This window comes from Prunus avium, chromosome 7 (assembly GCF_965620075.1).
Source record: "Prunus avium chromosome 7, drPruAviu1.hap1.1, whole genome shotgun sequence".
Lineage (NCBI taxonomy): Eukaryota > Viridiplantae > Streptophyta > Magnoliopsida > Rosales > Rosaceae > Prunus > Prunus avium.
The window spans coordinates 24,161,748-24,296,100 of record NC_142290.1 but is presented as its reverse complement, the minus strand read 5'-3'; the positions used below and the strand labels follow the sequence as shown (position 1 = coordinate 24,296,100).

The 134,353-nt window shown below is 36.5% G+C and overlaps 12 protein-coding genes, 1 long non-coding RNA gene, 2 other non-coding genes and 2 pseudogenes across 28 annotated transcripts; 11 read left to right on the top strand and 6 right to left on the bottom strand.

The window, feature by feature from the left end:
• The first annotated feature begins 8,844 nt into the window (after positions 1–8,844).
• LOC110773233 (uncharacterized) lies at positions 8,845–12,195 on the top strand. The gene is made up of 6 exons (XM_021977738.1): positions 8,845–8,960; positions 9,054–9,136; positions 9,387–9,577; positions 9,734–10,043; positions 11,044–11,106; positions 11,525–12,195. The coding sequence occupies exons 1-6, from the start codon at positions 8,845–8,847 to the stop codon at positions 12,193–12,195; spliced, it is 1,434 nt and encodes a 477-aa protein (XP_021833430.1).
• A 2,028-nt stretch (positions 12,196–14,223) lies between these two features.
• Positions 14,224–15,175, bottom strand: LOC148293197 (zinc finger BED domain-containing protein RICESLEEPER 2-like). Its single transcript, XM_088244621.1, has 2 exons — positions 14,272–15,175; positions 14,224–14,228 (listed from the first exon to the last, which is right to left on the bottom strand). The coding sequence occupies exons 1-2, from the start codon at positions 15,173–15,175 to the stop codon at positions 14,224–14,226; spliced, it is 909 nt and encodes a 302-aa protein (XP_088100747.1).
• A 448-nt stretch (positions 15,176–15,623) lies between these two features.
• Positions 15,624–16,437, bottom strand: LOC110773226 (zinc finger BED domain-containing protein DAYSLEEPER-like; annotated as a pseudogene).
• A 21,066-nt stretch (positions 16,438–37,503) lies between these two features.
• LOC110773110 (calcium-binding protein CBP) lies at positions 37,504–39,777 on the top strand. The gene is made up of 5 exons (XM_021977623.2): positions 37,504–38,080; positions 38,617–38,663; positions 38,777–38,952; positions 39,071–39,089; positions 39,524–39,777. The coding sequence occupies exons 1-5, from the start codon at positions 37,579–37,581 to the stop codon at positions 39,626–39,628; spliced, it is 849 nt and encodes a 282-aa protein (XP_021833315.2). The 5' UTR covers positions 37,504–37,578; the 3' UTR covers positions 39,629–39,777.
• A 2,631-nt stretch (positions 39,778–42,408) lies between these two features.
• Positions 42,409–47,218, top strand: LOC110773179 (vacuolar fusion protein CCZ1 homolog B). 3 transcript variants are annotated; one of them, XM_021977689.2, is made up of 11 exons: positions 42,409–42,639; positions 42,743–42,945; positions 43,033–43,126; positions 43,368–43,551; positions 43,649–43,687; positions 43,792–43,901; positions 44,513–44,608; positions 44,808–45,263; positions 45,827–45,982; positions 46,404–46,633; positions 46,772–47,218. In XM_021977689.2, the coding sequence occupies exons 2-11, from the start codon at positions 42,752–42,754 to the stop codon at positions 46,800–46,802; spliced, it is 1,590 nt and encodes a 529-aa protein (XP_021833381.1). In that variant the 5' UTR covers positions 42,409–42,639; positions 42,743–42,751; the 3' UTR covers positions 46,803–47,218. The 3 variants fall into 3 exon arrangements, with proteins under 3 accessions (XP_021833381.1, XP_021833374.1, XP_021833389.1); XM_021977682.2 differs by having other exon boundaries at positions 42,409–42,643; XM_021977697.2 differs by lacking the exon at positions 43,649–43,687 and having other exon boundaries at positions 42,413–42,643.
• Positions 47,219–47,563: 345 nt separating this feature from the next.
• Positions 47,564–47,636, bottom strand: TRNAK-CUU (transfer RNA lysine (anticodon CUU)). Its single transcript has one exon. It is a non-coding gene; the product is annotated as a tRNA-Lys (tRNA).
• A 129-nt stretch (positions 47,637–47,765) lies between these two features.
• On the top strand, positions 47,766–47,838 carry TRNAK-CUU (transfer RNA lysine (anticodon CUU)). The gene has a single exon. It is a non-coding gene; the product is annotated as a tRNA-Lys (tRNA).
• A 607-nt stretch (positions 47,839–48,445) lies between these two features.
• LOC110773157 (PROTEIN TARGETING TO STARCH (PTST)) lies at positions 48,446–55,249 on the top strand. 3 transcript variants are annotated; one of them, XM_088244384.1, is made up of 10 exons: positions 48,463–48,599; positions 49,011–49,102; positions 49,357–49,391; positions 49,657–49,957; positions 50,116–50,205; positions 50,873–50,941; positions 52,298–52,403; positions 53,238–53,326; positions 54,635–54,747; positions 54,820–55,249. In XM_088244384.1, the coding sequence occupies exons 3-10, from the start codon at positions 49,372–49,374 to the stop codon at positions 54,920–54,922; spliced, it is 891 nt and encodes a 296-aa protein (XP_088100510.1). In that variant the 5' UTR covers positions 48,463–48,599; positions 49,011–49,102; positions 49,357–49,371; the 3' UTR covers positions 54,923–55,249. The 3 variants fall into 3 exon arrangements, with proteins under 3 accessions (XP_021833354.1, XP_088100511.1, XP_088100510.1); XM_021977662.2 differs by lacking the exon at positions 49,011–49,102 and having other exon boundaries at positions 48,446–48,599; XM_088244385.1 differs by lacking the exons at positions 49,011–49,102; positions 52,298–52,403 and having other exon boundaries at positions 48,446–48,599; positions 50,873–51,002.
• Positions 55,250–57,670: 2,421 nt separating this feature from the next.
• On the top strand, positions 57,671–60,275 carry LOC110772095 (uncharacterized). Of its 9 annotated transcripts, none has more exons than XM_088256062.1 (7): positions 57,671–58,049; positions 58,142–58,200; positions 58,327–58,418; positions 58,643–58,666; positions 58,760–58,846; positions 59,261–59,344; positions 59,903–60,275. In XM_088256062.1, the coding sequence occupies exons 2-7, from the start codon at positions 58,170–58,172 to the stop codon at positions 59,906–59,908; spliced, it is 324 nt and encodes a 107-aa protein (XP_088112188.1). In that variant the 5' UTR covers positions 57,671–58,049; positions 58,142–58,169; the 3' UTR covers positions 59,909–60,275. The 9 variants fall into 9 exon arrangements, 7 of the variants coding, with proteins under 7 accessions (XP_088112188.1, XP_088112187.1, XP_088112190.1 ...); XM_088256061.1 differs by having other exon boundaries at positions 57,672–58,049; positions 58,629–58,670; XR_015837167.1 differs by having other exon boundaries at positions 57,673–58,049; positions 58,322–58,418; positions 58,643–58,670.
• A 4,470-nt stretch (positions 60,276–64,745) lies between these two features.
• LOC110773172 (alpha carbonic anhydrase 4-like) lies at positions 64,746–68,034 on the bottom strand. Its single transcript, XM_021977674.2, has 7 exons — positions 67,813–68,034; positions 66,179–66,396; positions 65,935–66,041; positions 65,660–65,762; positions 65,226–65,384; positions 65,080–65,133; positions 64,746–64,947 (listed from the first exon to the last, which is right to left on the bottom strand). The coding sequence occupies exons 1-7, from the start codon at positions 67,925–67,927 to the stop codon at positions 64,858–64,860; spliced, it is 846 nt and encodes a 281-aa protein (XP_021833366.1). The 5' UTR covers positions 67,928–68,034; the 3' UTR covers positions 64,746–64,857.
• Positions 68,035–69,818: 1,784 nt separating this feature from the next.
• On the top strand, positions 69,819–72,140 carry LOC148293196 (uncharacterized). Its single transcript, XM_088255971.1, has one exon. It carries the CDS (start codon positions 69,912–69,914, stop codon positions 72,138–72,140), a length of 2,229 nt encoding a protein of 742 aa, XP_088112097.1. The 5' UTR covers positions 69,819–69,911.
• A 3,682-nt stretch (positions 72,141–75,822) lies between these two features.
• EIF3E (eukaryotic translation initiation factor 3E) lies at positions 75,823–79,526 on the top strand. The gene is made up of 8 exons (XM_021977640.2): positions 75,823–76,142; positions 76,258–76,412; positions 76,693–76,920; positions 77,050–77,171; positions 77,901–78,120; positions 78,243–78,385; positions 78,936–79,073; positions 79,192–79,526. The coding sequence occupies exons 1-8, from the start codon at positions 75,935–75,937 to the stop codon at positions 79,289–79,291; spliced, it is 1,314 nt and encodes a 437-aa protein (XP_021833332.1). The 5' UTR covers positions 75,823–75,934; the 3' UTR covers positions 79,292–79,526.
• An 820-nt stretch (positions 79,527–80,346) lies between these two features.
• On the bottom strand, positions 80,347–90,163 carry LOC110773081 (uncharacterized). Of its 2 annotated transcripts, XR_002529245.2 has the most exons (12): positions 87,102–90,163; positions 86,732–86,971; positions 85,714–85,843; positions 85,266–85,418; positions 84,818–85,011; positions 84,637–84,706; positions 83,666–83,872; positions 82,672–82,907; positions 81,986–82,064; positions 81,743–81,883; positions 80,802–81,123; positions 80,347–80,692 (listed from the first exon to the last, which is right to left on the bottom strand). XR_002529245.2 is itself a non-coding variant. In XM_021977579.2 (11 exons), the coding sequence occupies exons 1-11, from the start codon at positions 89,894–89,896 to the stop codon at positions 80,908–80,910; spliced, it is 4,461 nt and encodes a 1,486-aa protein (XP_021833271.2). In that variant the 5' UTR covers positions 89,897–90,163; the 3' UTR covers positions 80,347–80,907. The 2 variants fall into 2 exon arrangements, 1 of the variants encoding a protein (XP_021833271.2); XM_021977579.2 differs by having other exon boundaries at positions 80,347–81,123.
• Positions 90,164–105,609: 15,446 nt separating this feature from the next.
• LOC110773215 (uncharacterized protein At2g29880 pseudogene) lies at positions 105,610–106,218 on the top strand (annotated as a pseudogene).
• A 3,779-nt stretch (positions 106,219–109,997) lies between these two features.
• Positions 109,998–111,865, top strand: LOC148293195 (uncharacterized). Its single transcript, XR_015825825.1, has 3 exons — positions 109,998–110,130; positions 110,237–110,322; positions 111,154–111,865. It is a non-coding gene; the product is annotated as an uncharacterized LOC148293195 (long non-coding RNA).
• Positions 111,866–121,774: 9,909 nt separating this feature from the next.
• Positions 121,775–127,163, top strand: LOC110773023 (uncharacterized). The gene is made up of 4 exons (XM_021977513.2): positions 121,775–122,129; positions 122,873–122,985; positions 124,801–126,920; positions 127,053–127,163. The coding sequence occupies exons 2-3, from the start codon at positions 122,955–122,957 to the stop codon at positions 125,193–125,195; spliced, it is 426 nt and encodes a 141-aa protein (XP_021833205.1). The 5' UTR covers positions 121,775–122,129; positions 122,873–122,954; the 3' UTR covers positions 125,196–126,920; positions 127,053–127,163.
• LOC110773015 (cytokinin dehydrogenase 1-like) lies at positions 124,804–128,248 on the bottom strand. The gene is made up of 5 exons (XM_021977510.2): positions 127,338–128,248; positions 126,812–126,939; positions 126,457–126,717; positions 126,087–126,349; positions 124,804–126,000 (listed from the first exon to the last, which is right to left on the bottom strand). Exons 1-5 carry the CDS (start codon positions 127,999–128,001, stop codon positions 125,679–125,681), a joined length of 1,638 nt encoding a protein of 545 aa, XP_021833202.2. The 5' UTR covers positions 128,002–128,248; the 3' UTR covers positions 124,804–125,678.
• Between the last annotated feature and the right edge of the window lie 6,105 nt (positions 128,249–134,353).

The following is a 134,353-nucleotide window of genomic DNA, read 5'->3' as shown; positions in this document are numbered from 1 at the left end:
TTTATTTTACCAAAAAATGGTGAATGGCCTATACTATTCAAACAAAAGGGGGATTAATTTAAATTAATTCACAATATTTTGATAATCGAGAATTAAGTTACCACCAATGGTGATTTAATCCAAGGATCAAATTATATGAATTAGTTTTAGCCCAAAGTTCACAAATTCTTAGTTGTTAAGATATGTCAGAATGACTCCTCACCATTGATAACTAGACTCCAAATAAAAATTGATGACCATGAAAGCTATAAAGTGAAGTCAGACGTGCTTTAGTTGGAAATCATGGCTATTTATTACAAGATCACCCGATTTTTTCTACCCCCAGGATATTTGGATATTTATGGTACCAACATTGGAAGAATCTGGGCATTATTACTCACTTCAATTTGGTTGTTGAAAAAGGAACGATCAGTAGGCATTCAAGAACATTGATGAGTAGGTGCCAAAAATGATTAATACGTTATCTGACAAAACTTTTGCTACTTGTGCATTGCTGAGGAATTATTCCAAAATTGGAAACATTCAGCATTATTCATCGTCACATTTTCTCCTATAAATACAAGAGTACTTGGACTGGAGAAACGAACACCCAACCAACCAACCAACCAATCACGAAAAAACCCAACAATCAATCCAGATTGATCAAAAGAAATCAAAGATCACACGATCTTGCAACTACCAAAAGCAAGCAAGCAATCTTCCTTCAGAAGCAATCCAAATAAGGAAGAAGTTTAGAAAACCAAGAAGAAAACAAGATTTCCCTCGCAATCTAGATAAGGTAAATCAAACATAATTCAAAAGAGATTAATTTCTCTTATAAATTTGGTTAAGCAAATTAGATAAAACAGACAGAAGTCAGATATTTCGTCATATGACCTGAACAAAATTTACAACGACACTTTGATGTTTTAAAATTGTTTAGAAGGCTACCAAATCATTCAAAATCAGCAAGAATAGGTACCAAACTATAGTTATGCTCACCTTGTCAGCCTTTATATGGTTCAACTTGTTTATAGCTTTGCCAATCTCAACATTAATATCGATTTCCAACTAATCTCTATTAGTTGAAGGTGCTGACGTGCAATTCCAGTGCAGAAACATCCAGTCCAGCCAGAAGAGAACCAGTCTAGTCTGATCTTAAACCACTGCTGTGATTGTATTTTTAAGTAGAAGTCAAAGTCTAAAAACTTTGAGGCCTATCCAGACTTAGCAATTCATTTTATGCTTTGTATTTCAGGCAGTTCTGCCTAGATCAGTTTGTTATGTCTTTCATGAATTCGTGTATTTTGCTTTACTTACCATTTTTATCTAGATAAATTGTCCTCACCAGTCTGAGGCATAGAAAATAACTCTCTTGGGAGGTTCCCCCGCCCAAAATCATAATCGTTTGTTTAAAGTCTATTACTTGGAGTGCAAGTATATAAAGTCATTCAAATCTATTAGAACTCTAAGTTGTTGACAGTGGCACGCTTACATAAAAGAAAGTTGATTCTCGAGACCATTAATGGTCAAAAGGTCAATGGAAAATTTTACTTAAAGCTTTCGACAAGCTCTAAAATAAAATAAAAAAGGGTAAACACAAACTTAGTTAGAAAAGGAAAGAGAAGCTACAGCTTGGGGTTTTGGTGTTTGGGTACTTTATGGGATGGCTATGGCTTAGGGCACAGTGGATTATTGAGGTTAGGTGTAAATTTGGGGTGACGGCTAAGGGTGAGTATGGTTGGGGGTGAAGGTGGCTAGGTGGATTGGAGGGAGTGTTATCAATGTCTTGGGGTGAGTATATCACTTGGGTAGGGAGATCATATTTGAACCATGGTGGAGTGCTAGCCATGGGTGGCTAGGTGGGTTGGATTGGGTTATGGTGGGAGATGTGGTGGTGGGGCTATTCGGGTGCTGGGGTTTTTTTTTTAATTTTTTTTATCTTTCTAATCTTATTAAAATAATATTTAAACATTTTAAAAATTATTTTTTTATATTTAAATTAGATTTTGAAATTTTTTAATAGCTAAAATTACTAAAATACTTTTGCCACGTCAGCAAGTTAACGATTTTACTAACCAAATTGACGAAATTGGGGAACGGGGGACACGGAAATAAAGCATATAGGGCATATTGACCCAGTTTGAAATGTAGGGGACAAAGTGGGATTTTCGGTAAAGCACAAGGGGCATATCGATAATTAAGTCTAAATTTTATATTTTTGTATTGTTCCGCCAACAACTTGAAACAAAATTGTTATCTTATTGTCTAAAGAGAGTGGAGGATCCATCAAGACAACGATTAATCAAGAAGAGGGATGAAATGTCTACGAACCAAGATCGGATGTGAATGTCTATGGAACAAGAAATGCTTTTTTTTTTTTGTCAATGTTTGGTTTCAAAGAAACCAAAACGGGATAGATTGCAAACTGAGCCAGAAATACACGAACCAGGTAGAAGCAGCTAGAACCAAGCTTCCTTCCCAGTCAAATTAAAAAAACAAAAACAAAAGCCAAGAGACAGAAAGAAAACCCGTAATACAAGAAACTGAGAAATGCCGCACCACCAATAACCAATTGGCAAGGCACCCAACGCAAGACCAAAACCACCAGAGAAGTCACAGAAGCCAAAGAACCGAGAGGAAGATGGTGATGGATACGCCAACACAGCTACAGAGAGCGCTACCATAATCCGAGAGGTAAGTGCCAAATGCACTTTAAAAGCATCCTCAACAGCAATAGTATTACTGAGGAGAGACGCTCCAGAACGTAACACGGTGGAGAAGATCCAACATCGAGACAAAGCCGCAAGGAATCGGAGGAGAACAAGCATAATAGGAAACAAAGACAAACGCACAAAAACAAAGCTGCCGACACCTCCACTAAGAAGACAGAGGCAAAGTGTAGAGGGGCTTATGGAGCAAAAAGGCACCATATTATGAGGAATTGTCATGAAAATGCCCCGACCATGACAATTCCATAATAGTGGTATCATGGACCCCTTGTGGCTGTCAAAGGCCAGCCACCACCGCTGTCAACCTTACCGGTCTTAGCCCTCAGTTCAAAGATTTCCAAATCCTTGGATGGGCTAACCGCCACCTCACACAGCTTTGTTTCATCAAGAGCATTATGAGTAGTATCCTCTTTAGATGGACTCACCACCACCTCACACAGTAATGAATTATTGATTGTAGAATGAGTAACACCAATGGAGCCTTGTGCCCGTCTACGCCCCCCTTTAGCACACGCTTTAGCCCCCAAGGTTCCTCTTGTGAGTTTTAGAGAGCAACCTGAACTAAGCGACGGAAGGAATTTTCTCCTTTTTGAAGGGGGGTTACCACCTTCAAGAAAGAAATTCTTCTTGCCACGCTTCTTTTGAGCAGGTTGTATCTTGTCACTTGTGGGATCAGGTTCAGTAATCAAGGATGCCAACTTGTGGAGTGCGACAACTTCCGCAACAGCCACATGAATATTCTCAGACTCAACAACATGGGTACGGTCTTTACTGACAGAAGCCAAAGAAGGTGTGGGGGCCAAAAAAGAATTAATATTGAGAGACTCAATATTAGTTTTCAGTTGGCATCACGCCTAGAGCCTCCCCTCCTTGTCCTTTGGCTGGAGCACTATGGGAAAAAGCAGGTGTCATAATGGCCTTTGAATTAGAATAATTATCTGACAAAGTAGGATGTAAGCCCATCACTTCATTGGGAACCATGACAGCGTGTTGTCCCCCATCCAACTGCACGTGGTCGGTAATGTCGAAACTCTGTTGAAAAGGAACAGCCGACTGCCGCGGAACCAGGTCCGGACGGCCATAGTCGTCTTCCTCAACACTCCGCTTCCCCGGTAATTCCTCCGTTACCAATAAAGAAAAATTTGTATTACGAGGGTGTTTAACAGGAAAGAGGGGAGAAGGCCCTCGAGTGGTTCTCACCGCCAACCCCACTCCATACTTCAGTTCCTCCTGAGCAGCAACCGGACATAGAGTATGAACACATGGTTTGCCCAAAAGGTTTGCATGGCCAAGTCTGCCGCAACGGAAGCAGAATCGCCGTAATCCCTCATATCTCAGGTTGATCCAGGTTCTCTCTCCATTCGCCCTGGGAAGCCAGAACCCAAGCTGAAGGGGTTTTGTCGAGTCAATCTCGATTCTCATCCGTAGAAAGCTCCTGGTTCCATTGATGGTAGGGTCCTCAATACAAATAACAGTGCCAATTCTCCCTCCTATCAGTCGAGCATTTCTCCCTGTCATCATACCAAGGGGGATCCCATGTGCTTGTATCCAATAGGTTGCTTTGTTTAGGTGGATTTCAGCTAGTGCACAGTTACTTGACCATGGCTGGATGGAGAAGACGTCGTCGTGGACGTGCCAAGGACCTTTCTCCATTAGCTTCTTAGCCACCACAACAGATGCAACAATGATGATATATACATTGGGGCTGGCCCATGCAATCTTTACATCGTCCGAGTGTACGATGTTTCGCCACTCACGTTGGAGGGCAATCTTCACTCCACCGATCTGAGGTTCTTTCTCAGTGATGAGGAAGCCGGCAAGAGTTACGCCACGCCTGTCTTCAGTTGAGCCTAGGCTGTTTTCAAGGTGAATGGTGAGCTGATCCGCAGCTTCCACTTCATTCTCCATGGTTGGAGAGAAGGAGATTTACAGCAATAAAGGTGACATGACTAGGTGGTCGGATAAGGATTTGGTTTTTGGGTCGGGGTGGTGAAAAGGGAGACTAGAGTGGCTAGGTTGATGGGTTATGGGATGGGGTAGGGACGGAGTTGCAGAGAGAGTAGAGAGAGGGGCAGGGGTATAAGCTCGGTGATCGGGGGTGGTGGTTTGGGTGGCTAAAGGGGAAGATCCCTCGGTGGTGGCTTTGGTGGTCGGGGTGGTGGTTTGGGTGGCTAGAGGGGGTGGTGGCTTGCACAGACAAACAGCACGTGCATGCATGTCATGGCTGTTAACAGTAGCCGGAAACGGTGGTGGCTTTGGTGGTCGGGGTGGTGGCCATGGCGTTTATGGGGTCTTTGGAAATCATACGGTTGACACCAGTTGTCAAAAGCACGCTTTGGGTTCGTTTGTCTTTGGGTTCGAAGGTTCTTTCTTTGGCAAGTGTAGATTTTTCATCAAGCTGCATGCATTGATTTTAAAGCCTTTGCATATTTGAGATGTCGTTTGTTGTAAACTTGTAAGGGGCCCTTAACATATAAATAACCCTAAACCAAAGCAAAAGACTCTTAATTAGCATACCTGGATTTATATGTCCCTTGAAACTCAATTTGAGTCTCACTTTACCCTTTGAAACTCAATAACTATGGTAGCCTTTAAGTATTTGTTAGTAGCTTTAAAGTAGCAGCCGGATTTTGCCTCGAAAACTCACGGCTTTGGGAGCCAACGACTCTGCAATTTCTGAACTTTCAGGTTGTCGTTCTCTCAACTTCGGCAACAAATTCGCCTCTTCCTCCTCTTTAGAACACTAGCCTACCCGACCAGGTTTGGTGGATGTTGTATGTTAGAGCTTGAAAAGCTCCTGCTAAACCCCCTGCATTTCTTCGGCAAAACCCACTCTTTTGCCATCGAGCCAAGAACAAAAGTTGTCCCTCTACATGTGCTGGTCCTAATGGTATAGGTGATGTGCGTTTAAACCAACCTGAATATTAGATCAATTTAAATAAAAATTAAATTTTATGTGATGCACAAATCGATTTATAATATAGTCTAATGCAAGTACGAGTGTCATTCCCACGAAGACTAGTGATCAATTATGGTTTTATAACTTAACTTAATTCGAGACTCCCTTTTTGGATTTTTAGTTTATGACTCAACTATTTAACACTAACCAAAAATTAAAAAACAACTAAGAACTCAAAAAAAGGTGCAATGATTCGAAAGCAAACAAGAGATTAAAGGAAACGAAATGAAACAATAAATTGAAACAAGCAAGTCACGATAAAGAAACAAGTAAATAATAGCGCTTAAGGGTTTTAAGGTTATTAGAGTTCCAAATTTTAATGAGCACTAGGGTTTCAGAGTAACCACTAATATGCCTATCCATATTCTTAGATGCAAGTTATGAATTAACCAAATTATGTATTGACTATTCTGTACCTAAGTCCTTCTTAGGGCACTTAAGCCAAGTTTCCTTACATTCATATTACTATCCGTATTGAGGTATAGGTCTAATGCTCATAAACGCAACCTATCGAACTTAAGGCATAAGCTTAACACTAAGAACTCATTAAGCGCTATGGAAACTAGGAAACAAACAAACTAAGTATCGTATTAACACTACTCTGAATTTCTTATCCTTAATCCCTATGAGCTAGATGAAGCATGTAATGTATTAAGTCTATACAGAACACACAAATAATCTAGATGCAAATCTTGGCGATGGCCAATCAAAAGAATTAAACATATAGAATCAAATAAAACAGATATTAAGAGTTCAATACGATAACTTGAAACTCAATAACTTAGCATCCACAAATCTAAATATTTGAATTAGGGCATCATCCTAGCCCTAGTTGCGAATTTAGTTACACATAATCAACGAAATAAAACAATATAAAAGCATAGAGAAGAAAACAAGAACACGATGGTGGTAACAAGGTGGCTCCAAGGCGGACGGTGGCTGCTCCACACACACACACACTCTCTCACAATTTGACTAATTTTGGGGTTGAATAAGTTGTGTCTGAATAAGGGGTGTATCTCTTGCTTTTGTAGAGAGGAGGAACGTCTCTTCTTTCTCCTTATTTGACTAGGACAAAGCTTTTCTGACCTTCCAAACGAAACCCTAAGACAACTAGGCAAAGTTGCTTGGGAAGCAAGGACTTTCCTGAAATGAGCAGTCTAAACTTAAAACGCTTTAACTCTTTGTACACCTATCCAAATCACAAACCGTAAAATGCTACGCAATGCTACCTTTCTGATCTTTCCAGGAATATATGGCTCATCAGCTGGTACGTTATGAGGGATTTACACCAAATCTGAGAAGTTGATTGTTCTACACTTGTAGTTTCTTTCTCCTAATTGCACACGACTTTCCCTTTCTTTCCTTTTCCTTCTTAAATAAGAATTTGACTTTGGACTTTTGAATATCCTCTTGGACTGAGAATTGTAGTAATGATAGGGATCTCATTCTCCTAGGTGCAATTAGACTAGTAAAGTGCAACTAAGGTGATGTGACATCTCCCATGATGACTTGGATGCAATCGTGATGACTTTGCACGATGATGTGGCATTATGATGTGGCACCTTCTAAAAGCTTCTAGAATCTTCCTCTTTCCTATTTGAGACGGGATTCCTCATCAAGAAGGGAAACTTTCCGATTCAACACCCACGAGCTTTCCATCAACATCGTTTCCTTCCTTTGAGTTGGATTCCTTCAAGAACAAGGACAACTACCTTTTCTTAGTTTGAGTAGGAAAACGTCATCATTGCTTTCTTTTCTTCATTAGACATATCAAAACTCAGGAACACATCAAAATGATGGGAAAGAAGCGAACTAGATGTTAGAAATATGCCCTAGAAGCCTATATAAAAATAGAAATTCTAAGGATATAACATTTTATAACTATAATTAATAGGGCGTGAATGTTACTTTAGGGAACGTATATGCAAACGATAAAGTGGCAAGTCCATAGATAGTGATATAAATGGAAAGCAATCTAAGGATGTTAGATTCACGAGACCTTCCCATCGTGATATATCATATCTTAAAATGTTCATGGTCATAGGATCACCAATTGGACAATGGTGACCCAAAAAGATTGGTACACACTATGTCTGCTCAATGGGCATCGATTGAAACTTTACTTGGAAGGCCCCTCAGGAGTTATGGATTCATTGGACTTTGTGGAGCCTTAGATAATGCCCTCCGTCTTGCATAGATGTTAAATAAAGCGCTTGGTGGGAGGCAACCCACCTAGGTACCTTCGTTTCATACTTTATGTTTTCAGTTTTTGCTTTTCGTTTGTTGTGTTTTAATTTCATGCATCCTATGCTTATCCTAACCATTGATTGCATAATATCTTTACTTTAAACATTGAGGGCAATGTTTAGTTTAGGTGTGGGGTGTGGAATTGAATTTGTTGTTGTTTTTATTCGTTTTAGCATTTTAGTTTTTCATTCTCAGTGTTTTTGTCTTTAAAAATGTAAGGTTTCTGTTTACTTAAATTTTTTTTTTTGGTAATCAATTTGAAGATTTGGCTTGCCATGTCTTCTTCAGTATTTTGTACTGAATCTATTCATACCAAGAGCTTAAAAATCAGATTTTGCGTTTGGAAGTTATGATCACATTTTAAATTAGGGGTCAAAACTGGAAAGTCAGTCATACGATTCTAGACGTGTTCTATTTTCACAATTTTCCAAAACGAGTTTCGAGAATTTGTCTGAATGAAAGTTGTGTACTTTTATGTCTATTTTCTGGGAATATAGAATTGGGCAAAATCTACGAAGTATTTTTCAAGATATTCACTGAAAACTAGACGTTGATCAACGTTGAAATTTTGCAGTTTTTGAAACCTTTGTTTTCTAAGTTAAGGTACCACTTTTGCTTACTAATAGAGACATATATGCTATGTTTTGATCATTAATTCTTATTAAAATGTTGCCATGAAGGTTTTTGCATCATATTCTATTGCACTCATAATTCCATGCTCTTAATGTTTTGGTGGACAAAGTACCATACCCAGAGCCGGCCCTTGGCCAGGGCAACTAGGGCCATTGCCCGGGGCCCAAAAAAAAAATTATATATAGCTCATATATATGTATATGCAAAAAAAAATATTAATTCCTCATAAAAAAACTGAAACTTCTTATAGAAAACTAAAAGTAATGGGTTATGGGTATATATAATACACTAATGCTATATGGGTATGGGCTGTCAGCTTTCGAGCTAAACAAGCAAAAGGCAGTGCTTTATGTCATTTCAATTCATTCTCAACAGGCTCAAGAACAAGGCGTGCCGCGTGATGATGAGTATGTGTGGTTTATTTTATTTTTGTTTTATATGGGTATTTGTGTTGTGGTATATTTTCTGTAATAAGAAGTCTGAACATTCTCTTTTTCCAGAGACAGAGAGAAGAATGATATTGAGAAAGCAATTGATCTTGAAAGCAATTTAATTAGTTCTACTGGCTGGTTCTTCCGTCTTGGTAAAAACTGCAATAGAAAGCATTGGCAGCAATCAAGTTTTATTGTTCTTTCATTGCTATTTTAATTTGCTATTGCTGTCTGTTTATGCTTGTGTTTATGATACAAATTTAAACATGTTTAAGAAACAGCTTTCTGGAAACCTCAAAAGACAAACAAAGAAAAAAGAATTAAAGATTGCTCAAAGCCTAAGAGGAACTTTGAACAAATATTTTCTTAAACAAACTTATACTAGTTCACTTGAAAATTTAGCTGAAGATTTACCGCCACCAAATGAAAATCAAAATGATGTAAATGAAAATCAAAGTGATGACATAGATGAAAATGAGAATGAAAGAGCAGAAAATGAAAATGCAAATGCAAATTATTTAAACATTTATGATCCAAGAGTTTGGGATAATCTTGATGCTAAAATGAGAGATTTGCTTTTAGAAAATGGGCCCGTAAGAGAAACTAATTTGAAATTCCCTTTGGATGAACACTCTAGACATTTTTCCTATAATTTTTATACTAGAACATTAACAAATGGGGAGACTCATGATAGAAGATGGCTAGTGTACTCAAAATAGTTGGATAAGGTGTTCTGTTTTTGTTGTAAGCTATTTAAAACAATGCAAGCTAGAAGTCAATTAGCAAGTGAAGGATCCAGAGATTGGAAACATCTTGGTGACAAGCTTAAACAACATGAAAACAGTATTGAACACCTCACTAACTTAAGGTATTGTGTTGAATTGCAAATCAGATTGAAAACAAGTCAAACAATTGATAAAGAGTTACAAGAGCTAATCAAGAAAGATACACTACACTGGAAAAATGTGATTGTTAGAATCATTGTTGTGGTGAAATGTCTTGCTACACATAATTTGGCATTTCGTGGAACAAATGAAAAAGTTTATGACAATGGCAATGGTAACTTTTTAGGCATACTTGAAATGATTGCTGAGTTTGATCCAGTCATGCAACATCATTTTCGTCTCATTCGAGATAAGAAAATTCATTATCATTATGTTAGTCATAAAATTCAAAATGAGTTGATAGCTATTTTAGCATCAAATGTTAAAGTTGCAATCATAAAAAAAATTAAAGAGGCAAAATATTTTTCAGTGATTCTTGATTGTACCCCTGATGCAAGTCACAAAGAACAAATAACTTTAATATTAAGGTGTGTAGATGTTTCATGTACTCCTATAAATATAGAAGAGTACTTTTTAGAGTTTCTAATTGTGGAGGATACATCTGGATTGGGAATTTTTAATGAATTACAAGCTGTAATAAAGTCCACTTAACTTAATATTGATGATGTGAGGGGGCAAGGTTATGATAATGGATCAAATATGAAAGGAAAGAACCTAGGCAATGACGGAACTGTGTATAGGCTCAGGTGGGCTCTAGCCCAGTGCAAAAATTGTAAAATATTAAACTGAGTGTAGATTTTATACGGTTATTTTCACTCCCAAAAATATTAGCCCATCATCCCTAGCTAATGTCATGTCTCCTTGTCTTGTGCTTTTCTTTTGTTTAATATTAGTTTGACAAAAATAGCAAATAAAGCTCATCACATTCCATGTTGTCTCTAATATAATAAGCTAATAAAAAACAACATATTGGTATATCTCTTCTCCCATCGCACATACATTCTTCTCTTTTCCCTATTAACCTTCAGCTCTCTTCTTTGGCTTAACATCAATCAAGCCTCTGTTTTCGTTTCTCTTGGTCTTGGCCATCGAAAACCTGTCATTAAATCTCTTTGAACTTGATAATGAATGAGCCGATACTGATTTCCTCTCAAGAGGTAAACTTCATCATTGTAGGTTTCATTTCAAAATTCAATCTATGTGTTTATGGCGCATTTGGTAAATGATAAAATGTCATTTTAAATTAATATTTGGGTTTATATGTATTTCTACAGGTATTGAGAAAATAAGGAAATTTGAAATTGGAATTCTACCAAAGGCTGCAATACACTCTTCAGGTACAATAATCTTATTGATTTTTTTTTATTGAAATTTTGGCGTATGTTACCTATAGTTCTTGATGGTATGGCAGTAGTATTTGTTTGAGGTTTGACAATGTGTGTTTAATTTGGTGTTTATGTATATATTACTTTATGACAAACGAGCTTATGTTAGATATCTTATTGGAAAAAAAAATTAGCCCACCCCTATAAAAATTCATGGTTCCGTCCTTGAACCTAGGTGTACAAAAAAGATTACTTGACATAAATTCTAGAGCATTTTACATGCCATGTGGTTCTCATTGTCTTAACTTAATACTTTGTGATATGGCCAAGTCATGTGTTAAAGCAAAATCTTTTTTTGGAGCATGTCAATGCATATATACGGTATTCTCTAATTCAACAAAACGATGGAATGTGTTACTTGATTATATAGATGGTTTAACTTTGAAATCATTGTCAACTACACGTTGGGAAAGTCACATTGATAGTGTCAAAGCAATAAAATCACAAGCTGCCCAAATCAGAGATGCTTTATTTAAATTAGCAGAAATTAGTGAAGATGCTAAATTGAGTAGGGATGCTCAAAGTTTAGCATCGGGAGAGCTTTCAAGTTTTGACTTCATATTAAGCTTGGTTATTTGGCATAACATATTGCACAAGATTAACTTAGTTAGTAAAAAATTACAATCTGAAGACATGCGTCTTGATGTTGCTGTAAAACAATTAGAAGGACTTGTTGCATTTTTTGAAAACTATAGGATAAATGGGTTTATTTCTGCCGTGATTGATGCTAAAGAAATTGCATTTGATATGGGAATTGAGCCTGTATTTCCTAAAAAACGTCAAATGTGTAGAAAGAGGCATTTTGATGAGATTTCCAATAATGAAAGGGAAGAACAATCAGTTGAAGAATCTTTTAGAGTTAATTATTTTCTTGTCATAGTAGACATTGCTCTTGGTGAATTGAAGAGTAGGTTTGAACAATTGCATTGCTTTGAATCTATTTTTGGGTTCTTATTTGATGCTGCAAAGTTGACTTCATTGGATGCTAATCAATTGAAAGTTTCTTGCGTGAATCTTGAAAATGCTTTAAAAAATTGGTGATGTTTCAGATGTTGATGCATGTAATTTACTGTCAGAATTACAGGTGTTGCAAGTAGGCCTGTAAATAAAGCCCGGGCCCGATGGGCTGGCCCAAACCCAGCCTTATTTTTTAATGCATGGGTTTACCTGGCCCGAAGTAATGGGCGGGCTTGGCCCGGCCCGAAGTCTAATGAGTAGGACTTGGGCCTCATTTTTAAGCCCTTTAAAAGCCCAGCCACGCCCGATTATAATTATTTAATTTAATTAATATAATTATATTATATGTAATATTATCACTCCAAAGAATATTTTGTTGGCAACTTGCAACTTTCTTTCATGAAAGTTGAAAGCTGTTTGCCATTTTCTTTCTTGAAAGTTGAAAGCTCATGCTTTGTTGGCAACTTTCTTTCTTGGAGGTTGAAAGCTTATGATGACTAAGAAATGGCATCCAATAACTTTTCTTTCTTTAAGATGGAGTAGCTTTCTTTCTTTCTTTCAAACCAGAGAATTTTTTCTAGACAGACGATTCCATTCTTCTCTCACACTTATGCAGCTCTCAAATTGGAGTTAAATCATCTCAGCAGCTTTGCTATCAAATTGCTTTCAACTTCGAGCTTGTGTTCCTCAAGTTTGCGGTATTTTATATACAATTTATTGAAGCATATTAGTTTATTTCCCTTGGTATTTGATCTCTATTTAAATATCTTCTTTCAACTTGTGCTTGTGCTGTTCAAATTTCCATGTTAATTAGAAATTTTAAAATGGACTATACTCAAAGCCAGCCTATTGAGATCCCTGTTGTTGCTGCTGACCCCTCTCAAGCTATTCCTTCTAGTCAAAAACAAAAACAAGCTTCTGATGCATGGTCACATTTTAAGAAAATTGATATTGAAAAAGATGGTAAACAAGAAGTAAAAGCCGAATGCAATTATTGTAAAAAGTTATTTTCTTGTGCATCCACAGGTGGTACTAGTCACTTAAAAAGACATAAAGATTCATGTATCAAAAGAACAAACTTGGATATTAGGCAAATGCAGTTAAATGTACAACTTTTTGGAAAAGTAGGCACTTTTAAGTATAATGTTGAACTTGGAAAATTACATGCGGTTACTTATATTCTTGAAAAAGATTTGCCATTTTCTACCAGTGAGGATGATGCTTTTGTTGAAATGATAACTGGTGGATTTTGTCCAGAATTTAAGAGTTTTTCAAGGAATACTTGCAGGAATATAATATTAAAGATGCATCAAGATGGGAAGGAGGAGCTGAAAAAATATTTCCGTAATTATCAAGGTAAGATAAGCTTAACTTCAGATTTATGGAATGCCAAACATCAAAATCTTTATTATATGTGTATCACAGCTAGGGATGGCAACGGGCCGAGTATGGTCCGGGTTTGCCAATACCATCCCCGTTCCCAATTCCCAAACCCTCCCCCATCCCCATTTAATAAGGTTCGGGGAATCCCCGTCTCGTACCCGTCGGGGGACCATCCCCCATACCCGCCACGAATCCCCGAATTTTCTTCTTAAAAATTATTCTCACATTAATTTATCATTAAACACATTTAAAATAAATATAAAATTAAACTCATATACTCAAAATCGCCTCAATTCATTTTAAAAAACCCAATAAACAACAAATAATATAATTATAAAAAAAATGAAATTGAAAGCTTCATCATCTTACAAAGTTAATGTTCATACCAATCTCACAAAAACAAATAAGTACACAACTTAATCAAAATAAGCACAAATAAATCTAAGTCACAACTTAGTCAAAAAACAAAGATACATTCTCTGTTTCAATGGTAGATTCCTGCATAACAAACATGATAAATGCATTACAATGACTTCAAGGAGAATAAATTATATATGATGGAAAACCGGTAAACAAAATAAATCATTGTATAATGAGAATGTTACCTCTTCATTAGTATCAACCTCTTCATCTTGAATGCTAACTTTTTCAACACCATCATTATCATTGGCATATGAACTTAATGATATAACAAAAAATAATCATCACACAATGATAAAAATACTTTACTTAATCTGAAAAAAAAAAAAACCATAAAAATATTTGAACATATCTTACTCCATAACCAATCACGAGCACACATCAATGTCTCCACTATTTTTGAATGAAGCCGGCTATGATGAGGACTTATAATCCTTCCACTAGTACTAAAGCAATACTCTGAAGCAACTGTAGATACAGGAATGGCCAAAATATCTCTAGCAATATCATGCAATGTAGGGTATTTGATCCCATTTGATTTCCACCAACATAATATTTCAAAATCATCATCATCATTCCTAGGTAAATGAGACTCATCCAAATAATGATCCAACTCATATTTAACATGTGTATTAGTCGTGGAATGAGAAACAAACACATCCAATTGTTTTACCAAATCAAGTTTAGGCATAGTTGCTCTTGATAAAGGGTTATTAATAGAGGATTCATGCTGCACATGGTGACTTTGTTGAGATTTTGATTGATACTCCTTGACCAAGTCATAAAGAATATTTTTATATTTGAAGACCTCTTGGGCTGCATTGTCTCCATATATTAGAGGACACAAAAACTCAATTTGTTTCATCTTATACCGTGGATCCAAAATACTTGCAACCCCCATTAACCCATGCATTGTATCCCAATACTTCTCAAACTTTTTTTGCATTTGTAATGCTATTGTTTTCACATCTTCTTGGTCAGAAACAAGACAATCACAAATTGCTAATCTAATCGCGCAAATATTCTTAAAGTAGAGATTGGCAGTAGGATACTTTGTCTCTGAAAAAAGCAAAGTCACATCATAAAATATTCCCAACTTATCGACAAGCTCATTTGTCTTTACCCAATCACTTTCACTAGGCACTTCTTTGTACAAAGGCTCACGATGCTTCAAACGAGGAAAAATATCTTTGTAAATCATTGCAGTCTTAAGCATGGAATATGTAGAGTTCCATCTAGTTTTGCAATCAAGTTCCAACATTTTAGATGTTGGAACTCTCAATTGTTTGGTTGTTTCAATAAATTTCTCCTCTCTTTTTTGAGTTCCAAGCCAAAATGCAACACTATACCTAATTTTCTCAATACTATTTTTAATCACCTCTAAGTCATCTCTCACCACCAAATTCAAAATATGTGCACAACAACGCATGGGGAATAAACGTCCATCCAACATAAGTGAACTATAGGAAAGCTTATCTAAAATTATCGCAATCATAGAATCATTCGTAAAACAATTATCTACAGTTAAGGTAGACAACTTACTGTCAAAATTCCAATCATACATGCATTCCATTAGAGCATCCGCAAGTACATCCGCAGTATGTGGACATGGTACATATATAAACCTACAATTATAAAAAAAATCAACGAAGTCACAATCTAATTATTAAAAAAATACTAACAATTCAAATAAAAAAAATATAATAAATTTACCTTATCAAACGACTTTGTAATTTCCATGCATCATCAATGAAATGTGATGTGACGGTCATGAATCCCCTCTTTTGATTATTCGATGTCCACATATCGGTTGTAATTGCAATTTTACTTTTATTCGTGTCCAACAACTTCATTGTTCTCTCTCTTTCAATTTCAAAAATCTTAAATATATCTTTCTTGACTGTGTTTCGAGAACACACTTTAAACAATGGTTGCAAAGTATTGGAATGTATCTTGAATCCAATATGATCAACCAAGGATAATGGATACTCATGAAGAATAATCATATTTGCAAGTGCTCTCCTAGCATGTTCATGGTTAAAATTATAAGTATTAAGCTTAACTGACCCATCACTTGACTTTGTAGGATTCAACATGAACTGATTCATGGTTTTTTGTCTTTTATAAACACAAGTCTTCATATGATCAAGTAAATGTCTAGTCCCATTCTTACTATTTACTCCTAAACTCTTTTTACAATGAATACATACAGCTCTCAATTGACCACCAATTTCTATTTTTTCAAAATGTTCCCAAGCAGGCGATCTGACTTTTCTTACTTTATTCCCATCAAGTTGAGGGACACCTGATTCTGCCGTGTTGATATCATTTTCATTGGTGCAGGGCTGCTTTTATCCTCATTTTGGGTTTTGGGAGTTTCATTCTCTTCATCTTGTGTCTTATATAGGAAAAAAAACAAGTTAATTGTCAGCCACTAAAATAAATCTGAATTTCTAAAAAGAAAAAAAAAACATTACAAAATGAATGTTCACTAACCTCAGCTCTCTCACTTTGAACCTCCATATGTAAGAACTTGCCCCTGCTTTTTCAATCAGCCAGCAAAGCAACCATTTTCATTCATCAAAATTACAAGACTAGTGAAAAACTTTTAGGAAAATTATACAAAAAAACTAACAGAAAATGACAGCTCTCTAAACCCAAAAAAAATTCAACGAATGCTCTCTTGTTTCTTTCCACCCATATAATCCAAAAACTTTCCCTCATAGCACATCTGTCGTAGACCCACATAAACCCAAGTAATCATAACCACAAAAAGAAAGTAGAAAAAGAATACCTGCGAGCTTTCCAAACAACAAAGACAAGAATGACTAGAATGTTTGTTAAGAAAGAAAGAGAGATGGGTTCTGCGACTGAAGCAGGAGAAAAAGACAGAGAGAGAGAGAGAGAGAGAAATAGGCGCGCGGCGGCTGTTGGATGGAGGTTAGAGAGGATTAGGGAAAATATGAGAGGTTAACTTACTTAGGGTTAGACTTATACATAAATATAAAAATATACTGGCATATTTATTAATTAAAATTATAAATATATATTTCGGGCCGGGTTCGGGGACGGGGACACACTTACCATACCCGGCCCGAACCCGTCGGGGATTTTTTTTTCGGGTCTCCCCCATACCCGCACCCGCTTTGGCCCCGAAAATTCCCCCCGTTAGGCCCGGGGACCTGACCCGACGGGGATTTCTACCATCCCTAATCACAGCACACTTCCTTGATGATGAGTGGAGACTAAATAAAAGAATTATTTCATTTATTAGGGTTGAAAAGAACCACACAGGTGTAGAAGTAGGAGATCTTATAGCATCTGAATTAGTTAAGTGGGGTATACGTGATAAAATTTTCTCAATGACTTTGGATAATGCATCTAGTAACGATGTGGTACAAAACTATCTTAAAGCAATTTTACTTGAGCTCCCACTGAAGGGTAAATGATTGCATGTTCATTGTTGTTGCTCATATTTTAAATTTAATTGTGCAAGATGGTTTCAAAACAATTAATCAATCCATAGCAAATATTAGAAGTTTAGTAACCACCCTTCATACATCACCGACCAAGTACCAAACTTTTCAAACATGTTGCCAAAACATAGGGTTAAAACTCAGAAATGTTCCATTAGATGTGAAAACTAGATGGAATTCAACTTATAAGATGTTGGAAGTGGCTACAAAATATAAAGGAGCTTTAGGATTATTTCAAACAAAAATCAAACATCAACCCTTTTTAACATATGAAGATTGGGATATTGCAACACTTTGGAGAGAACATTTAGTTCAATTTTATGAATCCACTAAAATAATTTCTGGTTCTGACTATCCAACTATTCGTTTGGTACTAAAAGAAATAACTAAAATAAAAGACATTTGTCTTACTCTTGAAAGTGAAAACAATGATCTTTCCAAACAGCTTAATGTATGTGATATGAAGTCAAAATTTGCAAAGTACTTTGGGGATTTGCCCTTGATTTATGATTTGGGTGTAATTTTAGATCCAAGAAATAAAACAAAAATTTTAGAAGTACTCTGTGAAATTCTTTATGAAGGAAATGCAAATACAATTGTGAAAAAAGTGCTCACAACATTAAAAGAGTTATATTAAGAATATAAATTATATTTGTCTTTACATGATAGTAGATCACAACATGAACAAGCTGCACCTACATCATCTACATCTTGCACTTCAACATTTAGTAGAAAAAGAAGTCGTGTGGATGACCTTTGTGATTCTAAAAGGTTAAACACAAGCAATTTTTCATCTAATGAATTATCACCCTATCTTGATTCACACACAAAAATGGATGATGATGAAAATAATCCTTTAAATATTTTGGCATGGTGGAAATCACAGCAAAAAAATTACCCTGTGCTTTCCACCATAGCCCGTGATATTTTAACCATTCCAGTGTCTTCAGTTGCTTATGAATCAGCTTTTAGCAAAGGTGGACGTGTTATAAGTGACCATCGAGCAAGTTTGGCTCCAAATAGTGATTAGTAATCAATGAATTGGTTATTTATTGAATTTAATCAATGAATTGGCTGTAAAATCAACATCAAGTTTAGTGTTGAAGCGTGCATTTGTGGAAGTGATTGGATTAAACAAGAAAAAAAGAAAGTCAAAAAGAAAATGATTGTACAAGATGAACAAGAATGGCCGGAGTGGTTTGTCCAAGATGCAGAATAAATATTTTCATTTTTATTGTTTTGTAGTCTATTTCAATTTTGTTTCAACATTATTTCAAAATTTCAATGTATTGTTGTTATTATATAATTATGGATGAAGTTTTCAAACATAAAAAACAAGTGGAGTTTAATAAAGCATAAAATAATGGCCCATTTTATAGGGCTAAATAGGCCCGACTCATTGGCCCGATCATAAGCCCGAAAATGTTAGGCCCATGGGTAGGGCCTGGGCTTTGTATATTTGATATAGGGCTGGCCCGGCCCGGCCCGATAATTCCTTAGGGCTGAAAAGGCCCGTTACTAGTTAGGGCCTGGGCTTACACCTCTTAGGGCTGGGCTGGCCCGGCCCGGCCCGTTTTATATGCCTAGTTGCAAGTGATGTTACCAAGAGAAGCATATGAAACGGATAAACCAAGGACCTCCATTAAAATTTTAGAATTTGTAAAAAGTGTGGATATGTTTCCAAATGCAATGGTTGCTTATAGGATATTATTGACTATACCTGTCACAGTGGCATCTGCTGAAAGAAGTTTTTCCAAATTAAAATTATTAAAATCTTACTTGCGAACCACCATGGCTCAAGATAGCTAGGTTGAATGGACTAGCAATATTGTGTATTGAAAAGGATATGTTAGAAAATATTAAATATGATAATATAATTGATGATTTTGCTTCTAAAACTGCAATAAGAAGACATTTTAAATGATATTTTGTTACTTTGTAGGTGCATATGGTGGTAATTTGCTATCATGTGGAAGATATTGGTGGTGCAGCATGTAGACATTGAAAGTTAAGTTGTTGTTGAATGTAATATTTTTTTATGTCGAGTACTCTTTTTCCTTCGTTTGAGCTAGATTTTCCTCAAACAAGGTTTTAATGAGGCCCAAAATTGTTCTTCATTTCCTTTTCTAAACTCTTCTAATTTTAATAAAATTAATTATTTGATAAAAATAAAATATATAATTATTAATTTATGTATAAAGGGCACACTCTTAGACTTTTGCCCAGGGCCGGCACTGACCATACCCGAATGATTGGGGAAGAATAGTGGAGACTACCCTTGTGAGCTATTTGAGCTTTAAGCCATTCTTTGAGTGGGTTTTATTGTTTCTACTCTTAAACACTCTTTAATTTCGTTCTTCATTAGAAGATCTCATTAGGTTTTGCACTGGATACTAAAGAAATTTCTTACTTTGTATAGGTGCGTTGCTTTCAAGTTGAGTGGACCTTAAGAGATGATCTTAGGCTATGCATGTTTCCACCACTAAAATGCCTTAATCCATACCCTTTGTGTGCATCGTTTACCCTTTTAAAGCCAAACACTTAACCTTTTCTTTCATCACCCATATCAATCTTTACCCATTTAAACCAATTCTAAGCTATACCCTATAGCTTGGGATATGCCAAGGTGATGAAGATAAAGTCAAGAGGTTGAGCTCTGCACGAAAGAAGTGGCATGTACCGAGGGAAAACATGCTAAATTGCAAGTGTTTGAAAATTGATTAGTATTCAAAGAAAAAAAAAATCAAAAGAGCTTTAAAATTGGGCCAATAAAGAAGTACGCAATTCTAAAGATCAAAAGTTTGAAATCATTCCAAGTAAAGTAGAGGAAAAGCACAAAATCCTAGACGCCAAGCACCAAATTCGACGAGAAGAGCCGACCATATATTTCAAAAATTTGCATGAAGGAACCTTGGTATGTCTCAAGTTCTAGTCTTTCTTTCCCTTTCTTTTATAGCCCATAGTCGAGCCTTACGTTACAACCCTAGTAAAGACCTAACAGATCTTTTGGAACATCTTGCTTGAAGGTGAAGGTATGTACCTACATTCTTAATATTTAATTCTTTTCATGAGGCCTATTTTCAGAAATTGGGCTTTTATTTCTTAAAATTCATATGCGATAAAACTTGCATCCCTATACATAAACTCTATTCGCATGTGCTTGATGAGAGTGTAAGCCTAGGTTCTGTGTGAAAATAAGAGAGATTCCCTTTGAGGCCTAGAGTTGAGACGAATTCTATCCTTGACATTGAGATGTGGTTGCTTTTAAGCAAATGTATTTGAAGTTTGGCTCTACACTAAACACTAGGGGCATTTACTTAAATGGCAACATTTTACTCTTAAGATAGTGGTTTCGGCATACATTGATTTTTATTAGTTTGTTGAAAGTGGTATTTTAAAGTTTTTGTTCTGCAGAAAAGCGTTTGTGGATATCGTATTTGGTAAACCGTCAAGAGACACAACTCCTCCTACTAGGGACACCTAGGGGTTTAAAGGCTTGTGGCACGTGCTAAGTGCCATCGTGATTCCTTACGAAAGTGGCCTAGATTAACTTCTTGTTTTGTTTTCTAAGTTTGTTTTGTTTCCCTTTTGCTCTAGGACTAGCAAAAGATAGGTTTGGGGGTATTTGATAACTCCATATTTGTGCTTATTTTCTATGCCCTATTCCTATGATTTGCGTTAGTTTCTTCGATGAAATTAGTTATTTTGATGTGTTTAGAGTGAGTTTTATAGGAAATCATCTTTATTGGTGAGTGGGAGCTAAAAGGAGCAAAATATGGTGAAAAAAAGCAAAAAAGGCAGCAATTTAGAATTAGCAACTTGGAAGTCAAGAAACGGCCTGTGCAGATGGGTCAACTTTATTAATGTACCTGTACGTTCTCAGGAAGACCTAGATAACGTGCTCACCCAATTGACATACTCACATTCGTAGCCGTTCATAGCCTTCAAGATTTGTCGAAGGAGGAGTTCAACTACAATGGATTCATCTAAGGGTTTTTCTATCTTAATTCAAACTTTGTATTTTATGTTCATAAGTAAATTGTTTGTTTCTAAGATGGTTATGGATAACTAAATTCTTTGCTAGGGATCTTATGTAACCTAACATGATGGTTCTATATTATTGAGTTAAAACTTTATTTTCAATCAATTTATATTCCTTATTTCATTCATTATTATAATTGTGATCTTGATACTTGTAATTGGCCATTATAGGTATTGTGGATTGTCTAAGATATAAGAGTGGGCGAGGGGTTTATCCCTAATCTTATATGCACTATAAATGAATGAGTTGTTGTTGAAGCCAAGGTTCAAGCTAAGACACTTCTTGGTTCTGGATTGTTCTTCTTAAACTTAATGGGTTCTCGATTAAATTTGGCTACGGGGTTCATTAGTTGGGTTTAATTGAGAATACTTGGTGACACCGCGGTTTAACGAATCATCATAATAAAGAAAGAACGAACCATAGGAATTGAATTGGAACTTTATTCTCAAAATTAACTCAATACATAGAATAGGATTGTTATGGTGAAGTCGGAGTCCTAGTATTGATCCATTGATTTTCAAAACCAATTTCCAACATTTGTTATTTTATTTTTTTACTTTAAATTTTCGACACTTATTTTAGAACTGAGTAATCTTATTTTCAACTATTTTAGTTTTTTTAATTATATATGTATTGTTTTATTATCTATTTTTCTTAAGGTATTCATATTTGGAAATAATTGATAAACTTTACAAATCTCTGTGGGAACGACTCTCATATTTGCTTGCTATATTATCATATTGATTCGTGCACTTCCGAGATATAATTTTTGTTCATCACCTACCTCTTAAGGAAACCTATTCATTCGCCACAAGTGGGCCTACTTTCGAAGACCTGTTTCACACACGAAATTATCACCACGTCATCCCTGAGCACGATGAAATGCTCGAACTAGCAAGATTCGATCATTTGACCGACGATCGGAGTTTCACCTAATATGAACTGTTTGATTGGGAACAATCGAACCGTTGGATCAACCCCATTTTGGGATATGTTGTTCCCAGTATAATCACAAGTGTGTAGAAACTTCCGGATCTAGAATCGGAGATCCATATATTTAGGATCAACGATTCTAGGGTTATGTTAATCTATCGTCATCCCATTGTGCGATCGTTAATGATCGGACCATTGGATCGAGAATAAACTTTGAGGATGGGTTCAGTGGATAGAGTTTCCGAATCATGATTTTCAGGTCGTTGGACCCTCCAGATGGACATCACCGTTAGGTTTCACACACACTTAGAGTCCTAGGAAACTATGGTTTCATTTTTAAGCACATGTTTTGGATTTTGTTTAATTTAATACTTATATCTCTCAAATAGGTACCGAGGCTCTGCGTACTACACAGGATAGACCAGCTCAGGGTCGAGCTTACTTTGGACCATTGTGAGTTGGACGTTTGTTTGCTAAATATGGTTATAATGATTTCGACTTAATTAGGAATTTTTATAAATTGTTGTTTATCGAATTACTCAGGATTTATTGTAAGATTGTGGATTTGGTTATATTGATTTGTTATTATTTGAGATTGCATTAATGAACGTTTTAGGATTTATCTGGCTTTATCTATATATATACGTGTGGAAAACTACTAATTGAGCTTATGGAATTTGAGGAAATGGTTTTCAAAACTACCTTAGGTAACCTTTCCATGTTGCCTTCGGATACAAAGATGATATGTTTTGGTATTGGGACCCATCAAGGTTGTAAACGCCCCTCCGAGGTTGTCTACGCCTGTATGACCTGGTTTGCGCATGTGGGGTTCTTTATGCACGTGCACGGCCACGATATGTATTTGCCTACACGCTATGCATATGTGTAAGGCAAACATTTTTCCCCTGCCTGGCTATTTCATTTTGCCTACACAGGTGTATGGCCAGTTTCTCTCCTGGGTACTTAGGTTGAATGTTTTCATATTGTTACAGTGTTTTGAGGTATTTTTGTTATCCAATTGCTTAAGAACTATTATATACATATATATATATATAAAGGTTTTCTAAAGGTTTGCGAAAACAACGGGATTGCACCATTACATGTACCTCCCCTTAGATATGATGGATACTTGGATATGTCGGAACCTGAGCATCCTTGGCGGGGTGTATCATAGGCCCTTGACGGGCAGTCTATGCACATAAGACTTATTTCAACGCACATGTATTGAGGATTCTGCCGTGCGTGTCTGGGAAGCAATAGTCCCTCAGTTGGACTGCTGGTACCTCCATATAGTCTAGTTAAAAACAGTCCCCGTGTTAGATTATTTTTCCCTGGTACATGAGGATGAGGATGGTGTAGTGAATGTGTGTATGTGTGTGTCTATATATATATATATATATATATGGATGTATGGATAAATGTGTGGATTTATTTCCATATTGAGATTTCTTGAGCATGTGCATTGAGAGTACTATGCACATGTATGAACATTTGAAATGAAGTTCGGAATTTAGATTGGAATTTTGAAAATTACTTGGCCTATTATATTTTTGCAAGTATACGCCTTGCAAGGGTACGGTTGTGGGAAAAAGGATTTTGGGTTTTGATGATTATATTAGGGGTGAGCATTTTAACCGAAAACCCGACCGAACCGGCCAAACCGGACCGCCTAAGGTGGTTTGGTTCGGTTTTTACATTGAAAAATTGAAGAATCGGTAAAAAAACCGCCCGAACCGGCCAAGAACCGGGTTGGACCGGTTTTAATTGGATGCGAACCGGCGAAAACCGAACCGGACCGAGTAATATAATTATATTATTAAACAAATAATTAATACACTTGTCAAGTGATGATTCGTTGAGGGAAAGTCATTTCCTACTCCATGTTACACCGGAATATAGCGAAACCCTAAAACTAAAACATTGAATCGATATTCTCTTCTCCTCTCAGACTCTCTCGCCGCTGCCTCTCTCAATCCCTCTCGACTCTACCTCTCCCTCTCGACTCTGCCAGGCTGCCTCTCTCAATCCTCAATCACTCTCGGCTCGCCTCTTCTCCTCTCTCAATCCCTCTCGACTCTGCCTCTCTCAATCCCTCTCGACTCTGCCTCTCTCGATCTCAGTCACTCTCTCTCTCTCTCCCGATCTCTCAGTCACTCTCTCTCTCACCCTCAGCCAGTTCGCTCGCTCTCTCTCTCTCAGCCACTCTCGCTCTCTGTCAGCTGCTCTCTCTCTCTCAGTTTGAGGTATTAAAATTAATGTGTAAACCCTAATTAAAAATGTTAGGGATTTGACAATTTTTGTTAATTCTTTCTATTTATCTAATCTGTTGTTAATGTTGTTGTTAATTCTGTTGTTAATTCTTTCTATGTTAGGGATTTGACAGTTTGAGGTAACAAAATCATAGGAAACGATTGGCTTGCTCTAGGTAATTTCTTCTCTGATCTGACTTTGTTGTTGTTTGATTTATTTATGGTGTTGTTGTAATTTCTGGTAATATCTAGGATCATAGAATTGATTTTGGGACAGAAGTGATTGAATTGATTTCTGGTAATAATGTGATTTGGTAGATATTGAGTAAATTTGGTAGTTTTATTTGTTATTTGGCAGATATTGAGTAAATTTGCATCATTTCGGATTTATTTGTTATTTTTTGTGGTAGTTTTATTTTTTATTTATGATTTCATTTCGGATTTTGAAAATTTGCATCATTAAATAATGTGATTTGGTAGATATTGAGTAAATTTGGTAGTTTTATTTGTTATTTGGCAGATATTGAGTAAATTTGCATCATTTCGGATTTATTTGTTATTTTTTGTGGTAGTTTTATTTGTTATCTATGATTATTGTAATGTCACACTAAACTGCCAGCAGCAATATGATTAGTGGAATTATGAAATAATGTGATATTTGTATTTTGGTTATTGAAGCACCAAATATTTGTATTTTTGTAGGGCTTTATTAATTTAATGGAAGCAGAATCTGAAACCCCTGTTTCAACTAACCCACCACCACCATTAGCCCCTCCACAATCAGACCCTCCACAATCAGACCCTCCAAAATCAGCCCCTAGAACTTTAGGAAAAAGAAAGCCTTGTAAGAATGCTTCGGGGGTTTGGGATCATTTCACAAAGATAAAGTGTGAGGATGAAACTAGTGAGTCTAGATGCATATGCAAGTACTGTAAAAAGGACTATGCATGTGATGGTAAAAGGAATGGTACATCCACTTTGTGGCACCATTTGAGAAGTCAATGTAAGAATTCTCCATTGAGACATGAGAAAAGACAAAAAGTCCTTTCATTTGAGGGGCAAGCGAAAGGGGGTAACCTAGTAGCACATGCATTTAGTAAAGAGAGATGTAGAATTGCATGTGTCAAGATGATTATTCGGGATGAGCTTCCGTTTAGTCATGTGGAGGGTATTGGGTTTCGTGAATTTTTGAAGGAGGCACAACCTAGATTTGAGTTGCCAACTCGTACAACAATTGCTAGAGATGTGTGGGATCTCTATCAAGAGGAGAAAGCTAAAATCAAGAGTGTCTTAACACATAATGCACAAAGAGTCTCTCTTACCACCGACACTTGGACGTCCATTCAAAATATCAATTACATGGTTCTCACAGCCCACTTCATTGATGATGATTGGGTCTTGCATAAGAGAATCCTTAATTTTTGTGTCATTCCTAATCATAAGGGGGATACAATTGGTAGGCTTGTGGAGGCATGTTTGAATGGATGGGGGATAGACAAAGTTTTCACCATATCGGTTGATAATGCTTCCTCCAATGATGGATGTATTAGCTACATGAAGAAGAGGTTAGAAAAGTGGAATTCACTCATAGGTGATGGTAGTTTGTTGCATGTGAGGTGTTGTGCACATATTACAAACTTGATTGTAACCGATGGAATGAAAGAAATTCATCAATCTATAAAGAGTATTCGCAATTGTGCTAAGTACATTAGGGGGTCATCCCAACGGTTAGAGAAGTTTAGGGCTTGTTTGGAGATGGAGAAGGTTGATACTAGGACGATGGTTCCTTTAGATGTGTGCACAAGATGGAATTCAACTTACATGATGTTGGAGAGTGCTTTGAAGCTCCAAAAAGGTTTTGAGAGGATGGAGGAGGATGACCCAAACTTTTTGGGGTACTTTGAGGAGTATGAAGCTCATGGTAAGGAAAAGAAGAAAAGAGTTGGGCCTCCAACTTCATTGGATTGGGATAATATAAAGGTATTTGTCAAATTTTTGAAGAAGTTTTATGATGCTACTTTGAGGTTTAGTGCATCAAAAACCGTGTCTTCTAATGCCCCACTCCATGAGATATGTTCTTTTTTGGAGGAGATAGACACAATGATGAATGTTGATGATGTTGTTATGTGCAAAATAGCAACAATGATGAAGAGAAAGTTTGATAAATATTGGGGAAATGTGAATCAACAAGTTATTCTTTGTGGCGGTTATTCTAGATCCTCGATACAAGATGGAATATGTGGAATTTTGCTTGGGTGACTTGGTGTCCGATGAAAATGGGGTTAATGACATGTCATTGGAGATCAAGACACTTTTACACAATTTGTATGATTACTATAAAAAGCAAAATCCAGCTGCTGCCCAAGTGTTTCATGGTAATGTAGAGAGTGAAGGATCATTGCATGTGAACAATGATGTTACTAAATCATCAAGGTTACAAAAGTTCTTGAAGTCAAGGAGAGATAAGGATGTTGTTGAGATAAGAAATGAGATTGATAAATACCTATTGGAACCTCTCGTGCATCTTACCAATGATGAGTTCAAATTGCTTGATTGGTGGAAGGAGAATGCTACAAAATTTCCAATACTTTCCAATGTTGCAAAAGATGTATTTGCTGTCCAAGCATCAACTGTGGCTTCGGAATGTTCTTTTAGCACGGGAAAGAGAGTTGTAGATCCCTTTAGGAGTTCATTAACTCCAAAAACCGTGGAGGCATTGATTTGTTGTAGTGATTGGTTAAGGGCGGATGAGTTTAGCTACTACAAAGAACCCGCATTGGAGGAGTTAGATTTCTACCAAGCTTTGGAAAAAGTGGAAAAAGGTTTTCTTTCTTTTCTACATTAATTATAATTTGTAGTTTCTTTGTGTTATTAATTCATATGTTTACTAACTGTTTTTTCTTTCTTTGTGCAGAGGTGCAAATCTGATTTGATTATGAAACAACAACTCATGGAATTGTATGTGTATATGTAATAGAAATTTATTAGTTTTTATTTGGATTTTCTTTTGAACTTTGCATTTGGTATGGACTGTAATAATAATTGTGATTGAGATTACTCTCACAATTTGGCAATTTGCAATGGACTGTAATAATAATTAATTTCTGTATTTGGAGATGTGTGGTGGATGATGATTTGCTATGGTTTTAAGGTTTTTTTAAGTATTTGAATGATGAAAACTTCAGATATGCAGATTTGTCAAAACTGGAAAAACTATACAGAAACTATCAAACTTGAATTGTTGAAATCTGACCCAAAAAACAGAATGGGCTTGGAAAACTACCACAAAAAAAAGCCTTCAATTGTTGCCTTTGTTGGGCCTCGGCAAATACCCGAACCGAACCAACCCGGCCCGATCAAATCGGGTTTCGACTTCAGTCGAAAATGGGCCTAACAAATAGGTCCACGGTTTAGCATTTGGGCCTACCGACAAGGCTTGGTTCGGCGTGCGGTTTGGGCCCATAACCGACCCAACCCGACCCGTGCACAGCCCTAGATTATATTCTATATTAACGGGTTTACTTTGGTGGTTTTGAATATACGATTTTACAATAAAGATTAAATGAACAAGTTTACATTGTTTTCTAAGAATTTGAGAAGAATTAATTATATAGTTTTCCTTATCGTACGTTATGATATGAATTTTACTGAATTGAAATATTTTCTAGTATCGGATGACATTATGTATGCTTACTGAAGAAATCTATTGCATGGTGTTTTGGCATTATTTTCTAAAACGAAGGGGGGTTATTATGTTGAGTATAATTTATGCTCAATCTTTATTTTCACCACTCACATTTTCTATTTTGCGCCACCCAGGTTCTAGATATCCGAAGTCGAGACCACCACGTCGAGATATAGCCATTGTTTGTACCGTAGGACTTCCTTCATAACCCGTTGTCTTTATTCCCATGTTGTAAATTTAAATTCTTTAGTTGTTCTTAGTTGCTCGTATTTAAGTTCGGGTAGAAGGCCTAAGGCCCATTTCAATAGTCCTAACTATTGTGTGTGCCCTTACCTCGTGCATGCTGAAAGTTGGGATTATTTTTGTGTTTGTTTGCAGGTACTGTAATTTGGGAAATGTTCCAATTACAGGGGAGACTTTGCCAAAATTTTGATAGGAGTCGAATTGTCTTCAAGTTTAAATTAAGGCTTAAGGGGCTTAATTGTAAAGTGGGTCCGGCATCAGTGTTTGTCACGGATTCCAAATGGGAATCCGAGGTAGGTCCTGTCACCCTTGCCATCTGAAGTTACAATACTGTTCTAATTCAATCGATTCAAGCTTCAATAAAGCATCTAATCTGTGGCCTTATACCTCACAATTTTTATTTGAACCCAAAATTTCCCAAAATTTATTAAACCCCAATAGCACAATATACCCTAACTTGTTGAGGTAGAGGAAGAAGACTGCACTTAACATAAAATATGGAATGTCTACAAATTGTAAACTTTGGGAAACACAGTGACCAATTTGGCTAAATTTTTTTCTCAATGACCAAATTGAATTTTCGTGTAAAACCCAGCCAAAAATGTATTTAACCCTTTTCATACTATAAAAATCAAAACACAGAGTTTTGTTAAAATAAAGGACTTTATAAACAAAACCACGTAGTTTTATATGAAACGAATCGCACCTGAGTCTTCTTCTTTGCCAGGAAGATGCCATTGACAGTGCCTGTACTGTAAGTTTACTTTACATGTTCATCCGTTTAGATCAATTTGGACGACGCAGATTAATCCTCATATAAGGTTCTCATTTAGTGGTTCGCACTAGAGCCTCTGGCCACTTCAAAGTGCCTCATATCCAAACCCAATGTAAGAAAATTAAATAGGCCCAAAGTAAAGGATCAAATTGTTAAGCAATTATCAGCCCACTAAAGAAAATAGCCTTCTTTTTTTTTTTTTAATGTTTTTGGGAAGAAAATAGCCTATTTGACAATTCGATATTCACAAATTTAACAAAACCCGATTGAAAATTGCATGTAATAAAAGGTACGGGTAGTTGGTCAGTGGAGTTGTTTTAGAAAATAATTCCATGACGTCCACGCTATCTCCAAAACTATAATATAATACAGGAATTCCAACCAATAGCAAAATGTCAACAAGCTATGGATGCTATTTTTTGTGCATCTTATTAATTAAAAATAATAATAGTAATTGTTGTTATACATATCTGGTTGGTACTAGAAATGTCCTACCAGAACTGTCCTACCAGAAATAGCCCACCAAGAATGGCTTACCAGATATTGCCTAGCCAATATGGCCTACCTGAAATGTCTTACCCATTTCAATATTGCCTAGCCAATATGGCTTACCCGAAATGTCCTACCCGTTTCAATATTGCCTAAACCAAGATGGCCTAGCCGAAATGTCATACCCGAGCAATATGTGCTAGCCAACTCCTACTGCCTCAGCCATGTGCAGACCACCACGCACACCTTTGATAACAGATCACCACGTGCGTCCTGACATTTCACCAGGCCACTACCCCCTGTCTCCTGACAGCCCATGCCTTCCCCACGTGCTCAGCCCATACTCCACTTAGGATGACCCATACCTTCCCCACGTGCCCAGCTCATTCTCCATTGAGGCTGACCTATGCCTTTGCCACTTGCCCATTAAACAACGGCAAGTGGCCCTCCTCTCCTGCCTATATAAAGGAAGAGACCCCTCTCCAGCAAGGGCTCCAATTCTCCTCTCCATGCGCATATCCGGAGACACCCAAGCTCTCCATCTTCCTCTTGTATTCAGGCTCTCAAGCCTCTCTCTATGTATAATGTAATACTCATTTATAATATATACCAAGCTCTATAGTGGACGTAGCCCTATTCATGGGTGAACCACTCTAAATCTGTGTAATGTGTGTGATTGACCATATACCCTCTAGGGCCGTGCTAAATCACCCGTTAACAGTTGGCGCCGTCTGTGGGAAACGACACGAAAGGTTTATGTCGTTCTCATCCTTCTCCACCTCGAAATCCATCTCCACCGAAAACCATATTCATGGTCCAGCTACGTCTAGCCGACTGTGACGAGCAGAGCAGGTTGCTACTCAGCTGCGAAATTTGCTCAAGACACCTAGGGCCCTCCACCTGTGAAAATCAAGGGTAGCAAGCGAGACAAGAAATGGAGAAACAGCTCGACTCAGTCCCAAAGCATCCCACTAAAATTCTTGGCTACTAGACCCGAGGACCGAACTGTGTATAAGCCGACCAGATATGATCCCAGCCGACCCGGTATCGTCTAGGTCGACCAGGTGCGGACCGAGCCGTCTAGATGTGCCGACCTGGTCCTTATGGACCTATCAGAAATCAGGGGTTGTCGGAGCTCCAGTTGCGTCGACTCCATCCTTGCTACCCCGCGCTATTACGCAATTCCTCCTCCCAGGCGTCGCTCTCCGTTGAAGTGCATAAACAGATAAGAAATCTCTTGCTTTAATGATTAATTATTATTAAAGTGGTCACATATAGCATTTCCACGGCACCCATTTCATGAACCATATTATAATGTGGGTCATATCTCCAAGAGCATTTGATGTCTTTTTATAAATATTCCCATCCCCTATGTCGGACCAGGATACCCATGTGCCCTCCTACTCAATTTCCTGCTCCAATCATGCTTGCCCACTAAAGAGAGAATAAATCTCTTCCTGCTGCCATGATATTTACCTTAAAATATTGTGTACTATATTCCTCCCTCTGTTATGCAAACACTAGTATTAAGAGGCCTTGTGGTCGTTCCCATCAGGAGACCCTTTTTAAGGCCTACCACGTGAAGGCACAAAATATATATTTTTACATGTTCGAAAATGACCGACCCACTTACACAATATTATTATGTGAATAGCTCAGCACCACACCTCTAGTGTGCCCAAACCAGCTCGGTACCGCAACTCCAATGTGCTCGCAAATCGGCTCGGTATTATGTATATGGGAATAGAAAAGCACCACCTTACCACCTTGCATGCTTGACCACCTTGCAAGCATGACCGAGCTGACCACCTCGCGTGCTTGACCAAGTTGACCACCTCGGACGAAATGGCCAACCCGACTACTTGCATGGCCAACCTTCAAGTCAGACCCGAGCACATTACATGGTCAACCAACACCTCGCATGTCCGACTCTTTGCGTCACATGCGCCGAACCCCTTGCATGGTCATCCACCGCATTGATTGACCAACCCGACCACTTTGCATGTGTGGTGTGCTACTCCCAAGGATGAGCCAGATGACCATGGAGAAGATGACCAATCTCACCACCTTGCATATGTGGTGTGTTACACGCAAGGACGACCCAGCTAACCACCTTGCATGCATGACCGACCTGCTTATCTTGCATGCGTGGTGTGCTACTCCCAAGGATGAGCCAGATGACCACCTTGGAGAAAATGACCAACCCGACCACCTTGCATGTGGTGTGTGCTACTCCAAAGGATGAGCCAGGTGACCACCTTGGAATAAATAACCAACCCGACTACTGGCATGGCTAACCCCCAGGTTAGACCCGAGCCTTGCATGCTCAAGTCTCCACGGCGTAGAGCCTTGCATGCTCAAGTCTACACGGCGTAGCCGACCCGAGCACCTTGCATGCTCAAATCTCCACGTTGTAGCCGACTCGAACGCCTTGCATGCTCAAGTCTACACGGCGTAGCCGACCCGAGCGCCTTGCATGCTCAAGTCTCCACGGTGTAGCCGGCGCACCTTGCATGCTCAAGTCTCCACGGCGTAGCCGACCCGAGAGCCTTGCATGCTCAAGTCTACGTGGCGTAGCCGACCCAAGAGCCTTGCATGCTCAAGACTACACGACGTAGCTGACCCGAGCACCTTGCATGCTCAAGTCTCCACGGCGTAGCCGACGCACCTTGCATGCTCAAGTCTCCACGGCGTAGCCGACCCGAGAGCCTTGCATGCTTAAGTCTCCACGGCGTAGCCGACCCGAGAGCCTTGCATGCTCAAGTCTACACGGCGTAGCCGACCCAAGAGCCTTGCATGCTCAAGTCTCCACGGCGTAGCCGACCCGAGAGCCTTGCATGCTCAAGTCTACACGGCGTAGCCGACCCGAGCACCTTGCATGCTCAAGTCTCCACGTCGTAGCCGACCTGAGCACGTTGCATGCTCAATCTCCAAGTCGCATGGTGGGTCGAACACACGTCGCATGACCTACCCGAGTAGCTTCCACGACAAATCTCTACGTTGCATGGCCTACTCGAGCAATTTGCATGACAAATCTCCAATTTGCATGGTCTACCCGAGCACCATGCATGCTCAAATCTCCACGTCGTAGCCGACCCGAGCACCTCGTATGCTCAATCTCCACGTCGCATATGGACCCGATCACCTTGTGAGGTTAATTCTCCAAGGAACAAAAGCTTCCCCTCTCCAAAATACCGGTTGATTGCCTCCGCCAACAAGGAACTTACATAAAGGTCCCAGTCGAACTAGTTCTCTACTAGAAACTTGGGGGCTGGGGAGACATCTTGTATGTCAGCTCGCCTCACCACCACCGCCAACCTGTCCCACCATGGTTTAAAGAGAGACGACGAGGTCCCGCCATGGTTAAAGTGAGACGAAAAAGGGTATATCGTCCATAAATTAGTATGTAGCGTGTCACGTAACATATATCATTTTCACATGATCATCACATACATCATATCATCATCACATACATCCTCATCACATCATTATCACATACATCCTCATCACGTCATCATTACATACATCTCCATTACGTCATAAATGCGAAATTGTATGTGTGAACTCCATCACGGCTCACCTCGCCACCAAGACCTACCAAGGCTTGATTCTCCATGATTTACCTCGCCATAAGGCCTATACGAACTCGCCATCAAAAGGTGTACAGCTTGCCTAACCTCCAACCATTTGCAGCTAAGGCTCATTACTCACAACAGACTCATCGACTCAGCCAAACAAAGATTGACTTGAAAAGTTCCCAGTCAAGGACTCGTTCTCAACTAAGAACTTGGGGGCTTGTTGTTATAGATATCTGGTTGGTACTAGAAATGACCTACCATAAATAGCCCACCAGGAGTGGCTTACCAGATATTTCCTAGCCAATATGGCTTACATGATTACTTGAAAGTTCCCAGTCAAGAACTCGTTCTCAACTAAGAACTTGGGGGCTTGTTGTTATACATATCTGGTTGGTACTAGAAATGTCCTACCAGAACTGTCCTACCAGAAATAGCCCACCAAGAATGGCTTACCAGATATTGCCTAGCCAATATGGCCTACCTGAAATGTCTTACCCATTTCAATATTGCCTAGCCAATATGGCTTACCCGAAATGTCCTACCCGTTTCAATATTGCCTAAACCAAGATGGCCTAGCCGAAATGTCATACCCGAGCAATATGTGCTAGCCAACTCCTACTGCCTCAGCCATGTGCAGACCACCACGCACACCTTTGATAACAGATCACCACGTGCGTCCTGACATTTCACCAGGCCACTACCCCCTGTCTCCTGACAGCCCATGCCTTCCCCACGTGCTCAGCCCATACTCCACTTAGGATGACCCATACCTTCCCCACGTGCCCAGCTCATTCTCCATTGAGGCTGACCTATGCCTTTGCCACTTGCCCATTAAACAACGGCAAGTGGCCCTCCTCTCCTGCCTATATAAAGGAAGAGACCCCTCTCCAGCAAGGGCTCCAATTCTCCTCTCCATGCGCATATCCGGAGACACCCAAGCTCTCCATCTTCCTCTTGTATTCAGGCTCTCAAGCCTCTCTCTATGTATAATGTAATACTCATTTATAATATATACCAAGCTCTATAGTGGACGTAGCCCTATTCATGGGTGAACCACTCTAAATCTGTGTAATGTGTGTGATTGACCATATACCCTCTAGGGCCGTGCTAAATCACCCGTTAACAGTAATTATTATTATTATTATTATTATACATTATTAAGCAATTTAATTTCTATATATAAAAATCATGGTACGAATAATTTTACATAATTTATTATTTTACGCACATGACATCATGATCAAATCATGCATTAATTATATCATTTTTACCTTTGGAATCAACTTTCTTCTTTAAGACTAAAGGGACCTCCGACTAATTATGATCTTATTGATTGGATTTGTTCTAATTGGTCTACTTTTTATCCTTTCTTTTGAAAAAGTTTTTTTTATCACTTGTTTGAAATTTTGGGATCACCATAATATATTTACTTTTCAAAATAAAATTTTCACATATTATCATGGGTGGAGATCCGACGCCGAGACATAGCCACTTATCATAGGTGGAGGAAAATCATAACAAAGCGATGATAAAAAAGGAAAATCTTATGTCACTGAAAATGGGGAAGAGAGGAGAATGGGAGAAGAAAGGAGAAGGGAGGAAGAGAGAAGGGAAGAGGGGAGCACTGACGGAATTACAACCAAGGCTATGGTGGGCTATAGCCCAAGTAAGCTTTGAAAAAATGAAAATAATCAATATGGCCCACCAGACTTGCCTTTTGCATTTAGCAAATCCTCTCCTCTAATCGCTTAGAAGCCATGTTTTATTTTTGCCCGTAAAGTGTGTTGCTTTTTGGTTTTTTTTTTATTGGCAAAGTCTATTCTCTTTTCACCAAAAAGAAGAAAAAAATAAAGTTCTTGAACATTAGACTCAATAAAATTTCTAGCAAGTCCTTCAATCCACAATTACAGACGCAAGAGAGGAAGTGGTTTTAAAAAATGGAATAGTATATTAATCTAATTCTATTCTTCTTGTGTTTACAACTAATATATATATATGAAATTTAATTATTTATTTTTAATAACAAAAAATTTCAATAACACGTCACCATCATCACTTTCAACATCATGATCATTTTAGTCATTATCCACAATTATAACAGTTTTATACTAAAATTTATCAAATTGTTTGACACTAATTTTTATATTAAACGTGGAACTATTTTACTTTACAACTGATTATTTCCAAAACATAGTAGAAGCAGCTTTTCAAAAAAGTAACAGCAATCCTAAATTGGAAATTAGCATTTCGAAGATATAATTGAAGGAGATCTCGAGGATTTATATATGTTGAATTTTGTAAATGACAAAAATTACAGTGAAAACAAATTTCTGCTCAATTAGAATTGTGAAATGACAACTCTTTTGGTGGAAATTAAATTTGGGAATCTCGATCCCCAATTTTCATGATTTTTCCCGTGCGTCATTTAATAAGTTCCATGTTTAAGTTGCCAAACAGTGAAAATATCAATTTCTTCTTTTCAACTCCTGACTTTAGCTAAATCCCGAGTTATTTTCCTCCATCCAAATGAAGGGTAAATATTTTTTCAATTCATGTAATACCATCATAAATTATTTTAAATGACACAATCACCACTACTACCACTTGAACCGCCACCACCACCTCCACATGATTAGCACTTTCTACATCATGGTCATTTTAGTCATTATTCAAAATTACAACAGTTTTATACCAAAATTTATCAAACTGTTTTACACTAATTATAATACCAAACTTGAAACTATTTTAGTTTATAGCTGATTGTTTTCAAAATATAACAGAAGTAGCTTTTAAAAAAGTGACAGCAATCCCAAATTGGTAATTAATTTAATTTCCTCCTTTAAGATTTTCAAGTCGTTATAATTGCCCATAATTTGTAGGAAACAAATAGGATTGCAGACTCTTTAGCAAATTTAGGATATAATCTTTATAACATCTGTATTTATTTTAGCTATTTTCCTTATACTGTTTTTCTTCTTTGGCTGGGGGAGGGTCAATGACGTGTTCAGAAGCAAAGGAAAGGTTATTTGGCTGAAGATGGAATCAGTGGGTCACGACTCTCAACGGATGTTAATATTATTGCATTATGTAATTGAAAAAAATTCCATGGCTTAAGATGGAGAACTGGTTCTGAATTCAACTTGCAATTCTTTAAGGTTGAAATGATACCTTCACAAAGACTTCTGCAAATGGAAACAGAAGTTGGTCCTGCCAAACGCTTAGCTTAGAGTAATTTATTTCCCCAAGATTTGAAAAACCAAAAAGTTATAACACGTAAATTAGTTCGTAACACGACATAACAGTGACGACAATCACATCATATCTTATAATTTTTTTCGTGAGTAAGAGATGTCTAATATCTTAGATACCATTGACGATATAATCATCATTATCTTATTTGTCTTGAAGCTTAACATAAGACATGTGGAGCTGGAGGGAAGACCAAAACTAGCAAATAAAGCTGGCAAACACTTTCTCATTCATTCACAATTATAACATCTCTTATGTTAAGCATCAAGACAAATAAAAAAGAATGCATTTAATGATATATTGTTAATAAGGACAAAATGGTCATAAAAAATATACATTTAATGTTAGCTCATTTTTCCAAACTTTCCTATGATAAGGGAAAACAAAACCTAAATTGGGAGAAGGGCTTCACTTTCCTCCTACTTTCTCATGTGACGGCAACCATTTCTTATGTAGAGACTTATCAAGCCTCCTTCCCCATGAACTAGACGGGGCCTAAGTCCCTTGCAATTATATAAAAATAATATTAATTAATTAATTCGAGAATTTCTCCCATTTCTTTTTATTTTTGTTAATAGAAAAAAAAGAGAAAACAATATTGTTTTAATCGAGGCAAGCACATGGTTTTAATTTTTTTTACTAATCAAATTGTTTCACAATCCAAAGTTTAAACCTTAATCATGAAGATGAGTCGTAGCTAATTAAATAAGATAGAATACTTATTTTAAGATTAAATTAGTTGTTTTGAAATTAATTAAAAATTAAATTCTTTTTATTATTACATTTTAAGCCAAGGGCAACGATGTAATTACCCAATTCTTCGGGTCCAAGCTTTCAACTTCAATTATATATAGATCTGTTTTCTATCTGCTCAAAGCTCTCTCTGAAATTCTCAGAACATTTTCTCATCTTCAAGGCCTATTCTACAAGAAAACAAAATTAAAAATGTCTGGATACCCACACCAGCCTCCCGGCTACGGCTACGGCAGCACGCCTCCACCAGGGAAACCCTACGCCGCGCCGCAGCCAGGCCAGCCCGGCCAGCCCGGCCAGCCCTACCAACACCAGCAACACCAAGCGCAACCGTACGGAGCGCCGCCTGCACCTTACGGCGCGCCGCCTGCACCCTACGGCGCCCCATCGGCACCGTATGCCGCGCCGTACGCACCAGAGAAGCCTCAACAGAGCCACGGAAGCAGCGGCGGTGGATACCCGCCGTCGGCTCCAGGCTACGGAAGCCCGTTCGCGGCTCTGGTGCCGTCGTCGTTCCCCCCCGGTACGGACCCGAACGTGGTGGCGTGCTTTCAGATGGCGGATCAGGACGGCAGTGGCTTCATCGACGACAAGGAGTTGCAGAGAGCTCTGTCGTCATACAATCAGAGCTTCAGCTTGAGGACTGTTCATCTTCTCATGTACCTCTTCACCCAAACCAACACCAGGAAGATCGGTAACGTTTCACAAACCCTAACTCTCTCTGTTCTCCATAAGCGTGTGTATCTGTGAGTTCTTTCTCGTCAAATTGGGAAATTAGACAACTGCGATTCTTAGAGTTAACGGTGCGTTCTGTGATTTTGATCGGCGCACTCCAGACGATGTCGTTCTGGCATTGTTTCTCCCAGTCAGTGACCGGACGTGGAGTCGCCGCTAGAGGCATGTAGGCGAAATGTCCGCCATGCCCTTCTTCTCTTTCTATTTAGTGGTTGATAGTGCTGTCCTTGAATGGTATTTCACGTGTCCGCGTTGTGTTAACGTGTCAGTGTTTGCGTTGAATGCGAGTGTGTGGTACGTTATGCTTCAGTGGGTCCCGCGTCTTCGTTCGAGATATCTCTGCTTTCTGGTCTTTTGAAAGCTATGGAATATTTCCAATGCTATAATTTGTATTCTGCAGCTTAGTTTTTTAACGTTATTCAATAAATATCGCTATTAATTCAATGAAACGGTAATTCGTATTGATTTCTTTTTCTGGGTAAATTGTGAAAACAGGGCCTAAGGAATTCACTGCAGTGTTCTACAGTCTTCAGAGTTGGAGGGTAATTCCTAGAATTTTTTTTTTTTAAACTTAAATTTTTAAATATAAATTCTTTTTTATCCTTCTGAGTAAAATTTGGTTTTGTGATTAATAATTTGTGTGACAACGGATCAGGGAATATTTGAGAGGTTCGACAGGGACAGAAGTGGGCACATTGATACAACCGAGCTGAGAGATGCACTGCTGAGTCTGGGTTTTGCTGTGTCACCTACGGTTTTGGATTTGCTGGTCTCTAAATTCGACAAGAGCGGAGGCAAACACAAGGCCATTGAATATGACAATTTCATCGAGTACGTTTCCCCTTTACCTTCATATTTTACATTCATTTTCTTTTTGGTTTGTTTCACATTGTGTTTGCTTTTATCAATCTCTGAATGTATATTTTTTCTTTGTTGTGATTAAATGCAGGTGCTGTCTTACTGTTAAGGTGAGTTTACTTGTGACTAAATCTACTTAGCCTGATTTTGGGCACTCAATTTATAGTTTTAACTTGGGAGCTTCTTCTTCTTCGTCACTTGGCTTTCCGTTTTACTTTTCTAATTCAGCATTCGTTATCTATTCTTTCTATGCTAAAAGCATAAGCACGAGTTTTTCGATCCCGGCTTACTTTATATGGTTGTGAATTCAGAACTTGAATGTATTGCTGCAGTTAGTTTGAAACCTGCTTAACAAGAGAAGAAAAATAGCCCTTTCTTTCTTTGCTTGATTTTTTCAACTGGGATATCCGCAATTTTTATTGTACATTGCTGAATCATGTACTTTTACCAGTATTAAGAACTTCGAAAAATGGCTTTAAGTATGGCTCTAAAATGGAGATTTTCTTTTTGGCACTTATTTGTTTCTTGTTCGTGTGTCTTGCAGGGTTTAACTGAAAAATTTAAGGAGAAGGACAAAGCGTACACCGGTACTGGAACTTTCAGCTATGAGGACTTCATGTTGACTGTGCTGCCTTTCCTCATTGCCTAGGATGTTAAAAGATTTTCTGGAATTCTGGGTTTTAGAGGTTAATGTAATATCTAGTTCTTTATGCATGTTTTCTAGTGGACTGGTGTGGTTTAGCCGTATTTGCTCGCTACATATAGCTTTTGATATAATAATGCTTCAGAATTTGGTTTGATCTTGTTCCTCTTTTCCTTTCCTTGTTAGTTTCTTCTTCCCCTGATCCTTCCTCCGGCGTAAGCTTGTGATGTTGCTATCTGATTCATTTTCCTTTTGCATCCGTTTCTCATTTAAGTGTTGATTACCTTCGCCGTCCATAATCATCCACAGGTGCGTTTTAGGCTTGACTGAAGCTAGCATTGCTCGTATTGTCATGCCTAAGCAATATAAAAGTGCTAAGCGTGAAATGTGAAATTAATTTGAGGCCAATGTTTCCAAAGTGGGATATGCTGCGTTTGCAGTCACGTGCCAATACTAGGATCAATTCAAAAATGAAAGTGACCCTTTGAATTGAATCATAAAAAATCATTTGCGATTTGGTTTACTTGCTCCTGCATATTTTGTTTTTTAAAAGAAAGAGTCAAGTTTGGTAATCAGATCCGTAGATTGTGTTTTATCTGTTGACCTTGACACATTCATAGAGGTGCATGTGAAGGAGGTGCCTTCCCCAAATCAACCTAGAAAGAAACCTATTTGGTGATTGTGTAGTACATAGTCATCCTAAGACGATCTCCACTTGATGTGTTAATACTAACTACCGACTTTGATGGCAATTTTTCTATAAGTGGTTTTATTTAGGGTTAATTCATTTCACCGCTAAAGTATATACCAGATTCCTGCCAATGGAGTCTAGCCCAATAAAAAAAAGGGTTGCAGACCAGTGGTCTCAAGTTCAAATCTTCATCTAGTGGCGAAACTAGAAATTTTATCAAGGAAAGTCAACCTTAAATAGCGAGAGTGCGAATTTTTCCTAATTGATTGACTCATTCGATTAAAGAAATCAGAGGAATTATGAGGTGTGTTTATGTGATGTTGTGTTAGAAAAATATACTACTAGAGCCAAAAGGGGTTTTGTAATGTACTAGGTTACTTGTTACAGTCGAGAGATTTAAATGGTAAACAAAAAAGAGAGTATAAAAATTGACCTAAATCAAGTGAAGAGTAAGGCACATAAGTCACGCGTAGAGTAGGTAAAGAAAAGGAGAAAGTAAGTAAACTCAAAATGTGAGAAGGGTTAGCTCTGTAATATATAAATTAATTCAGTTAATGCAAAACATACCAAAACAAATTATCAAAGGGTGCGAAAGGTCAAGTGACCCTTGTGGCTGTTTATGTCCCTATGATACCTTGGTAATGTGTGTGTGAGAACCTCTCCTTATAGTTTAATATTTAAACTATCGCTTGTATTTAAAAAAAAAGTATATACATAATTCCTTGTAACTTATTGAAGAAGAGGTATGCAAATACAATCAGGCGTATACTTGTATACAATTAGGTATATACCCGATTCACACTCTTTATTTGATACACTTGTACTGCCTCCTCATTTTTTCATGCTTTAAGTATTGAATATAAACTATGAGATGAAAAGTATACAAAATTGGAGAATTCTGTTTAAAAAAAAAATGAGTAGATTTCTGTCCGGCTTCCTTGTTTTGCTCCGTGGGTTTTCATTCAAATCTCACTTTTCACTTGTATTCTCAATTGACTCATTCCTGGCCATTGTGCTTTCACTCTATGTCCATGTTGCCCCGTCAACTCTGTTATATCATGGTAACTTTAAGGGTAAATTACTAAAATGGTCCTCAAACTTATACTCGATTTACATTTTGGTCCCTCAATTAAATTATTTGTTCAAATGATCCATCAACTCTATATTATTCACTCTATTGGTCCCACTGTCTAATTTTCTGTTAGATTTAACCAAATTTTAGGGTAAATAATGACCAATTTGCCTTCATATTTAATGGAAATATTGACAGAATGTAACGGCAGGACCACTGGAGCGAATAATATAGAGTTGATAGACCATTTAAACGAATAATTTAATTGAGAGACCAAAATGTAAATCGGGTATAAGTTTGAGGACCATTTGAGTAATTTACCCAAACTTTAATTATTAAAAAAATTTAAATTCAATTTTTAAGAACATTTAGAACATTTTTTATTTTTTATTTTTATTTTTATAATTAAAAGGTGCCTGCAGGCTGGGTGGGGATTGTTGTATTTATTTATTTGTTTATTTATATAAAGACGATATTGAGAGAGGAGAAGCGAACTAAAGACCTCGAGTGTATAATAAATACTCTTAACCAGTTGAGTTACAACCTGCTTACTATTTTTATATAAATTTTAATTATCTTTAATTTTTAAAGGTTATTTTTTATTTTTTATATACAATTGATATTTTTGTGTGTGCCGAAGGTGGGAAGGGGAGGGCAGAAACTCACACACCCGAGTACTATATAGGCTTAAATCCAGGACCACTTGGGAGCACACCAAAGGCTTGCCCGAGTCCAACTAATACCATATTGGTTTGATACAATCGATATTGGAGAATGAGGTTTTCTCACACATACTATAAAGGTGCTAGGGAATTCAAATCTGAGACCATTGGTCTGTAAGTCAAGCGTCCTCTTCCAGCACATGACCGGTTGGCATCTTTAAGGTTTTTTAATTTTGAATTTTAAAATATTTAATAGTTGCGTATTACCAAAATATTCATGCTATATCTATAACACCCACCTTGAAAATCCTGTGTTCAAATCCTTCCCCTCACTTTCACTTATATTAAAAAAAATTGGATAAAAACTGCAAAGGAAAAGCTAGATTTGAGTGAAAATGCAGGAAAAAACAGCAATTAAGCAAACAGGCAGACACAGTAATTAGTGAAATTCTTCCACGCAGTTACCTACCATTCAAACTTTGAAAAAAAGGATCAGTGCCTAATGGCCGAGCAAATTCCTTCCATCTAATCCAATAAACCTTATTTGGTACCAAAATCAAAATCAAAGCCCAACAAGAAGCTTCGCTGTGCTGTGAGTAAGGCTTTCCAATCTCGCAATTTCTTGTCCTTTCAACAGCTAACGAAATTTAGGGTTCAATTTGTTATGCAATTGTTTGATTGTGCCATTGATGCAGGAAGAAATTATGGGTTTGTCGTCTGCTAGTACTACGGCTAGTGCAACCCCAGAAGGACTGCAATTGTGCATATTTGATTTGAGGAGGGGTCAAAATGAAGGGCAAGAATTGGACAAGATATTGTTTTTCTTCCCTGCCGATTTGCCCTTCTCAGCACAATTCTCTGTGATTGGGCTCAGTGAAGGACTTATCACATTTACCAGGTTTCTACTTTCTATCCCTTTTTCCTTATATGCATTTTATGCAAGTGTTTTTTGATTTTTATAAGAACTTGTTTATATTTTGTGCAGAATCTTCTCTCCCGAGGCTGCTTGTGAAGCCATTGAAGCGGAGAGGCATTCGCATGTTTTTTATGAGGCGGAGCCAGATATCTGGATGGTGATGGTGAGCTCTGTTTTCCTTACAAACATTCCTGTCATTGTTAGTCATTTTCAATTACGTTTTTAGCTAATGTTCATATATTGTTGGTAGCATGTTATAACTTATGGGTTTTTTCAGAACTAATTAATTATTCTCCTGATTCTCACATTTTTGTTTCTCATAACTAAACTAAAAATTTTTAGAAAGCAGTTGTAGGCACTGCTATTTTGAAGTATTTTCAAATCATTGCTTTACCTTGTTGTAGGTAGTGGAGAAAAGCAAGGAGTTTGAAGCTATTTGGAGAAGTGATGCGTTGAGAAAGGTTCTTAAGGAAGTCCATTATCTTTTTGTGATGTTTCATGGATCTATAAGAGCGTTGCTTGACAAAGACCCCGGTGGAGGACTAACTCGATCTCATTTGTACTATTTCATCATGGACTATCTTGGTGGTAAGTCATCATACAGTCGTGTGCCTACTAATTACACTGAAGTCTAGTTTTATATTGTCCTTGGTTCAAATTTCATTGTAAAATCACTAATTGCCAGCATTTCAAAAGCGTTCTCCATTCGATGGGTGCTGCTGGGGTAATACTGAAGTTGCTGTATCATGTCCTCTCGATTGGATTTTTCTACCTAAGTAATGCTGAAGTTGCTGTATCTCATATGTATGGTTTTACTCTCTGGGGCAGATTTTCTGGTCGGGAAGAAACTACTGTTACCATCATTCCGTGACTGTTTAAAGGAGCGTGGAACCGTACAGATGCTTACTGTAGGGCGGGAAGCAGCAATTGAAGTACAGGTTTGTTTTCAGAATATAAAGTAATCATATGTTAGTGGAGTAGGCCAGAACAGTTTTGCTGAAATTTTCTGCTCATTTATTGCTACATTTTTATTCAAGATTCTTGCTTGGAAGTTATTAATGTTTTAGTATGTCCTAGTCATAAACTTGTTCTAGGTTTGGTGTATTAGTTGTTTAGATGCTCATTGGGTCCATGAGTTCCTCTCCATGGTTGAATTTTTTTTTCATCTTCCAGATTGTGGTGTAATTTGGAAAGATGGTTGTAGTACATGTACTGGTATTATGTTTATTCTCTACTTTTCTTATCCATTTTCCTTATAAGTTTTATAGACATACCTTACTAATTTTTTTATCTTAACTTATAATGCAATGCTTCATTAGTATTAAGCCTGTCTATCATCACTAACTATCCTATTATCTTCTTTCTTGCCCACTTGTATTCTACAAAACTGTGCATCTCTGCACACATGTGGGCTTTTATAATCACCCTTGTTCCGACCTGACTTCTAAGTTCTACCTGAATCTCCTAATTTTAGTCTTTTACTTGTTAGTGCAATGTTGTACAATTTTTCTTTTGTGTTTGTTTTGAATGGTTTCATTTGTCTTTGCAGTCGCTTGTAAGGGTTCTCGAATCTTGTGCTGGGAACATACCCTGTCACTCACTGATCTTGTTTCAGGACCTGTTGGTGTCCACAACGCTTTCTCCTGTATGGTTTGATCTTCTAGGCCTTTTAACTGTTTTTAAATCATTTCATATGCCATTGTGTTTTAGTCTTAAAGTTCAGGAGAAGCTTAAGAACTGAGTTACATTTTTCTTGTGTAGAATTTTCATAGAAAGAGGTGCTGGGTGCATTTATTTTGTCAAATGCTAACTTTCGTGAATTTTGTTTTTCCTATCTTTGTTAGGATGACACCGTAAACCTATTTGCATATGCTGTTTTAAGGCTGACTCCCCGTGCTTTATCCTCTGGAGTAAGTTCCTGGTCCTATTTACGCAAAGGAGCTACATCCCATGTATCCTCAAGTTCTATCTTGGCCAGTCCTGGTGGTGTTCCAGAACAATTTCAAGGCTCAGATGTCAACTCTCCTGCTGGAGATTACAATTATCGTGTCATACGGCCCTTGCAGCAGAATAAGTGGTCCAAAGGGAAGGATGGTTTTCTTGTCACTGATATTTGGGGTGCAGAGGCTAGTAACTTGATTTCTGCCACCCCAACAGTTTTGCTCCATCAGACACAGGAGAGAATGTATCTTTGTGCCCATCAGCATAAGAGCCTTACCTTAATTTTTCTCATTCCTGTTTCTTCAGTACTAATTGGGGATCAAGGTGTTTCTGCGGTGAAGCAGCAAGTTCTTGAAAATGTTAGCTTCCTAGCCCTGCTAGTAACTCTAATGCTTATGCTATCAAACTGCTTCTTTACATTTTAAACTTGTCATTAGCACTGTCATGTGGAAATCGTTACCCTAAATCAATAGAGGTCAGCAATAGAAATCCTATTTATATGGTTCTCTACCAAAACCAAATTTCTTGTTAGATGTGTTTTTTTTTTTTTGGGTCTGAAATTGTTAGATGTGTTGAAGCAACATTTTAATGTCTTTTTCATATCTTTCCCTATTTAAATTTTTATTGATTTAATTTGGTTTAATGTACTCATATCCTTTATATTCATCGACAGGAAAAAAAAAAAGTTTTCTAATATCCTCTATATCCTTTTTCATGTCCTCAACATACGTTGTCTCATTGATTCCTAGTGAAATAAAATGTCTACTTAATCGCTAATTTCTTGTAATAAATTATTTGGAATTTACTGGTGCAATAATCATTGATTCTGATTTGTGCTATTAGCTGTATTGTAGAATTTTTCTTGAGATAAAAGCTGGAGTGCCATTGTTTGAATTTTATGTTTTTATTTACTATTTTCCAGGTATCCCTAAAGCTGTTGAAAGTTGAAGAGAAACTATCAAAAGGATGGGTTGGTGAGAATGCGTATCATGTTAGTGGATATCGATATTTACTAGTGGACGGAGACAGAAATGTATCCAGGGCTTCTCCAGCAGGAAAGGTCACAACCCTTACTAAGGTAAAGCATTCCACCACAGTTTGGCTTGCTCTCTTGTTCTGCACAATACATGTTAAAACGTAGCCATTTGGTTGAGGATGGTCACCTTGTTTTCCTGCATCAAATATTGTATAAATATACTCCCCTGCAGCAGCTAAGGAATTATGGAAGAAAACTTAGCTGCCTATAATTATGTTCTTTTTCAGTTTTCTATTTATATGACTGGTGCCATGTTCATGAGTCTCCAGCTAGACTAGGTTGCATTCTCAGTGCATTTCTTTTACCTTGGGTGTTCTCTGTGGCGGCTTGGCCTAATGCAGGTGTTTGCTGCAAAAGATAGGCTTAGTGGTCACTGACCAGACTAGATCTCATCATTTTAATGTCAATTTATTGCTTTTATGAATTGATGTCCAAGAAGTTCATTTTTCATGTTCTGTGGCAGGATTCCTTACTTGCCTTAAGTAAGCTTAGAGAAGAAGTTGATTTGGAAAAGAGTAGAGCACAATCAGATGATGCTGGTCATGAGAAAGAATTGGAAGTTAGCATCCGGGCGAAAAACAATGCTTGGGTTATTGCTCGGGTTACAAGAGGGAAGGAACTTTATATGGTTCTGGAGAAAGCCAATGAAACCCTTCTTTATGCCTCTGAAGCTGTTGAAAAGTTCAGCAACAGGTTAGTGTATATTTCCTTGGATGCCTGCAAGTTGTTTGTACAGTGTTTGTCTATGTGGACAGTCTTTCGAACTTGTATTACCGAATACAGATTTGCTTTTATAATTTACTGGTTTGCTAATTTCTTTGAGTTGTGCAGGTACTGCAATGGAGCTTTCTCGTTGAATTAGGGGAATTTCTTGGTTTTTGATATCCATAGTTACTAACATGATAACACAAAATGAGGGGTCCTGCCTCTACGCTCCCCAAGAGATGAAATGTCGGACCCGGCGCTGTAGATTTCTGTAAAACATCACACTTGCAAGGGGAAAATAAATAATTAAAGTTATGTTCCTTTATTCAAAGTATGTTGTAACTTGTATCCAATTTTTTATGTACTTGTAAATTATTTTTTGTTTATTAATTTACAAAGAAGTATCACCTACAAAATCTTGCTGAAAAAAAGAAAACGGAGAACAGAGAGAAGGAAAAGGCAGGAGCTTGTATGTATTAGCATTACGAGTCCAGTTGGATGGAGCGATTCCAAATCTAGGGTACATTATAAGGTTAAATTGTTTGAATAAGAAGAATCCATTTGTTTGCGTCATTTCTACAATTTTTTAAACAAATTTGTAGCTTTGTTGTCAAATCGAAATCCTTTCTTTCAAATACCTTTGTAGCTTTGTTGTCAAATCGAAATCCTTTCTTTCAAATACCTCCATTTAAGCGGAAGCTAACAGTTTGCCTCCTCCACCAAGAAAGAACAATGATTTTTATTTTTATGGAAGAACAAAATTACAAGGCAAGCAAAAGGAATGATTGAATTGGAACGCAGAAACAGGGACAAAGTTTTCGAAAAGGATTTATAATTTGTATTGGATTCAAACCAAACAAAGCACACGGTAGTAATGAATTAAAAAGATGGAAAAGAAAAATTAATGTGAAGCATTTTCGCCCACCGTGGGGCTCGAACCCACGACCACAAGGTTAAGAGCCTTGCGCTCTACCAACTGAGCTAGACGGGCTTTTTGCTTGGTCGTCGTTCGTTTACATTGATAACCTAATTTCTACGCTGTTCCTCCTCGTTGAAATCTTCATTAAGCTGCTTGAGAAATTCGGTTATGAAGGTAAAGGACTATCGACCAAACAACAAAGCCCGTCTAGCTCAGTTGGTAGAGCGCAAGGCTCTTAACCTTGTGGTCGTGGGTTCGAGCCCCACGGTGGGCGATCTTTTATATATATATTGTTTTCAATTTCTCTGTTTTTTTTTTGTCAGATTTTCAATTTCTCTTAAGAGGAGAAAGAGAGCCCACGATTAGTGAAGCTCAGAGCTTCATTTGAGTTCGATTTTCTTGCCAAGACTGCTTTTTTGGGATTGACTTCCAATGAAGATGTAATCTATTTATATATATAAAGCAAAAGGCAAAGAATGGTGAAATATTCAAAATACTAGAAAATATCCTTGGTTACTTTAAACATTAAAAATTGAAATTATTAATTAAATGAGAATAACATGGTAAATTCACTTTTTTTCATATTAAAAAAAAATAATCAGATAATAAGTCATATTTTTATGGAACATAACTACCCATGTTATTTTTTCTTAATTCTAAATATATATATATATATATATATATATATATATATATAACAATTGGCACATGCGTAGGGCTAGTTTTTCTTATTGAAATTAAAATATATTTAGCTTTAATTTTAGGCCTTTATTTTGTTCGAAATAGCAAATTGGGCCTTTACCAACCATGTACGACACCGAAACTCCAATTTGCCACATATCATATCCACAATTTATATAACAATATAAAAAATTATGCATGTGGCTTCTGTTTATTGGTTAAAAAATGCCTTCGTTTTAAGTTCTCTGACCCCTTTCTTTCTCCATTAATGCAGCTCCTCCTCCAACCATCTCGTCTCTTCACACCGTCTTTGCTGCCTAAGTGCTAACTAGAGCTGCTAATCACAATCTTTCAGTAAGTCAATTCAAATCTTTTTTTCTTCTTTTGGGTTGATTTGTATTGTTATTGTTTTTATTCAAATCAGGCCTAGGCGTCGCCTTGTTTGTAGATTTTTCAGAGTTGAAATTTGAGGCAATAATGCATTCATCACTCTGCTATGCAATAATGGTTCAACTCCATTGTTCAATTGATGGGTTTACTCTGAAATCATGAAAAAAAGAAACCATTTTTATGAAAACTCTAATTGTATTGTGTGTGTTGGGTGTTGGGGGCTGTGTGCTTTGAGCTGATTTTTTGCAGCCATATGGCTAAAAAATTGTCACTTTGCTACAGCGTGATGCTTAATTTCATTAGATTGTGCGGTTAAAGTAACTTAAAACTATTGCACACTAATTACCATCATTAGTGATTGTATCCTTTTGACAGAGAAGTACATGAAAAGAGGTTCAAAGTTCCTCCACTATAAATCATCAATGATGGAGTTTTTGCAAGTTCTGCTTTGTTTATGATAAATTAAGGTGCTCTATTTAGCTTAATGGCAGAGTAACTGTGTTATATGTGTGTGTGTTTGGGGTGGGGGTGGAGGGATCATTTGAGATTATACCAGATCCTTTTCCATGTTGCTCCCTTTAGTTTCCTTAAAAATAAAATAAAAAATAAGTCCATAATTATCATTTTGATTTAAGAGAATTGTTGAGTTATCCCAGGTTCTAGCATGTTTCTACGACCAAGTTAGTATCGTGACCTTCTTTTTGTTATATCAATTTTTCAGGAGGAACCTATCAACATGGAGATAGGTACTGTGAGGTAAAATTTTGTCACTTTATAAATAAATTAAGATGATTCCTCCATGTAGTAGTTGAAAAAACACTATACACACGTTGTTTTTTTCCTGGTTCATTTGCTTTGACCCTAATCGAAAACTTTAGTTCTGCATGATTTGCTCTTGCATTGCCAATCTAGTTAGTTAACATTGCTTATAGTAAATCTCCATAGCCTTTCATATTCATGGCATTGTTGATGTCGTTAAGCATTTATCAGTTTCATTCTTATATCATCATAATCTTGACAGGTGTTGCCTTGACAACCAAGTACTGTGGTTGTCAAGAGAAAGTTCAAGAAAATTAGATTGGAGAAATATCCACCCACTTCCGCAGATTGTAACTACTTGGAAGTTAAAGGTCGGATATCAGAGGTTGATAGATCGTCAAGTATCTACTGGGAAGCATCATGTCTTCTGGAGAAGACATTCAATTCCCACTAGTTTGGAGGAATCATCATCTGTTCGGGCAGAAACTTATAGTGGAAATGATGAACATGCACATAAAGATTCGCAGGAGAATCATCTTTCTCAACCTTTAAGAAGTAATGAGGTACTCATGCACTGGTCCGAATTATTTTGATTTAAAAATAAATAAAAAATCCTTAAAAGCATTCAAATGCATGAACTTCCTTTTTCTATTGGTTTAGCATTCCTGGCTACTTCAGTTTTAAATCTCAAGAGCTAACTTATGTTAAAACTCTATATCAGTTGCAGTCACTGCTGGCTGATTCTGAAAGAACAAAGCTTATGAAAAAACTAAGTGAAGCCAATCAACAAAATCGGTTCCTCAAACGACAGGTTTGTATGTATTCATACAATGTCCTTTCTAAATCGACTCCTACTTTAGTATGTCATTTAAATTCATCTTCATCATTTATTGCAGTGGCCCACATTTTATGTTGCCATCTATGTTGATATCTTCATAGATTTGACTGGATTGATATCCATTAGGAATGCGTTCTAGCAGCAGTAGGCATGTTACTTCATGGGGTTGGTGCAAAAAGCATAGGACTGAAGAGTAAAGACTCACACAACAGGAACGTAGATTAATTCTTAGTGGGTCCAATTGAGAGATGAAAGCATTAATATTAAAATTGAGTTGTTGGCTTGTTTAGCATATGAGTATATCAAATTTATAGATATAAAAAGGTTCACGTATTCACAATCTCATTTCTAACTTGAAGGTGGTTGAATTGAATATACTGAAAGATGAAGATGCACACGCCTCTTTCATCATTTGTGAGAAAAAATGAAAAATATATTTGATGAGTTTCTGTTTCAAATTAGTTTCTTCATATGATATCTCATTTGTCTTATCTGTATCAAGAAAATCAACATACATGTAACTATAATTCTTGGATGCTATTAATTGGAGAGAGCATGGATGTTTATATGGTTATTTCATTTGATTGTTCTATCAAGTGTAATAGATTTGACATCTTATGTTGATCCATTATCTCTACAGTTGCATATAAAGGAGGATGCGTTGGTTAACTTCAAAAGTGAACTTGCTGTCTTGGAACTTGAAATTCAGGTTACATATTTTACGACTGGTGGTTGTCTGCACGTCTTGCATGAGCATAATGTTATCACTTGTGAGTAATTTAAGTCCCTAGAGATCAGCTTTTTTTATCACATGCGAGTAATCTAAGTCTCAAGAGATCAAGATTCTTACTTCCATGTGTCGCCACTTTAACACTCTACAAAACCTTTTGTAATACTAAAATGGTTGTAGGTCAAGACCATGTGGAAGGAGCAAATAATTCCAGTCTTGAATCTCTTGACTTTGAAATATTGTTGGAATCATATCCTGTGCAAATTGCATTTAGTTAGATGTCTGTTATTGCCTAATTTCAAGAGCCATCTTGACTGAATTCTGCTAACATAGTAAGAAGTATTCTCTCAGCAGTCCAAACATAAAAAATGGGATCTTTATATCATAAACCTTTAACCACTGCGACAACCACTTTACTCAGACCATTCCCATCACAGTGCAAGAATGGTAGTTGTCCCTCATCCGCACCAGATTGCTTCTCTCACTGCAATTCTGCTTTGAGATACTAGACAGGCTTGAAAGTTGCTTAAGTTGTATGCAAAGTTTAGAAAATTTGAAGGTTCTAGGATTTGGTTGGGTACTGGAGTTGGATAGTAGAAGACAAGTGTAAGCTGCTCTCTGGTTTCTGTAGCAGTCAGTGTACAAGAAAAAAGATGTCCAGTGATAAGTTAACCAACATAAAAAGGAGACACAAAAAAAAAGGATCAAAATTGGAATGTAGATAAACAAGTCCTAGGGCACATGACCCATGAGAATTCTACAATCTGATTCCTTTTCCTGAAAACTGCATACTAAGTCTCTTAAGCAAGTAGGTATACAAGTGTTACAGCAGCCCTAGCTTTGATTACTTTAGTAGCAATCTAGTGTTAAACCTTCAGGAATACTTGAAAACTTGCATGGCTGTCATCTGGTAAATAACATAACACATAAAAACTGACCACTAAGTGAAAGATAAGTTCAAAACTGAATCCCAACTAGACCCCAAACCAACTTTACAGTGGGCTTACTGAGCCCTGGATAGCTCAATGTGAGACTTGCGAGAAAGTTTGAAGACTTTCCTTGTGCGCCCACAACTTTTTTGGTAAAAAAAATTACAAAATAGGGAGTTACTTTCCTATATTTTAATTTCTTTTAGTTTTCAACCAAATAGACACTTAAGGACTAACTCAGACTCTCTGAAAATCTTCTTTGTAAAACATTGTGGAGGATTTGCAGAAAATTAAAGTCTAAATGCATCCTAGATCAAAGGCTATGTTTTCATGCATCACGGTTCACGTGATTGAATATAGTCGAAGACTTGTGATGTCATGATTCCTTTAGTTGTTCTAATGGCAGGCTTTGGTGAAATTGGCAGAAGAAAACACTAAATCTGTCATTCCACAAGGTTCAAGAAAGATTAATGGGAAATACATTCAGTCTCACCTTCTTTCCCGTTTAGAAGGTAACTTGCTCTAGCATGACTTGTTTATTCCTTCTTTCTTATTCTCTTTCCTTTTGCTGCTAAAAATTGTATCTCTGTCTGTTGACTGAGAAAATGCATTTGAAAGCATCTTAGAGGATTGTGTACAATGAATATATAGTTTTCTCTCTTTTTATAGCATGATGGTCCTCCTAAGGTACATCTCCTCCACAAATGAATTGAGCCATTGCATTAATAGGTGCCTTGGGATGTGAATTTATATCCACCTCACTTTCTCATCCGAAAATTCTAGTTTTTTCCCAGATCATATTTATTGATTAAAAATTAAATCTATTTTCAGAGCATCTTATCCAAATAATCAAAATAAAATACATACAGACTACAATTATCAAATAAAAAAGTACTAAGAAAGATAATATAGGAACAAAGACCACTTTGGAGAGGAGTGAAAACGGGAAAAAGGATCACTTATAATAGTTGAGATTTAGAGCAGAAATGTAAGGATTACCCCTTGAGTAAAACTCTTTCTTGGCATCAGTCATTTGGAGTAAGTACGGTTTTTGTGCAAATGGATGGGATTCTTGAGTTAAGACAGATTGTTTCTGATATCCCTTAAAACATGTGGGTTACTCCTTATTTTCTCATCTTCTGAAATTTGTGTTGGGAATTGGGATAGAATTAGACTTTGGCACTGTATTATGGGTGAGTAGTCATCTTTCTTGTTTCGGAAATGTGGTTTCCCAACTGATATTGAATTTTTTTGAATTGTAATGCTTTCATGTCGCTGTTTCCATGTTTGTTAACTTTCCATATGTTCTGACAAAAGTACTGTTGCATGTGTCTATCTGTGCGAAGCTGTACATGAAAAGTTGAAGGAACAGATAAAGGATGTCGATGCTGTACAATCCAAGGAGGTTCCCCTATTTTGGTATGGCATGGCTGAGGTAAGCATATAACCTTATAATTTTCATTCCTTTTCCTCAAATTATGGAGTGCAGTAATAGTGAGTGACTTTTTGAAATATGATCATATGGGTCACTTCATTGCAAAGCAAAAGGGTTGACGTATGAGGAAGATGTCTCTACACTGTGTTCAACCCTTTATGAAAATAACTTGAAATTATGGAGTGTGGTAATAGTGAGTGACTTTCTGAAATATGATCATATGGGTCACTTCAATGCAAAGCAAAAGGACATATGATGAAGACAGATGTCTCTAAGCTGTGTTCAACCCTTTATTGTAATCACTTGTGGGTGGAAAATTTGGGAAGGAGGTTTGGAGCTTCAGTATAAAGTGTTGGAGCTCTCTCTGGTCCATGTAATTTGTTACCTCAAAAAGCGAGTTTGGCCCTACAGAGATGTTTTAGAAGTATAACGCCATTGGAAAACATTTCAAAGGATCACGATCACCTACTAACAGGCATATGACACCACCGAAAAAAAAAAAAACATAATCTGCTCCCTTCAATTATTTAAAGTATTCTTATTTTTATTTCTGGCAAGGGACAGCTCTGGCAGGCAGGCAGGACCATGCCATGCCTAGTGTTTACCGGTGGCGCTGACCAGCTTCTTCCTCTACTCTAGAGTTTTCCAATTGAGTCCTTGACTGCACTCGATACATTCTATCCTAAAGTCATATTTCAATTCCTGAACTGAAATAGGCACCGAAAAAAAAAAATTATGTGTTCTTATAAATTTGTTTTCAACTGCAATTGGTCCATTCCATATGGATATAACTAGTCATTTTCTGAGGGTCTAACCTGTAAGGTGGCACGACAGTGCTAATGTTTGAAGGATATTCATTGACAACCTGGATGTTGTTGTGGCTGATCTTGAGCCCTGGCTTCTGGTGGGTGTGAGACAACTGTTGAACATGGTGTTGGTTATGAAGTTTGTTTTCTGGTGTGGAGGCTGTGATGAATCTGGTCGACGCTGATAAGGAAGGACATGGGGGTGTTGGCTTAAGTAGGTTTCACTAGATCTATTAACCCAGTTGATTAATCCAACCCGAGAAGATCTTCTGAGTTTTCAAGGTTTAAGGGGACCTGATAAATATAATAATTGTATTACAAAATACCTGTTATGTCTTCAATGATACTACTGATGCCGAGTCCTAGTCCTTGTTAGGCTGGCATTAAATTGCAAAAGCAGAAAATTACAGCCCCTGAATGAAATTTTAAAGTTTTGGTTCTATAGATTAGGTATTTAGGAATCTAATTTAAAACAAAATTTGTTTTTATTTTGGTGTCACAGAGTGTGCAAGTTATGGGCACTTTCGATGGTTGGAGTCAAGGAGAACATTTATCATCTGAGTATACTGGTTCTTTCACCACGTTCTCGACAACATTAATGCTCAGACCTGGAAGGTACCTAGTCACTCAACTATTCCTATTCTTCCTCCCTTTCTTTATCCTTACCCAAAAATATTATATTTGAAGGTATGAAATCAAGTTCTTGGTGGATGGAGAATGGAAGCTGTCACCAGAATTTCCTACGGTTGGTGAAGGATTAATGAAAAATAACTTGTTAATCGTGGAATAGCTCGACGTCTATAGCCACGGGGAAAGAAAGAAAAGCCTATATCATGTATCAAGCAACTGATAATACTTGTTTACTATGATATTCACCCAGAGCTTATTTAGTTGTGCTTCTGATGTCCAGAAAAACCTAGAACTTGAACTACCAGGCCAGAAAGGAAAGGAGACCCTAGTATTTTTGTATCCTTATCTGATTACAGAATGAGGATGCCATGCTGGCCTTCATAAGTTTTAAGGTAGTGTCGACATGCTGGACTTGTCTACTATTCCAATCATTATGTATTGGATTGTGCTGAATATTAATCTATCGTATTATGCTTATATTGTTGAATGTTTTGTACTGTGCTGGATTAAGAGGTTGGACAAGTTGTGTTGTGTTCGGTATTGTACAAGGTAAGAGGTTGTTTTCAAATGAAAAAGAAAAGCATCTCACTCTCTTATAAGGCAATTTACCAGACTCTGGTATATTTAAGCCTAGTCCCAAACAATGGGGAATAACTCCGGACAATTTGGAACATCGCGTGGACAATTTGTATGTGTTATCGAACCTTCTTTTAAAAAAAATTGATTAACAGTACATTGAAATCACAAATACCATTTGCAAAGAGATCACATTTATATACCACAATTTGACGAACATCATATATTATGTTGCATAAAAAAAATTTCCTCCACTCGAAGCCGCAATAATAAAATTAATGAATTGACAGTGTGTTTACTAATCAAGAATTGAATTCTACCTATGGAGAATTCCTACGTTTACTTCATATCAAGGAATTAAAAAGCAAGTGGGACTCACACAAAATTAGGAATTGAATTCTTGATTTAGGAGGAATTCAATTCTTGGGTGGGATGTGGTATTCTAATTCCTAGAGAACTAACCTCATTAGGAATTCATCTTTTCTACACATTATATCCTCACACAATTTTCAAAATTCCAAATGTGTCATCTACTTTAACCCAACAATGAGGACATTTTAGTAATTAGTATTACTCTTACCCCAATTCCATATGTGTTGATGACTCATATCATCACTGTGAGCCGAGCCTATCAGAAGGTACCACGTGGCCATAAGGGACTAGGTCGCCCTTATACCGACCCAACCAGATTGATCACCCCAGGTGTCGATAGAGGGCCTCCTAGCCGAACCTTTCGAGAGAGTGTGAAAATGTGGTCGGGCTTTAGAACACTGACCCGACCACTGAGATGTCGTGTGACCAAAGACGCATTGATATTCTAACTTGACCAGATCCCTGTCGAGTCGGTCACTTCACGCGCCTAAATGCCAACCTGGTGATGGTAAGGGATCATTTAATGTGCCTCACATCCAAAGCCAGGTGTCACTCTGCTATTTGATCCTTTTTAACCATCTTGGTGAACACCCACAGTGGCTCTCCGGCCCGACCACTGAGTAAAGAAGAGCCCTCTCTCCCTTGAAAGACTGCGGGGTATTTGACCTCTCCCTCTCCCCCTATAAATACTCTTCACCTGTATTAGGACAAAGGTAATAAATACTCTCATTTGCAAACTCTTCATCTCCATCCTCAAATACTTCTAACTTAGCCATCGGAGTTCAACTGGGATAAACCCAAGTTGTCCCTGTTCTGATTATTGCTTCAAGTGTGCAGGTCACCTACAACTGCTTAGTCATGTTGATAAATATAAGCCCGAACCTTGACTCAGGTCAAGGACGCTGGCTCCACAAGAGGAACACCCATTCAACAATATGGTTATCTAACTCCCCTCAATCCATATGGTTTAGTAAACAACTTAAATAGGAATCCGGAATCTAACTCCCCTCAATCCATATGGTTTAGTAAACAACTTAAATAGGAATTCGGAATCTAATTATCCTCAATCCAACTCCTCCTCACTTCAATTCATTCTCAATTCAATTCCTCCTAATCCAATTATGGATTAGTAAACATGTCATGAGTGGTAAAAAACGAGCAAGAACATCAACTATAAAATTAGCTTCGTGAACCACATGCCAAAGCTTCACATATGCTCATTGTCCCTTTAATTAAGCTTAAAGCCCTAGAGATTTTCTCGGCTTTGTTTTTTATGCGATGAAATTACTTTCAATTATTGCTTGGTTCTAATTTGTTGGAAGGGTTAATTATTGTAGACGTCCATGAACTATGGCGCCAGTTGCAATTGGGTCCGTGAACTAAATTTTGTGGCAATTTGGTCCTTTAATTAGATAATAAGGTGCAATTGGATCCTGCCGTAACTGAATCCGTCGAAATGACCATGTGAGTGTCACGTGCTCTTGTTGTTCGGGGTATTTTCGACTTTTCGTCATTTTGAACAAAACAAAATAGGAAGAACAAGAAAGAACAGAGACAACAATGGCACCCAAAACCCAGAAAAACCCACAATTCCATTTGATCATTCAATCCCCACATAGCAAAACCCAAAACCTAGAAACCAAAATCAACCGAAAGCAACCCTTCAAAAAAAATAATGTCCATTTCTTATTTGATCACAGGATTGAGCCTTGTGCCTTGCAGTGCTGCTGGCTTCTTGTGTGAGCCAGAGGTTTTCGTTTTAACAGATGCTTTTATTTACCAACAAGAAATGAAATTGCAGCAGCCTTGTTGGAGGGGCACACTACTACAATTATGTTAAACAACGACACCCAATAGACGACCGTTTATATAAAAACTGTCGTGGTATTTTAAAAGACGACGAGTGTTATAATACCGTCGTGATAAGGTGCCTAATACACTGATGCTTCGGGTTAGTTTATAAAGTTACGACGATACCTTATTACAACCGTCGTGTTTTTAAGAGGCGCTAAACAAAATTTAACTTTTAAGTTCGCGAGCGCGGAGCTTTTCAGAAAACCCACGCTCTCTCAAACACTGTACTACATCACGACCTTTCAGAAGAAAACCCTTTCTCACATCTATGAAGCACATCTCCCTCGCGCCGTCCACCGAACTTGCCTTGATCGCCATCTCCGTCGAGCCGTTCAAGTCACCGATCTTGCCGCGTTCGTCATCTCCCTCGCGCTGCCCATGGAAGCTACCCTTCCTCATCGCGATCATTTTTAAGCCCCCATATGGATTCCCATCTTCCATTTCATAAGCTTTAGATTAGATCTTCTTCCTCGTGGACCAGAAAGGTACGAAGTTACTTTTCTAGGAGTTTGCTTAGGCTTCTTCTGATTTGTTGTTTAAAAATCCGATGCAAATTTTCATGATTTTTTGTTTGCAGCGAGGATCTTTTGAATCCTTCAGTTCCCATGGATCTCAGACTCTCCGGGATTCTCATGGGTAGCCAAACTCTCTCTCTCTCTCTCTCTCTCTCTCTCTCTCTCTCTCTCTTTGTGTATTCTCTTCGTGTTGTGTGTGCGGCTGCACTCATTGGGTTGTTGATTTTGGTAATTATCAAAAGAGCAGGGCAGGGCAGAGGAACAGAGAAGATAAATTTAATAGATCCATGGTTGAGAAAATTTCCGTTCGAAGCTCCCCAAAGCCGAACATCGATGCAAGTAAGGCCCTCTTTGTTTCCTTAATTCCTTTGAAAGTCCCTAATTTTAATGACTGAAAAAAAAAAAAACAGAAAACAAAGATGCATGCTTTATTGTTTTTAGTTCGTGAAGCATTGAAGCTGATTATAGCTGAGCTTGTTATAGCTGTCAATGATAGTCGAGTATTTCATGTTCTGTTATTGACTCCAAGTGTATAACATTGTATGTTAGCTTCTGTTCAACAGGTTTCTTGGGAAGCTTTCTCAAGGGTTTGTAAGTTCAGTTCCCTTGCTTCATATATTAAATGTTTTCCAGTGAATGGTCTATATTAATCCTAATATGTTATGTTTGTGACCTTGCAGGGAGGAGCAATTCTCATACCTGGATTTTGTTCACCAAAAGCACTTAAGCCATTGCTTCCAGTGTTTCTATCAGAGCTGGAGGACTTGGTATTAATCTTGCTACTGCAGACTCGTTGCTTTTGTTATCTTTCAGTTTGGATAGTCATATGGTTATGAATGTTTTGTGGATCTGACATATATATTACTAATGCAGCTATGGTTCGAAGACATCTCCAATTGAGTTATAATCTACATTATTTTATTTTCACAATTACTTTCTATTTCTTGTTGTTTCCATTTTTTCTGACACATTATACGCTTTAAGCCTCGACTCTTATGCCCTGCTTTACTTGCACCTCTAACTTTCGGATTAAGTCAGTTGCTACTTTTATCCATCTACCAATCTTGTATTGGCTTTACATATATTATGTCCAATAGTTCCTGCCGAGCTTCATTTGCAAGTACTAGTGGTTTCTGAATCTAAGCGAGTTTTATCAAACTTTCTTTCTTCCTATTCCATAGGCAGATGGATTTGCTGCCGTTGAAAGAGTAGCTATAGATGCAAGACCCTGCATGGCCAATCAAGTTCATCACCTTCGACTAGCTGTATGTTTCTTTAAAAGAATTAAAGGAATCTTTGTTTTTGAGTTCAGATTTGCTGCTGTTGGTATGGGTTATAGGTTTGGATTTAGGTATTGATTATAGATAATTGGAGTAGTTTAGTTAAACACATATGTGTCTTATCAAAAAGAAAGGTTTTGTTAACTGATCATTCTTTTTTTTTTTATGTATGGTATAGATTTCTACTGTTCAGTCAACAAAGTTTAGATGATAAAGCATTAACCTTAGAACTAGGACTAAGATTAGATGATAATACTAACCTTCTTCATTTGTTCAATTTGGGAAAATTCATGGCCTGCTAACAAGGCTGGGCATGTTTAAATTGTTTTATTATATTTTTGGCTTGTGAAATGCATGTATACTTGCTAGGCCAAGTCATTGAGATTCTAGGCTGACAGTTGACGAACTGAAATTTATGTACCTGTATATCTCCTGGCCCTTAGAAATACTGCATACTTCTGTGAAGTAAAATTTCTCTTTCATCTAATTTTATTTGTTTGTAATCTTAGCCTTTTTTTCTTTGTCATTTTGATTTATTTACAGGGATGATGGAGTAGACTTCAATTGTGCATCAATTGTATGTTTGGATGAGAGGAAGGCTTGGATGAGGAGTACTAGATGTAGGTCTTGTTAGGAGAAAATTGTACTAAAGAAGCTGCTCATAGTGGTAAAAGTTGAAGAAATGCAGAGGAAAATTGGTGATGATGAATGTATAGCTCTGTATACATATGGAGAACTTGACTTGAAGGATAATTAGGTATAGGAATTTTGGTGTATTATTGTAATTAGGCTTGCAGCTAGCTGCCTTAGAGTACTTTCATTTTTTAGATTTTATTTTGTTCTACTGTACTCTTGATATTCTGTTTATGAAATAAACAATTTTTGAGTATATATATGTATGGCTTGGGTAATAGCATATTTGAGTATATATTTATGATACCATTTGAAACAAGAAAAAAAAACTAAAATGTAAAATTACGTCAGTTTTATAGTTAATAACCGTCGTCTTAGAGCTAATAAATGACAATATTTCAAGAAACCGTTGTCTTTACATATAATAGATGACGGTTTTTAACAGAACCGTCGTCTATTACATATAATAGACGACGGTTATGTTAAAAACCGTCGTCTATTATATGTAAAGACGACGGTTAATTACCGTCGTAGTTTGACATTAAAAAAGACGACAGTCGATTTAACGACGGTTTGAAAAAGAAAAAGACGACGGTGTTTTCCCGTCGTCTATTTCAATTTTTGTAGTAGTGGCAGGGCACCTATATTATTCCCAAAACCATTTCTAACAAGAAAAACTTCGAGACCCATTTCCCACCATCAGCACCAGAGGCTTGGCATCAACAACAACAAAGATAAGCATCCAAAGAACACTCAAACCAACGGCGGGAGAGAGAACTTGCAAAACATGACAAAATGATTGCCAAGCCAGACCCTTTCCCCTGCTTTCCAGCCATCGAATGCCGCCGAGTGGTCACACCGAATCGAGTCGCAGCAACCGACGTAGATCGCTCGTCACCGTACCGTTCCTTCCCAAAAAAACAGGCAAAGGCACTGAGCTCGGGGGTGGAGACGTGTAGAAGGCGCTCGATCCAGCGTAAATCGCATCCATGACCTTGAATTCTGCAACCTTAATCTGCTTCTGTACGGTCTCCGGGTCGGGGCCCAAACAGTCCGTCGATCCCAGTACCAAATCTGGAACATCTTCGCTCTTTGCCCTCGGCTTGCCAACATCACCGGAAACAACTCCGAGTCCTCGGTTAAAATCAACCGAAATGCCCAAGACTGGCGTGTTTCATTATGATTCGGCTATGGTGGTGATGCGAATGAAGACTAGGCTTGCCTTGGATTGTCTGAGAGAGAGAGAGAGAGAGAGAGAGAGAGAGAGAGAGAGAGAGAGAGAGAGAGAGAGAGAGAGAGAGAGAGAGAGAGAGAGAGAGAGTTGCTGTCTGAGTTGGGGATTAGATGGGATTGGGGTTGTAGTGGTGGTGGTGGGTGGCTTTGGGTTGGTTGTTGGTTGTGGTCTGATGGTAAATTGGGGGAGGACTAGAGGACGAGAGTGAGAGGGAGACGAAGAAGTTTTTTTTGATTGTTTTTTTGATTGTTTTTTTCATTCTACTTTTAAGTTTATTTATTTATTTTATTTATTTTTATGTTCTGTTTTTTTCTTCAGACTCGAAAGGACGCTTTTACCCCTTATTTTGACGGACAAAGTGATAGAGTTGGATGGCAGGACCCAATTGCACCTTATTATCTAATTAAAGGACCAAATTGCCACAAAATTTAGTTCACGGACCCAATTGCAACTGGCGCCATAGTTCATGGACGTCTACAGTAATTAACCCTTTGTTGGAATTGCTTGTTACTTGGATATTGTTTGAGTGAGCCGATTCATTCAATGGAATGATGATGAATTATATGCCTATTTTGGGCAGTCCAGTAAAACAATAATGTATCACATCCTAGAGGTCTTGGGCATCTTTCATTAGTAGGCTTAACCCATAATTGCATGTTCTTAGTCACGATTGTTACGATTTTGGGTTATAAGTGTTTAGGGTTTGCGGCTTGAAATAACATTGCTTTTGTTTTGCGTGACCATTGGATGTCAGCGCAATAACGAGTGACAGTCTTCCCACATGCATTATAGTGGATCTTCTACGTGCAGTTTTTGTGCAGATGCTTTTGTGTTTTCTTTGCTGCAGTTGTGTATATCAATATGTCAACTTAGACTCAAGTGTAATGTCAACATGAAGTAGAGTGTCTTAGCTGGGCGTCTTGCTTAGGCTGGATGCTCTGCCTAGGAAGGCCTATAAGTTGAAACCCTAAACCTTAAACCCTATAAGTTGAAATGTGGAAATGCAGACGGTACGTAGTAGAAGAGCATAGAGTGGTACTTAAAGTGTAGATGGGCTCATAAGGAATTGGAATGGCAAAAGAGAGGAACACTAGTGTTAGTGTTAGTGTTGGATGTTTAGTTGCTGGTTTCAGTTCTTTCTACAATGTTGATGGGTTTAGTTTAGACTTCAGCACATGGTTGATGGGTTTAGTTTAGACTTGAGCAGATGGTTGATGGTTCACTCAGTGGGCATTGAGACAAGTCAAAGAAAATTTGAGCAGAAACGTAAGGAAGAAGGTTGGGTTGGGTTGGAGGGATCTGGGGAGAAGAAATGTTTTACTTGGTAAATGGTGGTAGGGATTACCCCTTGATCGTGGTCTATAGCCACGGGGAAAGAAAGAAAATCCTATATCATGTATCAAGCAACTGATAATACTTTTTTTTACTACGATATTCTCTCGTAGCTTATTTCTTTTAGGTCCTTTTTTTCGGTTGTGCTTCTGATGTACAGAAAATCTAGACTTTGAACTACCATGCCAGAAGGGAAAATTTTAACTAGGTCCCCAAAACTGTAAGTTTGTATCTTTATCCGATCACAGATGGAGAATTCTGTGCCGGCCAGTTTGCATGTTTTAAGGTTTGTTCGGCACCCTGGACGGGTCTACTATTTCAATCATTGTGTATTGGACTGGACTGAATTGTAATCTACTGTATTATGCTTGTCATTGTTGAATGTTTGGTAACTTTACCGGATTAATAGGTTGGACAAGTTGGTATTATGGTTGGTATTATTGTTCACGATAAGAGGTTTTCAAATGAATAAAATAAAGTAAAATAAAATGGTTAAACCATCCTTTTCGCTTCCCACTCTCTTAGGCCATCTCCAACTATGTTGAGACTAAATTCAAATTTTCAACCTCCAAAATACAACTATTCATGTATTTTCTCAAACCTTGCAGACGCATAATTTGAGTCCGCAACTTTATTAAATTTGAGAAGTTTTTTGGACTCAAAATTCAAAATTTGAGTTTCCACCCCTTGGGTTGGAGATGGTCTTATAAAGCAATTTACCAGACTGGTAAATTTAGGCCTAGTACTCGCTCACTAGCAAAGCATTGGCCCAGTAGCAAAAATCATTAGAAGTTGGAACCAAGAGGTTTCAAGAGTCTTTCTATGGTGGTGAGGGTGTCATATATGAATTATAGATGTGAACTTTTATATTAACCACAAGATTCATCTAAATAATAACTTTACTTAGGTTTAATGAAATAATCATGTGGCTAATATGAAAGTTCACATAAGTGGTCCATATATGACACTCTCACTACAGAATTTCACAAGGTTTTGAACCCCAGACCTCCAACTCACAAACTCAACAATTTACCACTGCACCAACATGCTTCGTTATTGAAATATCATATTGCTAATGTATTAAAATTAAAATAATATTTAATTGTTAAAGAATCCTTATTTGTTAAAGGAGTAGTTTATCTGATTCCAATACTAGAAACCCAATTGAAAACCATAAAAATTGGAACACATAAACGCAATTATGAAGTGGGTGGCTGTCGTGTCGGGGTTGGGTTGATTCTGTCATTTTTCTATTGGTGATCAATATAATGGATAAGTGGGTAAGATGTCGGGGAAGAATTGAGTGTTGTTTGAAGGAGTTGGGTCGTGAGGGAATTTGAAGGACATGAAGAGAAAGCACTTTTTCGATTTTTCTTTATTATAAAAAATAATAATAATAAAAAATAATAAAAAAAAGAAAGAAGAAAGAAAGCGTGATTCACCAATTTGTTTGTTTGATTAATCTGATTTTGATTTAATGGCTATTACTTGACCCTGTCAAAATCTGTTTTAGAACTTTCATAATCATGTGTGGAAGATCTTAATTGAATTGTTTATTTTAAAAGTTAAATGCATTTTTAATTCTCATATAATAAACCATCAAGGTTGAAAATGTGAATAAATGTATACTAGCCTTTCCACACGCATTGCTGTGCCTGCCGAGAGGCTTTTTTTAAAAAAAATTAAAATTTTTTTTTAATTAAAAAAGATAATGGGTAGTTGTGTTTCATAAAAATAAGATCCATTATTTGAATTTTCTTTTAATTTGAATTTTTTTTTAATATGAGAAAGTGTGAATTTACCCATATTGTTCTCATTTAATTAATAATTTCAATTCTTAATGTTTGCATTTAACCAAAGGCATTTTCTGGTATTTTGAATGTTTTATCATTCTCTGCCTTTTGCTTTATATATATTAGCCTCTCCGCACTTGCTTCCGCGCTAGGAGAGGCTTTTAAAAAAAAATTTAAATTTATTTTAGAATTAAAATATATAATGGGTAGTCGTGTTCTACAAAAATAGGATCAATTATCTAATTTTTCTTTTAATTTTAATTTTTTAATATGAAAAGTGTGAATTTACTATATTATCCTTATTTAATTAATAATTTCAATTCTTAATGTTTGTATTAACTAAGGACATTTTCTGGTATTTTGAATGTTTCACCATTCTTTGCCTTTTGCTTTATATATATAGATAGACGATTAATTTTATTTATAATGAAGCACCCAAGAAATTGGGATATGTTCCAACACGTGGTTGTAAATTATAAACACATCTCTCTTCAATTTATATAGATCTAAGCTGAACCTCCATTGTCTCTTGGAGTGTATAACAACACTGGTCTTCCATCCAATTGCTGAGTTGGCCTAGCATTTGCCTCAAATCCCTGAAAGCCAGAAACACAAAAACTGAATTTTAACTGCAGGGTGTTGCTCTTAATAATATCCGAAACCAACAGATTGAAGATGACAAATGCTTTTGTTGTGGATCACCCAAAAAGAAAAAAAGAAAAACTTACATCGTGAACGGCCTCCCTCAGCGCTCGAACTTGCTCCCTCGAAACTGTCCTCACCTATAAAAAGAAAACTAACATGTTGATAAGTGCTTCTTTGGTGTAAAAGAATCAAATTTAAGAGAACCAAAAGATTGTTTTAAGTGAAAGACCTTTTTGACTATTGTCCAAATTACACCCTCAGTGCAGGGAGGAACTGTAAGAGAACCAATGTATCTGTAATACTTTCTGCTTCCAAACTTAATGTCTCCAGAATTAATCATCCCTATGTCAACCTCTTTTGTCCCAACTGATTTTATGTGGTGCAGCAGCTGCCACAATGGAATATATTTAAAATACATAAATAAATCAAGTAAGAACACAAAATCTGAAATATGAAACAATTCAGCTGCTAAAATCTCAAAGTATATAGCTCTTATGTGTTTTCATTTCATGAGAAAAGTTGGAAGTTTTCATAGCCTTTTTATGAGAAAAAAACCCTGTAATTGTTAAATCATTTCAACCAATTGTGCAGCAAAGAAATGGAAGTTACAATCAATCTATTATGCATTCAAATTTATGAATGTTTAGCGGCTAACAGAAATACCTTCGAAAGGAAGGGATCAGGCCGGCCATATTTGTACACAATTCCAATAACAGCAATCTTATGAGTAGAGCTTAAATGAATGACATGAAGTTCCAAAGCATATCTGCAAAGAAGATGAGAGGAAGAAAGATGATGACAGACATTAGAAGTGGTTGAATGAAAACAAAAACAATTGTTCAGTAGACTGTAATTATATGAATTAGCATGGTACTTGTAACAGTTGTTCACATCAGATAAAAAGAAAAAAAGAGGAGAGAGAAACCAAAATAAGAAACCTTGATCCATTAAATGTGTGTTCTGAGGGTGAATGCCAATGACATTGTAGCAATCCAAAGTCAGTCCCATTTATGTTAATTTTTCCTGCATCTCCCTTCCACCTCACCTGATAAAAATTTCATTTTGAATACAACTGAAAATTATCAGCTGCAAAGCCTATATTCAATTAATTGGATTGAACTTCTAGTCATTGAATAACATTATGGAAGAGAATAGAAGAGCAGACACTTAGACATAGCGCACCGTAATGTCATGTCCTCTGTTCTTCACAGTAGCAGGAGCTGGTTTGTAGTCCCTTTTCAATTTCCCCAAGTTAGGGAAAACCTGCACCCTTTGGTCAAGAAGATCAATTGGAGACTGCAATTTTCCATTATCACAGACTTTCCAATGTGGGTCAATCTGGCCCCATTTCTTTGGTCCTTTACCAGTTCCCTCAATATAAGTAAATTTGGTTTCATTACCTGCTCATATTCCCCAACCCAACACCAAAGTATATATGAAAAAATATGATTAGTAACATCACAAGGTATATGTTAATGCTCAAAGGCAAGAATTAGAATCATTTTCCTTATCTTAAACCACTTCCCAACTGTGTCAAAAACTAAAATATTCCAATTTTCATGGGATAACCAAAGTCCCAAAGTACTGCCCATATTCACAGTCTCTTTGTGTGTGTGTGTGTGTGTGTGTGAGAGAGAGAGAGAGAGAGAGAGAGAGAGAGAGAGAGAGAGAGAGAGAGAGAGAGAGAGCATCTTTTCTTTTCTCAGACAAAGAAAACTGATATTATAAGAAATGAAAAGTTGGAAGGAAACTGAGATTGATTCAAGCCTATTACAAATACAAAAAAGAGAAGCTAATACTTTCTTTATTCCCAAGCATACCAAAAAGATGTCATATGGTCCAAAACTGAGGCATGGAATATGGTGCTCAATCACGTGACAATGCTACCTAAATTCAAATGCATAAAAATAGAAGCCTACTTCTTTTCCCTAGAAAGTTCAAACTGGGACATGGGTATCGAAAGATTTGAATCACCTAGATCTTAACCACATGCATAATTTTAAAATAATAAACTTGTTGCTGCCAATGAGGCATTGTTGACTTGTGGAAGATAGCTACCATTGGGTAAAGAACCATAACAATGAGAAAAAGTCTAGGCCCTAGGGGCTGCATTGAAACTTTTTATATGTACAATATATCAACAACACAAGGCTATTTGTCATTAATACCATAAAGGTTGTCATAATAGAAACAATAACAGATGGGTGATTTTCAACAATAATGAAGATCCAGTTAATGCAAGAAACAGAATCAAAATGACTTCTTGGGGTCTCATTACCTGATTGACCTATAGAATGTGAACCCAAAAAAAACAGAACCTTTTATGTCTTTTCTGATAAAAAGATGATACTTTGTTTGGCTTGATTTCTGATTGGGGGTTTCTTATGATTCAATTATGAATAACAGAACAAAAGGTTTTGAGAAAAATGGAGCTGCCATTTCAGCATTATCTAATATATTATGTCTATATGTGTGTGTCTAGAGAGACAGAGAGACAGAGAGAGAGAGAGTGGCAATGTTGCCAAGGAATTGGTAAGTTGCTCTCAGTAGTACAGAGATAATTTGTATTTATATTTCCCAGAATTACACTCGAAATAAACTTCAAAAGATTTTATGGGTGTTTCCATGTGTGCTTGGATGAACAAATATGGGAAGCAAGGAATTAAAAACAGTACAATATCAGAAAACAAAACCCAACAGAATAAATGTCTGAAAGATAATTGCCACACACACACTCTGGACAATGTGATCTTTCATCACAACATGCAATAGAAAAGAAAGAAAACAGAGGTGGAAGAGAGAGATTAAGAGCTTACCAACTTCATCATTAGACTGATCGAGTACTGCTCTGCAAATGGTGAAGAAGGACTGATGAGGCAAGAAAATGAGAGAAGCTGCTAAAAAGAGAAAGAAGAAGTTGGAGCACATCATGTGGTCTTTTGGGGTCTCTAGGTTTGGTGGAGTTTTGGTGATGGAGTTTGAAATGGCATGTCAGAATGAGTAAAGAAGAGTTATTTTATATAGAGAGAGAGAGAGAGAGAGAGTATGTGGGAAGACAAAGCATTTCGGTCTTGCAGGGCAGAGGAGTATTGTGTCTTTTCCTTAACCCCACGCTCTGATCTGATGAGCATGGTAACGTTTTTCTTGACTTTGGTCTCTGGTTTTCCACCTGCTGGTAATGATGTAAGGGTAAGTTGGTAAATATCACAATAGTTACCATTGGTGCTTTTACAGTTTACCAGTGAGCAGCTCAATCACAATGGGGTTGTAAGAAATGAAAGGGGGTAATTTTCACTATATTACGGTAAAGTTTATCGACTTTTAGAGTTTGATAATCAAATTTTTTTGGTCTCAGTCACATACACAATGTTTATTTTCATACCAATCTCCAACCGATGTGTCAAAAGTGCTACATAAACATTTAACGGCTAGAAATAACATCTCACATCACTCCAACCGATGTGTCAAAGCTAATGTGGAATGAAGGTTGGAGGTTGAGATGTTATTTTTGACATCCCAAAAGCAAGATGTCAAATGAATATTTTATTATTTTTTTCTTTTCTTTTCTTTTTAATTAAAAATAAATCAACACTAAAATGTAATAAAATAATAATTTAATTTGACATATCGGGTGGAGTGTAAAGTCGTGTAAGATGTCAAATTGCCACATCAGCCATCAAATTTAAATTTGATGTTTGGTATTTGACATCTCCCTTGGAGATGCTCTTAGTGCTTTCGTCAATCCCTCTATTAAAACGCCAGCGTGACAAGTCCACATAGACTCGACATAGACACACGTATTATGCCAGGTGGACTAGAAATTTAAAAAAAAACATTAATTACAAATTTAACATCAAATATATAATATAATAAAATAAATTTTATTTTTTTAAAGTAGTAACATAAAACCTCCCCACGCCCCAAAAATTTAAAACAAAACACCATTATCTTTAAAATCAAATATATATTAAAGTAAAACAAAACAAGAACAATGAAACCAAGCCCAGAAAACACCCACCCTCAGCTCAGCATCCCCGACCACCATCCCAATGTTCAGTGGCGGACCTGTGCAGGCGCAAGGAGGTGCCCCTGCACCTCCGGTCGCCGGAAAAATCCATTACAGAAGCTGGAGTTGCACCTCTGCTTCAGACCATAGATGCGCGCAACCTGTTCGACGAAATGCTCAAACGAAATGGGAAGCCTGCGCTGCTGGATGTGTGCGCTGCGCACAGCGCGCGCGCTTGTTTTTTTTTTTTAAAGAAGCCTGGCCAAAACGACGTCGTTTTGGACCAGGCTTTTTAAATTTTTTTTAAAAAGGCGCTGCTCTTTCTTTTTTGGACCAGGGTTTGTACAAAAACAGAAAGTAACGACGACCTGGGCTTTTTAAAAAACAGAAAGTAAAAAAGCTGGGCCATTTCGTGGCTTTTCAAAGGGGTTCTATAATTCCTAAGTTAATTGGGTTTAAATTGGGCTTCTATATTCCTATTTTAATTGGGTTTTAATTGGGAGTCTCTTTATTCAATTGGGTTTTGGAAATTCCTTATTTAAATGGGATTGAGAATTCTCTTTATAAAAGACCAACTTAACATCACCCAAATTCATCAAACCCTTATTTTCTTTTAATTGTACAGTTATGGAATGGTACTTTAAGAGAAATAGTTTAAATCCTCCTTCAAATAATCCGGGTAGTTCAAATCCTCCTTCAAATAATCCGTCTAGTTCCAACCCTCCTTCAAATAATCCGACTAGTTCCAACCCTCCTTCAAATAATCCGGCTAGTTCAAATAATCCTTCAAATAATCCGCCTAGTTCACATCCTCCCTTGAATAATTCGGGTAGTCCAAAACGATCGGAGGTCATTGAGTTGGATGAAATATTGGTTAATCTTCCTGCAGACCCTGGACTTAGACCTCCAATGACTTATTATAATCCCAATTTTCGAGAACAAATCCGAAGAGCCTATCTACAAAGGGGTCCTTGTCAGCCTAAAAGCCAAAATGACATGCCTCAAACACTTATGGGGGAGAGTAATCGACGTTTTCTTGTCAAATGGTTTGATTCATTTGTTTGGTTGGAGTACAGTAAAGAAAAAGATGCTGCATTTTGTCTTCATTGTTATCTTTTTAAATGCGACTTTGATAAACAAGGAAAGGCTGGAAGCGATGTCTTCACTGAGAAAGGGTTTAAAAATTGGAGAAAGGGACCCGAGAATTTTAGGGACCATGTGGGACAAGTTGGAAGTCTTCACAATAAAGCTACACAACATTGTACAGATTTAATGAATCAGAAGCAACACGTTGAAACCATTGTGATCAAGCAGACAGACCAAGCTCGTATTAATTATCGCATTCTATTAACTGCCGCACTTGATTGCACTAGATATTTATTGCGACAAGGTCTTCCTTTTCGTGGCCATGATGAAAGCGAAACATCTAGCAATAAGGGTAATTATGTGGAGCTTTTGCAATTTCTTGCAGATCATGATGAGAAAGTTCGTGCCGTTGTGTTTGAGAACGCTCCAAAGAATCTCAAGTATATTGCTCCTAAAATTCAAAAAGAGCTTGTCAATTCTTGTGCCACTGAAACCATTGATGCAATTATTAGTGATATGGACAATGCATTCTTTTCTATATTGGTAGATGAATCACGTGATGTTTCAATAAGAGAGCAAATGGCGGTGGTGTTGCGTTATGTGAACAAAAAAGGGCAAGTAATTGAAAGGTTTGTGGGTGTCCAATATGTCTCTGATACAACTAGTAGCAAATTGAAAGAGGCAATTGAGGAGTTGATTTCTTCAACAAATTTGAGTATGTCTAGGCTACGAGGACAGGGGTATGATGGTGCTAGTAATATGAGAGGTGAGCTCAATGGTCTTAAAACACAGATTTTGAGAGAATATCCTCAAGCATATTATGTCCATTGTTTTGCACATCAACTACAACTAGCTCTTGTAGCCGTGGCAAAGGGAAATGAAAACATTGCTACTTTCTTCACAACGGCTAGTAGTGTCGTTAATATTATTGGAGCATCGTGTAAGCGTCGTGATGCACTTAGAGAGCAACAACAAAAAGATATTATGAAAGCTCTTGAAATTGATGATCTTGAAACGGGGCAAGGGTTAAATCAAGAGACTACTCTCAAACGTCCTTGTGATACACGTTGGAATTCACATTATGATACTTTACTTAGTATTAATACTATGTTTCATCCCGTGGTGAAGGTGCTTGAATGGATTGTTGATGATGTCAACCAAGATAATTTAGGTGAAGCAAATAGGTTGTCAAAAGAAATACAAACTTTTGACTTTGTGTTTCACCTATATTTGATGAAATTTATACTGGGAGTCACAAATGATTTGTCAAAGGCATTACAAAAGAAAGATCAAGATATTGTGAATGCGATGATGTTGGTCCAAAGATGTAAGCAAAAGCTACAATCCGTGAGGGATGATGACTTTGATGAATTGCTTGGCAAAGTATCAAGATTTTGTGGCAACAATGATATTGACGTTCCTAACATGGATGATTTATTTGTACCACAAGGGAGATCACGACGTAAAGCTCAGAAAATCACAAACCGCCATTATTATCGTGTGGACCTATTTCTTACTATCATTGATAAGCAACTAGTGGAATTGAATAATCGCTTCACAGAGGTAAATACTGAATTGCTCCTTTGTATGGCATGTTTGAGTCCGGCTTATAATTTTGCAGCTTTTGACAAACAAAAAATACTTCGTTTTGCTAAATTTTACCCTCAAGAATTTAATGACCGAGACCTTATGAAGCTTGAAGATCAACTTGGGCTTTATATTGTTGATATGCAGAGCAGCACAGAATTTTCATCATTGAACGGAATTACTGATCTGGCTGAAAAATTGGTGAATACAGGAAGGAGTAGAATATACAACTATGTGTATTTACTTGTTACATTGGCTTTAGTTTTACCCGTTGCAACAGCTTCGGTTGAGAGAGCTTTTTCAGCTATGAATATTGTGAAAACACCATTGCGTAACAAAATGGGGAATCAATGGTTGAGTGATAGCTTAGTTGTTTACATTGAGAAAGATATTTTTTCTTGTATTAGTAATGCAAATATAATGCGACGTTTTCATGATATGAAACCTCGTCGGCAACAATTGTAGGTTAATTGTAATGTTTTTTTTAAAAATTAATTATGAATAACATTAGTATTGTTTAAATGATAAGGATGTTTAGTTCTTTTTTTTTTTTTTTTTTTTTTTGAGCTCTTAGCTTTTAAAAATTGCACCTCCCCTGAAAAATTCCTGGGTCCGCCGCTGCCAATGTTGAGAACTAAACTCTACAAAGCTATCTGGGAGCAAGAAAGTTCGTGGAAAAATTGCACATATTATTTAGGGAGTTTTGTGGAAAAAAAAAATCCTGAGAGGGTGTTATTGTAAATAACTCAAAGGGCAACTGACCTCTTAACCTCAAATATTATACTAAATATCTTAGGCAAATTATCCAAATTCATTGGACTCATTCTCATGAAGGCTCGTGTAACTTAAAAAATGGTTGGAGTTGTAGTGGACATGTAAGATTGGTCTTTGGATTTTGCAGGTTTACAGCCCCGTTTGGGACTACTTATATAAGAAATAAGGTATACTAGTGATTTGCCCCCTGAACTTGTACTTAACTTTCGATTGACCCCCTATCCTTTTTTTTTATATATAGAAAATTAAGGATATGAACTTCTTTGTTTTTTCTAATTTCCCCCCTGCTGTCTAAATCTGCAACATTTCATCCAATTTACTGTTAAATATGAGGGCAAAATGGTCATTTTGTACATTAAAAATAAATAAAAAATGAAAAATAAAGTAAAAACCAAAAATTTCAAATAATACTCTCTCTCTCTCTCTCTCTGTGCAAGTGTAGACGAAGAAAACTCAAGGGGGATGGGGTAAAAAAACAGAAGGGAGGAGGTGAGGGCAGGGGTTTGTGGGGTGGGGGATTGGTTTGGAAGTGGAGGGTGGTGGTCATGGGGAAATGGGAGGAGAAGAAAAACCCAGAGGAGAGGGGGAGTGGGCTGGGTTTGGGGGATGAAAATACAGAATGGGGAGGTGGGGAGAAGGGTCTGTGGGGGTGGGGGATTGGTTTGGGAGTAAAGGATGGTGGTCATGGGGGAATGGGAGGAGGAAGGGAGGAGATGGAAGGGGTTGGCATTAGGTTTACTCTTTTTCTTCAACTTTTTCCAAAAAAATAAAATTTTAACTGAAAATTGGATGAAATGTTGAGAATTTAGACGGTAGGGGGGGAAATTGGAGAAAAAAAGAAGTTCATATCATTAATTTTCTAAAAAAAAGGATAAGGGGTCAAATGAAAGTTAGGTACAAGTTCATGGGGCAAATCACTAGTATACCCTAAGAAATAAGAAGTACTTTGCTTGTATGTGCTTTTTCAGACACTTCTATTTAAGGCAAGTCGAAAATTTTAGGGTATACTAGTGATTTGCCACCTGAACTTGTACCAAACTTTCGATTGACCTCCTATCTTTTTTTTTATTTATAGAAAATTAAGGATTTCAACTTTTTTTTCCAGCCAATTTCTCCCCTACCGTCTAAATTCTCAATATTTCATCCAATTTTCATTTAAATCATTTTTTAAAATTATTTTTTTGGAAAATATTAAAAAAAAAAGAGTAAACCTAATGCCAACCCCTTCCATCTCCTCCCTTCCTCCTCCCATTCCCCCATGACCACCATCCTTTACTCCCAGACCAATCCCCCACCCCACAGACCCTTCCATCCACCTCCCCCTTCTGTATTTTCATCCTTCAAACCCAATCCACCTCCCATCTCCTCCGGGTTTTTCTTCTCCTCTCATTCCCCCATGACTACCACTCTCCACTCCCAAACCAATTTGCCACCCCACAGACCCCTACCCTCACCTCCTCCCTTTTGTTTTTTTACCCCCTTCCCCCGTCCGCCACCCCCCCTCCCCTTGGGTTTTCTTCGTCTACACCTGCAAAAAGAGAGAGAGAGAGAGAGAGTATTATTTGAATTTTCTGGTTTTACTTTATTTTTAATGTACAAAATGACCATTTTGACCTCATATTTAACGGCAAATTGGATGAAATGTTGTAGATTTAGATGGCAGGGGGGAAATTGGCGAAAAAAAGAAGTTCATATCCTTAATTTTATAAAAAAAAAAAGGATAAGGGGTCAATCAAAAGTTGGGTACAAGTTTAGGGGGCAAATCACTAGTATACCCAAAATTTTATTTAAAGGCACTTGGAAAGTTTTTCCATCTTATAAAACCCATGTTTTTAGCCATCATAGGAGTAGTTCAAAACATGCTTTTATTGTCAATCTACATAAAGCGCATGTAAAGGGTTTATGATTAGTGTTTTTTTTGGGTATAATGCCGAATTGCCCCCTGAACTTGTACATAACTCTCAATTTACCCCCTGACCTTTTTTTTTAGCCAATTACAGGCTTGAATTAAATTTTATTATCAATGTTCCCCCCACCGTCAAAATTCGAACATTTCATCCAATTTGCCGTTAAATATGAGGGCAAATTGGTCATTTCATATGTTAAAAATAATTAAATACTGTAAAATACAATAGTATGACATATAAAATGAAAAAAAAAATCATTTTAATAAATAGAGGGGTGGGACCCACCCACCCTTTCTTCTTCCTCTCTGCCTCTCTGCCTCTCTCCCTACGACTCCCTCTCTCTCTGCAACTCTCTCCTCTCTGCAACCAAACACCAAAACCAAACACCAAACCCTTTCTTCCCTCTCTCCCTACGACTCCCTCTCTCTCTGCAACTCTCTCCTCTCTGCAACCAAACACCAAACCCTTTCTTCCCTCTCTCCAACCAAACACCAAACCCTTTCTTCAAACACCCTCTCTCTGCGATTTAGGGTTGAGATTTTGGGAGAAGGGGCAATGAACTTGTGAGGTGAAGAGGTTTGGACCTTTAAGGCTGTGGGGAAAAAATCAAAGGGGAAAGGCGCGCGAATGGGTTTGCGGTGGTTATGTGTTCGTAGGGGGGGGGGGCTGTGAAAAAAATCTGGGTTCATTGTGGGGTGGGTCTGTGAAAAAAATATGGGTTCATTGTGGGGTGGGTCTGTGATGGGGGATGGGGGGGAGCTCGAATGGGAAAGGGATGGGAAGAGAGAGAGAGAGAGAGAGAGAGAGAGAGAAATAATTTTTGGCAAGAAAAAAAATGGTGGGATTTTGTTGCAGAGGGAGGATAGGTTGGAGAAGAAGATGCAGGGGGTGGGGTGGGTGGGTACATAGGATTTTTTTTTCTTTAATTTTTTCAAAAATATAATTTTTTTCTTTAATTTTTTTTAAATGATTTAATCGATTATTGGATGAAATGTTAATGATTTAGACGACAGGGGGAACATTGATAATAAAATTTCATTCGAGCCCTTAATTCGCTAAAAAAAAAGGTCGGGGGGTAAATTGATAATTAGGTACAAGTTCAAGGGGCAATTCGGCATTATACCCGTTTTTTTTTAGTACAAGCGATTAAAGGAGGGGATTTACACAAATACTCATTGGGTATTTGGGGGTTTCGAACCTGCCCACAAGGGTGGAGGTGGTGGAGCTCAACCAATTTAGCTATATCCCATTGGATTCTGATTGGTGTTTAAATAGGTGTTAAGTTCGAATCCTCATTCCTTCATTGATTTAATAAATAAATAAATAATCACTCACCTCTCGCTATCTTGGGCCACCTTTGTACTCTGGGCTGTCCCTGTGTTAGTATTTTTGTTTGTTTGGGCTTCGGCCCGCCTCTTAACCCGGAAAATAAAAAAAGAACCGGATAGCATCAAAACGCCTAAACCTAAAAGCAGCAAAACGACCTTCTTTCTCAACTCGCAGTTCCAAAACCCTCTTAGTCGCTTTATCTCTCTCTGTGTCTCAGCTGTTGCCGCAAAACCCAGGAGCTCTCTGGCTATGGCGGAGTACGACCTAACTCCACGCATCGCGCCCAACCTAGACAGGCATCTGGTGTTTCCCCTTCTCGAGTTCCTGCAAGAGCGACAGATGTACCCAGATGAGCAGATCCTCAAGTCCAAGATCGAGCTCCTTAACAAGACCAACATGGTCGACTACGCCATGGACATCCACAAGTCCCTCTACCACACCGAAGACGTCCCCCAAGGTAAAATTATATACATGTTATATATTTTTTGTGTTTATAGGTATACGTGCTTTGGGTGTTGTGTGTGCACATTATGTGTTTGACAATTTGTCTGTGTGATTATGGGTATGCTTAGATATGGTGGATAGGAGGGTGGAGGTGGTGGCTCGCCTCAAGGTCCTGGAGGAGTCGGCGGCGCCGCTTGTGAATTTCTTGCAGAACGCGGCTGCCGTTCAGGAGCTGAGGGCTGACAAGCAATACAATCTCCAGATGCTCCATGAGCGTTACCAGGTTGCCCAAGTTTTCTTCTTTCCTTTTAATTTTTAAAACCCAGGAAAAGAAGTAAAGCATTTAAAAGAATAATTGCATATGCTATGCAGTGCAATACTGCATGTGTTTATAAGGTGCTATCTTAGAAGCCCACTCATTTAATTGAAAAAGGTCTAATTGTTGTATGATTAACATTACTTTTATTGAACAAAGAAATTTGGTTATTGTTTTTGTTTTTGTTTTTTGGAGTTACTTTGTTTTGGCATAAGTTTAACTCTCCTGGCATGACTTTTTTGAACAGATCGGTCCACAGCAGATAGAGGCATTGTATCAGTATGCAAAATTTCAGTTTGAATGTGGTAACTACTCTGGCGCTGCTGATTATCTCTATCAGTACAGGGCTTTATGCACAAACAGTGACAGGAGTCTGAGTGCATTGTGGGGAAAGCTGGCAGCTGAGATATTGATGCAAAACTGGGACATTGCTCTTGAAGAGCTTAATCGCTTGAAGGAAATTATCGATTCAAAGGTTTAGAAATAATTTATTCAATGGTTTCCTTATTTACATTTTCACACGCTCGCACCCACGCAGTTGTTTATTTATATGTCCATGTTATTTTAATGAGCTTTTGTATATTGGTGGTGATTTTTGTTGCAGAGTTTCAGTTCGCCTATGAATCAGGTGCAAAATAGAATATGGCTAATGCATTGGAGTCTCTTCATATTTTTCAACCACGATAATGGAAGAACACAGATCATTGACTTGTTTAATCAGGACAAGTATGTCCTCTCCTGATCAAGTTTTAATTTTTTTTTGCTTTTACTGTACAATGACATGTCTCTTTATTTATTGCTAAAACAACCTGCGCCACATTGTATCTTTTTTCTTATCACTCCCCATCCCTGAAAGTTTGAGGAATTTCTAATTTGTCATGGTTTTTTCTTCTTTTTTTCTTCTTTCTGGGAAACTAATCTATCTTGGTTTCTAGTTGACATATTTATCATCTTCATCATTTTATTGACGCTCTTGTTGCTGGTGCTGCGTTTTTTCTATAAATTTGACAACTTTGCTTTTTGCCCTTATCAATCCTTAACATTGATAATCTCTTGCCTCTACTAGTGTCAGCTTATTGTTCTGAACACGACTCGTTATATTATGTGTTTTACACATGTTTGGAAAAAGAAAAGAAGAAAGATGCTTATTGCGATCTTGTTAGAGTGGCATAATTGACATTTGCACGAATGTTATGAATTATGTCTAATTAAAAGTTTGGGTGGAGTCTAGTTTTTTGTGGATAGGATGCCATTAAGGTAGTGATTCTATAGCCAACAAAATGACTAGGGTTCAAATATTTTGCTTAGAAATCATCTGATACCTCGCCAATATTTTTGAGTTATAAGCTATTTGAGATATGCTTCCCCCTTTGAAAGATTGATTTTTGGTGAACACTGAGTTACTAGACATTTTGTACTTGTATTTCCTGATGGGACTGTTGTGAGTATTTTCAGGTATCTGAATGCCATTCAAACCAATGCTCCCCATCTTGTGCGTTACTTAGCGACTGCGTTCATTGTCAACAAGAGAAGGAGACCTCAATTCAAGGACTTTATAAAGGTTATTCAGCAGGAGCAGAATTCTTATAAAGATCCCATAACAGAGTTTTTGACCTGCGTATATGTTAATTATGACTTTGATGGTGCACAAAAGAAGATGAGGGAGTGTGAAGAAGTAAGTACCTGAACATAGTGGATTGATTATTGACTTCTGCTGTACCTCAATTACTCTTGAAAATAGTTGGTTGTATATCTTTTCAGTTTAGGCCGTGGATTAAACGTGATTTGACTATGTAGGTAATATTGAATGATCCCTTCCTTGGAAAACGAGTTGAAGAAGGCAATTTCTCAACTGTACCATTGAGGGATGAGTTCCTTGAAAATGCTCGTCTATTTATCTTTGAGACCTACTGCCGTATACATCAGCGCATTGACATGGGGTAATTGCTTCTTTTTTGGGATTGTTTCTGTGTCAACCTCTTTGTTTTGACATTTAATATTTTACTTTCTATCTAAGAAAGGAAAACAGTAATAAAAATCTGTATTTCACCATGGGAAGTGGTCTATGAGCAGTAATATGTCAGCATTTGCATCGTTCTTTTCTTATTTTTGTTCCTTGTGATTTTCAAGACACTATTGTGCATTCTAAAAGTCATTTTTCTTAAATATTTGGGTGCAATTGACTAGTCTTAACATGCTTATTTGTTTTTGGTCCTGAGCTTGGGCGATAGAGGAGTAATGTTTGGATGAGATTTGTGTTAGGATAAAAAATTTCAGGCATAATTTTTTTAATATGTGGTGCATGCATTTGGAGGTCATATATAAATTGCTGGAACAATGTATGGTTGAGTACATATCCGTGAATATTTTCAGAAACATAATTGACTTTATTTTAGTACCATTACCCATTATTATCGGTTTTTTTTAATTATCTTACCTTCTTCACTCTTTTCCATAAATACTAAATCTAATTGAATCGCTGTTTGATAGAGTGCTTGCAGAAAAGTTAAACTTGAATTATGAGGAAGCAGAGAGATGGATTGTGAATCTAATTCGCAGCTCAAAGCTTGATGCCAAGATTGACTCACAGTCTGGAACTGTTATAATGGAACCTAACCATCCAAATGTGTAAGTTCATTGATATAGATCTATGACTCAGTTTTGTCTTTATGCTTTCAACTTTTTTTCAGTTTTAATTCTCGAGTTTTTTTAAATAAAAAAATTTCATTGCTTCACTGGATTCCAGGTATGAGCAACTGATAGACCACACTAAGGCATTATCTGGACGTACTTACAAGTTGGTTGGTCAGCTTCTGGAACATGCCCAGTCACAGGTTGCTCGATAAATTTTGTTCAGTTCCTAGATATCCAAGATATTCTCTGAAATTTCGTTGACATGTAACTGAGGTCTGAATTAGCAAGACTAGAAATCTTAAATTTTTGCAAAGGAGTTCACAAGCTTTTCTCAGGAACATGTTGAGATTTGTTGGATAAAAATGTAATTTACTTTTGGAGGCATGATTTTTTGTCGCACCTTTGGAGCTTGGCTTTGAAGCTTATGGATAATGAGTTAAAATTTTACTCTTGCACCATTTAGTCTTTTAGTTTTTCTTTTTTCAGATGCCCAGAATAATCTAGATGAATGCGTGCTATTGGATTTGTAGGAAGCTCTTATTTATAATTTGTCATCCCATTTTTCCAAATTTTTGCATTCTACTTGTTGCATAGTTTCCAAGGGTCCGTTTGATAACCATTTCAATTTTAGTTTTTAGTTTTCATTTTTTGTTTTAGAGTATAGAGGAAAATGAGAGTGAGAATGGGAGTGAGGATGGGACTGAGAGAGAGGATGAGAGGGATGAGTAACAGAAGTAAAAACAAAATCTTGAAAGTGAACAATTTCAAATAGATTTTAGTTCGTAGTTTTTGTTACTCCCTCCCATCATCTCCTCTCAATTCCATCTCCACTCTCTCATTCTCACTTTCATTCCCCCTCTTTTTCATCTATACTCTAGCACCAAAAAAATAGAAAAATAAAATGGTTATCAAACGGGCCTTAAGTTAACAAATTGCAACTTTATCCCTCATTTTAATCAAACCAATGAAAATTGGATTTCCCAAAAACCATTTATTAGTTTTGTTCATAATATAAGCTTTTCGGATGAAGTTGTAACATCATATTGTGAATAACTTCTGAATAATAAAACCTTGGAACTAACCTCAACAGCAGTGAGGGATTATAAAGATTTGGTCCGATCCATTCCACTAAACACACAAAGAAAAATGGTTTTCCCTGTAGAGTGAAATTACCACATATTTATGTTCCTAAGTTTGTCAGTACGAGAAATATTTTCTAAATAATTTTTGGATAAAACATTGATTGATTCGATTGATTCTTCCACACTTTGTTTCCAAAAGATGAATTTAAAGATAATTGGAGAAAGTTGAGTACAAGCAGAAGGGAGAAGTACAGGGCTACATCTTTTTATAAGGCACCATCCAATAAGAACCTTTCACTCATTTATTCAATTAGTACAAACAAGTACAAATTTTACAATTATTTATCCTCGCTGTTTGTTTTCCATCAAAATGGATGTCAACCAAAGAATTCCAGCTCTTCTTCCATAATCGTTAGCACTTGCCGAGCATCGGAGGTGCAGGACTGAGGTGTTGATCGTTGTGTTTTGAAGGTAGTAAATGTATAAACATTGCTGTTGTATTATGACCAAAACTTTCTCTCATTTCTTTTCCTGTAGATATACAAGATACCAGGCTCAACATCTTGATATCCATTCAAAGCTAGCTTTCAGATCAAAGACTGCGGCTACGTTTGACTGGATCCATTATGAGAGTAATTACCTGAGCCCTAGCAGCCAGCACATTTCCATCGATCACCTATGAAACTAGGGCCATTTAAAAACATGCCGTGCACTTGTGCAAAAAACTCAAATCTTCCAATTCTCTTTTACCATCGAGAATACGAATTTCCATATGTTCTCCAATTCTCCCTGCCGTAGGTCCGACTATTAGAACTTCTCTCAAATGGAGAGCTATGGAAATCAGGTCTTCTATAACTGTTGCGTCCAGGACTCTGAAAATCTGAAGATTTTCTATAAATGCCGCTTTCCTTGCTTTCAATTTCTACTTTTCTCATCTCCTCCTCAAGATCATATTGTGAGCGCTGTTGCAGAATAAAAAAAGTGATCTAGATTTAGTAAAATGCATGGTTCAAGTCCTGGTTGAAGTATCTACCAGGTACTTTTCTAACAAATTTGCTACTTCCAACTGGACATGTTACTAACCATCCTGCCATCTAAAAGGACTATCAAACAGTACAAAAAAAGCATGACATGTCACCGAAAATGAATGGGTCTTCAATTAATAGTCAAAAGTACGAAACTTAGATTCAACTTAAGAATCATCATCTTACTTGACCACCAAACATGACAAAAGAACAAAAAACAAAAAAAAGGACGTAAAATAGGAAATCTCGAAGTATAAGGTCACAATTTAAAAAAATGCAGTTGCTGTATCAATATAGGCCAAGAAGTTTTTAAAATGAACATTTAAAAAAAAAAAAAAGTAAGGCCAGAATATGTCTCTACAAAAAGCAAATAACATATATTGCAGGAGCTTGTAGAATCAATATGTTGCATAAATAAAATGGTTCGAATCTAAATGTAATGACACAAAAATACTCAAGCATCAATCACGTGGACTACTGTTGCATACGCGACACCCTAGTACCAATATTCTTTTAAAGTAAAACATCAAGTAGCACACATGAAGCGAAAAAAAACCTTAGCTGGGTCTGAAAGTACTGCATATGCCTCTCCAATCATTTTAAAGAGCCTGTCAGCATCCTTGTGAACCTCCTGGGAGATTTCTTTCCAGAGTTGCCCTTCATCTCCACTCTCACTCCTTGCCAAGAATTGGCCAGCCTAAATCCGCCCAAAAAAGAAAAATCACAAGAATAGGATGTCAGAGTAAAATGAACAGCAAACAAAGATTAAACGAAAATGGGAGGTATAAAAGTTTAAAACCTTGTCTGGATGATGCTTGAGAGCTGCCTTCCGGTAAGCCTTCTTAATATCAGGACTTGCATCAGATGGTTTAATTCCCCTGGCATTGAGATTTACAATCATCAGTTCTTTGCAGAAGTCGCAGCAAAATAGGCATAAACATAAAAAAACTCAACTAGACCTTTATAGAAATTTTACCATCAAACTATCAGTGACATAAAAATAATAACAGAAAAATAATGATATGTTGATAATAATAATGATATAAAACTATCATGAAAATGTTAAATAATTACAATTACAGCTAAGTAATCAACTCCTACATCTCAATCATAATCAAATAAATTTAAAATAAACGACAACAAAGAATTTCTAAGCTTGCATCTACGCAATGTAAATACACTGGCTCTTATATCCATAATTTCTTAGAGCTTAATAATACCAAGGTGTTTCCAAAACTGCCCATAAGTTCCCCGTTTTCTATTTATAACTTTTTCCTTTTTCAGACTATTAAGCTTAATGAGAGATTTTGTATTGTAATTTATCTAACAATATCAGATTCCCTTATCTTAACGTAACTCTTAAAACTCTAAACTTTTTCCTTTTACTAACTCTACTGATTCAGTATGAAAAAACTAGGCTCCTAGAATCACATATGAGCAAGGCGATTACTGAGCTATGAAGGCATTAAGATAATAAGAACTTACAAAATGAGATAAAAATCCAACGAGATTCCTTTCTTAGCTTCTTCTTCTATCGAAGGCATTCGTCGATGAGCATGCCGTAATTCTTTTACACTGCCATTGGATCTACCTTTTGAGCTACACTCTTTGGCTTTGTCATTAGATTGGTTTTCCAGAATGGATATAAGTCTTTGGAGATCACTAGCTGCCTGTCCATAGTCTCGTATCATCTCATGCAAGGTGGCTCTTCTAGAAACTGCCTGTTAAGGGCAGAAGCAGTCAGAAACAAGAAAACTGACGGAACTACTTCAAGTTCAGAATAAGTCAGTGCTAAAGAAATCAATTATTTGAGTAGAAACTGAAACTATGAATATTGACACAATGGTTTTCATAAACTATAATTACAGGGGCCGAGGATGAACATGCACAAAACAAGGTAACATTTAACAGACAACCTTGATTTCTTGCCAAAATTAGGGAAACCAAACTAATACACTTTGTTCTTTTTAAGAAAACAAAATGGTATAGTTGTCTTGTCTCTTCATTATCAATGAAATAGAACAATATTTATTGTAGCATTGCAGCTCAAACTTATTTAAACCATTCTATGAAGTCCAGGACTTCAGTTGTACGCATTGTAGCTTAAACATTGACATTATCAATCGGAATATATCAAATTTAGCATAAGCTCAAGTAGTCACAGATATAAAATGAAGAAAGAACTGCAATTTTTTTTAATAAACAAAATGAGTATAATGAAAAAGGTGAACGTCTGAAAGATTTCCAATGAAATTATTAGATTTTATTGATCTTGTCAAATTTTGATATCTACAACTCAGTAATCAGGAAGAAAAAGGGTGTTTGTTACAAGGCCTGTCATTAAGAGCTAACAAAGACCCTAAAAGAGAAATTCACAGGGTTTGTTCACATCATTAAAGAAAAGAGAACAAGTTAATTATTAGCTTACCCACACGTGCTTATGTGGTATCCTGCTTGAAATGCACTTTAATGGCATTACCTTTACATAATTTCCATCAAGAGCAATGGCAAGACTGCAGTCTGCAATGGCATCAGTAATTTGACCCAAAGCTTGGTGTGCTGCACCACGGTTGCACAAACAGATGGCTGAAAATGGACGAGATCCGAAATTGCTAGATAAAGCAACAGTATAATGTTCCAATGCTTCTGCATATCTTCCTGATCTAAATGCTTCATTGCCTGCATTCTGTTTTTAGGAAAGTTGTGAATTTAGTTCATTGTATTCATTTGAAACTTTCAAGATTAACTCAAATGCTCAAAATTATCGGCATAGCTAACTAAAGTTCTAATCCCATACAATTGGATGAAGCATAAGCTCCTAGACAAAAGAACAAGAGCACTTATGAACAGTATGCCAGCATAAGGAAAAACAGCCTAGTTGTAAATAACAATCATTACAGTAAAAGATGACTATCAACCTCCCACCAACCCACACCAAGAATAGGCTTCAACCAAACAAAGGAATAAATCAGTTGATGAACTATCTCAGCAATTTAAAACACTGCAGTCTGGGACCTCTCTGACTGTAAGCATCTCTTTCCTTCCCTACTTTGGATTCAGGGGAAACTGCGTTCTAATATTATAGCAAAGAAAAAAACCTAGCATCCATGATGTTATTTATTAGATATATATTACCAGTAATTAGAGAACAATGAATAACCAGGAACTTTTTGTTTCTGGAGGGTCCTTTCAGGTAAGCGACCCTAAGATTTATACTTTCCAACTTCCAGAATGAAAACTATCTATCCTAATGAAGGTTTGATGTAGAAGTATGCGCTACCACTTTGTAGTTAAAAACCATTCAGGATATGCTAAAATTGCATGCTTCACAATTGACGCAACACATGCTATACATGATACATTAAGCATGATAGCCATAGATGGCATCTACGCAGATGTCAACTAATCCTCCACCCTACTGCAAAGAAATTAAAGCAACAGAGCACTTACCTTGTGGCTTAATAGTTCGCGTATGGTGACAGCTAACGAAACCGCTAATTCCAATTTCTTACTTGCATACCTACATAGTTAAAATTAGATTCAGCAATTTCCATATCATTAAGAAAAGGACTGCCCTGATTAAACTGGAAAACACAGAAGTTGAATCTGGGCAGAAAACATTGTGTATTACATGACTTTAGTAGATTCCACTTCCTCTAGCTTCTCGAGTAAATCAAGAGCTGCCTCAAGCCTACCCAAATGAAAGTAAGACTTGGATATGAAGAACCACCTCCACAACCTAACATTGTTCAGTGGAGCGAAATTCCTTTCAGCAAAAAACAAACTCTGCTCACACAACTGAACCGCCTCTTCATACCTCCTTAACTGCAAAATGCAACAAAAATATACAAAATATTGAGACCACAACTTGGGGTACAAGGAAACAAACATTTTTTATTTATTTAAATAAACTCTCATATAAAGAGGGAAACCACCACTGTGGGGGCTTGAAACCAACATAGTGGTAACAGAAAGAGACCAACAGTTAAATGTACAGAAGCAGCAACCACCACACTCTAATTGATTCAGTAAACTAACTAAAATAAATGAGGGGAGTAATATGGCAATAGAGCACAGACCAAACACAGAGCCTCTGCTTTCATTTCGAGCAATGTTTCCGAGTACAAACTAACTGACAAGGCCTCAGAAATTATTTCTAAAGCAGTGAGAGCCGCATCAGTAGTTCTCTGGTCCAGCAGCTTGGCAGAACGATTTGTATACTCGACCACTTTCTGCAAATAAAAAATCACATATGTAGCCGTCACATCATTTTGACAAATTTGTTTATTATAAATAACTGGATGCTTGAGAATAATAAGATTCCCTATTGAGAAGAATACTTAAAACATTGATTAAGTGTATATTAAAGCCACATAATTCATGTCAAGCACACTAACTGTTATCCTTTGGCATAAAAATTAATTATGTATATCAATATATTAACTAATCGATATACAGCTCGCATAAACAGCATTAGTAACATTATTACATCCCCATCACTAATATGACAGGAAATAAATGCAGTACCTGAACTTTTTGTAGGCCATCTGCAGAATCTATTACAACTCTTCGATCCAAACACACACCACTTCCTGATTCTGAGCACTTATTGAAGTACTGCTGTGCAATTTCAACTTCACCGAGCAGAAGATGGCAACTAATATAAAAAACAGAAGCATATTTAGATTAGACAACACATTAAAATAGCCATGCATTGCAAGAGCAACATCACATACATGATACAGCATAGATATGCATGAAACTTTTTCAACAATCATTGTTAACTATAAGCTTTGGACAATATTTATTAAGTGAGGGTAAGCGAGCCACAATCCATTTCCATATGGCTCGGAAAATAATCAAATCACCTTGAAGAAATAAAATAAAATGACAAACAGAATCACCATATCAGTTAAAGAATATTCACCAATGCAACTCAAGTGGGCTGAAAGGCTAACCAAGCTCAACCCAAGATGTGTGTTCTGGTTTTAAACCCGGGAACAACCCACTAAGGTTGCGATGAACTCAACCTCATCTCAATCCATCAGGAAAATTATTAGCCAGGGTTGCCGAAATGGTGAGGTTGAGTTTAACACAACACGAGTTCATAAAAGCAAACCCAATCGTTGAAAAACATTTGTGTAAGCATAAATCAACAAAATCAAGAGGAAAATAATCCAAGACTAGTTACACCAATTCAACATCTGACAAAAGTTCCACAACATTAAATATATCATATAGCTTAAGATACTAGTTGATATGCGCATATAATATATGAATGCATTTAATATTTTTATCGGGTTGGGTATTGAATTCAAATCAGGTCGAGTCTCAGGTTCTATGTTTGGATATTCTAGGTAGTGAATTCGAGTGATCTCTGGTTGAACTCAGGTTATTCAATCCCCAACTTCGAGCTCAACCTAGATTTGATTGGGGTGGCATTTTCCAACCCAAGCTTCACTAAAAATCTCTCTAATCTGCTCATATGGGCTCAAATGGAATACAATACATTCATAATTTGTAGGCATACAAATGGAATACTCACTTAGCAGCCCTCATTTGAACTTTGAGAAAGTTGGGATCTAATGCAGTAGCCATCACACAATCCCCTAAAGCTTCCCTTATCCTTCCAAGAACCATTCTTGCTGCAGCACGGTTGCTATAGCATAGCAAAAGAGGCTTAAGGCAGCATCCTGAACGTTCATTAGAAGGTATAGAAATTATTCCCTGTGTGTAAAAATCTTCAGCTTTTGAAAGATCTTCATTTTTATAAGCTTCGTTTCCCCTGACAGAAACCAAATCCTTACATGTGTGAGAAACATAAGAATCATCTCCAATGAAACATATAACTAATAAAAATTGTTGTAAAACATAAAAGATAAAAACTGGTCATGAAAGTATAATGCAGGGAGCACCTGAGCCGCCATTTCTCACAGGTTTCATGAGTAGCAGCACTAGAAGAGATATTCACTTGCTTAAATTGTTCATTTGCTTCAGATTTACCAACTACATCTGCAGATAAAGGTTCCTTAGAGTGGAGGGTAAATAGGTCAGAAGATCCAAACTCAACATTCGGACTTGGAGTTATAACAAACGTCTCATGACCAACTTTCATCCTATTTTTCTTTCTACGCTGTTGGCGCTTTGTCATCATTGAGCTACCTTGAGTAGAAGACGATGCCAAAAATGTGAAGTATTTATCTTTCATATTTTCAAAACCTGAAGCAAAAAGTGGTGTTTTACAATCACTTTCTTGACTCTCTATATTTAAGCCAATGCCAACTCTAGCTTCTTCTGAATCCAAACCAGCACCACTGATACTACTCACATGCTCACTTTTGGAACTAAAGCAGGGAGTTTCAGGTTCAGCTCCAGAACCAGACCCTTTCCACAAAAAATCATGGAAAAAGATTTTCTCACCATGAGACCTCGAATTCTCCTCAATGGGCTCTTTACATATCCGATCACCTCTGTCATCCAACCCACTTCCTGCAGCAACCAAATCTTCACCTTTAGGATCAGCAGTAACTGCTGCATTGGAGGCACAGGGTGCACTATCGTTGACTAGGTGGAAGGAGTCAGTAGATGCCACAGAAGTTTCCCTTGAATGTGGATCAGCAACTCTTGTTTCCTCATAGGGAGAGAAATCCATGGGTGAGTAACATCCAGAAGCGTCTGGGTTTCCTTGGGAACTACTTTCCTTGGGCACATGATCTTGAACTGGCCATTGCTTACTCAGCTTCGACTTTCCCCTTTGTTTCCTTGATCTTTTGTCCCTAAATGACCTACCCTTCACACTGAACTCCAAAGTTTTATTTAATTCAGGAAATAGATTTGTTCTAAGACAGGAAGGATCCAAAAATGACGTTTTCAAGTCCTCAAAGCACACTCCAAAACCATCTGGAAAGCCAGTAGAACTATTTTCATCTTTCTTTCTTACTCCACCCACAGAAGCTGCTTCAGAAACACAACCATTGGTTTTGATGCCAGGACCAATTGATGAGGATGAACATGGTGCAGCAGCTACATTTGGGTGTGTATCATTCTTAATTTGATAATGAGAAAACTGTCCTGGCTCAACACTCTCATCACTTCCTGCCTGAGATGTAAATTTTTTGGAACCAGAAATTCCTATAGTGGCACCCTTCGTGTTTCTATCACTTCCAAAGAAGATATGGTTCTGGTCACTACTTTCATCATTATCTCCATTATTTTTCTCTGAGGCAACATAAGGACCTCCTGAACACTGACCACAAGAATTACTTTCTGAATTGGTCTTGCAATCTCCTAAATTTTCACTACTCAGTTTCATTTCATCTTGACACTTCGTGACCTTGCATTCAGTCAAACTGGAACCTTTATTAGTGCTGCTTCCAAATACAAAAAAGCCCTTATCATGATCTTTATTTGAGATGCAACGCTCCTCAGCATGAAATTTAAAAGGATCAGCTTCCATTTTCTCAAACTCTGTTTCACTCTCAACTTTCATCTTCCCACCAACATCAGGAGCCAACTTTTCCAGTTTTCCACTAGAGCTTTTATTTCCTGAATTCAAGGAATTCCAACTAGAACCAAACACAAAACCCATATCATTGTACTTCTTTTCCTCAGCTTCATTATCAATTTCTGTACTGCCAATACCATCACAACCTGGCGTCCCCTCATTTTCCCTGTGTTTTCTGTTTCCTGTATTTGAAGTTGACCCAAAATCATCCAAGCCAGTAGCAAACACAAAACTTGCAGACTCCCCATTTTCGGCATTCAACTTCGGAGCTGAATCTCTTTGACTAGCTCCAAGCCCAGAACCCACATTATACCCTACTTCACTCTCTATTTTCATTTTTCCACTATTATCTGTGCTCGGTTTCTCCACATATCCACCACATTCTCTCATTTCATGATTTGAATCCAACTTCAAATCCGAACTCAAACCACGGCTGTTAGCACTAAACACAAAACCCCGGTTATCACCCTTCTGACATTCTGTTTCAGTCTCTGTTTTTTCATTCCACTTATCTTCAGAAACGATTGCTCTCACATTTTCACAAAATTCTCTCTTTTCCCGACACAAACTAGATCCCAGACCATCCTGCTTTGCACTACACTCATAACAAACACTCTCCAGCTTATCAGACTCTCTTCCATTCCCAGTATTCACCTGCCCCGTCTCATCACAACTCAAAATTTTCCCCTTCTCACAACTCTCTCCCTCCCCATTATCCAAATTATCATCACAACTCGAATTTCTCATTATTTCACTACTCCCTCCCTCCCCATTATCCAAATTTCTCACTATTCCACCACTTTCTCCCTCCCCATTATCTAAATTCTCATCACCACCAATCTTTCTAGCACCAAACACAAAATCCACACCCCCACAATCACCATTAGAAAAATTAAACCCATTGGAAGAACTAGTACCATCACTTACCGAGCAAAACGGGTTGACCCCCGGCCCACTCTCACCCGACCCAGTTCTTGACCTCGAATGCTGCTTCCTCATCTTCACAAACCTCGGCCGCGACCGACCCAATCGCGACGGCATACTCGGACCGAACTGACACTGACTTCCATTGTCGTTTGAAGCACCGAGGTTAAAGGTGGGAGAGGACGCCACATCGGGTACAGGGTTAGGGTTTTCAGGAGTAGAGGAGGGTTTGGTCGGTATAGAGGTGATCGGAGACCGAAAATCCACTGCCGCCGGCGTCATTCCGAAGAAGCCTGAAATAAAAATTTAGGGTTTTGGAATTGCTAGGGATTGGTTTCCTGTGAATATATATATATAAATAAATATTGATAAATACTTTTGATATTTAGGGTTTTGCTGGGTTTAGAAGTTATGGAGTGAGAGTTGTTTATGTTTGTTGACAAAGAGAAGAAGAGAGTTTTTATTTGGTCGGGGTTTGGCTCTCTCTCCTCTTTCTGGCTCTCTTCTATGCTTCGCAGACTTCATAAGAGTGAAGTTAAAAAGAAAAGAAAAAGGGATGGTGGCCTTCTTGAGGAAGGAATTTAAATTTGGTGACGTGGTCACTTTCCTTTTGGTCCGCGCCTTACTTTGCTTCTTTCTATTGCTTCTGAAACCAATACTAAGACCCAAAAAAATATTATATTATTTTCTTTGAACTTTCTGAATGTGGGGTGGGCATCTCAATCATTTGAATTATCCACGTACCGATCGTATTGACGGGTTGGTTTGGTTTGATTAAATAATTAATTTTTAATTTTATTCATTTTAATCCGATTCGTACTGAAATATTTGATTTGGTTAACGAGTAACAATATCCCTAATTCGACAGAAATTTGTACCGATCCAATATTTATAATTATTTTATTTTTTAAATACTAATATATACATGTCAACTTACTAGTGGCCTATTGACTTGTAAAACTAGTGAAATGTGTTTAATGCAACAGGAATTTTGTGACAGGTTATTTGAATTTTTAAAACAATAAATAAATACAAAGCTATGATTGGTATGAAGTCAATTGCTAATTTGCTTTGTCCTCATTGCTATATCCTGAAACACATAGTTGATCATGGCTTCAAATTTTTTGAGGTAAATAAGGAAGAAAGCCAAATGCATGATTACATTATAGAAAATGCATGGTTACATTATAAACACAAACAAATGTGTGATCTTGTGCATTCATTTGTGTTCTGTTGTATACGGAAGTGTGGGGGCTTTCTTGTTCCGGCAACTACAAATGGGCTTGGGCTGCCATAAAGAGCGAATGACTGAAATTGCCCCATGTGTCTGAGTTCAAGACTCAAGCCCCAAGAGTGTCTTGAAAGGTTCGTGGAGCCTTAAGAAACACCTTGGCTTCCTTCACCAACAAAACCAACAGTTGCTTACAGATAAATATTTAGGCTTGGCATGAGAAACTTGTGGCATAAGAGCTGAGCATTCATGAGCTTAGCATGAGAGAGAGAAGGCTTGGGTTTCCTATGAGAAACAGAGGCTCGCAGTAAGGGGGAGAGGGAATTTTGAGAGGATTTGTTTAGGGAAGAGAGGAAAAGATGAGGGAAGGAGGATGGGTGGCTTTAGCAAATTTCCGGCAACTTGACGAAAGCTTTGTCAAGCTCTTGAGCGTTTTGCCAGAGGAGAAAAGGGGAAGCAATGGAGGAACAGAGCTTGAAATCGAAGGGTTCCAGAGGTGAGAGGTGATGCTTGCTCTCTCTGGATGTGTTTATGGGAGAGAGAGGAAGAGGATGGAAGAACAAAACATGAAATTGGAGCTTCCAGCAGAGAGTGAGAATGCTTGCTCGCTCTGGAAGAGTTATGGGAGAGAGAAACAAGATGGAAGAACGAAGCATGAAATTGAAGGGTTCCAGAGGGGATGCTTGCCTTCGATGAGTTCTTTTTGCTAGGTAGAAAGTGTCTCCTTTTATAGGTCTTGGAACCCTTAATTTTATCAAGCTGCCCTCTCCCCTTTTCCTTCACTTTCTTTCATTCCATCTTATTTGGTGAAACTTTCCCAGCCTGAGCATATAGGCATGAAGCTTTTTGGAGTTCCAAGACCTTCATGCAGTTGGACTTCTCCATGTGGGGGAGGCGCCACCCACTTTTCCTTCTTGTTTTCTCACCAAAGCTTGCAGAGGAAAGAATGGGTAAGGGTGCTGGTCAAAATGTGATTTACTTCCACAGCACATGGGTTTGCTTGGTTTTGGTGGTTTGGCTTCGATCTGGTTTTAACAAATATGCTGGATATTTCCACGAAGTTGGATATTTTATAAGGTGCTGGGTTGGGCTATTTTGTTTCCAGCAGCTTGTGAGTTTGATGTCAAGTTGCTGGAAGTTTTGGCTGATGTGAAATTTTTTCAAGTGTTGTGGGCCTTTTCTTAAGGTGATGGGCTATTGGATTTTCTCTCTCATGCTTACCCATATGTTTAGGCTCAAGGAATGAGCTTGAGTTTTAGTGCTCCCAAGCAGCCCAAAACTTCCACTCCTTGGACCATCAATGGGCCTCGTGATTACTCATAACCATCCATACCACAACCCACTCAGCAAGCCCCAGACATTTGCGTGGCTTGGGCCCACTTAAGCTTATAGCGTGGCATGTTGCTTATTTGCTTGGCGTGATACGTGTGCAAGCACATATGACGAACTCTTGCGTACCCAAGTTGGGTTTTTTTTTCCCAAGTTAGGTGTCTTACTGGGCCAGAAATATATTTGGGCCTAGCCTTGGATTTTTTGGGCCTCAACAGAAAGTTACTTTTGGATTCATATAAAGACATCACATATGGTCCCAAGTAGCTAGCTCGCATTAATAAATTACAGCTTTGTATACTTTTTTTTTTTTATTTATTTATTTAAGATATGATCAATTAACCTATCTCATCAGACCTCTCTTAGAACAGAACATTCCATGTCCTTGATATGGTAATAGAGTTTTAGACAATATATAGTGTATATTTAAGTATTTTTTTAATTTAAAAAAAAATGTATTTTTCATAATATATATAGTGTATATGTATGGTAATCATATTTGGGTTGAAGATTACTAGGCCTCTTTTCTTAATATTATGTACTTTTCATGTTCGTTTGTAACTTTAAAACTAAGGGGGGTGTATTTAATTGGGATTTTAAAAGACTATTTTAGGATAAATAAGTCTTATGGTATTCAATTAAGACTTTTGAATCATCTAAACAAGTCTTGTGGTATTCCATTAAGAGCCAATTTGACATTGTTGTGCTGTGAAAATAATTGTTGTTAGATTTACTGTGAGAGAAAGCAGTTTGGTTTTTGGTAAACTTTTTATTAAAAGTGTTGTTGGTACAATAATCAGTTTCTAAGTATTTGGTAATTTTTTTTTTTATGAAAGTGTTGTGAGCTGTGTATAATGACTAAAAAGGGCATTATGTTGAAATGACTTTTCTGTTGTGTTTGATAAAAGGGAAAGCATTCTCACTTTCACTTATATATATATTTTTTCTGTGTGTATTAAATATGTTTCCATCACACATTAAAAATTATTTTAATTATAAAATAAATAAAGTATTATGTTGGAAATTAAATATTTGTATCCAAATGCTCTAAACTAGGCCTGGGCGCGGATCGGTTTGGACCGGTAGAGGGCTCTTCCATTAACCAAACCATAGACTTCGGTAGACCATTTTCTCTTCCGTTAACCAAACCAAAGACTTCGGTAGACTTCGGATCGGTTAACCTAACATTCGGTTTGGAACGGGTCGGTAGGCCGGTACTACCGTAATAAAAACATACTAATAAAAATACAATTTATAATAAATTCACATGACATAAATTCTTGAACAAATACACCAAATTATCCTTATAAAATACAAAATCAAATAACTTAATTTTAAAGTTACAAACAGACATTGAAACTACATAATAAAATAGCAAATAACGTTACAAAACAATAAGAAATTAGTTTAAACACTTCAAAGAACCAAAAATTGCAGCATAGAAGCCTAGTAATCTTCAATCCAAATCTGATTTGTGTACTGTAGCCAAAGAAAAACAAAGTTAAAGAATAAATATAAAGTACATGGGCATGTTATTTGAGATTAAGGAAGGTTATTAATCACTATACCATTCAATATGTAGTCAAGATGGACTAGCAACCACTTTCTCTTTCATTTGAGAACTAGAATATACCTCTACATCATTAAACAAATTATGAAAGTGAGAAAATAAACATATGTCATATGAATGCAATTGAAAACCAAAAGAAATATAAAAAATTAAAATTACTTACCAGTCTCAATTTTCTCCAAAGCATCATAGAACTCAAGTTCCTCCTTAGTTGGATCCTTGTACAAGGAAAACTCCTCGGCTTTCAACCAATCACTTGTGCAAACCAAGGCCTCCACCATTCTTGGAGTCAAAGAAGCACGAAAAGGATCTACAATTCTACCACCCAAACTAAAAGCAGATTCTGAAGCCACAGTAGAGATTGGAATGCCAAATACATCCTTAGCCATTTGGGATATAACTGGAAACCTTGGACTATTTTCTTGCCACCAAGCCAACAAGTCAAAGTTGGGATTTCTAAGATTTTCAGGTGGCTCTAACAAATACTTATCCACTTCATTTCTTATCTCAACAACATCCATCACTTGTCTCAACTTCATAAATTTAGACAATCTTTCCGCTTCAACATCATCTTCATCATTTACCATAATCGTATCCCCAATTCTCTCCAAATTGCTATTACTATAACTTTGGGCAGCCAATGGGTCAGCTACTTTATACACATTATACATGTGGATTAAAAAATCCTTGACTCCTTTTTGTAACTCATTAACCTTGGAGGGATTGGATTCTATATCGGAAAGGCTAAATAAGAGATACTCCATTTTGTATCGTGGATCAAGAACAATTGCAATAAGCAACAATTTGTTAATGTCCTCAACCTTCCCCCAATACTTGTCAAACTTTCTTTTCATTGATGTTGCTACGCTTTTCATGAGAGAATCCTCACTTCTACAAAACTTTTGCAATTGAACAAAAATAGCACACATTTGATGGAAAGCTTGGTGAGAAGTCACTACCTTTGACCCACTAAATTTCAAAGTGGCTTCGTAGTACAACTTCAAGAACTTGATCAAGACTCTAGCACAATCCCAATCATTTGAGGTAGGAGGCCCCACTCTTTTTTTCTTCTTCTCAACATCATCATCCATAAAATAACCCACAAAGTGTGGGTCTCCATCATCCTCCAACATCCTTTCAAAAGCTTTTTGATACTTCAATGCCCCTTCCAACAATAAATAGGTGGAATTCCATCTTGTACACACATCTAAGGGCACAAGGCCTTTGATATCAAGTTTCTCAAAAGCAACACATCTTCTCCAACTCTCCAACCTTGCGGGTGAAGAGTGGATGTACCTCACCGAATTAGTAATAGCCATAATGGAGTTATCCAATTCTTTCATCCCTTCAAACACAATTAAATTCAGAATATGTGCACAACATCGCACATGTAAACAATCACCACCAAACATAAGTGTCTTGCTCTTGGTCAACCTACCCTTCATATAACTTATCATTTTATCATTAGGAGTAGCATTATCAACAGTAATAGTAAACACTTTTTCTATACCCCAATCATTCAAACAATAATCCAAAAGCTTTCCAATAGTTTCACCCTTATGGTTTGGAATGACACAAAAGCTTATAATCCTTTTGTGCAAGTGCCAATCAACATCAATAAAGTGAGCCGTGACAACCATATAATTTATCTTTTGAAGAGATGTCCATGTGTCGGTGGTAATAGACACTCTATGTGATGGGTGACTTAACACACTCTTGAGTTTACCCTTTTCTAATTGAAAAAGGTTCCACACATCTCTAGCAATTGTCCTACGAGATGGTGGATCAAACTTTGGTTGGACTTCTTGCATTAAATCTCTAAACCCCACATTCTCTACATGGCTAAATGGAAGCTCATCACGAATAATCATCCGTGCACATGCAAGTCTAGATCTCTCCTTACTAAAGGACCAACTCACTATACTACTCTTATCCTCCTTGCCAAACGATAAGATTTTTTGACTTTTGGCTTCTCTAAGTGGAGATGTCCTACATATAGTCTTTAAATGATACCATAAGGAAGACGTACCATTACGGGAGTCACATCCATAATCTTGCTTACAATACTTACATATGCACCTAGGTTCATCATCATTTGTACATTCTTCCTTCTTTATCTTATCAAAATGTTCCCACACATTAGACCGAGCTGCAGCTTTTCTTTTTAAGTTATTCTGTGGTGGAAGTGATGAAATAGCATTTGATGAAATATCCACAGTTTGTGCAGAGGTTGGTGTAGGAGTTGAACTTATGTTTGACATAGGACTAGTAGATGAACTGAAGGCTTTCTGCAATTGAAACTAAAGATTAAAAATCAATGTTAACTCGGATAGCTAAAAACACCTAATGAAGTAAACTTTAACTAGCACAATATTTAATCTTTACTTCAAATAAAATTTCATAGGACCCTTGATATACATATGAAAACTAAAAGATCGACTTTGCAAACAAAGAAATTTATTTAAATAATATCCAAAACAAACTACAATTACCAAAACTACCTTTATCAAAATGCATAATATTAAAAACCACACCCATTGCTTCTACATGCATATCCTTTATCAAAATCATAATATTAAAAACCACACCGTCTTGAACTACACCACTCTCCATGCTATTCATCATCAACATACTCTCTCTCTCTCTCTCTCTCTCTCTCTCTCTCTCTCTCTCAACACAACACAACACAAATCAAACAAGCACCAAAACTACCCAGAAAACAAATAGTCCCCACTAAAACAACAACAAAAATCTCAATCTCAATCAGCAATTCCTTACAATATTTAAATACTAAGATTCCTTGTGCACATTTGAATAGTCAACATGTTCCAATTCATATAGCTTTAATCATTGTATTTGCCACGTTTTGTACCAAAAAAGAAAGAAAAGTTGCAGGTCCGTCTGCAACTTCTCATCTCCTTTTTGTTTTTCTTCTTTATTTTTCTGCTGGGCTAAGAAAAAAAAAAAAAATTTAAAAAGCAAATTACCTTTTGGAGCGATTGTAGAAGATAAGAGAGCGATGGTTGCTGTAGAAATCAGTGTGAAATGATAAGAGTTCTTCTTATGCAAAATACCCTGTGAATAAAAAATTTAAACGATAAGAGTTCTTATCTTGCCTATCAAATCAATGTGAAATGAGGTTGGGTCTTACAAAATATTGAGTCAACATACCTGCTCAGAGAGATGAGAGCGATGGTTGTGCGGCTAAGCTAACAGAGAGAAGAGAAAGTTAAGATGTTTGGGTGTTAGAGGACGGCTAGATGAAACTAAAAGATGGAAAGTCAAATTTTAGGGTTAATGTAGGTAGTGTTTCAGTGTTTCGCAGTCTACAATAACTTAATATCCAGCCACTAATAAATAGATACATATATAAGTACTTAAATAATTAAATAATTATAAATATCGGATCGGTACGGATTTCCGTCGGATAAGGGATATTGTTAACCGTTAACCAAACCAAACGTTTCGGTACGGATCGGATCGGAATAATTAAAATTAAAAAATAATTATTTAACCAAACCAAACCAAACCGTCGGTACGGTACGGTCGGTACGCGGATAATTCGGATGAGATGCCCACCCCTACTCTAAACTAATATATTGAGTTAAATCGAATATATTCCATTAAAAATAAATATTCTGTCAAAGAAACAAAGAAACAAAAACAGGTAAAAAAAAAAAGAAAAGGGATCAACTACAGTAAACCCCTCAACCTATAGGGGTCATTACAAACTCATACCCAACATTTGTTGATCCGTTTGACCAATACATGAACTTTGTGAATCCTTTCATAAAACACCCTCCGTCACTCAGTCCGTTAGGAACCTCGTTAAGTGATGAGGTGGTGCTGTCCACGTGGGTTTTTTTGATGACATGAAGCAATTTAAAAGGTCACCTTTTGACTTGAGCCATTCAGAAAAAATAAAAGGTCTCTGAGCCCTAAAATCGTTGAATCCCTAATTTCATCACCTCCATTTTTTTTTCAATTCATACGAAGATGGAGGCACCGAAGTGTTGTTGTGGTAAGCAAGCTCAGGAGTTCACTTCCTGGACTGATACGAACCCTGGGAGACGTGTCTTTGGATGTGCGAAGCATGGGGTAAGAGATCTAAGTTTTGTCTTTTTGAATTTCTCTTTTTTTTTTTTTTTTTTTTTTTTTTTGGTGTGTGGATCTAGGTTAGAAAGTGATGTGGGTTTGATGTAATGTACAGAGAGGACAATGGTGCAATTTCTTTCAGGGGATTGATCCCCGAATGTGTGAAAGGTCGAGGACTGTTATTCCCGGGTTACTGAGAAAGGTGAAAAAGCATGAGGAGTTGAAAAGAAAAATGGCGACAAGAGGGAGGGTTATGCAGGTAGTGCTGCTGGGTTCATAGGCCACAATTTTGGTGCTTTTGTTGGTGTTGTTTGGTGGGGGCTGGAGAAAGCATGTACCTAACAAAATTGTTAGGCTAGAACTAGAATTTTAGGCTTTGTCTTAGTTATTGTTTTGCAAAGGGTGTTTGTATGATACCATTGTAATGAAATGTAATTTATGTCCTGTTTGTAATGAAGTTGTAAACATGTACATTTTGAAATGAGAAAAGCAGAGTTGAAAATGCAGGTGTGAAATGAAATTGAAAATGTAAACCTTTACATTTTGAAATGAAGTTGTAAACCTTTACATTTAGTAAACTATTCTAAAAAAAAGAAGGTGTGAAAATACAAGTGTCAAAATACATAAGTTTCAACAGTTTAATCATCTTATTCAATTTATTTTATTTGTTCAATTACATTTTTACCCTCGGGAGTAGGGGCACAAATCTGGGCAGCTTCTCTCTCTCTCTCTCTCTCTCTCTCTCTCTCTCTCTCTCTCTCTATTTTCTCTCTCCTCTCTCTCTCTCTCTCTCTCTCTCTCCTTCGCGAAAACAGACTGGCCACTTTGGCCGACGTTTTCTCCTCCGTCTGACCATGGCCAGCGACGCCACAACCCACAAAATGCTTGTCACTTCCTCCTCTACACGTCCATACCCATTTCCACCTTTGAAACTCCAAGATTGGTCGGATTTTGAACTGAAACCTAGCCAAAACCCTCATTCGTCACCGGCGGTGTTTGTACAATTTCTGGAGATTCCAGTGGCCAAAATCGTCAAACCAGGTATGAAACTTCATCCTCTCACCGTGCTCTACCTGTCTATGTGCTTGGTTCGGGTTAATTTTGAGGTTTTAGATATCAATTTCTAACTCCCAATTATGCTGACGGTTTTGGCTTCGATCCGGCTAGTTCTGGTCAGTTTTTGGCCATGGTCTAAGAACAAAAGTTGATCCCCTAGGTTGTTTGATTCTTATGGTATGGGCATTGACCCGTGATTTGGAGTTTTCCAATTGCCGAAAATACTCAAGGCACTCATGCACTGCTAGCAGCGCATGGACCACTTTGTGGCTGCCCATTAGGTTCTAAAATGTTCCCCTTGTTGTCCTGAGCATGACGGTATACTCGGATTTGGAATTGGTTACCGTTTGACAGTCAAACAGATATTGCACCTATTATGCGATATCCGGGTTCAATAGATTCGGACAGTTCGATTGACCCCAATTTCAAATATGTTGTTCCATGTACATATAAGATTGTGTAAGATCTTGCGGATCAAGAATCGGAGTCCCGGATACTCCAAGTCAACGTTTCCAAGGTTAGATGAATCAACTGCAGTCTGATCATGCGATTGGCTTAGATCCGACTATTCGATCGAGACCAAAACTTCGGGACGTGTTCAGTAGACTTCGTTGGACCTATAGGAACTTTTGAATTAGAAATCGGAGGTCGTGGGCCCTACGGGCCCGGTTGACCCATATAGAAAGTTCGACTACTCGGTTGACTGTGAGTCTTCCGGGACCGTCTCATCCTTCAAGAAGTATTAGAATGACCTTATAAACCTTCTTAAAGGTTGTGCACACTTTGAGACTCAGGAATTAGAGTTTTGAGTTAAAGTTCGTTGTTGGGTACGTTTACTAATTAAGCCCATTTATTCTCTCGAACCAAGTACTCTTGCTTCGCGTACTCAAGAGGAAGAGCTCTCTCAGGATTGAGCAGCGTTGGACCTGTAGTGAGTGGACATTTGTTTTTAAATGTGCATTGTTTTTCAAATATGGAATTGCTTGCATAAATGTGATTTGATTGGAAATCGGTTTATTTTGTGTTAATGAGGTTATGGGATTTTATTATCGGGCTAGTCTCGGCTTTTACAATGTAATATGGGATTTCAAGGGATTATTATTTTAATATTATTATTAAAGTATATGGATTTTGGTTTCGGACTTTGGTATTTGGGATTTGGGTAATATTGGGTTTGTTTATGAAATTTGAACAAGGGATTTGGTGTATTTGGATTTTGGATATTTTTATCATTGTCTTATGAGATTTTCGGTGTTGATTATATCGGTTAAGTTATGAATTTTGTATATTGAATATTATTGTTTCAGCTATGACATTATCAGGATGTTTATATATATGGGTTTGGGTACCTTTGAATATTTGGAAACTGGATTTTGAGAGTGTGTTATATTTTACTATTTATATTAATTTATGAAAGTGGATTTTGGATCTTGGCAATGACACGCCATTATATGTACCTCCCCTATTACTGTTACTCTGGATATTTTAGACATACGGTAACTCTTTGGAGGTGTATCGGGAACCGGGCACCCCTGATCGGGTGTATCGAAGGCCTTGACGAGCTGTCTACGCGCGTATGACTCATTTCAGCCGCACGTGTATTGAGGATTCTATCGTGCTTGTCTAGGGAGCAATAGTCCCCCGTTTGGACTGCTCATTCCCTAGCCACATGAGTATTGAGGATTTCGCCCATGTGGTCCAGTTAAACAATCCCCGTGTTGGATTGTTTCCCCTAGTACATATTAATGATGCGTTTATTTGGGCATGTGTATATATATATATATATATATATATATGTATGTATGTATGTATACGAGTATATAGGTGGATTTACTTTCCAGGTTTTGAGGTTTCTTGGGCATGTGCATTGAGACTACTCTGCACATGTATGAATATTTGAATGGAGTTCAGATTTGAGATTGGATATTTGGGAATTATTGGGCAAATTGTATTCTTGCAAGGGTTTGGTTATGAGAAAAAAAGATTTTTGGGTTTTGTTGATTATATTTTATATTAACGGGATTACTTTGGAAGTTTCAATTTTATGGTTTTACAATAAGGAATGAATAAATTTACGTTTTCCAATAATTTGAGGAGTATTAATTAAATAAGTTTTCCTTATCGTATATCTTGATGCAAGTATACTGAATTGAATTTTCAAGTATCAGAAGGTATATATGTACGTATACAAAAGGATTTTGTTGCATAGTTTTTTTTTTGGGCATTATTTTCTAAAATGGAGGGGGTTAATATATTTTGAAATTAATTTATGTTTAAAGCTTTGTTTTCGTCCACTCACATTTTTTTATTTTGCTCTCCCCAGGTCCTAAATATCCAAGGTCGAGACCACCACGTCGAGGCATCACCGCTGTTCGCACTGTAGGAATTCCTCCTTTATCTTTCTCTACTTTACTTTCCCATGGTTGTAAACTAAATCTTTAGTTGCTTTGCTTGCTCGTTTTGAGTTTTGGTTGAGAGCGCGAAGCCTTTGGATTAGTCTTAACTGTTGCGTGTGCCCTTACCTTGTGCATGCTAGAAGTTGGGTTGTTCTGGTGTTGTTTGCAAGGACGGTAATTTGGGAATTGTCCTAGTTATAGGGGAAACTGTGCTGAAATTTCGGTAAAAGTTGATTCGTCTATCCGTTTAAATTAGGGCTAAAGTGGGTCCGACATCAGTTAGTTGTCGGACGGGAAGCAGGGTTCATCATGAATTCCACGGGGGAATACGGGACGAGTCCTGTCATAACTTCCCATATGTAAATACAAGCAAACTCAAGTGTCAAAATACATAAGTTGGCATCTCAAAAGGATAACCATTTCCATATCAAAATATACCAAATTAGAGTTTAGCATAACTCTTCCCATATCAAAATGTACCAAATCAGAGTTGAACATAACTCTTCCCACCTCAAAATATACCAATTCATAGTTGAACATAACCCTTCCCATCTTAAAATCCAAGTAAAGCACAGTTCAACATAAGCAAAAAAAGAAAGAAAGTAAAGGTATGGCTTTGTTTCACTTGTCCTTGCACACTTGTTTCCTTTTTCTTTCCCTAGTTATGGGTTGACTTGGTCCTTCTCCATGGGTACTTGTTACTTGGCTGGTCTACAAAACAAGAAAGTGCAGTTAATGCTAGTTCATACTTAGTACCACCACATGTGCAGTTAAATGAATACCACATTTATTGTTACTAACCTGGGTGGGTGCCTCCATTGAATTCTTTGATTTGGAGCTTTTGTCCTTATTGCAATTGGTTCAATTGAGGGGTTTGATTGCTGTATACATCAAACAATTGTATAAGCACAGTTACCATGCTTACCACACAATTGTATACATCAAACAACATACTATGGTTTAGAGGCTTTAAAATCCACAACACGAACACACTGATTAAGACATGCAACTACTAAACTAAAAAAGTAATACCAATACCAAAAGCATGCACTTTTAATTTTAAACCCAACCATTAAAAAAGAAGCTAACTTTCACCAATAACCAGCTTTTTCCTGCAGGATTTCAAAGAATATAGAATACATCAATCTAAGTGGGAAGAAAATTTGTCAAAACCCCAAAAAGAAGAAATAGAGCAGAGCAGAGAGAGAGAGAGACTAACGCCAAGAGGGGTTGGAGTGGATGCAAAATTGAAGCTGATGGAGTTGCTTAGTTGGAGCCCAAGTGAGACCCCTTGCCGCCCCAAGAGGCATATGAGATGGCGGCGGAGCCACTAGTACTGGCGGAGGCGGCTGGTGGTGGTGGTGGCCTGTTTCCCCCATCTTTTGATTTGCTTTTATATCAGGATCACCTGAAAATATCAAAATGTATATGCAATTAGACAACATATATACAATAGTATTCATTGGGACCATAGAAGTCACTGCATTGACTATACACAATGGCAAAACCAGAAATAGTCAAACCAAAACCTAAAAGGGTAAAATCATAAACGGAAAAGGCCAAAAGCAATAGAGCACAACATCGACAAACACAACCCCAAATCAGGCCCCATCATTTGAAACTTACAAATACAACCCACAAATCCAATATCACCGTTCGAAACTAACCATACTCTGGTCCCACTTCTCCTCAAGGTCTGGTACACCAAGCCATCACCGACAACAACTCAAACTTTCAAGATTCGATTCCCTTTACCTCTGCGATCCATAAGAATCGAAGGCTTTTGGTTGTGGCAAGAGGAGTTCTTTTTACTGTTCTTTTTTCTGTACTCTATAGAGGAATCGACGATTTGAGTTTAATTTGGGAATTAGGGATTCATCGTCTTGGGGGATGGCAAAGCACGTAGTTGCATTTGGGCGTGAATCCGACGTGGCAACCTCCAACTTTGAGCCGCCATGGTGACCTTTTAAATTGCTCCACGTAATTAAAAAAAACCATGTCGATAGTGCCACCTTGTTACTTAACGAAGTCCCTGACATACTGAGTGACGGAAGGTGTTTTATGAAACGATTCACAAAGTTCATGTACTGATCAAACGGGTCAACAAAGGTTGGGTATGAGTTTGTAATGAACCCTATAGGTTGGGGGTTTACTATAGTTGATCCAAAATAAAAAAAAAATAAAAAAACAAAAACAAAACAACAACAACAACAACTATTGAAGTTAAAACCCTAGAAATTAAAGAGAGAGTGAAGAATGAAATTTATAGTGAGAACCCTAGAAATTAAAGAGAAAGAGGGAAGAATGAAATTGAGAAGAAATATACATAATATGCCTCTGACCTGAGTCTTGTGGCTTCTTAGGAGTGTGCTTCAATTGATTGAACAAGAAAAAAATAATAGGAAGAATAGAAGAGATTCAAGAGAATGAGAACTCTGTGAAAGAGATGGCGTAAAGAAGCAAAGGGATGCGAAGGAGAAAACACACGAAGAGAAGAGATTGAGTGAAATAGATTGGGGTATTTTCAGAAGTTTGTAAATTTCATTAAAACCAATGCCTTTTCGAAACTGATTCCCGCATAATCAGAAAATGAAGCACCTCATTAGCTGCTTTCCCTTATAGTTTTATCTCACAACAATTTTTAACAATATGTGATTTTCTCATAGTTTACCAAACCGGCTGGGCTTCCCAAATTTTTTTAAAAATCACTTATCACCCCAAATAAGCAAAACCACACGAGCACTAAGACTATTAGGAATTTTAAAAGAGAGTGTCCAAATCTAGTGGTTTTCAATCAAGACTTTAAGTAAGTAACAAAAAGTAGTATTCAAAAACTTGCTAATTTTGAAAGATTTTTTTAAATGTGGAAGTGTAAGAGACTTTTTAGTGAGAGCTATAAATACCAAATCCTATCTAAAATCCCACCCTATTAGACTTTTCACATGAGATTTTTTTTGTCTGCTAGAGAACATGAACAGACATGCATTGAGCTCTTCGTGAACAAGGTACTTCTTCCTTCAAATCATGTTTCTTGCCTTGTTGTATTATTTATGATTAGTGAGGTACAAATAGATGATGTCGTATATTGTCTATTTGCTATATGTCATGAGTTTGATTGTTTATGAAACTATGGCCCCTCTCAAGGATGCTAGAGGTCCATTTTTTTTTATTACCCAAAAACGAAGTGGGGTTGTGCTCTCCACATCGATTCATATATGCTTGCCGATACATATCTCGTCATTGTGTTTTTTTCTTGGTCCATATATGCTTACCGATACATATTTGTTTGGTTGTGTTTTTTTTTTCTTGTAATACCATTTTCTGTTCAAGAAGATGACGTATTCCATAGTTATTTTCAGTTTGCAATATCGGGTAGGAATTTAGGGCTTGTTGTGTCATGATTATTTGGTCCGCAACATGTTCGTTTTTTTATGGCTAAATAGTATCATAATTGGCCTAATTGTTGAGTGCCTACCAAGTTTGAAAGCAAAACCATTATAATGTAGTCATGTGATGAATGATTAGTTAGGTTGTTTTAGCAAATGTGTTGTCATTGGATAAGTACAAGTTTATCAGTTGATATTAGATTGGTGCTGGCTATTTTATTATTACGTCTAATTGCCTCTTTATTACTCTGGTTAGTAGACTAGTGCTGGCTGTCATGTAGAAAATGCTTAAATATACTTTTCTTGGTTCCACTCTTTTGTTGTTTGATTGCATATTTTGTCTCGTTGTTCTCTTGTAATCCTAGTGGTGTAACGAAACAGTAATCAAACTAGGATAGCCCTAAACTATTTTCATCATGTTTTGTTTAAAACCGAAAGTTATAGGGAAACCATTTGATTTATTCTGCAAATTGATATTTCTTTGATGATCCTCTCATTTACTGTTTTAATGGTAGAGACTTCGGAAGCTTGTATTACTTGCTGGAGCTGCTTAGGATCACTTATCATTGCAGTTTGTAAGTATAATTCATTACAAATTATTAATGAATTTTCTTTATGTTTTTGCTAATTTTTTGGTTGTCATATATGTATGTTTCCTAGTTATTGCATATTTTGTTTTTCACTGAATAGAATTTCATGTATCCTATACCATTTGATAATTTCTTTGGCTTCGCATATTTATTTTGCTAACATCCTTATTTTTGTACCAAAGTTAGAAAGAAAATAGAAAATAGGAAACATTAGTGAAATTCTTTTCTTTTCTTTTCTTGTTTGGTATGATACAAATTCTTGTAAGACATCTCATTTAAACAATTGATTATCATGTTAAATAACTAATAAATTGTTTTACATGTGTTATAGTACTAATTTAAATGGGGGATTCACAACAAGGAAATAGCAAAGGAAAGGGCAAAGGTTCTAAGAGCTATGAATCTGGGACTATGGACAATACTAATGAGTTGTTACACCTCTTGGTGGATACTATAAATAGTGGATTGCGTGATGCTAATGGGACACTTAGCAAGCAAAATGTAGAAAGAGTGATACTTCCTCGTCTTAATGCGAAAATTAGGTTCCCAAAAACTTATAATCATTACTTGAGCCGAATGAAGTGGCTTAAGAAGTAATGTAACAAGATGTCTACGCTTATGCGTAACAACTCTGGCTTTGGATGAGACCCAATTGCAAAGACACTCACTGCTAGTGATGAAGTATGGAAAGATTACTTGAAGGTAAGCTTAGTTCATAATCTTTTAAATATATTAATAGCTTACTATTTTAGTACAATATGTTATTTGAAATATATTAATAATGAATAATTTGTTTCTTGCTAGTCCCACCCAAGTCACAGTAAACTTCGGGAAAATAGTCTAGTTGATTATGAGGATTTGAAGATTGTCGTTGGGGGTGGAACTGCTACTGGCAATGGCTCGATTGCATTAGGCATTGATGATACCAATGCAACAACTTATGGGGTTTAAGAAAATAAAGATTTCGGGATGGAAGACTTTCTAGACAATCTTTCAAGTATGAAGGGAGTTCTAGCTCAGTTGGGACCAACAAGGAAGCCAAAGTTCTAGACAATCTATCTATTGGCATTGAGACTATTTGTGCCAATTTTGAAAGAATATCTAACCTAAGGGAGAAAAGAGATAGAGATAGAGAGCTCAATGAAATAGAGAAAAGAGAACGAGAGAGAAAGAATAATAATATTTGTGAGGCTATAAAAGAGATGCCAAATTTGGATGACAATACTCATTACATGACGGGTGATTTGCTTAATACTAAGGCAAAGAAGGACTTGTTCTTAAAGATGTCACCTGAAGAGCGCTCATTTTAGATAAACTTCAAGTTAGGATGATTTAGTATTTTGATCATCTTGGGTTTTGTTGAATTATATTTTTGTTTGTGCTATTTTGGTTGTACTTTGGTTGAACTATTTGAATTGTAATTTGGTTGAACTATTTGGGTTATAATTTGGTTAAACTATTTTGGTTGTACTTTGGATTAGTATTTTGGTTGTTTTGATTGAACTAATTGAATGATTTTGATGATATGTTCTTAACTTATTAATCTGTTTATTTTTTAAATACAATGCCATAGCATTGCCATATTCATTATTTTAAGGGCTCTTTATCAATTTATCTTCAAAAGCTCGTTATCAATTGATGGTGTATTGGTACTATTTTCTTCTTTTTATTGTTTTTAGCCTCATATATTTTTCTATATACGTATGATGTCACAACCAAGCATGTATGAAGGTATGAAATAGAGGAAGAAGAAATTGATGATGAAGAAATAAGTGAAGACAAAATAGATGAAGAAGATATGGATGGCGAAGATATGGATGATGAAGAAATAGATGAGGAATTGGAGGATGAAGAATTTTATGAAGCCATTTATATATTGAACATCTGCTAATTCAACGGCGAATTACTAGCATTGGATATGACTATATACATCAAGCATTGAACGATGATCCTGCAATCTTTCGACAAGTATATAGAACGTATCCAGATGTATTTTGGAAGTTATGCATTATTCTTAGAGCAAAAGCACTTTTGGAGGATACTATATTTATTTGTGTTGAAGAAATGCTTGCAGTGTTCCTACAAATCATTGGCCAAAATACTCGATATTGTGTAATTTGTAATACATTTGGGCAATCACAATTTGCTGCTAGTGAAAATTTCCACAATATTTTGAAGGCCTTGAATTCAATAGCATTTGATTTGATGGCTAAACCAGGACCGGTTGTGCCCGTTAAAATAAGGGAAAATATTTTACCCTTATATCAAGGTATGTGATGAGTACCTAATTATATTAATATTATAATTATAATTATAATTATAATTATTTTTAATAATATGATTATCATTATTTATGAATTATTTTAGGATTGCATCGGTGCTATTGATGGTTCACATATTCTTGCAATGGTGAGGGGATGCGATATAAGCAGCTATCATAATCGTCATGAAAAGATATCACAAAATGTATTAGCAGCTTGTAACTTTGATTTGAAATTCATTTATGTTCTTAGTGGGTGGAAGGGTTCAGCTCATGATTCAAAGCTGCTAAATGATGCCTTATCAAAGAGAACGGACTTAAAGTGCCCCAAGGTAAGTACTTATTTTTTTAAAATAATAAACATATATATATATATATATATATATATATATATATATATATATATATTTCCTAGTGGATTGTGGATTTCCTAATCGACGCCAATTTTTAGCTCCATTTCGAGGTGTGCAATATCATCTCCAAGATTTTGCAGGTCATGGTAAAATGAAAATGAATTGTTCAATCTTCGCCATACATCCTTAAGAAATGTGATCGAGAGGATATTTGGTATTTTTAAATTGCGGTTCACAATTTTTAAGTCAGCGCCTCCATTTTCATTTAAGACACAAGCAGAGCTTGTGCTGGCATGTGTGGCACTACATAACTTTCTTTGCAAAGAGTGTCGCTTTGATGAATTTCCAATTGAACCAGTAAACGAATCTTCATCTTTAGTTTACCAGTTAATGAAGAGGATAATTTTGAACTTATTGTTCAAACCCAAGAGCAGCAACGAGAAGATGCTAATGCATGGAGGGCTAACATAACTTTAGATATGTGGAGAAATGCTACTTAAGAGGACATGAAGCTACATCAAATTGGTTATTAAAAGATTGGGAAGATTGTGTTAGTTTTTACTTTTCTTTATCAAAATTATCATTTCTTTGTTATCTTTTTCATTGACTTGTAACTTTGAATGTTCGATTGTATTTATGGTTGTTGTCATTCATGGGTATGCACTATTGTAACTTTGAATGTTCCTATTGTCACTTTTGAAGGAAGAGAAAATGTGGAGTAAAAACGTATGTTATTATGGAATATATAAATTATGGGGTAAACAATTCTTGAATATAGATGTAAGCGCTCAACAAGTAGCTTTGCAACTAGATTGTTCATGGGCTACCTTTTTATCTTTCTTTCATGCGTTTCAAAAATTGGGTTGGGCAATATAGCCCTAATTAGCCAAGGCCTGGATATAAATCCATATGGTCCTTTCAAATCTTATAAAATCTTATGATATAAATCTTATAAAATCCAAAAGTAAAAATCCTGATTAAAGAAATCCATAAATGAAATCTTATAAGTCATTACATTCCTAAATAGTCTTTTAAAATTCACTGGACTTATTTATCCCGAAATAATCTTTTAAAATCTCAATTGAATACACCCCCTAAGTTATTTGATTTTGTACTTGGATGAATTAGACTATTGGATTTTTATATTTTACAAGGATAATTTGGTGTATTTGTTTAAGAACTTATGTTATGTGAAATTATTATAAATTTTATTTTTATTAGTATGTTTTTGTTACGTTACTATCGGCCTATTGAACCAATTTGAGTCGAATGTTAGGTTAACCAATTCGAAGTCTACCAAAGTCTTTAGTTTGGTTAACGGAAGAGCCTTCTATCGTTCCGAACTGATCCGTGCTCAGGCCTAGGCCTCATTGTCTCATTGTCATATGGATTCAAGGTTTTATACGATTCGGTTCAGTTTTGACAAATTTTGTATTATTTATAAAATCTGTTTGGTCTTTGCTCATAAGTTGGTTTGTTTTACGATTTTTTCGGTTTTGGATAGGAATTTTTAAATTTTTTTATATACAAAATTGTAATTTTTTTAGATTAAAATTTCACAAATGCCCCAATTTTATGCAAAGGAAGGTGATTAGACCTAGACAGGAGAAGTGATTTGAAGTTGGGTTTGGGGAAAGAGTAATTATGAACTTAGAAATTTAGCATTGGGCTTAAATATTTTATTAAATTTTTTTAAAAAAATACACACCCTGTCTGGTTCAGCCCAATTTGTTTTTCACTACAAGAATCAGAATCGAAATTGGATCACATGGGTCTGATTTTTGGTGAACTCGATACATTTTTTGGTCAATTTAGTTTTTTCTGCCCAATTTGACTTGGTTTTTCGGTTTGAATGTCCACCCTTACATAATACTGTAGTATTATATAATTTCTCCTCAACTTAGCTGGATACTACGCGTGTAAATGAAAACTAAGATCTCAAACGGAAAATTCTACGGTGCGCTTGGCGCACTGATGCGCCAACTATTATGACCTTTGGATGAGTAATTGGGGCATGAGAGATAATCTACATCGTTGATTGTTGATTACCGGTTAACTTGTTGCTATAGGTAAAACAAAAGACAAAAATAAAAACAATTGCTCTCTCCTTCAGTCAGAGACGTTTCAAGTCGACTAGGGTTGGGTTTCTCATTTTTGTTTCTCTTCGAGTTCAATTCCTTCCACAGCAGCTCCTCTCCTCCTTCTGTGACAACGAGAAAGCGGCGATGACCACATCTCCTCTCCTCTCAGGTAAGTCTGGCTTCTTATTCTCCTTCTATCTTCTTACATCTCTCTCTGAACAGAGCCGCTTTGCCTCCTTTTTTCTCAGTCTGTTTGATTTTGATTCCTTCAATAGGCACTCCTCCTTCTGTGACGACGTCGACGAGATAGCATCGGCGACGTCATATCCTCTCCTCGATTCCTCTCTCATATCAGTTTAAGGTAAGCATCATTTCCTTTGAATTTAGGGTTTTTTCTGTTAAATTAGGATTGTCGAATTAGGGCTTCTGAATTGAATTGGGGGTTGAGGTAGATGATTTTTCTATTAAATTAAGGCTGTCAAGGTGGTTGAGACTGTGATGGATTGATAGTTTTTTATTTTCTGGATATTTGGTGGGTTTAATTTATAAGATTCATTAATCGTTGAATATTGATATAAGTTTGGAGCTCATTGATTTGAATTTATTGGTCTTCAAAGCATTTTTTTTTCTCTTGCTATAACTGCCCTGACAAGTTATTTATAGTGTGTGGACTTAAATTTCGACCTCCAATCTCTCACAACTCAGTTTGCTCTTTTTTTTCCTATATATATTATATACATAGTGACTTCATGAGCTTTGTCTCATACAAAGCTTTGTTTAGGCTTATTATCAATTGTTGGATGAACATTTCATGTCTCGTTATGAAGTAATTTTCATTTTTGGGTTTTGCTTTTGGTTCCAATCTGGTGCTGAATTTTGGATTATTGGGAGGGTGTTCCTCTTGTAAATGATTGGTGTTTTTTTGTAAAAGTTTCATAGTTATTCAATTTGAGCTCTGCCTTTATGTTTCTTTTATTGTAGTTGGTCATTTCAGATTAATACTCTTTCAATACTAAATAGCCACATTTGTATGATTTAGTGTTTTGAGCTATCGCTTTTGTCTTGAAATTCTTTGGCATTAATCACTTTTTTGTCCTTAAGATGAAGCAACGTAGGACTCCTCTCTGGGTTTTTAGTTGGAATAAATGGAAAAAAGTGAAATTATTGGGAAAACACTTTGTGTTGTTTGTAGGTTGGGAATGCTTTAGAAATCATGTGACTTTGACTTGGGCTGAACCTATAAAGAACTCAAATAACCAATTGGGCTGCAGTAGTTGTGGAAGTTGTGTAAGTTTCTAGTCTCAACTTTGTAGCCATGGTTATGATTTAGATAAGGAATATGGTCATTATATCTTGAATTTGGGAATGTTTTGATGTTTAAAGCTGATAAGTGAAGTTATGTATAATTGTTTTCTATAATAATAATAATAATAAAAAAGAGCTAATAAGTGATGAATTTTTAAATATTTGCGTTGGTTGATGAAATCTGAGGTTATATTGTAGATGGATGTAGGAAAATTCTACGGTGGGCTTGGCGCATGAATGCGCCCATTGTTATAAACCGTTGGATGAGTAGTTGGTGATGTGAAGTTATCCACACCGTTGAGTTTGTTACCGGATAAATCGGTTGTTGTAGGTAAAAAGAAAACAAAAACAAAAACTCTTCTTCAGTAGCGTTGGGTTTCTCTTTTCTCTCTCTCTTCCAGTTCGACTCCTTCCAAAATCGCTCCTCTCCTCCTTCTGTGATGACGAGACAGCGCGACGAACACAACTCCTCTCCTCTCAAGTATCTCTCTCTTTCTTCTCCCTAATTGTCTCTGTCATCTCTATATCTCATGGTCTCTCAATCTCCTTCCCAAGCTTCGTTTCAAAACCAAACCCATACCAAAAATCTCAGCCCCAATTGAAATCCGAAATCCCCATTTAACTCGATCTCTGCCCTCTCTCTCTCTCTCGTTTCAGCCTTCACTCTCCCTCCCTCACTGGATTCTCTTTCTCTATAGCTTCGACTTGCTCTCTCTCTCTCTCTTAGATACGAGCACCAAACGTGGGTGGGCACAAATTTGTGAGTGATGGCATCCTTTGAAATAGAAAGTTTAGGGTTTCAATTTTGTTAAACTGAAACCATCTTAGCCAAAAAGTTTAGTAATGGGCATCCTTATGGGCATCACTCTCCCTATGCCAAAAGATAATTATAATTATTCAAGGTTTGAGTTTTCTAATTTATATTGTAAGTTTTAGGTTTTAATATTGGGCTATGGTCTGTGCAAGTTTTCAACTTTTTAATTTATATTTGGACCATTAATTTGGAGACAAGGTGAGGATTTCATATTAGTGTTGAACTAGATGTAGATTTGGTAATGTTAGTTTAATTTTGAGTTTACTGCTGCATTCATCAATTTTTGGTGTTTTTTTTTCTTCTTTTCCAATTGATTTTTTTATTTTTCTGAGTTGGTTCTTGTGTCTACAAGTTGCATCTTGTTTTCGTATTCGGATTCCTGAATGTGCTATGATGTCAGTCTTAAGTCTCTTTCTTTTTTTTCTTTTTTTTTTGGCTGGGCTCTGGAGTGTTGCTTTGTTTGCCTTTGTTTAGCCCGGATTCTTCTTTTTTATGTGGTTTTTTTCGCTTTTGTTTGTAGTCTTGGTCATGTGGGATGGGTTGTGAGGATTTCTCATCCTCCTGTAGCCCCATTGATTTATGAATATAATCTTTGGAAGCTTGTTATGATTTTTTTTCTTTTTTTCTTCTTGTCAGTATTCTACTAAATGCGTGTGAAGGTTGCCTCTTTTTTGGGGTTTTAATGAAAGCTACATAACAACCAAACAATAAAAGCCTCTGTTAGTTTCTTTAGTTTCCTTTTAGTCTCTCTAATTTTTTGCTGACCTTGTGCCTTCTCTTACTGACTGACAATTGGATGTTCACTTGGTGTTGTGTTTTAGAAAGAGTGCTGTAATTTTCTATGAATTGTTTGATTTTCATTCATCATGTGTAGATCTACATAGGAAGCCCTGCTTATTACCTCTCCTCTCATGCTTACTATCCTAGGATTGTCTATCCTTCATGTATGTGAGTTTTAAATTTTCATCATTATATATGTTATTAAACATTATAGATTATTTAAGGCATCATCTATTATCTGAATTCTGCTTAGTCTTAGTTCCATGTGCATTAATTAACTCTTTAATTCATACATTTACATTTTAGCAAATTGATGTGATTAGTGTGGCTCATACCAAAAAGGCAATCTTTGTTGCTTTATATAATTATTTAGCAATTTAATTATTTCTTTGCACCTTTTGTTTACGAAGCTTTAATTTTCTTTTTCAGTCATACTATTCTTTTTGTACTATATGTTTTTTTATTTAGCTTGGCATTGTGGTCGAGATGTGGATGTGAGTTTTTTTTTTGCTGAAAAGAAACCCATTGTGATTTGAGTTTTTTTTGTTTTTTACAGACAAAAAACCCAATATGATTAACTTCAGTATCTTTTTTTTTCCTTTTCATGTTGGGCATATTGTTGACGTTGAAATTTTTGTGACTCATTTGAAAAGCATTAGGTATAATTTCTTAATTGTAATGATATTATGAGCTCTGACATTGAGTTCATCTTCAACTCATTTTCATTGGAATTGTTCTATTATATTGAAGTTTGGTATAATATTTAGGCATGTAATTACCAAATTGTAAGGGGTTTTTTGTAGTTAGTGTACGTAACTTAAAATACAATTGGCAATCTTTATGCATTTTCAGAATGCAATTACCAACTGACTAGTCTATTATTGCAATTAGATTATGCGACATTATATTTGTTGCCTTGCATTTTTGTAATGAAAATGCAATAGGTACTTTGATATGTCATTTTTGAATCCAATTAGCAATTGGTTGGTTAGTCCGTTTTTACAATTAGTGTATGCATATTGTCATGTTATTGGTAGCCTTTTCAATTTTGAGAATGTAAATACAATATGTGGTTTGTCAATGCAATTGACAAACAGGCAATGTCATTTGCATTCCAGTTGTGCTATTGACAAACAATTCTCATTTGCGTTCCAATAGCGCAATTGCCATTATCTGTGCACAATTAATTGAAAATATAAATACAATATGTGATTTGTCAATGCAATTGACAAACAGGTAGTGCCATTTGCATTCCAGTCATTCAATTGACAATCAAACTAGTTCTATTTGCATTCCAAGCGTGCAATTGATAATCATAGTAGTCCCATGCTTTATATGTTTATTATGAAAATACAAAAGAAAATTGAACTATGCAGTTGGACAAGTTTATTTTTCAAAATAAACATTTGAATTGATTAAGGGTAAAATAAATACAAGTTAATAGAAAGTATTAGGTCATACAGATCCACATAAATAAAGGTACAAAGCATTGGATTTTCACATATTAACTTTTATTGTTAAGCTCTTTTTTTAAAGTCAGATCTCACTTTTAAATAATGATGGGAAATTTGTCTCTTGTTTGGCAATTGCCATTGATAAAAAAAAAAAAAAAAAAAAAAAGAGAGCATGTTTTACCATCAATTACCGAACCAATACTCATGCCCATCAACTGCCTATTTTGCTTTCGCCCAGTCCCATCAAGTTGGCAATTGATAAACAGAAAATACTTAATTGGCATTTCAATTTGCAAAAATCGACTGCTGGATTGGCAATTACGAAACCCATGGTTTTACAAGGTTTGGGAACGGTCATGTCTCAAATGCTGCAAGATGGGTCCGTAATGTTGTAAACCATTGTTTTTACAAAAATAAGGAGGAATGTTTTTTAACGTTTTAATCACGATGCAAAATCGTGTAAAGTGCATCCATATCCTTGTAAAAAGGGAATTTACAACATTATGGATTCGGTGAACCCAAATGTTGTAATCCAAGTGCAAAAAACTCATAAATCGATACCAAAATCTTGTAACTTACGTGTTTTTGGATTCCCTTTACAACGTGGCACATTTGTATCCAAAATATTATAATATCAGTCCTTAATCTTGTAAAATCTCATGTAAATCATAATAAATAAATTAAAAATACACAAACTACACAAAAAAATTCATACGAACTCCTTATGACATTCTATAATCTCTCATGCTCCAAAAATATAATTTTGACACTTCAAAAAAAAAAAATCAAACAAAAACTCTTGTTTGTTTCTAAACAAACCAAAGCACTAGTTAGTGTTCTATGAGTCCTTAAGCTTGTAAACCCTCATATTTACTAGAATAAGGACCCAATTTTACATCTCCAAGGTCCACATTTCTACTAAAAACTTTTTTTTAATGCTAAGTCATGTCTCACTTTTCAATAATGAAGGAATGCACAAATGATTTTCAAATTTGAGAATGTCAATACAGTATGTGATTTGTAAATTCAATTGACAAACAGGTAGTGTCATTTGCATTCGTGTCTTACAATTGACAAACAAAGCAGCCTCATTTACAGTCCAATTGCGCAATTACAAGCTATAATGGACACACATAAATAAAGTTACAAAGTATTATAGCTTCCAAGTGGCTTTATGTGTTTAATAAGGACTTGTTGTCCAAGTCCAAATAGAAAATATTCGTTTAATCATTTACGAACTTTTATAACTTTTGAATTGTACCATATATTTGGACAAGTTATAACATTTCAATTGTACCATACATTTGGACAAGTTTATTTCCCCTAAAAAATATGTGAATTAATTAAGGGTAAAATAAATACCCTTATGACATTAAGGTACCATCAGTCCTTAATCTTGTAAACCATTGTTTACTAGAATACTTGACCTGTGGGTAGTTATCTATAACTATTGTTTTATTTGGCTTGTATGTTTTCCTATTTACAGGACTTCCCAACACACTGAACATGAAACTTCACTGCAATCAATGGTACCATGCATATGAAGAGTCCTAATTTACATGACTTCTAAATCTTCTTCATGGGAAAGGGACTCACTCTTCTTCTTGGGCTTCTTAATTTGAAATTGGTTTTGATTATGTTTTCCAGTTAGGTATTGTTTTGATTTTGATTTTGGATTTGCAAGTATTCCAACTAGCAGCCCATCCACCTATACCCGCATATGATATGGGTAAAATTTTGTTTTTTCTTCAGATTTATCTCTCTGTCTTTGTCTTTCATTTTGGTGAATGGTTGGAGATTTTATTTATTTATTTTAGTGATGCATGAGGAATATATATTCATTTTGGTGAATTGTTTTCAGGTTGGGGTAAAGAATTAGGCGGCTACTTGAATTTGTAATATTTTTCATTGTATATGGAGATTTTATTATTATTATTGTATTATTATTATTATTATTATTATTATTATTATTATTATTATTATTATTATTATTATTATTATTATTTTATACATAATGACTTGAGATTTTAGATTTGTAATTATTGGTTATGTATAGTGAATGTATTGAACAATACTTTCAATTACATGAATGAAGTTTATGTTAGCTTTGATGTAGTACCATTGAGAATAAGCTTTTAAAGTAAATTTGACTGTTATATCATAGTTTATGTGCCAATTGAAAGAATCATCCCATTAGCATTGTGAATAGGGGTGAGCATCGGGTCGAAACCAATGGTTTCTTAACAATCCAATCCAATCCAATTTTTCATTGGATTACAGATTTTACAATCCAATCCAATATGATCAAATATCAGGATCCAATCCAATCCAATCCAATGTACATTGGATTGGATTGGATTGGATGATCGGTTTGTATGAAAATATAATCATTGCAAAAGAACTTTAGTTTTTCATTACATATAATTCAATTCAAAATTCAATCTGAAAATACAACATGAAATTTAAAAACAACATTACATTAAGAGCTACATCCATTCTTTAAAAAAAAAAAACTAAAATTAACCAAAAAAACTTTGAGAACTCTTTTAGGCTTCCAGGTCCATCAATCCTTCCATGTTAGAGATCATGCAATCATCCACATCAATTTTCATTCAATGTAAGTTTTGATGTAGGACCCAAAATTTCTACAAAGAAGAAAATATCATATTAAAATAAATATAATAAAATCAATACTAATTAATTTAAAATATGAAAGTTATCTTGAAATAATATTTACATGATTCAATGTCTTCGATATCATCTATGATCTCAAGAATATCAATTTTTGGTGAAGAACGTAACCAATTTTGTGTGCAAATGAGTGCCTCCACTGTTCTTGGGGATAATGAACTCCTATATGGATCAAGAATACGACCACCATTACTAAATGTTGATTCTGATGCTACATCATGAAGAATCGCTGGGTTTTGTTTCTTGTAGCAACACTTCAACATTTGAAACTTTGACAGCATCAATAACATTAGAAGTTGAAAGCACATCAATTGGTGGTTGACTTGTATTTCCAGTTTGGTTTCCCATGGAAGTTGAAGTAGAAGTTGCCATCTGTTTCATAAAACTATGTTAATAACTTAATATTATGCTTGAATGATGAATTACTGAATTCTTGAACCTAAAAATAATAAACACTTACCAAATATGCTGATGAAGGGTGTGAGAATTCTTCTGACCTTGTTCAAACTTGTGGACCCTTGGTAAATAAAGCAAGTATGCTATCTAATATATTAATAACGTATGGGAGTTTGTGAGCATGTTGAGCATGCTGTGTTGTCTGTAGGAAACAAATATGAGAGTTTCTGAGCATGTTTAGCATGCTGGGTATGGGTAAGGTCAATATATTAATTTTTAATCAATATGTATTTATATATTTTACAATAGGAACGCAACGTATGGGAAGAACAATATTATATATATATATATATATATATATATATATATATATATATATATATATATGATTGGTTCGGTTTTGATTGGATTTTAAAAACTTGATCCGTCATCCAAACCGATCCAATTGGATTTTCAATTTTCTGATCCAATCCAATCCGCCGATGTTGTCGAAACCAATAAAAATTGGATTGGATTGGATTGGTTTGGTCGGTTTTAGCGGATTGGTTTGGATCCTGCACAGCCCTAATTGTGAATGGGCATTGTACCATAAAGTTGTATTTTCAGATTAGTGTATGTATATTGCCATGTTATTGACAGTCTTTTCAATTTTGAGAAAGTATATACAATATGTGATTTGTCAATGTAATTGACAAACAGGCAGTGCCATTTGCATTCCAGTTGTGCAATTGACAAACAAAGTAGTACTATTTGCATTCAAGTCGAGCAATTTCCATTATCTATGCATAATTAATTGAAAATGTAAATATAATATGTGATTTGTCAATGTAATTGACAAACAGATAGTGTAATTTGCATTCTAGTAGTGCAATTGACAATCAAAGTAGTCCTATTTGCATTTCAGTCTTGCAATAATTGTTATCTTTGCACAATTATGAAACATAGAATCTCTCACTAATGATAAATCCTTCATAATTAATTGTATGTTCAAAAGGTTGTAATCCATGTGCAAAAAAACTTAGTAGAATGCATAAAAACATTGCTTAATAGTGAGTGACTGGTTAAATGGGTTGCTCCAAGTTAAAAAAAGAAAAAAGAAAAAAAGAAGAGAAATCTGAAAAGAAAGAAGGCTTTCCTGCGACTTCTATCTCTTCCTCTTCTTGGCACAAATCTCTTTTTCTTCGCATGACTCGTGTCTCTTCTTCTCTCTCTTCTTTAGTTGGGCTTGTTAAAATGAAGGTTTGATTATTCAAGAATAGAAGAAAGGAAGGGAAGAGAGAGAGAGAACAGAGAGAGCAATAGAAGAAAGAAATCAAAGCTTCTGTATATTTCTCAATCATCTGAGCAGTACAATTGTAAGCTTATATATTCTTAGCTTTTGCTTACTGATTAAGCACTATTGTTGACTAGCTTTTCTGAATTTCTAACCACTTCACTATTGTTGTCTTTCTTTGTGGTAGATGTTAAGTGTTAGCTTATGTAATTTGTTTGATGCTATAGACTTATTATATAATGATGTCAAATATGATCGTGTATTGTTCTATCTCAATGGGTTCAATTAGTTAATTCCAAAGGAAGTGACCATAAGATGGAAAGGGCACTGATAGATTGTCTCACCTAAGATGAAAAGGTAATAATGTAATTGACAAACAGTTAGATCGAAAATGCAAAGGAATAATGCAATTGACAAACAGTTAGTTGGAAATTGCAAACGAATAATGCAATTGACAAAATATTCGTTGTAAATTGTTCCATAGAATTGTAAAACCCATCCGTAATCTTGTAATATTGTAATTTACAAGGATAAAGACATCTAGTACAATATTAAGGTAACTAGGGACGTTAGGACAGTAAATTGAGTCCTTATACGTGTAAACACAAACGTTTACTATATTAAGGTCTTGTTTTACTCGGTTTTGGACAGTTATGTTCCATATGATTGTAAAATGCGTCCTTAATCTTGTAATATCGTAATTTACAAAGATAAAGACATGTAGTACAATATTAGGGTAAATGGGAACATTCGGAAGGTAAATTGGGTCCTTAGTATTGTAAACATGGATGTTTACAATATTACGGTCTCGTATTACTCTATTTAGGATAGTTATGTTCCAGGAGATTGTAAAACCCATCCTTATTATGGTAATTTCGTAATTTACAAAGAGATAGACATGTATTACAATATTAAGGTAACTAGGGACATTGAGAAAGTAAATTGGGTCCTTATACGTGTAAACACAAACGTTTACTATATTAAGGTCTTGTTTTACTCCGTTTTGGACAGGTATGTTCCATATGATTGTAAAATGCATCATTAATCTTGTAATATCGTACTTTACAAATATAAAGACATGTAGTACAACATTAGGGTCAAGGGGAACATTCGGAAGGTAAATTGGGTCCTTAGTATTGTAAACATGAATGTTTACAATATTAAGGTCTCGTATTACTCTATTTAGGATAGTTATGTTCCAGGAGATTGTAAAACCCATCCTTATTATGGTAATTTCGTAATTTACAAAGAGATGGACATGTATTACAATATTAAGGTAACTAGGGACATTGAGAAAGTAAATTGGGTCCTTATACGTGTAAACACAAATGTTTACTCCGTTTTGGACAGGTATGTTCCATATGATTGTAAAATGCATCATTAATCTTGTAATATCGTACTTTACAAATATAAAGACATGTAGTACAACATTAGGGTCAAGGGGAACCTTCGGAAGGTAAATTGGGTCCTTAGTATTGTAAACATGAATGTTTACAATATTAAGGTCTCGTATTACTCTATTTAGGATAGTTATGTTCCAGGAGATTGTAAAACCCATCCTTATTATGGTAATTTCGTAATTTACAACGAGATGGACATGTATTACAATATTAAGGTAACTAGGGACATTGAGAAAGTAAATTGGGTCCTTATACGTGTAAACACAAATGTTTACTGTATTAAGGTCTTGTTTTACTCCGTTTTGGACAGGTATGTTCCATATGATTGTAAAATGCATCATTAATCTTGTAATATCGTACTTTACAAATATAAAGACATGTAGTACAACATTAGGGTCAAGGGGAACATTTGGAAGGTAAATTGGGTCCTTAGTATTGTAAACATGAATGTTTACAATATTAAGGTCTCGTATTACTCTATTTAGGATAGTTATGTTCCAGGAGATTGTAAAACCCATCCTTATTATGGTAATTTCGTAATTTACAAAGAGATGGACATGTATTACAATATTAAAGTAACTAGGGACATTGAGAAAGTAAATTGGGTCCTTATACGTGTAAACACAAACGTTTACTATATTAAGGTCTTGTTTTACTCGGTTTTGGACAGTTATGTTCCATGTGATTGTAAAATGCATCCTTAATCTTGTAATATCGAAATTTACAAAAATATAGACATGTAGTACAATATTAGGGTAAATGGGAACATTCGGATGGTAAATTGGGTCCTTATACTTGTAAACTCGGATGTTTACAATACTAAGGTCTTGTATTACTCTTTTATGGATAGTTATGTTCCAGAACATTGTAAAACCCATCCTTAATCTTGTAATATCGTAATTTACAAAGAGAAGGACGTTTAGTACAATATTAAGGTAACTATGGACATTAGGAAAGTAAATTGAGTCCTTATATGTGTAAACACAAACTTTTACTATATTAAGGTCTTGTTTTACTCGGTTTTGGACAGTTATGTTCCATTTGATTGTAAAATGCATCCTTAATCTTGTAATATAGTAATTTACAAAGATAAAGACATGTAGTACAATATTAGGGTAAATGGGAACATTCGGATGGTAAATTGGGTCCTTATACTTGTAAACTCGGATGTTTACAATACTAAGGTCTTGTATTACTCTTTTATGGATAGTTATATTCCAGAACATTGTAAAACCCATCCTTAATCTTGTAACATCGTAATTTACAAAGATAAAGACATGTAGTACAATATTAGGGTAAATAGGAACATTCGGATGGTAAATTGGGTCCTTATACTTGTAAACTGGGATGTTTACAATACTATGAATTAGGTGAACCCTAATGTTGTAATCATAGTTCAAAAACTTGTAAACAGCTGCCCAAATCTTGTAACTTATAAGTTTTAGGATCCTCTTACAATGTTATGGTACTCTCATATCTAAACTACTGTAAATCACTATCCAATCATATGCCAATTGCCAAACAGGAAGGGCATAATTGCATGACCCTTATGCAATTACATTTTCAAAAAGTGGAAACTTGATAACTTGTATAACCGGTAACCAATTTTTTAAAAAATCTGGGAGCATCATAAAGGACAAATGGTGCATGGGTGCACCTGGTGCACTGTAGAAGGTGCCGATCTCAAACCAAGTAAAGACAAATATCAATAAAACAGAGGCTAGTTCTCAGTACTTTCCCCAATATCTCTCTGCCGGAAGTGCCCCACCAATCATTTCCCACCAGCATTGCAGAAATGCAAAATCAAGATTGTCAAGGACTGAAGAACGTGTCTTGCAAGTCAGACGACACGTTGAACTCCTAGTTCTGACTTACGCTGACCAACCGCAATTTTTCTTTTAAAATCAAATCAATAACAAGCTGACACTCGATAAGTCGATAAACCCTCTCATCTCCTCAGTTTTGGAACAAGAAGAAGAAGGTGGCCCAAAAAACAGAGCAAGAAGCAGGGCTCCTCTCTTTCTCTCTCTTGAGTTTTTCTCCCATCGGTTCCAGGTACGCAGCTCTGTTACTTTTCCTAAAACTGATTGCCACAAACACACATAAATATGAACACAAGAGAAAAAAGAAGAAAAAATATGACCAAAACAGTCACATTATTATTGCCATGACCCATGAAATGAAAGATGTCCATCTCCCATGAAGTCCATAAACCAAAGTTGAATTTTGTTTAGGGTTACATGAGCAGATTATTGCCTCCTTTTGGGCATCTTTGTCTAAGCTCTTGAAGAATGTTCCTTTGACTGGGTAGGAGTTCTGTACTGACTGTGGTCTGTTTGTTGTCTGCTTTAAGTTGGCGTCGGCTTGCTGGACTGCTTGCCCATCTCCCTGTTATATTTCTGTTTTTTTTTCCCAGCAGAACTCTTGTTTCCTATATATAAAAAAATGAAACCACTTTTTTTTTTTCTTCTAATTTTTCTTGCTGTAAAAAACATACTAAATCATGCTTTATGGGTATTGATTCTGTCTATTACACTTCTATTATATTCTGTGTATGCATGTCTATGTGTGTAATTATTTTCCCTACATCTTCTGATGGTTGACATCAATGTATGCCAGCCTTTAGTAAATTGTTATCTTAGATTGCACAACGGTGAACTTATTTGCTTCAAGATGAATATCCTCTTATGCAATGCCTTCTTGCATAAGAAATTACCTCATTTAATGAGGCTCATTATAATGCCATAGTGTAATGCATATTGTGCATTAGAATCTTCCAGTAACCATTCTGTTATTAGGTGTGTTTGGAGGAAAAATTCGAAGAGTCTTATAGTGAAGTGAGAATTACAAAAGAAGAAGAATTGCAGGATTTGATCCACCATGGAGTCCAAGCAGGATGAAGTTTTCCACGGTACATGCTTACTTGTCGTATATATTTCAAGCTTTCCTCAAACCTTTTTATTTATTTTTCTTGCAAGCATTAAAACTAATTATGGTTGGTTTGTTGAGCTTGCACTGTAATATGACTGATTTCAAAATTAGATTTGTGTACAACTGTGTGCCAACCTTTTTGTTGATGACTCCTGATCTAGATAAAGCTTTTTATAGTGATTGACAAGGAGTTAGGAAAAAATGGATTTCATAATCAAAGAATTTATGTTTAGTAGATAATTAATGTTCCTGTCTAAGATGGTATGCCAGCTTGTGATATATTCTGTCGTTTTCGCACTTAAGTGTTGTGTATCCCCTTCAGAGGTCCTACTTTGTGCTTACATTATTGCTCGAGCGTTCAAGGATGTATTAGGTAGAAATTGTTTGGTCTATTACAAGTTCAGAGTCGAAATCTTTCTATATGATAGGACATTCACCAAAGATGATTTTCAATTGTTTGCTGAAAAAAGTGAAATTTACTCTTTAAAGGGTCAATGTCATCAAGAAAAGACACACATGCCATTAAAAGTAATTGGCTTCCATCTCATTTGCTTGAACCAATTGCATATTTAATATTGACGCCTTTGATCCTACTTAGAATTGGAAGTACTCTTGCATTGCATCCTGAAGATGTTCATCTACGGTAAATAAAGCAGAGTATAACAATGAAGTAGTATTAAGTGCACAGTTCTGTTTAAGTTGCTAACATCTGTGAGATTCGACAAACTTCTCATATCTGGAGTAACATTAGAGGAACTGAAATGATAGTATGACTGTCCTAAACTTTTGGTTCTAGCTTAAATAACATCCATGGAACTAATCACTAAAAAATTTGAAATAAGGTTATGGCATTATGTAGTAAAGCTGAAGTTGAAACATTACTCAAATTTTCATCATCCTTAGATCCGTCCTAGACTCCCAGTCATATCAAGTTGGCTGCGTTGAAGTCTTGTCGTCCATTTTGTTGTTGTTGTTCTATTATTGCATTATTTCCTATTAAATCTAGGTTGAAATCTTTCTTTATTACTTCTTCCATAATCCATAGTAATCTTGGTTGGCCCTTTTCACTTGAATTAGGCTTTCGTTGATTAAAGGTGCATTTGGTGTTCTAAGTTGATCATTTCCATACCACCTAAACTGGTTTCTCTTTCTTATCACTAGTAGATTGTTTCTCTAGTACACCAATTGTTATTAGAGCTACTCTTATCTGCCATGTTATCGTTCTCAGCTCCGTTCTATGGATGCTTTGCTTTTTCTTTTTCTTTAATGCAAAATATTCTGCTCCATATATAAACAGTAACTTTGCACCGGTAATGGTTGTAAAACTTCTCTTTTAAACTATTTTGAATGCTTATATCATATAGGGTGCCACCAAGTTGTTTCCATTTTGTCCATACAGTGACAGTTCCAGTTCCACTTATTACATTGTCATCTGTTTCTCTCTTATTTTGACTAGTATTGAAAATGATATGTTTAGGCGATGCTCTACTCCTGAATTGTTACTAAACTGTTATCGTTTTCATCTGTATTGAATTTCATTCCATATATGCTATTTTAATTCTACTAGTTCTTAAACAATTTGATTCTGAGACATTTCTCCATGTTTAAAGTTTTCCAATAAGCGTCTTTAGAAGTGCCCATCAAAACTTTGTCATCAGTAACATATGTTAACCTCACTGCCAGTTGGAAATAGTGTGATTGATATAATCTTTTCCTATTCCACATCTTTATTATGTATCTAGATTCGTGAATATGCTAGTTTATTTTCCAAATTGAGGTTTGAGTTTTTGACCAGATAAGGATGAACAGAAGACAAGAAACAAAGTATCTGTGTCCAATATCTCTAAGGTTGATGGGAAAGATGTGTTGAAACTGTTCTCTAGTTTGCCAGATAATAAAGTGCGAGCTAATGTGACTGATTGGAAACGTGGAGAAAATATTGCACATGATGCATCTTCTGCAGATATAGATGCCTCTGCTGAAGTGAACATGGAGGCATCAATAACAGCTGATGATTTCATGCGGGCCGGAGGCTTCGGTGCTAGAGATGACATAAGTAGTTTTCTTCCTGTTGCAAGTGACTCTACTGACTTTGAAGCTGCAATACGTGACGCTAGAGGCTATGAAGAACCACAGGGAGATATCTGCAGACCAGGTCTTGGCTGGAAAGAAGCTAGAGAAACAGAATAACTGTGTTGTTGCTACAAGCCACCATATATGTAAGTTTGTTGCACTTAAGATTTTGCTAGTTTTTTCTTGTAGTACTAAAGGATTAATGTATGCAGACTATGGTATCATAAATTTGGCTGTATTTCAATTTCAGGTTTTCATCTTCTTATTTTGTAAATTCTCTGATATTTTCTTGGAAGGGACATGAGATCCTTTGTCAAAATAACCAAGAAACTAAAACGGGCTTCATAATATATGCTAAGGACACCCTTTATTGGAATACAGTTACTAAATCTATTTACAACATGCACTGGTTTTGTATTTGATGCTTATAAGTTTGAACAAAATTTATCAGAAAACCCAAAGGGGCCCTATTTTGCTTACTATGCAACTGGAAATCCAAGGACATGTTAATTTAATTGCCATGACTATACTGTAGTTTCGGGGATTATTGGCTCTGGATATGTGAGGCACTTCCTGTGTGGCTCTTTTAAATTGCCAGTGTCATAAGATGGGTATTGCCTTCTGGAAGATCCTCTGCCCGGGGGCAAGGATTGCCAAAGGGTCATAAGAAGACTTCCTCTGTATGAAAGCTTGCCATCGAGGGCCGAAATGAGCTTTCCACTCTTGTTGGGTTCTGTAATAGGGTAGATATTGCTTGATACCAAGCTGGGCTCTATCACAATACTCTAGAATTCTTCTGTTTTGTATTAAAATTTGATCTAGGCCATCTGTTCCTTTGGAAGATGGCACTGCAGAGGATAGGAATGCCACTAAGTAGAAGACATCTTCATCTGGGGTAACCAATGATGTGTTGTTGTTCCACCTGTAACACAATAAAGGAATTAAGGTTGAGAAGATGGAAAATTTGAGACTTTTAAAGAAGAAGTCATAAAATTGTAGAATAGTTACTTGGTTTTGTTGACAGGGTACATAAGGATAGGACCATTGATATTGTCTGTGAGAATGTTGCCAAAGATCTCATCAGCAAAGTCATGTATCTTGCTTTTAGGGATGAGAAGGTTCATCCACGGGTGGGGAACTTCCCACAATCCTTTCGTTCGGAGTTTTAGCTCGGACAAATGCACTCTATCTAGGAATTCGACATAGGAAACTTCGGACAGGAAGAGGGTGGATGGGATGTAATGCAAAAGTAACAGTAAGCTTTCAGTTCTCTGCATACACAAAGGTTTGCAATGAGGACTTTACCAAGTGATGAATATTGTATTTTCTATCATCGAAGAAATAAGGAGGATATTTTTCATTTCCATGAAAGTCTCACCTGATCCATGACATCAGTTTCATTGGGATTAAAGTATTTGGCCATTTCTAGGCAGTAGAGTGTTCTTCCATCTGAATTGAATTTGCTGGCTTGCATTGGATCTTTAGGATTGAAGGAAGATCTCCAGTTATTAAGAAGACCTGTTCTATTAATTATTACAAATCCTTCAATATAGTCAAATGAATTTTCAGATGATATGAGAAACTCTTGGTCCTTGGAAAATGATGAGAAGTCTGAATATAACACTCTGATCCATTTCACCTGGAAAAATAAATAAACTATGTATTATAAATTTAGAATATATGTACTCTTGGATTGTAATGTACCTTCTTTTGAACTGGAGTGTATTTTTTACCATCTTTGGTGCTGGTTCAAGAGAGATTCTGGCCTGTGTGATGATGCCAAACTGTCCAAGCCCTCCAAGGACACCATAAAAAAGGTCTGGACTGTTGTTCTCTGAACAGGTAATTACTTCTCCTTGTCCTGCAACAGAACTTCAAATTTATATTACTGGCGCCTTTTTGTCGCATAGCTAAAAGAAATTGTTTCAAATGAGTAAGATTATATAAAATCAACATATTTTATGATGTATGAAGGAGTATAGTGCTAGAAGAAAAAACAAAGGCCAACCGGGTCTAGCCAAGTGGAAAGAGCCTTGACTTGCAGACTAGTGGTCTCAGGTTCGAATCTCCATGGCACCTTCTTAGTGTGTGTGAGAAAAAACCCCTCCCCCAGCTTGTATGATTTTTTTTTTTTTTTTACTTAAAAAAAGAGAGTAGGTAGATCACCAAAATACCCTTATCTTTTTCTGACATGATGAGTGCTATGTGTTTTTGTTGTTGCTCTGCAATTTCAAGCAATTCTGTACTGTGTGAACATACCTGTGACAACCTCCAGCTGGTAGACGTTATTGATTTGTGGTCCGTGCCGGAAAGCCTGACCGCTGATCCCGGCATATGATAAAGTCCCGCCGACGGTGAGGTGAAGGTAATCAGTCCAAGATTTTGGTGACAACCCATGTTTAAGAGTCTCATGCAGAATATTTATCCACAGCTCACCACCTGAAACATCCACATAAGGCTGCTCTCCAATGTGAACCTGCATTTGTTGTGCTTTGAGTGACTCCATGTTGATGACCAAACCTCCATGGGCTTGAGCTTGACCTTGAAGAGAGTGGCCATGGCCTCTGGCAGCAACTGTAACCTCTGAAGCAGAACCCAGTTCAAATATAAGTTTTATTGTGGAGGAGATATCAGAAACTGATTTTGGATGCAGGACTGCTAATGGGAGGGATTGAAATGTGTTGCCAAAGTCCTTTGCTGCATGATGGTTGTTTTTAAAAGTAAAGTAACCATCTAGGCTTAGTGTCTCCAAAGCCGAAGTAAGATTAAGAGAGGGAGGTGAAATTGTTGGTGTGGCAAGGAGTTGATTGGAAGGAAGGTTGGTTGTTCTATCTGGTATGCAGCCCATGAATAATAAGATGAAGAAAAGTTTGAGGTAGAGAATGTTGTTCTGGTTGTGGAAGCTGTACATAGGTGAACCCATGTTGCAAGTATTTTGAGGATTTTCTCAGAGAGAGAGAGAGAGAGAGAGAGAGAGAGAGAGAGGTGCTCTTGCTGATTTTTGTGAGGCAAAGCAAAAGGAGAGGTGTAGAGGAGGCTAAGAAAAATGAGAGGTAGAGAAGAGAATTTAAAGGGGAGGTTTTAGGCGGCATAGTCAAAACACAAACTCAATAACTTTGTACTGTAGAGACTATGCTAGTTTTTATTTGGTGTGTGTTACGATCTTCTTTTTCCTATTTTGGGTTCCAAATTTGAGGAGATGAATATCACAAAGAAAGCGAAAGTGATAGGCTGATTTTGGGTATACCAATCTATAATATCTGGCACATTGTCAAGCATGCCAAAATCAACCAATAATCAACAAAATGTTGAGGAAATATAAATAAAATATGACAACACCCTATGTATTGTAGATTAATACCATGTACCAAACACCCTTCCTCTTTTCTTTTCCAATTTCACATATCTTTGTGTACTTTACTTCGGTTATAAGAACTTCTTCAATACAAATTCGTGCGTAATGAGAAAACTAAATCATTACGATTAATCTTTACCCTATTAAGAAAAGATGAACTTGTCGGTTTAACAATTACAACCATGATTATATTAAGTAGAAATCCGTGCCGTTGATCAAAACCGGTTACTTCTACGAATGAGGCTACTACCACTTAAAGTAAAAATTGTACACGAGGACCTCAAATAAAACTATAAAAGGGCACGGTCCATGGAGGATGTCACGACTTAAATGTCATTATTATTATTATTAACTTGTTCTGAGTACATATCACTGCATAAATGTACCAGTTTTATACATATGAATGAATACAAGTGTGTCAGGCGACACGTATGCCACAGGGATCAATTTTTCCTGATCGGAGAGCGATCCGCGGGAAGCCCCCACACAGTTTGCTGCATGCTGCTTCAGCTTAGTGTCAGGGGAGTCGGATAGAAAGTGGGGTCCCACTGTAGCGTTTTATCTTTCAGAAAGTGCATGTTGTGTGTGGTTTTGGCTGTTTTCTCCATTGTGTCCTCTCTTTCATAATCTCGTGAGCTAGTTCAAACCAAACCAACCCAAAGCTTGTTTTTACACTTTGAGAGATAATTATATTGTATATGAATGGGATGGACCATCTCCACGGGTGTGTTTGTAATTAATCACCTCGATGTGTGTGTGTGAGAAAAATGCGTACAGGGTACGGATTTTATTCGGGACCTCTTTCAATAAAGTGGAGAGAAATGTCGAGTGCGTGAATCTATCATCGAGTCAGAAAAGTTGTGCAATTAATTATACAAGATGTTAGGCCTCTCCATCCATTACTCATGATAATGTACTGATAATATATGCAATTGATATTAGTTTAATTGTTATTATGATTAATTTTTGGAAGGGAGAAAAATGTGTACTTAACAGTCTTTGATTTTTGGCCTTGAGCTTGACAAATTTGAAACACATGTAGCCATGACTATGACATGGACTCATGTGGGTCCTGTTACATGTGATTTTCACGAGGGGTCAAGAAAAACTTGTCTCTTGGAATTGACTTTGGCACTGCAAGGACCAATAGACGTCATGTATACATGTTTCACGAAAATCTAATGGGAACATAACATGCTAGCAAAAAATACATTCACATTTCTAAAGAAGACCAAGACCCATTTAAAGCCACTAGGTATACGAAGCTGACTTAATTTCATCCTCGAGGAGGCGTGGCAGTTTAACAGGAGTGAATTGATAACATCACGCAACAATTTACGATCACACTGAAAAATTAGTTGATGTTTGTGGATTCAAATTGTGTTCCATATGCTCATTTGAATTATTGTTTTCCAAATGATTCTACATTTTTTAAAATATTTTTAATGGCACTATCTCAGGAAAGCTATGTAGATTTATTGGTCATAGAAGTATTCAAGTATCATTATGTTGGTGGCATGTAGGGGCCTGGGATGCTTTGGGCTGTGTGTGCTGAAGGAATGGAAAGTGGGCATTGGGGATGACGAGTACGACAGTTTGAATGGAGGGGACACTACAAAAGGCATCAACGAACAACTGATTGGCGTCATAGATCCCAGCACTATGACATCCCTAATATTATTCCCCAATATATATATATATATATATATATATATATATATTTTCTTCTTCAATATTATTATATTACTCTACAATTGAAGAGGATTGTTTGATATTATTAAATGTTATTTATCTAGAAATTTATAATTTATTGTTGAAAATCTTTGAACACAGTAAACATAGTGCTATATGATTCATTTTAATACTTGATTTGGTGCGTACAATTTCTTGAATTGTTCATGTTTGTTAGGTTCCTTCCAATGATCATTTCTACAAAAAGTCATCAGTATCACAAATCAATGAGGCATTTGGTATTTTAATAAAATCAACTGTTTGTCTATTTATTCGATTAGAATTAGATGTTATTTTTTGGAAAATTTGCTTAAATACCATCTGAACTTTTAGGCATGTGCTTTATTATCACCTGAACTTTTAATTTTAAATTTTAACCATTTAGACTTTGTAAAGTGTTGCAATCCGCCATCTACATCTAACTCTGTTAAAATTTAAGGGTATTTTTGTTAATTAATTATAACTAAAATAATTGTTTAAAAAAACAGGAAAGAAAAAAAAGAAGTTACAAAATTTGAATTCTAATTTTTGATGTTAAATTTTTTGAATTTGCTCGATGGTGGGCGAGAGAGAGAGTAATTGCAGGATGTTAAATTTTTTTATTCTAAATTTTTTGAATTTTATGGATGCAAAACTTTCATTGAAATGATGGATAAGCCTTTGAATAATTATTGCAAGACATGAAATGCAATGCAGGAAGGCAACAAGATCAATTGGAGCATTGAAATTTGATATTACGTGGAAGAAAGAAAGATTGGGTAGAGATGAGAGAGAGATATGGAGGCGTGGAAGAAAGAAAGATGGGGTAGAGAGAAGAGAGAGAGATATGGATGGTTAACTTTTTAAAAAACAAAATTATTTTTAGCTATATTGAATTGGTGAACGTAATGAAAATTTTAATGGAGTTAGACGTAAGTGGTTGATTGCAACACTTTACATAGTTCAAGTGTTTAAAAATCAAAATCAAAAGTTCATGTGATAATGGTGTGCATGCCTAGAAGTTCAGGTGGTATTTATGCAAAATTTCCTTTTTTGTTTTTGGGGGTTTGAAGAGTTAGATGATTTATTCATTTCTAATTTAGTTGATATTTTTTTGTAAACGAATGAGATTATATAAGATCATGAAATTACATTGTAAAGTCTAAAAAAATGATTTGTGTTGTATTAAGCTACACATGGTGCGTATTTGAATAATTCATGTCTATAAAGGTAACCTTATAGTCTCAAGGAGGTAGAGATTAACCCTAACCCTAGCTAGATTCGATGAGAGCACATATAAGCCAACCGATATGGACAGTCAATTGTGATGGAGGGCCCTATTCGCTTTGCAAGTTAGCTCTAAATAATAATTTCTTGCATATATCTTTTAAAGTGCAAATTTCGTAATGAAATTTATTATATCTTAGCTAAGATTATGAGGTTTGATAAGAAATTGTGACTAAGTTTTGAATCAAGAAATAATAACCATCATCTCCCCCATCCAATTGGGTTTAGTGAACAACAATTTGATAAAGGAAAGTGAGAAAAGCCAATCGAGGGCATGCCTTAGGGTCAATTGGCTCTTAAAACATTTCTTGTGTGTTACAAACGTTAGAATATTTACAAAGATATTCAATGGGTCAATGCATCGATCCATAATAAAGCCATGTCACCACAATGAGGCTAGCCACAAGTATCAAACAAAACATGAGTATATATTATCGTCGTATTCATGTGAGTCGAACTTAAAATATATTCCAACTAAGTGGAAAAAAGCTTTAAAAATTGAAAATGCTAAGCTCACATACACCACAAATAATCAGAGAATGCGAGGTCCACAAATTTGGCGATGTGTTTAGTTCAGTCATCTCAACCATCTTAAATGGACCCACATGAGGTAATCTTGGCTCATCATCCGATCAAAAAATCTTGGCTCTCATAGGAAAAGCTAGGGAAAGTGAAAAGATATATAAGAAAAGCATGTGATGCGAGGAAAGGGAATGTCTCCCTAGTCCCACGCACATAGCCCTAGTATACTACATACAGAAAGAGGAATTTTTCCAATCCAAGAGTTTCCAAAAAAAATGTAAGTGACAGAAGAAGTTGGTCCAAAACCATCACCTTCCTACTCCCTAGTAGGATATGGCAAAGAGAGAGTTCGTAAAAACCCTAGGCTGCATTCTAATTTTTCTTTATGTTTAATCTAGTGAGCTTATAAATGTCTAAGACAACACTTACTTCTGGCTGTGTATTTAAACATATTTTTTCAAAGTGTAAATAATTCAAGGGAGACTAGCTAGCTTGTCTAAAGTTCTTGTCATTTCTTTCTTTCTTTTTCTTTGCTTTCTGTAAAGATCGGTTTCTTTTTTTTTCTTTACTTTCATCTGCTTTTCTTGTCGGGCAAACGTCTTATAATGCTCAATGGATAGAGCTTGTTATTCAGAAGCAGAACTCAAAAATTCACTAGTAAAAAAATGGCAACAGTCACTATTATTTGCTGACATCTGTGGCCGTGACAAAAGGCATTAGTCACCTTTCAGTCACATTGTTTGCTTTTTTTAGTGACTAAAGCCTTTAGTAACCCCCACAACAGTACCAAATGTCATCAAATAATGGTAACTATTGCCTCTTTTTAAAAAAAAGTGATTATAGATAACAAAACCAATAGCGATCAACTTGTGACATTGTCCCAATTATTGGGTCAGTCGTGTATAATTTAGTATTTTTTTGGTAGAATGTGTGTTGTTTACTTGTGTCGGCCTGTAAGAGTCGAATTTCATACTGAGCTTATGGTGTGTAATTAAGGACCAGACCATGCCTAATAGATAAAGTTATCCTTTGTCCCCCAAAACCACCTTTGCAAAAATTGGGTCTTAATAGTCCTATACTTGGTGCTTGTTAGGACAAACACAGATAAGATAACTGCAATTGCAAGTTATAACTATGAAACATATCTATAATTGCTTGTTGGAAGTTGGAACTTTGGTTCCATATATATATATATATATATATAGAGCTTCTATTGAGGGATCCCTCAAATAAGTATTTGAGGGACAGTCTTGTAGAGCCCACTCCGTATTGTATTTTACTAATCCAATCCGTCTATTTTGTAGATATTCATTCAAAGATCATCTCTACAAAAAATCACTTGAATCGATATCATTTGATCACTCAATTAGATTATTGAAATTTTAGTATTTTCTTGAAGCACCGTGTTCATTGATTTTGTAGGGCACAATTGGATGTCGAAACGGTTTTCGATTTGTCTAATTTTTTGCAAGAATGATTTATGAATGTAGACTTAAAAAATAGATGGTTTGGATCGTTGAAAAAAAATATCGTAGGGGACCCTAAAGGGTGTCCTTATTTGAGGGACCCTCAATAGAAGGGGACTGTATATATAGTCCTCAATTTGTAAACAAAAAGGATAGCAAAGGGCAAGGGGCTTGTAGCTGAAGTGGTTAAGAGCATTTACCCCTTCATCGGAGGTCCTAGATTCGATTCCCTCTAAAAACCCTAGCTTTTGAGAGAGCCTTTTAGCGCCATTTCACCTCACTGAGGGAGAGGAGGTCACGACCCCTCCCTTCTCCCCTGTTTTGAGTATCTTTCTAGGTTCCTCTCGGAGCATTTCGCTTCACCCATTTTGTTGGGTCCGAAGCTCTCTTCTTCTTGAGATTTGGTGAATTGATCGAGTTTTCTTGCTCGAATCTAAGGCTTCATGCCTCCATTCTTGCTAGTTCCCCTAGATCTCCATCATTCCAATCCTCTCAGTGTTGTCCCTTGGCCGTCCTCCAATTGGTTGCTGTTTTCTTTTAGGTGTATCAATTATTTCGAATTGGATGGCGATGAAGTTTCTCAGTTGATGTCGGCTATTACTTAGACTCTCTCTCCCCTCTCGATCTGGCTTCATCTCTTGGTTACAATGGCTAATCCGAAAAGAAATTTCTCGCGAACATTTTGGAAGATGTGCAGCTACAGTACAACTACAGCTCGGTTGCTTGCACCACCTCCTTCCTTCATGTTTCATTCAGGCTTTGGGCTCTTTTGAGAGTTACCCAAATTATGGTGCAAATATGTGGTGGTTATGTTTTCCTGTTGTGTCTGTTTATGTTTTTTTTTTCAATTGGGTGTTATACTGGTTTAGTACAACTAGTTTTGTCGAATTTAATTTTGTTTATCTAGTGGTATCATTATCTGGGATAGTTTTGTT

What these genes read in the sequence shown, in the direction of transcription:
- LOC110773233 (XM_021977738.1), top strand. Translation starts at nt 8,845, where the DNA reads ATGCTATATGGGTATGGGCTGTCAGCTTTCGAGCTAAACAAGCAAAAG. An exon ending in GGCGTGCCGCGTGATGATGA is followed by an intron (nt 8,961 to 9,053) that starts GTATGTGTGGTT and finishes CTCTTTTTCCAG; the next exon opens with AGACAGAGAGAAGAATGATA. An exon ending in AGTTTATGACAATGGCAATG is followed by an intron (nt 10,044 to 11,043) that starts GTAACTTTTTAG and finishes GTATTTCTACAG; the next exon opens with GTATTGAGAAAATAAGGAAA.
- LOC148293197 (XM_088244621.1), bottom strand. Translation starts at nt 15,175, where the DNA reads ATGTTGGAACTTGATTGCAAAACTAGATGGAACTCTACATATTCCATG.
- LOC110773110 (XM_021977623.2), top strand. Translation starts at nt 37,579, where the DNA reads ATGTCTGGATACCCACACCAGCCTCCCGGCTACGGCTACGGCAGCACG. An exon ending in AACCAACACCAGGAAGATCG is followed by an intron (nt 38,081 to 38,616) that starts GTAACGTTTCAC and finishes TTGTGAAAACAG; the next exon opens with GGCCTAAGGAATTCACTGCA. An exon ending in ACAGTCTTCAGAGTTGGAGG is followed by an intron (nt 38,664 to 38,776) that starts GTAATTCCTAGA and finishes ACAACGGATCAG; the next exon opens with GGAATATTTGAGAGGTTCGA.
- LOC110773179 (XM_021977689.2), top strand. Translation starts at nt 42,752, where the DNA reads ATGGGTTTGTCGTCTGCTAGTACTACGGCTAGTGCAACCCCAGAAGGA. An exon ending in CAGATATCTGGATGGTGATG is followed by an intron (nt 43,127 to 43,367) that starts GTGAGCTCTGTT and finishes ACCTTGTTGTAG; the next exon opens with GTAGTGGAGAAAAGCAAGGA. An exon ending in AGGTCACAACCCTTACTAAG is followed by an intron (nt 45,983 to 46,403) that starts GTAAAGCATTCC and finishes GTTCTGTGGCAG; the next exon opens with GATTCCTTACTTGCCTTAAG.
- LOC110773157 (XM_021977662.2), top strand. Translation starts at nt 49,372, where the DNA reads ATGGAGATAGGTACTGTGAG. An exon ending in AACCTTTAAGAAGTAATGAG is followed by an intron (nt 49,958 to 50,115) that starts GTACTCATGCAC and finishes ACTCTATATCAG; the next exon opens with TTGCAGTCACTGCTGGCTGA. An exon ending in ATCGGTTCCTCAAACGACAG is followed by an intron (nt 50,206 to 50,872) that starts GTTTGTATGTAT and finishes TTATCTCTACAG; the next exon opens with TTGCATATAAAGGAGGATGC.
- LOC110772095 (XM_088256060.1), top strand. Translation starts at nt 58,170, where the DNA reads ATGGATCTCAGACTCTCCGGGATTCTCATGGGTAGCCAAACTCTCTCT. An exon ending in AAAGCCGAACATCGATGCAA is followed by an intron (nt 58,419 to 58,628) that starts GTAAGGCCCTCT and finishes ATTGTATGTTAG; the next exon opens with CTTCTGTTCAACAGGTTTCT. An exon ending in TATCAGAGCTGGAGGACTTG is followed by an intron (nt 58,847 to 59,260) that starts GTATTAATCTTG and finishes CCTATTCCATAG; the next exon opens with GCAGATGGATTTGCTGCCGT.
- LOC110773172 (XM_021977674.2), bottom strand. Translation starts at nt 67,927, where the DNA reads ATGATGTGCTCCAACTTCTTCTTTCTCTTTTTAGCAGCTTCTCTCATT. An exon ending in ACAGAGGACATGACATTACG is followed by an intron (nt 66,042 to 66,178) that starts GTGCGCTATGTC and finishes AATTTTTATCAG; the next exon opens with GTGAGGTGGAAGGGAGATGC. An exon ending in TTTGGACAATAGTCAAAAAG is followed by an intron (nt 65,134 to 65,225) that starts GTCTTTCACTTA and finishes TTCTTTTTATAG; the next exon opens with GTGAGGACAGTTTCGAGGGA.
- LOC148293196 (XM_088255971.1), top strand. Translation starts at nt 69,912, where the DNA reads ATGACTTATTATAATCCCAATTTTCGAGAACAAATCCGAAGAGCCTAT.
- EIF3E (XM_021977640.2), top strand. Translation starts at nt 75,935, where the DNA reads ATGGCGGAGTACGACCTAACTCCACGCATCGCGCCCAACCTAGACAGG. An exon ending in AGATGAGGGAGTGTGAAGAA is followed by an intron (nt 78,121 to 78,242) that starts GTAAGTACCTGA and finishes TTGACTATGTAG; the next exon opens with GTAATATTGAATGATCCCTT. An exon ending in GAACCTAACCATCCAAATGT is followed by an intron (nt 79,074 to 79,191) that starts GTAAGTTCATTG and finishes ACTGGATTCCAG; the next exon opens with GTATGAGCAACTGATAGACC.
- LOC110773081 (XM_021977579.2), bottom strand. Translation starts at nt 89,896, where the DNA reads ATGACGCCGGCGGCAGTGGATTTTCGGTCTCCGATCACCTCTATACCG. An exon ending in TTGGATTTTTATCTCATTTT is followed by an intron (nt 82,065 to 82,671) that starts GTAAGTTCTTAT and finishes TCTCAATGCCAG; the next exon opens with GGGAATTAAACCATCTGATG. An exon ending in TACTTTCAGACCCAGCTAAG is followed by an intron (nt 81,124 to 81,742) that starts GTTTTTTTTCGC and finishes ATTCTGCAACAG; the next exon opens with CGCTCACAATATGATCTTGA.
- LOC110773023 (XM_021977513.2), top strand. Translation starts at nt 122,955, where the DNA reads ATGGAGTCCAAGCAGGATGAAGTTTTCCACG. An exon ending in GCAGGATGAAGTTTTCCACG is followed by an intron (nt 122,986 to 124,800) that starts GTACATGCTTAC and finishes GTTTTTGACCAG; the next exon opens with ATAAGGATGAACAGAAGACA.
- LOC110773015 (XM_021977510.2), bottom strand. Translation starts at nt 128,001, where the DNA reads ATGGGTTCACCTATGTACAGCTTCCACAACCAGAACAACATTCTCTAC. An exon ending in AAACTGATGTCATGGATCAG is followed by an intron (nt 126,350 to 126,456) that starts GTGAGACTTTCA and finishes TTGTGTATGCAG; the next exon opens with AGAACTGAAAGCTTACTGTT. An exon ending in TACCCTGTCAACAAAACCAA is followed by an intron (nt 126,001 to 126,086) that starts GTAACTATTCTA and finishes ATTGTGTTACAG; the next exon opens with GTGGAACAACAACACATCAT.